The sequence below is a fragment of the Oratosquilla oratoria genome, chromosome 5 (assembly GCF_046742065.1).
Source record: "Oratosquilla oratoria isolate Oo_2021 chromosome 5, ASM4674206v1, whole genome shotgun sequence".
In the NCBI taxonomy this organism is placed as follows: domain Eukaryota; kingdom Metazoa; phylum Arthropoda; class Malacostraca; order Stomatopoda; family Squillidae; genus Oratosquilla; species Oratosquilla oratoria.
Genome location: NC_134781.1, coordinates 44,621,967 through 44,736,966, shown reverse-complemented (window position 1 = coordinate 44,736,966; position 115,000 = coordinate 44,621,967). Strand labels below are relative to the sequence as shown.

Below are 115,000 nucleotides of genomic sequence, written 5' to 3'. Positions count from 1 at the left end.
TCAGTATCCAGTTTGCTATTTCATCTGGTCCATGCGATTTTCTGACATCAAAATTACTCAAGAGTTTCATTATTTCATTCTTTGTTACTTCTATTTCTTTCATAGGGGGGACTTTCTCTTTTTATTCGATCTCTTCCGGTTGTATGTTCTCCCTTGTAAACACTGATTTAAAATGCTTGTTCATAATTTCCGCCATTTCTACTTCCTCTGTGTATTCAACTCCTTGTCTTAATTTCTCCAAATCTTGTTTGTTTTTCAGTTTGTTGTTTACAAATCTGTAAAATAATTTTCGTTGATCTTTACATTTTTCTATGACATCATATTTCCCTTTTCCTCTCCGCAAGCTCGTACATATTCATTTCTATAACAGGTATATATTTTCCATTTTTCAGGTCCTTTGTCTTTCTTCCATTTGGTCCAAGCTTTATCTCTTTTGTCTTTTAACTTCCTACAACTTTTGTTGTACTTGCACTTTACATATCCTTTTTCTTGTTTTTGTCTTGGGAAATACTTTTCCACTCCTTTTTTTAAATTTTTGTGAAATTATTCCATTTCTCTTCCACTGTTATTTTTTTCTTTATATATTCCTTCCCAGTTTTTTTTTTTTTTCTTAAGAATTCTCTTATTGTATCAAAGTTTGTTTTTTCATACATCATTCTTCCTTTCCCATATTGTTCATTTCTTTTCATGTATTTTTCCTCATTTAATTCCAGTTCAATCAATATGTGGCCACTTTTAATTATTGATGTTTTATATTCAAGCTTTTCCACTATTCTAGGTTCAGATGTGATTATTAGGTCTAGTCTCGATGGTTCTTCTTCATTTCTATACTTAGTGTTCTCCTGTATCCACTGTGTCATTGTATGGTCAATAATCATCTCGAGTAGAACATTTCCCCATGAGCCGTCTCCACCCTTTACTGTCATCTCTTCCCAGCAGACTTCTTTGCAATTAAAGTCGCCCATCATAACCATTCTTCCTCCATCTTCCATTATCTTATTTAATGTTATCCTTGTGTCTTCTAACATACTTTTATGTTCACTCTCTTCCCACGAGGCTGTTTTTGGAGGCATATAATTTATCACAAACTTTCTGCTCTTCTTATCTCTGTCTTCCACTTCGATCATAATCATCTCTACTGTATTCTTTCCATATGTGACACACGTCACGTTTATATCCTTCTTAGTCAGGAACATAACTCCACCCCCTTGTTTTGTCTCTCTATTTCTAATCCAATATCTATATGCATCATGTCCTACACTGTTGGGTGTTAGTGGACCTTTTAATTTCGTTTCTACAATTCCCCTTATGTCTGGTTCTTTTTCCTTCAGATAATCATTCAGTTTATTCAGTCCTGTTATTAATCCATCTATATTTGTGTAAGACACTTTTAGTTTTCTGCCACTTCCATTGTATTTTCTGTTTCCCTTTTGTTTTTCTCTAGTATGTCGTATTTCCTTATTTTCATATTCACTACTCTCCAATAGAATTTCTCTTTTTCTGACTCTATTCTCTTCGCGTTTTTTTCCTTAGCTTCATGTCTTTTCATTTTTTCCTCCTCTCTTTCCTCTTTATTCATTTCCCTTTTTATCCATACCTTTTTATATTGTAAACTTGCTGCTAGTTTCCCTGTTTTTGCTAAGATATTCGCTGCCGTCGTTTGTGACCTGAATTTAATCTTAATTGGCCTGGTCTTATCTGTACTATACCTTCCGATTCTATATATCTCTTCAATTTGTTTCATTATTTCAGGTTCATCTTCCTGAACTAATTCTAGTAAACTGCTTACTTTTTTTTCTCACTGATTCTTGAAGTTCTATCTAGGTTATGTTTCTCTTCCATTCCTAATATAATTATACATTTCTTTTTATCTGCTAAGTCTCTTACTATATTCTCCTTCTGTCTCATCACTTTAATAACTGAGTCTTCAGTTTGTTCTTTCATTTGCTATTTAATTATGTCAGTAAATGCAACTTTACTGTTTTCCTGGATTTTTTCAACCCTGTGCTTCTTTTGCTATGGCCTCTTTGTTGTCTTTATTATTCCTCTTTGATTCTTCATTCTCCTCTTTTACTTCTTTTAACTGTCTTTTTAGTTCTTCTATTTCATTAGTTAAGTTTTTGTTCACCTTCTCTAGTTCTTCCAATTTTTCAAATCTCTGCGCAATCTTTGCTATGTTACCGAACCTAATCTCCCAATGTTCGGTCATTTGTTCAAGTTTTTCCTCAAGTCTTGCTAATCGGGGGAGGTTGGTATCCCCCCCCTCATTAAATCCCTGGAAATTATCATCCTCACCTTCCATTGTGCTGCTCTTATCTATATTTCTAATCTTTACATATTTGTTAATCCCTTCACCAAAATCATCGGTCCTTCTCTTGTTTACAAGACGCCTGTCCTCCTGGACCAAGTCCTCTCCTTCCTCATTTCCTTCCATTTCCCTCAGTAATCCCTCCCCTTCTCCTTTTTCCTCACTTTTCCACTACACCACGAGCTATCCCCTTCCCTGTAAATACAATAAGGTACTTCCTTTGCGTTGAGATCCACGAAAATTTCACTTTTTCTTCAGAACTTCAATCTTCGCCGTCCATCCGACGAAACTGTGTGTGTGTGTGTGTGTATTTACCTAGTTGTATTTTACGGGAAGGGGAGCTATGCTCGTTGTGTCCCGTCTTCATATCTCATTTTATCTAAACTATTTTTAAATTCATGTATTGTTTTTGCACACACTACTTTCTCATCTAACTTGTTCCAACTGTCTATTATTCTGTGAGGAAAGCTGTTTTTTTCACATCTCTTCTATAGCTGTCTTTCTTTATTTTCTTTCCGTGCCCTCTTGTATTTCTATCATTCCATTTTATCAGATTCTCTCTATCAATAATTTCTATGCCTTTCATGATTCTGTAAATAGCTATCAAATCTCCTCTCTCTCTCTTCTTTGCTCTAGTGTCTGTAGTTCAAGTTTTGCTAGTCTCTCTTCATATGATAGTTTTGAGAGTGTTGGTGCCAATTTTGTAATTGCTCTTTGTATTATTTCATTTTTTTTATACATATTTTTGTACTTGGTGACCACATCGTTGCAGCATATTCCAATCTTGGTCTTATCAGAGTGATTAGAATTTTCTTCACCATTTCTTCATCCAGGTATGTAAATGCAACTTTGATTGTTCTTATTAAATTATAAGTTTCTCCAAAAATCTTATTTATATGTTTCTCAGGTGACATATTATTCATAACAATGACTCCCAGGTCCTTCTCATTTTCTACTTTTTTTATTCCTTCTTCTCCCAATTTATATGATCCTGTTATTCTGTTTTTGCTTTTTCCAAATTCCATTATACTACACTTTTTAGTGTTGAACTCCATCTCCCACTTCCTACTCCACTCCCATACTTTATTTAGATAACTCTGTAGTGACTCACAATCTTCTTCCTTGTTTACTTTTTTTAATAGTTTTGCATCATCTGCAAAGAAGCTCATATAACTTTCAATTTCTTCATCCATATCATTAATATAGATAGCAAACATTATTGGGGCCAGAACTGTTCCTTGTGGAACACCGCTTATTACTTCATCCCATCTTGAAATGTTTGTCTCTTATCACTACTCTCATCTTTCTTTCTTGCAAAAAGTCTTCCATCCATTTAAGCAGTTTGCCCTGTATTCCTCCATCAGTTTCTAATTCCTTAAGCAACTTCTTATGTGGTACTTTGTCAAAAGCTTTTTTTAGCTCAAGAAATGCACAATCAGCCCATCCATCTCTTTCTTGTATTATATCTATTAGCCTTGAATAGAAACATATTAAATTAGTGACGCATGATCGTCCTTGTCTGAATCCAAATTGTCTTGGATTAAGCACGCTGTTTTTTTTTTTTCTAAATATTTTACCCATTTACTTTTGATAATTCTTTCACAAATTTTTGCTATTGTACTTGTTAGAGAGACTGGTAAATAGTTGGTAGGGTCTTCTTTATTACCTCCTTTATATATAGGTACTATATTTGCTTTTTTCCAATCTTCTGGAACTTTTCCTTCTTTCAAGGAATTATTTATTATGCTATGTATTTTGTCTGCCAGTTCATTTCTGCATTCTTTCAGTATCCAGTTTGCTATTTCATCTGGTCCATGCGATTTTCTAACATCAAGATTACTCAAGTGTTTCATTATTTCATTCTTTGTTACTTCTATTTCTTTCATAGGGGGGACTTTCTCTTTCCATTCGATCTCTTCCGGTTGTATATTCTCCCTTGTAAACACTGATTTAAAATGCTTGTTCATAATTTCCGCCATTTCTACTTCCTCTGTGTATTCAACTCCTCCTTGTCATAATTTCTCCAAGTCTTGTTTGTTTTTCAGTTTGTTGTTTACAAATCTGTAGAATAGTTTTGGTTGATCTTTACATTTTTCTATGATATCTTTTTCATATTTTCTCATTTCCTCTCTGCACGCTTGTACATATTCATTTCTATAACAAGTATATATTTTCCATTTTTCAGGTCTTTTGTCTTTCTTCATTTTGGTCCAAGCTTTATATCTTTTGTCTTTTAACACTACAACTTTTGTTGTACCAGCACTTTACATATTCTTTTTCTTGTTTTTGTCTTGGGACATACTTTTCCACTCCTTTTTTCATAAATTTTTGTCAAAATATTCATTTCTCTTCTACTGTTGTATCTTCTTTGTGTATTCTTTCCCAGTTTTCATTTTGAAAGAATTCTCTTATTGTATCAAAGTTTGTTTTTCATACATCAATCTTCCATTTCTATATATTTCATTTATTTTCATGTATTTTTTTTCATTTAGTTCTAGTTCTATCAATATGTGGTCACTTTTAATTATTGGTGCCTGGTATTCTATCTTTTCCACTATTTCAGGTTCTGGTGTGATTATTAGGTCCAGTCTCGATGGTTCTTCTTCATTTCTATACCTAGTGTTCTCTTGGATCCATTGTGTCATTGTGTGGTCAATAATCATCTCAAGTAGAACATTTCCCCATGAGTCTTCTCCACCCTTTACTGTCATCTCTTCCCAGCAGATTTCTTTGCAATTAAAGTCGCCCATCATAACTATTCTTCCTCCATCTTCCATTATCTTGCTTAGTGTTATCCTTGTGTCTTCTGACATACTTTTATGTTCACTCTCTTCCCACGAGGCTGTTTTTGGGGGCACGTAGTTTATTACAGACTTTCTGCTCTTCTTATCTCTGTCTTCTACTTCTAGCATAATCATCTCTACTGTATTCTTTCCATATGTGACACACCTCACGTTTATATCCTTCTTAGTCAGGAACATAACTCCACCCCCTTGTTTTATCTCTCTGTTTCTAATCCAATAATTATATGCATTGTGTCCTATGCTGTTGGGTGGTAGTGGGCCTTTTAATTTTGTCTCAACAATTCCCATTATGTCCGGACCTTTTTCCTTCAGATACTCGTTCAGTTCATTTAGTCCTGTTGTTAATCCATCTATATTTGTGTAGGATACTCTTAACTTTCTGTTATTTCCATTGTATTCTCTGTTTCTTTTTTGTTTCTCTCTGTTATGGTCCATTTCTTCAATTTCATATTCACTACTCTCCAGTAGAATTCTTCTTTTTCTGACTCCGTTCTGGTCTCGTTTTTTTCTTTAGCTTCTTTCCTTTTCATTTTTTCTTCCTCTCTTTCCTCTTTATTCATTTCTCTTTTTATCATCCATACCTTTTTATATTGTTCACTTGCTGCTAGTTTCCCTGTTTTTGCTAAGATATTCTCTGCTGTTTTTTATTATCTGAATTTAATCTTAATTGGTCTGGTCTTATCTGTACTATACTTTCCGAGCCTAAATATCTCTTCAATTTGTTTCATTATTTCAGGTTCATCTTCCTGAACTAATTCTAGTAATCTGATTACTTTTTCATTTTCCTCCTTGATTCTTATGGTTCTATCTGGGTTATGTTTCTCTTCCATTCCTAATATAATTATACATTTCTTTTTATCTGCTAAGTCTCTTACAATATTCTACTTCTGTCTCATCACTTTGATAACTGAGTCTTCAGTTTGTTCTTTCATTTGCTGTTTAATTATATCAGTAAATGCAACTTTACTATTTTCCTGTATCTTCTTCCACCCCTGTGCCTCTTTTGCTATTGCTTCTTTATTGTCTTTATTGTTCCTTTTTAATTCTTCATTCTCCTCTTTTACTTCTCTTAACTGTCTTTTTAGTTCTTCTATTTCATCAGTTAAGTTTTTGTTCGCCTTCTCTAGTTCTTCCAATCTTTCAACCCTTTCCGCAATTTTTGACATTCTACCGAACCTAATCTCCCAATGTTCGGTCATTTGTTCAAGTTTTTCCTCCAGTTTTGCCAGTCGGGGGAGGTTGGTATCCGCCCCCCCCCCTCATTAAATCCATGGAAATTATTATCCTCACCTTCTATTGTGCTGCTCTTATCTATGTTTCTAATCTTTACATTTTTGTTAGTCCCTTCATCGTCACTAAATTGCTCTGGCCCGCGCTTGTTTACATGGCGTCTGCCTGCCTGGACCAAGTCCTCTCCTTCCTCATTTCCTTCCATTTCCCTCAGTAATCCCTCCCCTTCTCCCTTTTCCTCACTTTCCCACTACACCACGAGTAATCCCCTTCCCTGTAAATACAATAGGTACTTTGCGTTGAGATCCACGAATATTTCACTTTTTCTTCAGAACTCCAATCTTCGCCGTCCATCCGACGAAAGTGTGTGTGTGTGTGTGTGTGTGTGTGTGTGTGTGTGTGTGTGTGTGTGTGTGTGTGTGTGTGTGTGTGTGTGTGTGTGTGTGTGTGTGTGTGTGTGTGTGTGTATTTACCTAGTTGTATTTACCTAGTTGTATTTTACGGGAAGAGGAGTTATGCTCGTGGGATCCCGTCTTCATATCTCATTTTATCTAAACTATTTTTAAATTCATGTATTGTTTTTGCACAAACCACTTTCTCATCTAACTTGTTCCAACTGTCTATTACTCTGTGAGGAAAGCTGTTCTTTTTCAAATCTCTTCTATAGCTGTCTTTTTCTATTTTCTTTCCATGTCCTCTAGTATTTCTGTCATCCCATTTTATCAGATTCTCTCTATCAGTAATTTCTATGCCTTTCATGATTCTGTAAATAGCTATCAAATCTCCTCTCTCTCTTCTTTGCTCTAGTGTCTGTAGTTCAAGTTTTTCTAGTCTCTCTTCATATGATAGTTTTGAGAGTGTTGGTGCCAATTTTGTAATTGCTCTTTGTATTATTTCAAGTTTTTTCATACATTTTTTTGTACTTGGTGACCATATCGTTGCTGCATATTCCAATCTTGGTCTTATCAGGGTGATTAGGATTTTCTTCACCATTTCTTCATCCAGGTATGTAAATGCAACTTTGATTGTTCTTATTAAATTATAAGTTTCTCCAAAAATCTTATTTATATGTTTCTCAGGTGACATATTATTCATAACAATGACTCCCAGGTCCTTCTCATTTTCTACTTTTTTTATTCCTTCTTCTCCCAATTTATATGCCCATGTTATTCTGTTTTTGCTTTTTCCAAATTCCATTATACTACACTTTTTTGTATTGAACTCCATCTCCCACTTCCTACTCCATTCCTGTACTTTATTTAGATCTCTCTGTAGTGATTCACAATCTTCTTCAGTTTTCACTCTTTTCAGTAGTTTTGCATCATCTGCAAAGAAGCTCATATAGCTTTCAATTCCTTCATCCATATCATTAATGTATATAGCAAACATTATTGGGGCCAGAACTGTTCCCTGCGGAACACCGCTTATTACTTCATCCCATTTTGAGTGCTGGTTTCTTATCACTACTCTCATTTTTCTTTCTTGCAAAAAGTCTTCCATCCAATTTAGTAGTTTGCCCTGTATTCCTCCTTCAGTTTCTAATTTCTTAAGCAACTTCTTATGTGGTACTTTGTCAAAAGCTTTCTTTAGGTCTAAAAATGCACAGTCTGCCCATCCATCTCTTTCTTGTATTATATCTATTAGCCTTGAATAGAAACATATTAAATTGGTGACGCATGATCGTCCTTGTCTGAATCCAAATTGTCTTGGATTTAACACTTTGTTTTTTTCTAAATATTTTACCCATCTACTTTTGATAATTCTTTCACAAATTTTTGCTATTGTACTTGTTAGAGAGACTGGTCTATAGTTGGTAGGTTCTTCTTTATTTCCTCCTTTATATATAGGTACTATATTTGCTTTTTTCCAATCTTCTGGAACTTTTCCTTCTTTCAAGGAACTATTTAGTATGCTATGTATTTTGTCTGCCAGTTCATTCCTGCATTCTTTCAGTATCCAGTTTGCTATTTCATCTGGTCCATGCGATTTTCTGACATCAAGATTACTCAAGTGTGTTAATATTTCATTCTTTGTTACTTCTATTTCTTCCATTGGGGGGACTTTCTCTTTCCATTCGTTCTCTTCAGGTTGTATGTTCTCCCTTGTAAACACTGATTTAAAATGTTTGTTCATAATTTCCGCCATTTCAATTTCCTCAGTGTATTCAACTCCCTCTTGTCTTAATTTCTCCAAGTCTTGTTTGTTTTTCAGTTTATTGTTTACAAATCTGTAGAATAGTTTTGGTTGATCTTTACACTTTTCTATGATATCTTTTTCATATTTTCTCTTTTCCTCTCTGCACGTTTGTACATATTCATTTCTATAACAGGTATATATTTTCCATTTTTCAGGTCTTCTGTCTTTTTTCCATCTGGTCCTGGCTTTGTCTCTTTTGTCTTTTAACTTCCTACAACTTTTGTTGTACCAGCATTTTACATATTCTTTTTCTTGTTTTTGTCTTGGGACATACTTTTCTACTCCTTTTTTGTAATTTTTTGTCAAAATATTCCATTTCTCTTCCACTGTTGTTTCTTCTTTGTATATTTCTTCCCAGTTTTCCTTTTGAAAGAATTCTCTTATTTTATCAAAGTTTGTTTTTTCATACATCATTCTTCCTTTTCTATATTGTTCATTTCTTTTCATATATTTTTCTTCATTAAGTTCCAGTTCAATCAATATGTGGTCACTTTTACTTATTGGTGTTTTATATTCAATTTTGTCCACTATTCTAGGTTCGGATGTAATTATTAAGTCTAGTCTCGATGGCTCTTCTTCATTTCTATACCTAGTGTTCTCCTGTATCCATTGTGTCATTGTATGGTCAGTAACCATCTCAAGTAGAGCGTTTCCCCATGAGCCGTCTCCACCCTTTACTGTCATTTCTTCCCAGCAGATTTCTTTGCAATTAAAGTCGCCCATCATAACTATTTTTCCTCCCTCTTCCATTATCTTGTTTAATGTTATCTTTGTGTCCTCTAACATACATTTATGTTCACTCTCTTCCCACGAGGCTGTTTTCGGGGGCACATAATTTATCACAAACTTTCTGCTCTTCTTATCTCTATCTTCTACTTCCATCATTATCATCTCTACTGTATTCTTTCCATATGTGACACACTTCACGTTTATATCCTTCTTAGTCAGGAACATAACTCCACCCCCTTCCTTTTTCACTCTGTTTCTAATCCAATAATTATATGCATCATGTCCTACACTGTTGGGTGGTAGTGGACCTTTTAATTTTGTTTCTACAATTCCCATTATGTCTGGTTCTTTTTCTTTCAAATAATCATTCAGCTCATTCAATCCTGTTATTAATCCATCTATATTTGTGTAAGACACTTTTAGTTTTCTGCCACTTCCATTGTGTTCTCTGTTTCCCTTTTGTTTTTCTCTTGTATGTCGACTTTATTTAGTTTCATATTCACTACTCTCCAATAGAATCTCTCTTTTTCTGACTCCGTTCTTATCTCGTTTTTTTCCTTAGCTTCAAGTCTTTTTTGTTTTTCTTCCTCTCTTTCCTCTTTATTCATTTCCTTTTTTATCCATACCTTTTTATATTGTTCACTTGTTGCTAGTTTCCCTGTTTTGGATAAGATATTCTCAGCCGTAGTTTGTGACCTGAATTTAATCTTAATTGGTCTGGTTTTGTCTGTACTATATTTCCCGAGCCTGAATTTCTCTTCGATTTGTTTCATTATTTCTGGTTCATCTTCCTGAACTAATTCTAGTAAATTTCTTACTTTTTCATTTTCCTCTTTGATTCTTGTGGTTCTATCTGGGTTATGTTTCTCTTCCATTCCTAATATAATTATACATTTCTTTCTGTCTGCTAAGTCTCTTACTATATTCTCCTTCTGTCTCATCACTTTAATAACTGAGTTTTCAGTTTGTTCATTCATTTGCTGTCTGATTATGTCAGTGAATGCAACTTTGCTATTTACTTGGATTTTTTTCCAACCCTCTTTGTTCTCATTATTCTCTTTTAAGACTTTATTCTCATCTTTTACTTCTTTTAACTGTTTTTTTTTAATTCTTCAATTTCCTTAGTTAAGTTTTTGTTCGCCTTCTCTAGTTCTTCCAATTTTTCAACTCTCCGTATAATGTTGTTAACATGACCGAACCTACGCTCCAAGTCCTCGATCATCTTATCGACCTTCTCTTCTAGTCTTGTCAGTCGGGGGCGGTTTGTGGCCCCTTCCCCACCACCACCCTCTTTAAATCCCTGGAAAATATTCTCATCACTTTCTACTGTATTGCTCTTATCTATACTTCTAATCTTTACATTTTTATTAGACATTTCATCGTCGCTCAGCTGGTCGGGGGGCCTTTTGTTTACCTTTCGCCTGTCTGCCCGGGCCAAGTCCTCTCCTTCCTCATTTCCTTCCATTTCCCTCAGCAATCCCTCCCCTTCTCCTCTTTCCCTACTTTCCTACTACCCCACGAGCAATTTCCCCCCCCCACCCTGTAAATACGATAGGCACTTCTCTTTGCGTTGGGATCCACAAAATTTCAATCTTCTTCAGAACGTCTTCCAAGCCGTCCGTTCGTTGAAATGTGTGTGTGTGTGTGTGTGTGTGTGTGTGTGTGTGTGTGTGTGTGTGTGTGTGTGTGTGTGTGTGTGTGTGTGTGTGTGTGTGTGTGTGTGTGTGTGTGTGTGTGTGTGTGTGTGTCTACCTAGTTATATTTACCTAGTTGTATTTTACGGGAAGGGGAGCTATGCTCGTGGTGTCCCGTCTTCATATATCATTTTATCTAGACTGTTTTTAATTTCGTGTATTGTTTTTGCACACACCACATTTTCATCTACCTTGTTCCAAACGTCTATTACCCTATGGGGAAAGCTGTTTTTTTTTCAGGTCTCTTCTATAACTGTCTTTCTTGATTTTCTTTCCGTGTCCTCTTGTATCTCTACTATCCCATTTTATTAGATCTTCTTTATCAATAGTTTCTATGCCTTTCATGATTCTATAAATAGTTATCGACTCACTTCTCTCTTCATTGCTCTAATGTCTGTAGCTCAAGTTTTGCTAGTCTCTCTTCATAAGATAGTTCTGAGAGTGTTGGTGCCAATTTCGTAATTGCTCTTTGTATTCTTTCAATTTTTGTTATACATTTTTGTACTTGGTGATCACGTCGTCGCTGCATACTCCAATCTTGGTCTTATCAAAGTGACTAGTATTTTCTTCACCATTTCTTCATCCAGGTATGTAAGTGCCACTTTGGTTGTTCTTATTACATTATAAGTTTCTAAAAAAAAATATATATATATATATATATATATATATATATATGTGTGTGTGTGTGTGTGTGTGTGTGTGTGTGTGTGTGTGTTTCTCAGGGGACATATTATTCATAATAATGACTCTCAGGTCCTTCTCATTTTCTACTTTTTTTTTCATCCTCTCCCAATTTATATGATTCCACTATTCTTTTTTTGCTTCTTCCAAATTCCATTACACTACACTTATTATTGAATTCCATCTCCCACTTCCGACTCTATTCCCATACTTTATTGAGATCACTCTGCAGCGACTCACAATTTTCTACAGTATTCAACTTTTTCAACAATTTCGCATCGTCTGCAAAGAAGCCCATATAACTTTCAAATCCTTTATCCATATCATTAATATATATATACATATATATATATATATATACATATATATATATATATATATACATATATATATACATATATATATATATATATATATATATATATATATATATATATATATATATATAGCAAACATTATTAGGGCCAGAACTGTTCCTTGTGGAACTCCAGTAATCACTTCATCCCAATTACAGTATTTGTCTCTTATCACCACTCTCATTTTTCTTTCATGCAAGAAGTCTTCCATCCACTTCAGCAGTTTGCCCTGTATTCCTCCTGCAGTTTATAATTTCTTTAACAATTTCTTATGTGGCACCTTATCAAAAGCTTTTTTCAGGTCTAGAAATGCACAATCAGCCCATCCATCTCTTTCTTGTATTACATCTATTAGCCTTGAATAGAAACACATTAAGTTTGTAACGCATGATCGTCCTTGTCTAAATCCAAATTGCCTTGGATTTAGTACGTTGTTGTTGTTGTTGTTGTTTTTTCCAAATGTCTTACCCATCTAATTTTTATAATTCTTTCACAAATTTTAGCTATCGTACTTATTAGAGAGACCGGTCTATAGTTAGTAGAGTCTTCCTTGTTTCCCCCTTTATATACTGGTACTATATTTGCTCTTTTCCAATCTTCTGGAACTTTTCCTTCTTTCAATGAACTGCTTATTAGACTATGTATTTTGTCTATTAGTTCATTCTTGCATTTTCTCAAAATCCAGTTTGCCATTTCATCTGGTCCATGCGATTTTCTGACATCGAGATTACTCAAGTGATTCATTATTTCATTCCTTGTTACTTCTATCTCTTTCATAGGGGGACTTTCTCCTCCCACTCGATATCTCTAGGTTGTATGTTCTCCCTCGTAAACACCGATTTAAAATGCTTGTTCATAATTTCTGTCATTTCTATTTCCTCTGTGTATTCAACTCCTCCTTGTCGTAGTTTCTCTAATTCTTGCTTGCTTTTCAGTTTGTTGTTTACAAATCTGTAAAATAGTTTTGGTTGATCTTTCATTTTTCTATGACATCTTTTTCGTATTTTCTCTTTTTTTCTCTGCACACTTGTACATATTCATTTCTATAACTAGTATATATTATTCATTTTTCAGGTCTTTTGTCTTTTTTCCATTTTATTCAATCTTTATCCCTTTTGTCTTTTAACTCCGTTTTTCTTGCTTCTGTCTTAGAACATACTTTTCCTCTCCTTCTTTATGAATTTTTGCCAAATATTCCATTTCTCTTCGACTGTTGTTTCCTCCTTGTATATCCTTTCCCAGTTTGCTTTTTGAAAGAATTTTCTTATTTCATCAAAATTTGTTTCCATACATCAATCTTCCCATTCTATATTGTTCGTTTTTTTTTTGTTTTTTTTTTGTTTTTTCCTCCTTTAGTTCCAGTTCAACCAATATGTGGTCAATTTTACTTATTGGTGTCTTATATTCAATCTTGTCTACTATTTCGGGTTCTGATGTAATTATTAGGTCCATTCTCGATGGTTCTTCCTCATTTCTATACCTAGTATTCTCTTGTATCCATTGCGTCATTGTATGTTCTACAATCATATCAAGGGGGTCTGGTGGTGCATGCGCAATACATAGACTTAAGTAGTAAGCTATTATTGAGGATTAAGTCATAGTCGCTAAGTCATAGTCGTTAGGTCTACATAGCCTCTGCCTCCTAATTGTTGGCGTACTGCCTGCCCGTGGTGCCCCTACTTCTACTGAGGGTGCGTCAACGACCGAGTTTCAGGCAGTATATCCTGAATCGGGAGCGCGGGTCTAACCAACCTACATCCTTAAAGAATTGGGTTTCTGAAACTGAAACTGAGCCTCGGAAGGATGGATCCTTGGAAACCGGACTGGCGAGAAATGGACAACTGAATTGGAAGAATGCTATTAAAATTGCAACATGGAATGTTCTTAGCATGTATAGAGTTGGAAGTGCTAAGGTCATAACAGATGAACTAGAAAGGTGCGGTAAGCAAATAGCAGCGATACAGGAGATTAGATGGCCTCAACAAGGAGAAATTGGAATCGGGAAATACAACATCTTTTATAGTGGGAAACAGGATAACCAGCACATTGGGGGAGTAGGTTTCTACATACATGAGAAAATTGCAGGAGCTGTCTTGTCCTTTACACCAATAAATGAAAGGATAGCAAAGATAAAACTAAAAGGTAGATGGTTCAATATTACAATCATTACGGCTCATGCTCCTACAGAAGACAAGGAGGATGAGAAGAAAGATTTATTTCACTCTACTTTACAAGAGGTATATGACAGTGTATCAGGACACGACATCAAAATGATAATCGGTGACATGAATGCAAAAGTAAGCAAGGAATCGGAGACCTTCCATCCGGCGATAGGCAGACAAAGCTTACATTCGAACACCAACGGAAATGGAGTACGATTGGCCTCTTTTGCACTATCGAATGATTGGTGGCACACTATTGGTGATTGGTGGCACACTATTCCAATATAATGATATACACAAACAAACATGAACATCCCCAGATGGAGCCACAAAGAACCAAATAGATCACATACTAATACAAAGGAAACATAGAGGTGCATTACAAGATACACGATCCTACAGGGGAGCAGACTGTGACAGTGATCATAATTTGGTAATAGGAAAAGTGAAGGCAAAATTAACAACAAAGAAAACCCCACAAAACAGAACCAAGAGATACAACGTGGACAGGCTAAAGATACAAGAGGTGCAAGAGGAATATCAGATGGAAATACGAAACCGTTTCGATGTGCTAAATCTAATTGAAGAGGGGGAGGAAGAGGAAGAGGATATCGACTACAAACTAAAGAAAATTGAAGAGGTTGTACATAAAGCTGCTGAGGAGCATGTAGGATACATAACACCAGTTAGAAGAAATCATTGGTATGATGAGGAATGTAAGGAAGTATCTAAAGAATGCAGAAAAAAATAGAGAAAACCTAATGCAAAACCCATCAGTTTTAAGATTAGCAGAAAACTTGAGAGAGAGAGAGTAGGAGAAGTGCCAAGAGATTATTTAGACAGAAGAAACTGGAGGATCTAGGCAGAGAACTAGATGAAATAGAAAGTAATATAAACGAGGGTAGAGTAAAAGAACACTATAAAAAGCTGAGAGCTGTAAAGAAAAATTTTCAAGCTAGAAATTGGATGATTAAAGGACCAGGTGGAGATATGCTATATGGAGAAAACGAAGTCATGGAACAGTGGCAGCAGTACTTTTATGAGTTGCTAAACAGACCGGACCCGGCTCACCCAATCCAGGCTGCAGAAGTAATAAATACAGATCCCATTGAAGAACCAACATTAACTGAAATAAAGAGGGTCATAGAGGAATCAAAAAATGGAAAAGCTCCGGGCTGTGATGAAATACCAGCAGAACTACTACAAAATGGGGGAAAAGTCCTGGAAAAGAGATTTATAAATTAATAAAAGAAATATGGAATGAGGAAAAAATACCAACAAAATGGCAAAAGGGGATTATTATTCCAATTTATAAGAAAGAAAGCATACTACAGTGTGCCAATTATAGAGGGATAAGCCCAGTAGTGGGATTCAGCCGGTTCTTACCTATTCGCTAGAACCGGCTCACGCAAATTTGTCAGTTCGGCGAACCGGCTAACTGGCGAACCGACTAGTTGCTCAGCTGGTCAGTGGTCTTCTGCATCTCATCCGATAAGTACCGGGACGGTATGTTTCGTAACTTTCGTTAGTGATTTATTGCATAGTTTATTTACACAAGTGGTTACCAGTTTTTTTTTCATGTATATAGTGCTTGGTTTCTCTGTATATTTGTGTTATTAAACTACATTTTATTATAATTATGGACATACATACATACACGCACTCTCATACACACTCCTTAGGCCTACCCACACAAACATGTTTGTTTATAAATAACACAAATGCATTGCACACATGCACACACATACTCATGTACACATATGCACACGTGTAAGCACATACATAGCCTACACATGCACACACTACCCCCACACAAACATGCGTCCGTAAAAAAATAAATACACCTGCACTAGGTTGCCCAAATCGAATTTTTTGATCACGAGACTAACTATAGGTTGGCACCCAGGTCTATACCCCATTTTTTTTTCCACCTGACAATTTTTCAGGTTTTTCGTATGTAAATATTTGAATATTTTTTACGTTTGGCAGCCAGAGATGCATTTTAAATATAATATTGTTAGTTTTCCATATTTCTAGTTATAATATTTAATTGATAACAATAATATAAAGAAAATGTGGCTAAGAAGTGGTTGCAAATTAGTGTCAGATGGAAATACACCGACTATAACAGAACCGGCTGACGAAAAATTTGAATCCCACTACTGGATAAGCCTATTATGTGTGTTATACAAAGTATACACAAGAATTCTAATGAAGCGGCTTAAACCATACACAGAACAGGAGTTCGGGTAATATCATGTGGATTTAGGCGAAACAGATCAACTACGGATCATATTCACACAGTCCGCCAACTAATGGAGAAATATTACGAATATGATAAGACCCTATATCAGCTATTTGTAGATTTCAAACAAGCATATGATAGTGTGCACAGACCATCAATGTGGCACATAATGGCAGAACTGAATATTCCAGCTAAATTAATATCCCTCATTAAAACGTGCTACATAGGAAGCAGATGTACAGTAAGAGTTGGAAGGAAAGATACAGAAAGTTTCAATATACACAGTGGCCTTAGGCAGGGATGTATGCTGTCACCTTTGCTGTTTAATCATGCACTGAAGAAAGCAGTCAGGCAGATTACCAACCATCCAGGTGGAGCTAAGTTATCCAATGGTCAGATAACCCACCTCGCTTATGCCGATGATGTGGATGTGGTGGCCGAGACTGGAGGAAATTAACGAGATCTTTACAGTATTCCAGAGAACAGCAGAACAGATAGGCCTAAAATGCAATGAGCAGAAAACGGAAATTATGAAACTAAGTAGAAATGGGAATTATACACCAGGAGAAGAGCAAGTTGGATCACTAAGGGTGAAGAAAGTGGATAAGTTCAAGTACCTGGGATCCATTGTCAGTGAGAGAAATGAATTGGACATGGAAATAAACAAACGAATAGCTGTAGGAAACAAATGTTACCATGCCCTGGCATCTATAATGAAGTGTCGGACCATCAGCAGAAGAACTAAGATAAGAACATATAACATTGTAATAAAACCAACAGTCCTGTACGGATGTGAGACATGGGCACTGACAAAAGAAAGGGAGAAGAGACTGGATTTTTTTTAAACAATATCCTGAGAAGAATCCTCGGCCCAGTATATGATGAAGAAGAAGGGAAATGGAGACGAAGACATAACAGGGAAATTAGAGATCAGACTCGGCAACCGTACATTCAGGATGAAATACGAGGAAGAGGAGCAAGGTGGGCTGGACACTGCGTACGAATGGAGGCAGACAGACTACCAAAGAAGGTGATGGAAGGAGGAGTAGACGGCAGACAACCAGTGGGGAGACCCAGGCACAAATGGATGGATGGAGTAAAGAAGGACGTGGAGAGGGTGGCACCAAGAGAGGACTGGAAAGAATTGGCAGAGGATAGAACCATCTGGAGAGGCATAATTAAAGCGGTGAAGGGCCGTCCGGCCTGACAACCAACAGAGTAAGTCAGTACAATCATAGCAAGTAGTACATTTCCCCATAGGTCGTCTCCACCTTTCACTGTCATCTCTTCCCAGCAGATTTCTTTACAATTAAAGTCACCCATTATAACTATTCTTCCTCTATCTTCCATGATCTTATTTAGTGTTATCCTTGTGTCTTCCAACATATTTTTGTGTTTTCTCTCTTCCCATGAAGCCGTTTTAGGAGGCACATAATTTATTACAAATTTCATACTCTTCCCATCCCTGTCCTCCACTTCCATCATAATCATCTCTACTCTATTCTTTCCATATGTGACATTCCTCACATTTATATCGTTCTTATTTAGGAACATAACTCAACCCCCTTGTTTTACTTCTCTGTTTCTAATCCAATAATTATATGCACCATTTCCTACACTGTTGGGTGGTAGTGAACCTTTCAATTTTGTCTCTACAATTCCTATTATGTCCGGTTCTTTTTCCTTCAGGTAATCCTTCAGTTCGTTCAAGTCTGTTATTAAGCCATCTATATTTGTGTAAGACACTTTTAATTTTCTGCTACTTCCATCGTGTTTTCTGTTTCACTTTCGTTTTTCTCTCCTAAGAACCATTTCCTTACTTTCATATCCACTACTCTCCAATAGAATTTCTCTTTGTCTGACTCTGTTCTGTTCTCTTTTTTTTTTTCTTAGCTTCTATTCTTTTTGTTTTCTCTTCTTCTCTTTCCTCTTTATTCATCTCTCTTTTTATCCATATCTGTTTATACTGATCACTTTTTGCTAGTTTCCCTGTTTTTGCTAAGATATTATCTGCTGTCATTTGTGATCTGAATTTAACCTTAATTGGTCTGGTCTTATCTGTATTGTATTTCCCTATTCTATATATTTCTTCAATTTCTTTCCCTGTTTCTTGTTCATCCTCTTGAACTACTTCTAATATCTTGTTTAGCTTTTCCTTCTCTTTTAGTCTTGTAGCCCTATTTGGATTATGCTTCTTTTCCATTCCTAATATAATTATACATTTATTTTTGTCTGATAAGTCTCCTACTATATACTCCTTCTCCCTCATCACTTTAATAACTGTGTCCTTAGTTTGTTCTTTCATCTTTTGTGTCACTATCTACTTACTATAAAGCGCGGAGTTTTCTGAAATTGTCAGTTTTCACAAAACAATAGTGAACTTGAGCGAAAACGGAAAGGGGTCCGGCGTTTTTGGACCACGTCACGTAAGGTTTTATTACATGTGCGTTGTTTAAGATAGTGGTCTTTTTTTTTTTTTTTTTTTTTTTTTTTTTTTTTTTTTTTTTTTTTTTTTTTTTTTTTTTTTTTTTTTTTTTTTTTTTTTTTTTTTTTTTTTTTTTTTTTTTTGTATCTTAGGCACCATGCCCGCCAGGGAACCCGACGCTAACAAGAAAAAGCGTCTTCGCCACTTTTGGAAATGGATTACGGTTAACCGGAAAAAATCAAAAACAGAACTGCAGAATGACAAGAACCTGCATGCCCAGTTATGTAACGAACACACAAAAGATTTCCCGGATCTGTACAGAGACGTTAAAACATTCCGTGCCTACGCATCTGTTCGAGAATTCCAACGAAAAGTGTTTAAATTCAACGAGACGCTACGAGAAGTTGAAGATTTCGAGTATTCCGACGAAATGTTTGACAATTTTGAACTTTTTGACGGAGAAATTGAAGACAGCGTTTCTGAAAATTTCTCGAAACATTATTTCGTCGGGTATAAAAACTTTGTGAAATCGGGCGGAAAACCCGACCACAAAACATATCAAATGTATTATCTAGAGAAGGCCTTCAAAACGTTCAACCAGGCAAAACGAAGAAACAAATACGCCATCAGGAAAGCTATGAAAGACTCCCGTGACCAAAGGAGACTGAATAAAATCCGTCAAGACGAGGAAAAGGCGAAGCAAAGAATAGAAGAACGAGAGAGACTTGCAAAAGAGAAAGAAGAAAAGCGGTTAAATGAGGAAAAATTGGCTCTAGAGAAAAAAATCGTCTAAAAGAAAAGCGGAAGAAAGTAAATGATAGTTACGAGTTAAAACCAGCCCGTAATTGTGTTTACCAAGAGCTTTTTTACAAGCACCTAAGAAGAGAAGAGGAATTACCTGTAGTGCCCACAGTTGCCGAAAACGAGGACCCCGTCCTGGCAGAAGAGGAACCGGAACAAGGAAAGGTTGTCATTCCGAAGGATATCTACTCCATCTCCGAAGAAGAAGCCGTCAAAATGATTTTGCCCAGCTATTCTGACGACGAAAACAGTAACGAAAGTTGAGGAAAGTTTAGGGGACAAGTTGGAAGACGTCAAGGAAAAGTTGGAAGAAAAGATGGAAGAAAAATTCGCAAAAATGTGTGTGTGTGTTCATGTATGTATCTATGTGTGTGCATGTGTGCGCGTGTGTGTATTATCGTGTATAGATGTTCCAAAAATCACATGTGGAAGAAGACTACTGCGAGCGCGCAGCGAGCGGCGCCGCAGGCCAAGCACCCGTGGCGGAGCCACGGCCGGCGTCAGCCGGGTGCTTGTATCTCTAAATACAATTTTGTTATTCTCTTGGACTTTTTTCCAACCCTGTACTTCTTTTGATATGGACTTTTTATTCTCTTTATTATTATTCTTTAATTCCTCATTCTCATCTTTTACTTCTTTTAGCTGTCTATTTAATGTTTCTATTTCTTTATTTAGGTTTTAACATAAGAACATAAGAATAAAGGAAACTGCAAGAGACCATAAGGCCTACACTAGGCAGCTCCGTATCCATCACCACCTGTCATCCCCATCCATAAAGTTGTCTAATCGTTTTTTAAAACAACTGATAGTTTCAGCGCTTACTACATGGTTACTAAGTTTATTCCATTCATCGACCACCCTATTAGTAAACCAATTCTTGCCTATTTCCTTTTTAAATCTAAATTTGTCCAGTTTATACCCATTACTGCGAGTCCTGCCCTGTTGTTTTATTATGATGACCTTGTTTGCTTCACCCTTGTTATAGCCTTTGATCCACTTGAACACTTCTATTAGATCACCCCGCACTCTACGTCTTTCCAGAGAGTGTTAATTTAGGTGCCTAAGCCTCTCTTCGTAAGGCAAATTTCCGAGTCCATGTATCATTTTGGTCATTCTTCTTTGTACTGATTCTAGTGAATTGATGTCCATTTTGTAGGACGGAGACCAAAACTGTACCGCATAGTCAGGGATGGGTCCAACTATCGCTAGATAGAGTTTAATAATTACCTCTGCACTTCTATTCGTTACCGTCCTAGCAATGAAGCCTAATGCTCTTGTTAGCTTTATTTCTGGCACTAATGCACTGCTTCCTGGTTTTGAGGTCCGGACTCACCAGAACACGTCCCTCTCGCACTCAGATTTTTCTAAAAACGTGTTATCTAAATTGTATCTATTTTCGGGGTTGTGTAGCCCCACGTTAACACGCTACACTTAAAGATATTGAAGTTAATTTGCCACTTCACCGACCATGTTAACAATTTATTAAGATCATCCTGCAGAATCTCTGCGTCGTCTCCTGACCTAATTAGGCGTCCTATTTTAGTGTCGTCCGCAAACTTACTAACATCACTATTTATCCCATCGTCTAATTCGTTTATGTACATAATGAACAATAAGGGACCCAAAACCGAGCCCTGGGGGACCCCACTAGTAACATTGCCCCACCTAGATTTTATTCCATTTATGGTGACCCGCTGTTTTCTGTTACTAATCCAAGCTCTAATCCATTCTAACACTTTTCCTCCTATGCCATGGGCTTTGATTATATTTAGTAGTCTCCGGTGTGGTACCTTGTGGAACGCTTTGCTAAAGTCAAGGTAAATAACATCGTAATTTTCATTGTTATCTGACGCCTTATATACTTCAGTGTAAAAGGATAGAAGATTAGTCACACATGACTTACCCTTGGAGAAACCATGCTGTGAATCACGAATTAAATTATGTCCTTCGATGTGTTCTCTGAGTCTATTTACTATTATTAATTCAAGCATTTTTCCAATAACCGATGTCAAACTGATTGGCCTGTAGTTGCATATAGACGATCTATCTCCCTTCTTAAAAACCGGAACAACGTTTGCCTGCCTCCAAGCAGTTGGAACAAAACCAGTGTCTACCGATTTATTGAATATTTCAGTTAACTGGTCGCAGATTTCAAATTTACACTCCTTAAGCATTCTTGGAAAAATTTCGTCTGGACCCGGAGATTTTTTAGCTTTAAGTCTGTCAATCTGCTTGACTACTTCTTCTTTACTAATGCTGATATTAGATAGACTACTTTCTTCATCCCCTCTGAAAATCGGATCGCAGTCAGGTACTTTATCTAACCTCTCATTAGTAAACACCGATAGAAAATAATTGTTAAACTCCTCACTCATTTTTTCTTCCGATTCTATCATGACATTTTCTTCGTTTTTAATTGGTCCTATTCTTTCATTATTTTTTGTTCTATAGAGGTGAAAGAAACCCTTTGGGTTGGATTTTGCTTGACTGGTAACCTTGATTTCATAATTAAGTTTCGCTGAACGTGTATTTCTTTTAACCAGCTTTGCCATTTCGTTATATCTTGATCTAAGGTGTGATTCCCCGTTTTTTTTTTTTTTTTTTTTTTTTTTTTTACGTAAAGTCCTCTTTTCATTCCGATTTCATGTTTCAATCTGTCCGTCATCCATTTGGGAGTATTACTATTTTTCCGTATTGGTTTTAGGGGGATAAATGTGTTCTTCCATTTGTAATCCGTGTAAGTTGGCTGAACCTAATCTCCCAGTGTTCGATCATTTTCTCTAGTTTTTCCTCTAGACTTGCTAATCGGGAGAGGTTGTCATCTTCTCCCTCATTAAATCCATGGAAATGATTATCTCCACTTTCTATTGTGTAGTTCTTATCTATATTTCTAATTTTAGTGCCATTACTGATATTTTCGACTTCACATGCGTCGTCTGCAACCCTCTTGTTGACGTTTCTTCTGACGTCCGGGGGGAGCCCGTTCGTCTCCTTCCTCATTTCCTTCCATTTCCCTCAGCAACCTCTCCCTTTCTCCTTTTTCTTCACCTTCCCACTACACCACGAGCTTTCCCCTTCCCTACTAATACAACAAAGGTACTCCCTCATCGTTGAGATCGACGAAATTTGCAGTTTTCCTGAGACTAAGCATTGTTTGTTTGACTTAGTCCTCCAATGTGGTCCAGTTTTCATCTAAGTCGATTGTGAGGTACTTTATCAAAATCCTTCTCTAGGTCGAGGTACACCAATTCATCCACCTTTCTCTTGCAGCACATCAATCATTCTCGAGTAAAAACTTAAAAGGTTCGACACATATGACCTTTCAGATCTGAAATAAAACTTAGTGTTTCACAAAGAGAAAATGGACCCAGCCTAATGACGTCAGAAGCTGCGCAGAAGAATTCAAACGGTCTGACCTGTATATTTAGACCTTGGGGTGGACAATGTTCAGTTGGGTACTCGGGTGGACAATCTTCATGAGATCCAATCTTGTTAATAAATAATTAATTAATTTATATTTCATATACAGTACTCCAATATTCTGTATAATCTTAATAAATAAACTAATATATTTCTATTTCCTCAGCATAAATTTCTACTGTACCAATGTATACAAACATACGGTGCGATGCGCCTTCGTCCAAAAATATGACGTTGGTTAATAAGTACTCCTAAAAAAACATACATACGATATTTATGTGCTATCATGATACTCTATTAATAAATTCTGAACAATTGCATTAATAACACTGTTTTATGTGTGCAATTTTTAATAATACGTACATTTACATGTTCATAACCTGCTAACTTCAGCATTGATTAGCGGGACTTGACAAACAACTCTTTACGAGCTAACATTTGTTAGTGCATTGGTGCATAACTTTTTGTGGTTCTCTGTTAGCTAGCAGAGATTGTTAAGGCTAACAAAAAATTGTTGTGTATACGGCCCCAGCTGGTTACCACTATATAGTCCATTAACGCCCTATCTACCACCCTTACATTCACCATCCTCTCCTATGTGTACTTGTGCTTGACTTTCTTCCTAAACACTGCGTTTGCTATCATCAACTCTAGACACATCACCATCAAGTCTCTACTACCGTGTTTTCCAGGAATTCCACGCTTCCCAATCACTCCGTCTATTGGTTCCTTTCCTACCCTAGCATTAAGGTCTCCCAATACCACTACATTGACATTCTCCTCAAACTCTCTATGTACTCATTTAAATCTATCCGAAAATCTATCCAAAATTCCTCCCTTTCCTATACAAATATAATGGGTAAATTCACACACAAATACGATGTGTGCAGCCAGATCTTGCAAATTCAAGTCTGGCGTCATTTTGAAGGAAACAGAAAACAAAAAAGTTCCATGGTGGCATTTCTAGTATTCAAGTGTCTCGATTAATCTTTTTCGAAAAGTTGTATGACCTTGTATCGACTACCGCTGGGCATTTTCACACACGTTTAAACTTTTGGCTGCTTTATTGTGTTTCCTTAAATATACAAAATCGCCAAGCAGCAGCTAGAATAAGTATACGAGTCGAATATAGACGTCAAAGTTTTAATTAACTCATATGGGACGGTGGTAACCAGATTTAAATGTGAACATCACTTATAGGCGTCACAAGGTTCAATTGGCGGGCTTCCATACCCACAGGTTGTTGGAAACAATTAGTCGACCAGATTATGAAAATATTGCTAATATCAAGGAGGCAAAATTTACTCCAGTCAACGGATTAACACTTTGCAACCAAAGAGTCCTCTTTATAAAGACTGCCAAAACCTGGCAGCAGTCAGAATAAAAGTGATGCATGATACAGAATTGAGATAGTGTAATTCATTCTCTACCGAGCTGTGGTACGAAAAATCACTTGTAATTTCCGTCTTTCTCACACCTGGAAAGAGAATGGAACTGCGCAAAATTTTTGTTTCTTGTTACGGAAGCAATACCTCTGGACGCAGAGTCAGATAGGGACAAAAATACAAATGTTCTGTATGAAAGGCATTGGAATTAATTGTGATTATGTGGTTACATTATTACATAGTTATAGGCCTCTAACTCCCACAGATATAGCCTATATGGCATAAGATTGTTATACGTCTTGTATTACAGACAGACAAATTCAGTTCAACGTGCGGAGTAAAAATGGATCTCAAGTAAAAATTCTCATATGCTATAAAATGTTCCAGACTTCTAAAATAAATAAATATATAAATGAAAAATAAACAGTCCACAAATTCCAATAACGCGTACCAATGATTATGTTCAAACATAAGTAAGTAATACACTAAAAACCCACTGTTGATTGGATTAAGAAAATAAAGGAAATAACGATTTCCGTATATCAGAAGCGTGGACAATCAGCAAAAAATTGCAGGAAAACTTAGAAGCAGCAGAAATGTGGATATGGAGACGAGTACCATGGACAACGAAGAAAACAAATGAAGAAGTATTGAGAGTAATGGAGGCAGACAGGGAATTAATGACAACAATAAGGAAAAGATAGTTGCGATTCTTGGGACATATAATGCGGAGGGAAGGGTTGGAAGAGGTGGTGATGACGGGAATGATGGAGGGAAGGAGAGCAAGAGGAAAGCAGAGGAAGTATATGGACGGGCTGATGAGGGCGACGGGAAAACAACTCAAACCAGCACGGATGTTACAAGTAACTAGGGACCGTGAACGGTGGCGCTCCATAATTGCCGAAGTCCAAGAGGATATGGCACGATGGTAAGGTAAGGTAAGGTATATCTCGATCACTGGCTGTGATCCTCTTCAGAGGAATACCGCTGAAGAGGATCACAGCCAGTGATCGAAATATACGGATATCGTTATTTCCTTTATTTTCTTAATCCAATCAACAGCGGGTTTTTAGTGTATTAATACAAATGTGTTACGACATTACTTAGTAATAAGTAAGTTTGGCATTGAATCAATATACATGCTTACCGAAGTGCTTACCGATGCTTACCGAAGTGATGTCAAAGAGGCAAGGGAGCTAAAGCTCTTGAGAGTAGCCTCTTCTCAGATTTTCTACAATGTACCGGTCATATCTATTCTTAAACATGTTGACACTTGAACTATTAACTACATTTTCCGGTAAACTGTTCCATTTGTTTACTACTCTGGCGTCAAAAAAGTTGCTTCTCTTTGTTGTTCTGAATCTAGTTTTCTTTAGTTTCCACTGGTGCCCTCTGGTCTCATACCTTTCTCTCGGTTCAATTTGGAGGAATTGACTGCAGTCAATATCCTCTTCTCCATTGAGCATCAAGACTTCAATCATGTCCCCGCGTATTCTTCTTGCCTGTAGGGTGGTTAGTCCCAAAGCATCCAGTCTTTCATTATAGGGTTTTTCTTTTAGTTGGGGAACAAGTTTGGTGGCTCTTCTTTGGACTTTTTCCAAAATATTAATGTCTTTTTTCTTATACGGGGACCAGGCTTGTACAGCATACTCCATAAGGGGTCGTACCAATGTTGTGTACAGTGCTAGGAATATTTCTTTATCCATGCAAGTAAATGTTCTCTTGATCCTACCTAGCATAGAGTTGGCCTTGTCAGCAGCCTTGGATATATGTACAGTAGGTGATGTGTCAGGTGTAACATATACCCCCGAGTCTTTTTCTTCTGTTGTTGTCTGCAATGGGAACCCATCTATGTAGTAATTATAGTTTGCATTATTTTTCCCGACATGCATCACTTTACATTTTTCCATATTAAATTTTAGGAGCCATTTTGCGCTCCACTCCTGCAAGCGGCAAAGGTCTTCCTGAAGAACTATTTTATTATCATGACTGTTCACTCGCCTGTAAATTTTTGCGTCATCCGCAAATAACTTCCCACTGGATTGTATATCGTCAAATAGGTCGTTTATAAAGATCAGAAACAAAACCGGTCCCAGCAAACTCCCTTGAGGTACACCACTCCATACATCTAGCCAGGTTGAATAAACACCTCTGATTGCAACCCTCTGCCTTCTGTTTTCCAGGAAGGCCTGAATCCACTTCCTTATGTCCCCTTCAATGCCCACACCTTTTAATTTGCTTAAGAGACGTTGATGTGTAACAGTATCAAAAGCTTTCTTACAATCTACTAAGTATTTCAGCGGCTTTGACCCATCGTTTTTCGCTCATATTTCCGAAATAACCATTCACATCAGTATGATATATTAGCACAGCCTAATTCACACCCTGCCATAATTTTTGACGTTATAGTGCATTCACAAGTGTATTTAATTACGGCGTTTACTCTTGATATTAAAAGTGTCGTAGCCGACACCCGTGAAGTAAATCGAACAGGTGAAGTCGTGACGTCATCACAAACTACCTCGTGTATCCCAAATTCACTTGTTCGATTTACTTCACGGGTGTCGGCTACGACACACTTAATATCAAGAGTAAACACCGTTTTGTATGTCCATTATGTTAAGATTAAGGTGGGTGATAATGCTTCCATGGAACTCCCTCTCCGTAATTGAAGTGCAGATAATGAAAAGAACACATAGTTCGAAATAATAATTGCCGAGGATAACACAAAAAAAGCATATAAGCTTCCATTGTGGCCCTCATATGGTGTATTACAGACAGTACAACTGCAACCACAATAAAATCAAGTTTCATTTGATTTATCGAGTTATCCTCGCAGTTTCGTATATCTATATCTATGTATCTTATTGCCAATAAATCCAAACCAAACCAAAACTGTTTCTATAGTTGACATTACTAGAGTCGAAACTAATGAGCAGAACCAAATAATTTATGCCCTGGAGAAAATTATATAAAGAAAAATAGAAAGTGTTCCATCATAGACAGTGACAGAAGAAAAATATTATATAACACTTTCTGATAAAATATTAGCCAAAATCGAATTCAGTTTTAAGTAATCATTGTAAATTGTAAATATTAGTGGATAACAGTCTTCTATGGAATATCCTAAATAACATACCAGAAAGAAATGAACAATACAAACAAGAGCAGAGTGGAGATAAAAACAAAATTGCTGAACATGAAGTGAAAAATAAAATAAGCTCGTGTCTACGAGAAGTAAACGAAAGCGGCGCTGAGGAAATATAGAACGTTGATATTTGTATTTCATTTTGGTAGGTATTTGTCAACAATGTGTTTGCTATGTATTAGTTTCTTCGATATTTACTATATACTCTTGTTATTTAATACTACCACCGTTTACGTTGAAGTTTATTCATATTTATAGACTTAGCATTTGTCAATTGATTTCAGTGAAATAGTTATAGAAGAATTAGGTATTATTATACTTTCCTGCATGCACGGATTTGACTTTTTCTGTTTTTTCTTAAGAAAGCTAATTCATTTCACCTGGTAGGCCTCTTACTTCCCATGCCAGGCATCAGTAGGTAGGAGGCCACACTCCAATGATCATGATGTGCCAATCATAATTTTTGTTAAGCACAAACAACTGATAAGCAAAAACAGAACTGACTGTAAGGTGCACCTTTCAAGTCCTTTGGTCATGTTAATCACCATTTTCCATTGTCTTCCACCCCAAAACACCTGTAATTTTTTTTTTGTGTGTTTCTGGTGAGATATGTTGTGTATTGAATGATGGTGTACATCATTTCCGTCACAAATGCGTACTTTTCAAGTAATGAATTATTGAAGTTATGTACTTATGCCTACATCTCCTCCCCTACGACCTTGGGGGATCCTGTGGGAAATCGGGGTTTTTGGGTCGGGAGCACTAATAAATCGAGTAATGGGTGTTGCCAAACAGGTGTGAAATCAACAAGAACACAAAAAATATATGAAAAAAAAAAAAAAAATCACCGTTGAGGGCAGGAGTGGGGCTGGCTACCGCCGCCATGTTATTGTTCAGCAGTATTAGCAATGAATCGAAAAATTTCTCACTATATCCGCTATATTTAGCGAAGGCCACTCCAGCCGCGCAAGAGTTGCTAAGTGTAAATTAGGGAATAAATTCATGAAGCTTCGAGAGGACCGAGGGTTGCGATTTTGTGTATAACTAACCTAACCTTAACCTAACCAAAGGTAACCTAACCTAACCAAACCTAACCTAAGAAAACCTAACCTAACGTAACTTAGCTGGGGGCTTTGCCTAACCTAACAAACTTAACCTAACCTGAACCTAACCAAACCTAACCTAATCTAGCTGGGGGCTTTGCCTAACCTAACCTCAATCTAACCTAACCTCAACCTAACCTAACCTAACCTAACCTAACCTAACCTTAACCAAACCTAACCTAACCAAACCTAACCTAACCTCAACCTAACCTAATCTCAACCTAACCTAACCTCAACCTAACCTAACCTAACCTAACCAAACCTAACCTAACCTAACCTCAACCTAACCTAACATAACCTCAACCTAACCAAACGTAGCTGGGGGCTTTGCCTAACCTAACCTAACCTTAACCTAACCAAACCTAACATAACATAACCTAACCTAACCTAACCTAACCTCAACCTAACCTAACCTCAACCTAACCTAACCTCAACCTAACCTAACCTCAACCTAACCTAACATCAACCTAAGCTAACCTAACCTAACCTCAAGCTAACCTAACCTAACCTAACTTAACGTAGCTGGGGTCTTTGCCCCCCAGTCCCGTCCAATCCCCACAAAAGTACTTTTAGTAACGTAACTTGAGCTCTCTTTAAAGTATAACTATTAGTATAAATGTGTGTTTATGTATGATAACTATTAGGTAATAAAGTAAATAGTAACCATATATTCCCTAATTTATGGTTAGCAACTCTTGCGCGGCCGGAGTGGCCTTTGCTAAATGTAGTGGATATAGTGAGAAATTTTTCAATTCATTGCTGAACAATAACATGGCGGCGGTAGCCGGCCCCACTCCCGCCCTCAAAGGTGAATCTTATGTTTTTTCATATATTTTTTATGTGTTCTTGTTGATTTTACACCTGTTTGGCAACACCCATTACTTCATTTATTAGTGCTTCCAACCCAAAAACCCTGATTTCCCACAGGTCCCCCAAGATTGTAGGCATAAGTGCATAACTTCAATAACTCATTACTTGAAAAGTACGCATTTGCGACGGAAATGATGTACACCATCATTCAATACACAACATATCTCACCAGAAACACATAGGCCACATCACAAAATCTTTTTTTTTTTTTTTTTTTTTTTTTTTTTGCCAAAATCATGATTAGCAACATTATGTGACCAACTTATATTCTAAACAACATTCCTTTTTACATGCACTCCCTCAATGGGTATTTGTGAAGTTTCATCTTGCCCACTCACACAACATTTTGTATATTTTTTGCATCTTTGTTATGACAAAAATGACAACTTTTCTTGGTAATATTTATTGCTGAAATTAATATTAAGGGATAGTGGAAAAATAATTTCCACAACCTTCTTTTACATGCCATTTTGTCTCACCCACTCTTACAGCAGTTTATATATACTTTTAATTTTCATTACAACAACACTAACTTTTGGCAGTGACTATTTTTATGCCAAGTTGAATTGAATTGAATTTTATTCGGATACAATCATACATACCATAAGTACAATACATACAAGACTCAATATTATACACAGTATATATAATTGTACATCCGAGGATGGCACAGAAAGTCAAAAGACTTATTTCCACTGTGGTCCTCGTAAGAATAGTCCTCAGGCTATTCTTACAACATGGTTGATAGCACCCTCTATCATGAACTTTTGAACTAAATTTTTATGACAATAAACCTAACCTAATGTAACAATCCTCCTAGGAATGTTGTTTCAAAAATTTATAAATGCACAAATTTATTTTAAGTTGCTAAGGACATATGAAGATGTCTTGGAATAAACAGAAGTCTAGTTCTTACATTTGATTTGGTCGTGTCCCAGTAGTAGATTTCGGCTGGTATTTTCTACCTCCATGCTGACAGCATTAATCTATTGAAAAATACTGCAGCTTAGGTTTGAAACTTCTGTTAAGAGCATGTTTAGTAGCTGACTGTATTGTTCTGGAGTTCCTGGTATAAAAATTTACATTATTAGACTTTTCCCAGCTGGAAATTGATTCTTTTAGAGCTGCATATGAATGAAATTCTGCACCTGCTGCAAGTAATTTGAAATTAGTGGCAGCCATTTTGAATTTAGTTCAAAAGTTCACAATAGAGGGTGCTATCAACCATGTTGGAAGAATAGCCTGAGGACTATTCTTATGACTTGTTGTAAAAATAGCCACCGCGATAACTTCTTGTAGCAATGTGTTTTACTCAAATTAAGATTAAGGGATGAAAAAATAATTCCCATAACCTTCCTGCCACCGACATGTGAAAACAGTGTCATGACCAGGGATTTTTTTTTTTTTTTTTTTTTTCCAGAGCCATTTTTTTTTTTTTTTTCACCAGAGCCATTTTTTAATTACCAGAGCCATTTTTGATACTTCCAGAGCCATGTTTTTGCAGGTTCGATTTCCTTCAAACTATTGGAAGGCTAACTCATTACTCATTACTCATGTGCATGAAAAATAACTTCTAGGTTCCACGAGTGTATAGTAGATTCATGCTTTACTGGTTTTTGTTTTCCTTGGCCCTTGCCCGTAGAATTTGAATTAGGCTTTGCTGGTTCAGAAGCGGTTCCTGCCATCAAAACACTCTCCCTCGTTTCTGAAAAGACTGAATCTGAGGGCAAACCATCTTCTCTCATCTTCATTCGCTTCACTAGAAATCGCTCCATGATGTACAATCATCTAAAGTTTGGCATGGATGTGATGTACGTACGTAGACCTAGCTACCGTAAACCTAAGCTAGCTAACGAATCCTTTTTTATTTTTGTATTTTTTATTCTCCCTCCAAAGATCCATATTTATGAACTGAATATATAATTATCAAATGTTCATATTTATACTTAAATTTATTTACTTTCAATTACTAACCAAACATTTGATTCTATTTTGTTTTATCATAAATACGCGAACGAGGTTATAAATGGGATTTCCCAGTTTCCCTCCTAGGCCTTGAGTGAGTTTGCATGTGCACAATGTACGTATGCATGCGGTGATGTGGTATTGGGTATGGTGCATTGTACATGTAGTCAGCGTGTTGATTGGGCAGCTAGCTGCATGCAACCAATGAACTTCCCTGCATACAGGTACCATGCAATTCACAACTAGTGACATTATGTAGCATGGTAGTCGTGTAGAGTCTAGTCAACATGTACTAGTATACGCGCGCATGCAGCTGATACGAAGCTAGGCTAGGTAAACCATTGAACTCTAGCAGCTATACCATGTACACATACGTACGTACATCAGCAAATTAAAGTTGATTGATGCGTTGCGTTTATGATATCGATTGATAATGCAATGATTGATCACGGGTAAGTTGTGTTTGCTCTGATCCTTTCATCAATGGTGATGTGATTCAGGGATTGCTAAATGATGGATAATGCATGAAAAATGCTGAATCTTGCCTCAGGAGCTCCTGCTATTGGATTTGCGAGAGCGACATTGGAACTTTCCCGAGCGAAATTGCACGTCACTCCCATGTATTTTTTTTTGCTGGTCATGGCTGTCCAAAATGCAAGATGTATGTCTGTCCCTGCATGCATTTTTAGGTTAGGTAGGTAGGTTAGATTAGAATAGGGGGAAAAACATATTTCATGAAGAAATAGTGAGTGATGTTCACAAGAAAAATAATGCTTCATTGGCATGTAGTGGCAAGGTTGCATGATTTTTTTCATCCCTTAATACTAATTTCAGCAAGAAATGTTACCAAGAAAAGATGTTGGATTTGTCATAATATAGATTAAAAAATATACAAAATACTGTGTGGGTGGATGAGATGAAACCTCACAAATTTCCCCCAATGTACCAAGTACATTGGGCCTTTACCCAGACTGACTGCTAGGCCATCATGTGGGGTTGTACTAATTACCGACAACTACTGTCAATTCTGATTATAACCATTATTTGTAGTTAATATTGGCATAAATTATTTGTGCTACATTTTATTGTATCTGAAAGTTTTAAACCATTGGCAATCTTATTTTAGTTGTGCGCACCTATATGATATAGCATTAGAAAATTAGATATTAATGTAAATTATAACACATGAACGTAATATGGGATTTTCTTGGCAGAAATAAAAACCCAAAAAACTTTGCTTCAAGCAAATTTACTAACGAAGCCGCTAAGATATTTACCACCATGCCTGTCTAGTCACTATCAGATGATAGCTTTCATGTTGTGGACTGGGTGTTTTCCAACTCCAGGTGACATTGATAAGTGCTGTTACAAAGACAGTAGGGCTTCCTAAGATTTTATGAGAGAACATGGGGTTCTGCCGTTGTCTGTTAATTGCCCAAGGTACAGGAGTCCCTCAAATAACGCGGATTCGAATAACACGGATTCAATCATACGTGGATTTTATTTCAAAACCATCTCAAATGTAGAGAACCGTTTTAAAATTCGTGACGAGTCGGGCACGCATACGCACACACACGGCAACATCGCAAACATTTGAGGTCCTGGAGCTGCAACGTCTACGTCGTGGGACCACCCCCCAACCCCAAGAGTTGGGGGCCAATCAGCAGCAACCACCCCTGGCCATCAGCTCTACGCAGATGGCACCGATCCCCAAGGAGGAGCTACGCCTACCTGGGGTAGTACCACAATCCTTTTTTTTCCAACACACAATGTTACGTTTTTTCTGCACTGAGGGGTCATTTTCCGGCGATCACCCCTCTTCTTCTACTTTTAGCCGGAGATGTAGAGAGCAATCCTGGGCCCACCACAAAATACACATGCCCAACATGCTCTAAACCCATTACTTCGAGCAGACAGACAAAGGGCTCAGTTCAGTGCAATATGTGCAAAAACTGGGCCCACCTCACTTGTACAACACTTGCTGACACAAACCAATACACAAACACTTGGACATGTTCTACCTGCCCTCCAGTAACCCCAATCCCACCTCCCCAACCACAGCCAACACCCTTACCCACTCCCAATTTCCCTTTGCCCTTACCCCCGATTAGTACTCCCCTTCCTTTGTCCCCGATCTCTCCTTTCCCCCCCTCTGACCCAGATCCTACACCTTCCCCACTACCACCCCAACCTCAACCCCAAACGGCAACATACAACACATACAAAACACACAACATCAACATATTACAACACAACATTGACGGTATTAACACTAAAAAACATGAACTTGAACACTTTCTTAAACAACACAACATACACATTGCAATTTTACAAGAAACAAAATTAAGACACTCACACAAAACACCATCATTTCATAATTACACCACCATCAGACAAGACCGGACTGACGGCAATGGCGGTGGACTCATCACCCTGATCCACCATTCCATCTGTTTTGTGGACACAAGTGCCACAACCAAAATTCTCCTCCCTACCACAGATAACACAACAGAAACCCAATCCATTCGTATCCGCACAGGCAACAATTCAACACTAACAATAGTTAACATGTACATTCCCCCCCAATCATCCCCCACAGTTCCAAACACCTTCAGACCTCAACTCAGCCAACTAACCTCAATCCCCAACCTGATCATGGGTGGTGACTTCAACGCCAAGTCGTCTGCCTGGTTTGTCGACAACCCTGACACAGACAGAGGGCTTGATATACAGACTCAATTCGACTCATTGACTATCATGAACAACACGCATAATCATACACATATCCCATACCAAGCCCTCTACACTCCCTCCTCTCCTGATATCACCTTTTGCTCCCCCTGCCTAACCCCAACAACATCATGGAGAGTGGTCGGAGCCCTTGGCTCTGACCACCTTCCAATCATCATCACCACCAAAACAAGATGCACCCCAGCTGGCCACAGACTTCTTGAAGTTAGTACCAACTAGCTTTATGTAGGTGGAATTATTATCTGGGCTCCCTGATAACATCAGTTCATATAAAGATGCAAAGGTTTATCATAGGGTTCTACTGAACATTAAGTAAAAAGGAGGAAATCCAAGACCCTCTTGTACAGTTATTTTAGTGGCATATAACAGCAAGTCTATGCCTTTATCCAGTCCTCAAATTCTAACACAAATTCTTTGATCATGCATTTTAAAGTTCTGTGGAACCTCTCGAGACTCCCTTGACTTTGGGGGTGGTATGCTGAAGCTAATGTCATCACTGGCTAATCCCATGGTGAATTGGCCTATCTTCTAATCCTGGTATAACATTTGGCCTCACAATGGTGCAGGATGGCCCTGTTCCTATCTTGGCAAATTTTACATAAGGTAGCTACTCTTGGCTGACTCCTGTTTTTTCCACCTTGTCCAACCTATTTCCATCTACACAACAATTGCTATCTTCCTTCTTGCTATTCCCCTCTCCATTGTCTTGCTGTCGTCCTTTTCTTGTCTCCAGTCTTGTGTCTCCCCTTTGCTTTCATTTCCTTTGGGGCAGTTTTCTATCCCATGACTGTAAACTCCACAGGTGTAACATCTACTCTGATTCACATCCCTCCTGTTTCCTTCTACACACATTATTTCTTGCCTAGTGTTCTTGTTTCCCATGTCCTGCCTGTAGCTTTGTTCACCTAACATAGCATAACAGTCCTGAGTTCTATGCCCAAATCTTCCACATCTGAAACATTGGACTGGTTTTCTCCAGCTATCACTTGGGGCCCAATATATCTCTGACTCAGAATTGCATATGTGCTTCTGTTCTCACACTGAGTTTGTATCATACCTTTCCTCCTATTTTCACTTGTTCTTATTGCAAAATTATCTGCAAAACTCACCACTTGAATGTCTCAGATTTCTGCATGGTTACATATAGCCTAGCCTCATTGTTCAGTAAGTTAAGGAACTGTTCAATTACAAACACTATGACTTTCTTAACAGTCGCCACACCTTCCGCATGATAAATGTTTAAAAAAAAAAATTGATGACCTCTCTGCGTGAGATGGTCATGTATTTACACACACATTCCAGACACCAAAGCGAAAGGAAGTGCTGCATTGAGTGCGCCAATCTAGAGGTTTATCGCTGAAAACGAAGGAAACCTATTGTTGTTATTGTACGCGATGAGTAGGCTATGGTACTCGAAGTGACTGGTGAAGTATTCCAGTTCTTGAAGTGGGTATAGTTTTGGCACAATGGAGAAAGATAAAGAAGAAAGAATAACAAATGAACCAACAAAGAGAGGACTAGATGTAAGTATAGTGGAAAGCCCAAGAGGTGTAATCCCCAAAAGACAAGTGCTGTCTCATAGACACACCAAGGAAAAACCAAAGGTGGGAAAATAACTTTTTTTCAGGGTTTCAAAGAAACCCAGGCAAAATAGGCAAAAGCTTAGACATAGAGATATTAGATATAGTAATGCATTAAGGAATCGCGAAGTAAATGATTTAATGGAAAAAATCATAGACTTAAAATTGGATTATCGAGCGGTTCTTGGAGAATTGATTATGTTGCGAAAGAGTAATGAGCAAACAATCAAAGAATTAGGTGACCTAAAGAGTGAAATTGAAATCCTAAAAAGAGAAAACGAAAGAATGAAAAAAAATAAAAATAAATAAGAATTGAAAAAGGAGGTAAAAGAATAATTACAAGCAGTGACGAGAAAGGTGGAAGAGTCGATCAAAGAAATAGACCTCACTGAAATAAAAAATCAATGGAAACAAGAACAGGAAAATAAAAAAATATCCTTTAGTGAAATAGTACAAAACAGATGGAGGAAAATACAAAAGAAACAGTCATAAAAGTGGTTAAAGAAAAGGAAAATTGGGTGAGAGATACAGTTGACAAAGGTAAGTGCATTGTGGTCCATGGTATCCAGGAAAAACATGTATAAATACCAGAGAGAAAAGGAGGAGAAGGAAATAGCTAAGGACTTGAGACTGAAAAAATGGTACATAAAAAAAATGGAAACTTAAACCAAAAAAGGAAGGATAATATGAAACTAAAGGTGGCATACACAAATATCAACAGCATGATCTCTGGAATCAATGAACTAAATGACTATCTAGAAATGGAAAAACCTGACATCATGGGAATTGTGGAGACAAAACTGATAGGAAATATATCAACAAGCATAGTGGGACAAGGTCTATACAATCACTGGGTGAAAAATAGAACAGAAAAGCAGAGAGGAGGTGTCATGATATTGACCAAAAAGGGTCTAAATGTGACAAAGATAAATCGTCGTCGTGGCTATCCCTCTGTCTTCAGAGGATGATGGTCTTCGTTCTGGTCTGAGTGCGGTTATTTGTGCACCCGAAGGTGGCTGATGAGACCAATTCAGGCTTTGAAGGATCTTCCGCATGTTGGGCACGTTGTTCCTTGCGGGAGATCTGGTTTTGGTTGGAGTTGCCTCTCCTTCCTCCTTCTTTGCTTTTCTTCCAACTCTTCACATCGGTTTGTTTCGAATGTTGTTGTTCCTTCGCGAATGGTGGACCTCCAGAAGTTTCGGTCTCTTGCATTTTCTTCCCAGTTGTTGAAGTCGATGTTACACTTTTTCATGTTGGCCTTCAACAGATCCTTGTATCTCTTCTTCTGTCCTCCTTTCTTCCGATTTCCTTCTTTCAGTTGCGAATAGAAAATCTGTTTTGGTAAACGGTCGTCGGACATTCGAACAACATGCCCACTCCATCTCAGTTGACTTTTGATGATGTGAGCCTCAATGCTTGTTGCTTTGGCTGCTTTCAGGACGCTGACATTAGTTCTTCTGTCTTCCCAACTGATGTTCAGGATACTTCGTAGACATCTTTGATGAAACTTTTCCAACGTGTCCAGATGGCGACGGTACGTTGTCCAGGTTTCGGATGCGTAGAGAAGTGTTGGGATGACTACTGCGTTGTACACAGCCATTTTGGTGTCGGTTCTGATATCATGGTCTTGAAAGATTCTGTTACGGAGACGACCGAAGGCAGTTCCAGCACACTTCAGTCGATGTTGAATCTCATCACTCAAGATTTGATGATAGATGACTACCAAGATAAGGGAAATGATCCATGTTTTCAAGGGTTGTTTCTCCAAGCTTGATAAATGAAGGCCAAGGCAATGTAGAACTAATTATGATCAAAATTGTAAACAAAAGGATGAAAGGCAGAAAATTTGTTGTAGTGTATGTACCACCAAAAACACAGGCTGGGTTGGATAGGGAACATTCTAAATTACTGGAAGACACAATGAGTGTGCTAAATGAGTTACTAAAAGAGGATGGAAACAGTAATCATGGGTGATTTTAATGCAAAGGATATAATCTGGGAAGAAATGATAGTAAAAGGGGGAGAAGATCATTGGAGCAACATCCTACTGGATATGACCATCGAATATACCCCAACACAATGGGTTAAGGAATATACTAGATATAGAAATAATGAGGAACCGTCGTAACTAGACTAAATATTAACTTCTGAACCAGATATTGTGAACAAAATGGAGTACAAAACACCAATTGGAAAGAGTGACCATATACTAATAGAGTTTGAATTAAAAGAACAAAACAATGTGGGTAGAAACAATAAGCATAGAGAAGGAAGATTAATGTACAACAAAATGTATTTTGAAAAAAATAAGAAAAAAAATCCAAAACACTAACTGGGAAAATTTTTCCAAAGAGGAAACAAAGATGGAAGACAAATGGAACATATTCAGAGAAAAGTACAAGGAAGGAATTGACAAATATGTACCAAAAAAGAAACAAAAAGAGATTTATATAAAGTGTTGGTATAACCAAAGGTACAGCAAGGCTAGAGACAGAAGAGACAAAGCCTGGAAAAAATGGAAAAAAAAACAAAAAAAAACATCCAAATGGCAAACATATATAAAACTTAGGAATGAATATGTGAATATACGTAGGAAAGAAAAAAGAAATTATGAAAAAGATGTTATAGACAAATGTAAGGATCAACCCAAACTCTTTTACAGATATATAAATGAAAAACTAAAGGAGAAACACGTAATAGTGAAATTGCGTGGAGATAAAGAATATATAGATGGTACAGAAATGGCAGAAGTCATGATCAGACATTTCAGGTCAGTTTTTACAATTGAGAGCTCACAATTTTGGGAAGATAGGAAACAAGAAAGATCACCCAAAATGAAAGAAATAAAGATAACACAAAATGAAATAAGAGATCAAATAAAAAACCTAAATGTCAGGAAATTGCATGAACCAGATGGAATTGCAAATTGGATACTGAAAGAGTGTATAGATGAACTGACAGACAATCTATACAAGATAATGGACTCCTCACTCAAAGAAGGAAAGGTACTGCAAGATTGGAAAGATGCAAACATAGTACCAATATACAAAGGAGGAAATAGGGAAGATCCTACAAATTTCAGGCCAGTATCCCTTACAAGCACAGTAGCAAAAATATGTGAAAAAGTCATCAGAAATAAATGAACCAAACACTTGGAAGAAAATAAAATAATAAACCTTAGACAATTTGGCTTTAGAAGTGGAAGATCGTGTACAACAAACCTAATTTGCTTTTACTCGAGATTAATTGAGATAATACCAGAAAGAGATGGCTGTGTAGATTGTGCTTTCTTGGATTTGCAGGTGTTCGATAAGGTACCACATAGAAAATTAATAAGAAAAATTGAAGTAATAGGAGGAATACAGGGTAAGCTACTAGAATGGATGAAGGACTTCTTATTTGGAAGAAAATGAGAGTGGTATTTAGAGACAAAAATTCGAACTGGGAAGATGCGAAAAGTGGCATCCCACAAGGCTCTGTATTGGCTCCTTTAATGTTTGCCATATATATAAATGATATGGATGAGGGAGTAAATTGTTACATGAACTTCTTTGCTGACGATGCCAAATAACTCAAGAGAGTAAAAATGGAAGAAGATTGTAGATTGCTATAAGAAGACCTAGGCAAAATATGGGAATGGAGTCAGAAATGTGAGATGAGGTTCAACATCAAGAAATGTAGCATAATAGAATTTGGAAAAAGCAAAAATAGAGTATCGGGTCAATACAAAATTTGGAAACAAAAAAGTAAAAAAAGTCAATTCAGAAAGGGACCTGGGAGTAATCATCTCAAGTGACTTGACATCTGACAAACACATCAACAGATTATTGGGAGACTTTTAAATTACTAAGATCAATGAAAGTGGCCTTCGACTACATAGATGAGGAGATGGTTAAAAAGATAGTGGTTACACTGATAAGACTTAAACTAGAATATGCCGCAACATTGTGGGCACCCAGCACAAAGAAGAACATAAGAAAATTAGAAAGAATCCAAAGAGCAGTGACAAAAATGGCACCTACACTGGCAAATCTAACACATGTACAAAGATTGGAGAAACTACATCTGTCAACACTGGAACAGAGAAGAGAAAGAGGTGATTTATTGACCATTTACAGAATTATGAAAGGGATGGAAATCCTCGATAGAGATAACTTATTAAAGTGGGACAGAAGAGAAACGAGGACATGAAAAGAAACTAAAGAAAGACACTTACAGAAGAGACCTGAAAAAGAATAGCTTCCCACATAGTGATTGATGTCTGGAACAAATTGAATGGAGAAACAGTGAATGCCAAAACTATACAAGATTTTAAGAATAAACTGGATGTGGAGAGATACAAAAACGGGCCACTATGAGCATAGCTCTCATCCCGTAAAATACAACTAGGTAAATACACATCCATTTATCTAGATCACTCCTTACATTCGTGGCTAGATCCATATATCCATGGCCAATACCCTTCCTAACTTCTCTGAATTTCTTTCTGAAATACTCTGGAGAAATCTTATATGCCTTTAACCTCTTCAGTACGGGCCAAAATCTCGCGAGCAGCATTAACTGCCAGACGTACGATGTGTCCTAATAATACTCGCATCATAAAATATAGTCACCGCTTATATCAATCGTTCTCTCTTTCACCCGTGAATTTTGATAACCATAGAAAATGTGATGAAGACAGTTTAGAGAGTATGTCATTACGCAGGCGCAACTACAATAAATATAATGAAGACGCCGATATGGCAGCCTCGCGTATCCACTTGCTCCTCATGCCGCCTACGTAGGCGGCACCGTATGGAAGGGGTTAACCTCTTCACTCCGGGGCACATTGCACGTCTGGCAGCATTAGCTGCCCGACGTGTGATGTTGCGTCATAATAATCGCATTATAAAGAATAAAGTCAGTGCTCAATCGTTCGTTCTCTTTCACCCGTGTATTTTGATAACCATAAAAAATATGATGAAGCCAGTTTAGAGAGAATGGAAGTTACGCAGGTACGACTACAATAAATATAATCAAGATGCTGACGTCGGCATCATCGAGCACCCACTTGCTCCTCATGCCGCCTATGTAGGCATCACCATATGGAAGTGGTTAATATTTTGCTCATAATTTGATCATAATCATAAATGCTACCTCTATCAAATACTGTGTACATACTTAAAGATTTTGGGGTTAGTCTAGTTCTTATCATTGCTGACCAGAGGTCCTTTCTCCATCCTAATTGTTTCACTATGGCTTTGAATGTAGAAAAGAACAATTCTGGATAACTTTCAGTAAATTTGGGTATGAGATGACTCACTGTTATGATACTATTCACTACACTTCCTTTACTCACCCCAGTTGACTGTTGTGCTGGCTGTCCTGCTCCAACCCTATTTGTTTCCCTTCAAGAGATTGTACCTCATCAAGGATAGACCTCATTGTGTGATTGAGCTTTAGGTTCCCCACTTATTCTAATTCCACTCATATTATCTACTATGTCATAATATCTACCTCTTTTCCATGGAAGTCTTTCATTTTCAGTCTTAACTTCTTCCATGTAATATCTCTCCCTTAACCTTGGCAATCCTTCATCTATCCCATTTTCTCTCCTGTCAGCCTCCCCACTATGATATCTGCCCCTTACATGTAGGAATTCCTCAAAGTCACGCAATTCTATTCCTTGTATCTGATTTATTTCATCATCTATTCTATCACTGCTACTGTCTGTCACATTGTAATACCTCTCACTCCCATCATCTCTTACATCATAATATCTCTCATTTCTGTCATCTCTTGCATCATAATACCTCGCGTTCCTATTGTCTCTTACAATCTCTCTCATTCCTATCATTTCTCATATATCATAATATTTCTCTCTTCTATTGTCTCTTATATCATAATATTCCTCTCTCCTGTTGTCACTTATATCACAATATTTTCCCCGTACTTGTGAGAATCCACAAAGTCATGACTGTGTTCAGTGCTGCTTGAATTATTTGAATGAGACATACTCTATTCGAAGGCCAGTCGTACTTTGAACACAAGTATGGCTGACACTGTATGTAAACAACAAATATGGCAGATCTTCTGCTTCTGTTTCTATTGTCATGATTTAAATTCACTCTGTGACCTAACTTCTATATTTTTTTTCTATTTCCTATTTCCTTTCAAGTATTTTGCGCACACCAATTATTTAATTCAGTAAAGAAGAAAACTTATCCCAGACAACAGGCCCCCATATATATCTCACAGACTAGCCTTTGTATTTGAGTTGATGTATCAAATCTCGGCCATGATATGAACAGTTCCTTCAATTCACTGGCCAAAGTGATTATTTTGCCTTTTAATGGAATTCCAGTCTTCACTTGTACAAAAAAAAGAGATGATGTGCAAAACTTATTTAATATACATTATATAGATATAAGATTTTGACTTACAATGAAGTTGGTTATGAACAGAGTGTGAGTGCAGGAGTCAGAGAGACTCAATACTCACGTCTTCTTAAATTTATACCATGACCGCACAACATCGGTGCCAAAGACAGGTGCCAATGTGTGCCTCTATAAGGCTGTTCTATCACTATTTGCCTGGCTATTTTCAATCCTACATTATTTGTGTCTGAAGAAGGCTTATAGAATTTTAGTCATTACCTATCTAAACAAATGAGAGAACATAAATACATATGAGAGGATACTACTTAATAGTGTCATTTTTTTTTTTTACATGCTCTCAGACCTCAGAGGGGAGAAGGTCTCAATTTTGTACTCCGCTGGCTTGTAAGTCTTCTGTAACTAGTAACGATCACATGAGAAAAAGCCTAATTCAAGCTTTTATCTTATCTAATTTAAGGTAACCTACTACTTTGTTGGATCTAATGTTATAGTTTGACGAGATAAACACCATATGAGGACGGAGCCTTTATTTGTACGACGTTTCGCTTATTACAGCTTTTTCAAGTACAAGTTGAGATACAAATGCTTGAGATTAAATAAGGGGAAAGGAGGGAACGGGGAGAGAAAAGGGGGGGGAAGGAAGAGGAGGAGGAGGAGACGTTGCCACCAACCTGACACGTCTTTTAAGAACCACCAATTTGGAAATAGTGTGCCAGACAAGCAGAACAATAAAAGACATCACGAAGACGGAAACACACAACAACCAGACACCGGGCACCAAAGCCGGTGTTTATCGTATTCCGTGTTCAGGATGTGATAAAGTTTACATTGGAGAAACGTCACGCGACCTGAATACACGAATACGTGAACACTGTTACGACGTCAGGCATGATGTCACCACCAATGCATGTGTGACACATAGAAACAAGGAAAACCATCTTATGGACTGGAAGAATGCAGAGCTGCTGATACGGGAACCAGACAAAATCCGCAGGAAGTGTTTAGAAGCAGCAATCATTCAAGGAACGAACACTATTGAACAAAACAGGGGCATGTTTAACATATCTCCTCACATTATTCCCCTAATACCCATGGCCAGCAAAATATTAAATATTTAAACCACCCTTTTTGGACATTTCGCCCACGGACGTTTGGGCCAGCATTCTCATCCTTTCCCAGTGTCCAATCCCCCCCCCTTTCTCCTCCTCCTCCTCCTCTTCCTTCCCCCCCCTTTTCTCTCCCTGTTCCCTCCTTTCCCCTTATTTAATCTCAAGCATTTGTATCTCAACTTGTACTTGAAAAAGCTGTAATAAGCGAAACGTCGTACAAATAAAAGCTCCGTCCTCATATGGTGTTTATCTCGTCAATCTTGTCGGCAAACTGCCACTTTTAAGCAATGTTATAGTCAATCTACTAAGAATGGTGAGCACTGTGGTTCTTGCTAGGATGTGGCTTATGGTGCAATATCCGCATCCCCATGTGTCAGTGACATGTCATGGAACATGACAATACACACTCAGATCACTAAACAAGTCTTTCAAAACAGACCACCAAGCTCTGGACTCCAACACCCTCCGGACATAAACCTCACAGAAAAAACATTCCCACATCGGATAACCATACTGGCACGCTTGTGTTCAGGATTGAACATTTCAGCATTGAAACAGTACCAACACAGAATAAACCTGACCACAGATTCTATCAGTCTCAGATGCATCCACCACACAAAGGGCATAGAACTACTTTATACTACATAATACTACTATGTCCCTAGACAACAACACAATATATCTTCCCTGAGTGACTTATAGAACTGCCCAGAGGCCATTGTCAGTTCTAAGGATGTGCTGCAAGAGAGACCAGGGGCAACAAATAGATTGGTAGTATTCAGGAAAGGAACAGTACCTGTGTATGATTACAGCTTAAGTTATATCACCTTATTCTCTAATTGTCATGCCTAGATTTAGATTTAAGTATGGTCTCAGCTCTTACTTTCTATTTATACCTTGCTTAAGGCTTGCATGATTCCAGCTTAAGTTATATCATCTTATTCTCCAATTGTCATACCTAGATTTAGATTCATGTATGTCACAGCTTGGGCTATATCACTCTGTAGCTAAACCAAGATATGAAATACAAGGTAACATAAAAATTACATGAGATTGTTCACAAGGGTAAAAGTACTGTGTATTACAAAACTATATTTCATGGTGTAAATCTACTATTACATCATGACAGGAATACAGGGAATAAATTGATATTATCATTACAAATTCATATTGTCAGAATAATTTTAGCATTATTGTATATGTATCTTTTTCCATTTCTTTTACTAACTGAATTATGCTCCATTGAGAAACACTAACTGAGATACACATGCATGGACTTGTGAAAAATCAGACAAGTGAAAATTTTTTTTTGTCATAATGTAGCACAAACTTAACAACTTAGCACCCAGAGGTGTCCCTTAAGCTAAATAGAATTAACTGGCATAAGTCAGAATAAAATATCAACAGAGAACACTGTACATACACACCTTATAAGGGAGGTAACCAAAAAACAAAGGCATAAAAACCACTCCTACCCATTTCATCCCTAACATACAACCACTCCTCGTTTAACGACGACAATTGGGACCAGCTCGCCGTCGTTGACCGAATTGGTCGTTAAGCGAGTGTATACATGTACAGTACGTACATGTACTGTATGTACAATGTCCAGCAATACATGTATCTTTATTTTCATGTATTTTCCCTCTTTTATACAGTACATTAAAGCTTTATTTGTTTATTTACGGTGGTTAGGTTCCTGAAATTACCGTATATGACTAAATCCGCGTATGCTGACATTCCATATTGAATACCGGGGTATTTTTTAGTTTCGACCATGGGCGCAATATAGCAATAGAAAATTAATTATTTTGTAAATTAAAATGTATCAACGTAATATGCAATTTTGTGGGCGGAAATGAAAGTAAAAAATACCTTGCTACAAGAAAATATGCTAATGAACGAAGTCGGTAGCATAGGATCGGGACGCCATCTTGTCGTCTGCCAACGTCTCTCACGACGACGACAACGAGGACGAGCCGGATGACATTTAATTTGCACGTAATGATTTATTAAACACAGGTTAGGTTAGTTTAGTTTAGGTTAGACGAATTTATCATCCTTTCATTTCTTCGACATCGGCATCTATCATAACAAACATGGTGTACCATTTGTCCGACATGACTTCGTTACTTACGAGATCTGTTTTAGCATTTTTTTTATTTCCGCTCACAAAATTGCATATTACGTTGATACATTATAATTTACAAAATTAATAATTAATTTTCTATTGCTATATTGCACCCATGGTCGAAACTAAAAATTTACCACTACCAGTATATACTGTACCCCAGGTAGTTTTTGCAGCTTGCAGAATGGTAATGTAGACCTAAGCTTCAGAACACTTTACCTCACAGGTAATATCCACCATACAAGTTCATTTATAACATCATACAAATTTGCCTCAGCCAACTTAATTATCGTACACGACGTTGTAACTTCGGGAGATTTACGTTAAACGAATATTGGTCTGTCATAAAGCCCGTCGTTACTCCGAGTTGTCGTTAACCGAGTAGGTCATTAAACGAGGAGTGGGTGTACTCCACTCCCCTCCACCTTCTTTCCTCCCTCTTATCTTGGCACCTCCTAAATGATGGGTCATCCCTGAATCTTGTCCACTGCCCTGGGTCAGAAGCAGTGTCGCAAGACACAGCACATCCACAGCAAGTTCGCATCGTTAAATTGGCGACCCCCCTCTCCATCCCCTCATGCAGAAAAGGAGAAGATGGGGGAGAAATCCCTTTGGGCTGTGTCAATTTATTTCTCACACATACTCCCTCACCCCCTATCCCCATTCCACCTCATGCATCACAGCATCATCCATACACAACCATTCTCCATTCACCCCTATCTTCTGTCCTCTCCTGTCCTTCCTCAACCAACATTCCCCTCTTTCCCAATGCTCTTTTTACCCCATCCATCCATCCATCTCATCCTAGGTTGCCTTATGTTCATTCCTTCTACCTCTGCCTTCCACACCTCTTATTCTAGTCTTTCTTCACTTATTCTTTCCATATGTCCAAACCATCCCAATACTCTTTCATCAACCCTATCTCCCAACTCCTTTTCCACCCCCGTTCTCCTCCTCACCTTCTCATTTCTCACTCTATCCAGCCGCCTAGTAATCCCCATCATACTTCTCAGGCATTTCATCTCAAACACATCTAAATGGCAAACATATAAAAAACTTAGAAACGAATATGTAAACATATGCAGGAGAGAAAAAAGAGAATATGAAAGGGATATGATATGATATGATATGAAAGGATCAACCAAAACTCTTTTACAGATATATAAATGACAAACTATAGGATAAGCATGATATAGGAAAATTGCGTGAAGGAGATAAAGAGTACATAGACGACACAGAGATGGCAGAAGTTATGATCAGACATTTTAGGTCTGTTTTTACAATTTAGAGCTCACAACCCCAGGAGGATGAACAATCTAGAAAGTTCACCCATAATGAAGGAAATAAAAATAACACAGAGGGAAATAAGAGACCAAATAAAAAGCCTAGATGTCAGAAAGTCGCATGGACCAGATGAAATTGCAAATTGGATATTGAAAGAGTGTATAGAGGAACTGGCAGATAAACTACACTTAAACTACCATTAAAAGAGGGAAAGATACCGCAAGATTGGAAAGATGCAAACATAGTACCAATATACAAAGGAGGAAACAGGGAAGATCCTACAAACTTTAGACTGGTGTCCCTCACAAGCACAGTAGCAAAAATATGCGAAAAGATTATCAGGAACAGATGGACCAAACACTTGGAAGAAAATAAAACAATAAACCCCAAACAATTTGGTTTTAGAAATGGAAGATTGTGCACCACAAATCTAATCTGCTTTTACTCAAGACAAATTGAGATAATACAAGAAAGAGATGGATGGGTAGACTGCACCTTCCTGGATTTGCAGAAAGCTTTTGACAAGGTACCACACAAAAAAAATAATAAGTAAAATTGAAAAAATAGGAGGAATTCAAGGCAAACTATTGGAATGGGTGAAGGATCTCTTAACTGGGAGGAAAATGAGAGTGGTACTTAGAGACAAAAGTTCGAAATGGGAAGATGTAAAAAGTGGCGTCCCACAAGGCTCTGTTTTGGCTCCTTTAATGTTTGCCATATACATAAATGATATGGACAAAGGAGTAAATTGTTACATAATTTTTTTTGCCAACGATGCCAAATTGCTGAAGAGAGTGAAAACAGAAAATTGCAGATCGCTACAAGATGACCTGGATAAAGTATGGGAATGGAGCTAGAAATATGAGATGAACTTCAACAAACATCAAGAAATGCATAATGGAATTTGGAAGCGGCAAAGAGTTTTGGGAAAATATACAATTAGAAACAAAGAAGTAAAGAAAGTAACCTCAAAGAGGGATCTAGGAGTAATCATCTCAAGTGACTTGACACCTGACAAACATGTAAATAAATTATTTGGAGAGACTTACAACTTGATCAATGAAAGTGGCCTTTGATTACATGGATGAAGAGATGGTTAAGAAAATAATTACTACATTGATAAGACCGAAACTAGAATACGCTATATGAATGTAGACACCAAGCACAAAGAAAAACACATAGAAATTAGAAAGAATCCAAAGAGCGGCGACAAAAATTGCACCCTCACTATAAAATTTGACATATGAACAAAGATTGGAGAAATTACAGCTGTCAATATTGGAGCAGAGAAGGGAAAGAGGCAACCTGTTGACCATCTTCAGAAGTATGAAAGGGATGGAAGTTCTCGATACAGATGACCTATTGAAATGGGACAAAAGAGAAACAGGAGGACATGATAAGAAGCTAAAGAAGGACAGTTACAGAAGAGACCTGAAAAAGAACAGTTCCCGCACAGAGTGATCAATGTCTGGAACAAACTAAACAGTGAAACAGTGAATGCCAGAACTATACACGAGTTCAAGAATAAAATGGATGTGGAGAGATACGAAAACATGTCTTAACGAGCATAGCTCCCGTCCCAAAAATACAACTAGGTAAATACATTCAAACTCCTCTCTTCCTCCCATATGTCCCATGTCTCTGCCCCATACAGTGCTGTCGGCACAATCACTCCTCCATATGTGAAAAAGCTATCAAAAGTAGATGGGTTAGATATCTGGAAGAAAAAAATATACTGAAACCAACACAATTTGGATTTAGACAAGGAAGATCATGTGCCACAAACTTGATTTGCTTCTCAAGACTAATAGAAATAATACAAGGGATGGATGGGCAGATTGTGCTTTTCTAGATCTACAAAAAGCACTTGATAAAGTACCACACAAAAAGCTATTAAGGAAAATGGAATCAAGTGGTGTTAAAGGTTAATTATTGGAATGGATGGAAGATTTCTTGGCTGGGAGAAAAATGAGGGTAGTACTTAGAGACAAATACTTGACCTGGGAAGTAATGTTAAGTGGTGTTCCACAATGTTCGGTATTGGCTCTGATTATATGTTTGCCATATATATAAATGACTTGGATGAAGATGTGGAATGTTATATGAACTTCTTTGCAGGTGATGCAAAAATACTAAAGTACATAGGAAGATTGTGAATCACTATAGAAAGACTTAGATAAAGTCTGGAAATGGAGTCAAAAGCGGAAAGTGAACTTTAACATCAAGAAATGTATAATGGAGTTTGGAAAAAGTAAAAATGGAATATCGAGGAAATACAAAATTGGTGCAGAGGAAGTAAAAAAAGTGAGCTTGGAAAGGGACTTAGGAGTAATTATCAGGAAAGACATGTCACCAGACAAACATATCAACAAAATAGTTGGAGAATCCCTCAATTTACTAAAGTCAATGAAAGTGGCTTTTGACTATTTGGATGAGGAAATGGTAAAGAAAATATTAGTTACACTGATAAGACCAAGATTGGAGTACACTGTGACACTATGGACACCCAGTACTAAAAATATAAAGAAATTAGAAAGAATACAAAGAGCAACAACAGAGATGGCATCAACACTCTAAGGTCCTGGAGCCGCAGCGTCTACGTCGTGGGACCACCCCCCAACCCCAAGAGTTGGGGGCCAAACAGCGGCAACCAGCCTTGGCCACCGGCTCTACGCAGATGGCACTGATCCCCAAGAGGAGCTACGTCTGCCTTGGGGAGTACCACAATCCTTTTTCTCAACATGCAATATTACGTTTTTTCTGCACCGAGGGGTGATTTTCCAGCGATCACCCCTCTTCTACTTTTAGCCGGAGACGTAGAGAACAATCCTGGGCCCACCACAAAATACACATGCCCAACATGCTCTAAACCCATAACTTCGAGCAGACAGACAAAGGGCTCAGTTCAGTGCAATATGTGCAAAAACTGGGCCCACCTCACTTGTACAACACTTGCTGACACAAACCAATACACAAACACTTGGACATGTTCTACCTGCCCTCCAGTAACCCCACTCCCACCTCCCCAACCACAGCCAGCACCCTTACCCACTCCCAATTTCCCTTTGCCCTTATCCCCAATTAGTACTCCCCTTCCTTTGTCCCCAATCTCTCCTTTCCCCCCTCTAACCCAGATCCTATACCTTCCCCATTAACACCCCAACCTCAACCCCAAACGGCAACATACAACACATACAAAACACACAACATCAACATATTACAACACAACATTGACGGTATTAACACGAAAAAAACATGAACTCGAACACTTTCTTAAACAACACAACATACACATTGCAATTATACAAGAAACCAAACTAAGACACTCACACAAAACACCATCATTTCATAATTACACCACCATCAGACAAGACCGGACCGATGGCAATGGTGGTGGACTCATCACCCTGTTCCACCACTCCATCTGTTTTGTGGACACAAGTGCCACAACCAAAATTCTCCTCCCTACCACAGATAACACTACAGAAATCCAATCCATTCGAATCCGCACAGGCAACAAATCAACACTGACAATAGTTAACATGTACATTCCCCCCAATCATCCCCCACAGTTCCAAACACCTTCAGACCTCAATTTAGCCAACTAGCCTCAATCCCCAACCTGATCATGGGTGGTGACTTCAACGCCAAGTCGTCTGCCTGGTATGTTGACAACCCTGAGACAGACAGAGGGCTTGATATACAGACTCAGTTTGACTCATTGACTATCATGAACAACACACATAATCATACACATATCCCACACCAAGCCCTCTACACTCCTTCCTCTCCTGATATCACCTGCTCCCCCTGCCTAACCCCAACAACATCATGGAAAGTGGTCGGAACCCTTGGTTCTGACCACCTTCCAATCATCATCACCACCAAAACAAGATGCACCCCAGTTGGCCACAGACACACATACACCAATTACAAGAGAGCTAACTGGGATGCTTCTACTGAAGAGACAGAACAACATTTTGAAACACTTAACAGTACACCAATCACAAACATAAACAATGCTGTGCACAATTTTAATACAATCATACAAAACACAGACAAGAGATACATCCCTAGAAGCAACAGAAAATCACACAATCCCAAATTCACAACAGAATTCCAAGACCTCATCAGACAACGAGACACACTTAAACACAATACCCCCACACCTATCCCTCAAAACATAGCAGACCAAATACAAACACTAAACACTGTGATTGCCAATAAAATACACGAACAAAAAACACAAAATTGGCAAAACTTTATCAATACACTTGATCACAAAACAAACACCAGCAAATTGTACAAAACACTCAACAGCATTACATTATCCAACAGTAACACAACACGCTCTCACGCAGCAATAATCACAACAACAGACAATCTACCCTCAAACAGACAACAAGCAAACACACTCATAAATAATTTTGCACAGACAAGCCATCTCACTTCTCACCCAGACGACCGACGCACTATTCGACGTAAGAAAGACTTTCCCACAGACTCAGACTATACACCCTTCATAGACAGTCAGACAAAACACATAATACATAATCTCAAGCACTCATCCGCCTGTGGCCCTGATAACATAAGTAACATCCACCTAAAACACATTGGATCACAAGGTATACACGCACTCACAAACATTGCAAACTACAGCTATTCACACAACACTATACCCGACATCTGGAAGCATGGTAAAATAATCACCATTCCAAAACCGAACAAAGACCCAACAATCCCAACATCACACCGCCTAATCACACTTCCCTGCACCCCCTCTAAAGTCATTGAATGCCTAATACTTAAACTTGTCACACCACATATTCCCCTTGCTGACTCACAACACGGTTTTAGGCCACTACACTCCACAAACACTCTGATAAACCTCACAAAGAATTTTAGATAGCATCGATTCAGATAGGCCCCACCACAGAACACTTCTTGTAACATTAGACATTAGTAAAGCTTTTGATGCTATCCCCCGCCACAACCTAACAAATAAAATATATAACACAGACATGCACAATAACACCAAAAGATGGATGGCCAATTATCTGGCAGGTAGAAATGCTTACGTGTCATATAATGGCCAATCATCGCACATCAGGAACATTAAGAATGGAGTACCACAGGGCTCAGTTCTATCCCCCACGCTCTTTAATCTATACATGCATAACTTACCCACACCAGACACCTCAGAAATACAAATCTCTTCCTACGCAAATGACATAACAATCACATGCACACATTGTAACACAGACAAAGCTGCAGAAATAATCCAGCCATACCTTGATACACTCAACACATGGTTCAACACAAACAGACTCAAAATAGCTCCAACCAAATCTACAGCAACACTTCTCACCAACTGGACAAAAGAACACAAATACATACCTCATCTCTACATCAACAACACTCTAGTACCACACACAAACACACAGAAAATTCTTGGTGTAACATACGATACATCCATGTCTTTCAAACAACACATCACAAACATAAAAAACAAATGCACACCTAGACTTAACGCACTTAAGTCAATCACTGGAACAACATTTGAACAAAACAAAGAAACTAATACAACAATATACAAATAATGCATATGCTCAGTGATGAATTATGTGAGTCCTGCATGGGCTCCTAATCTCAGTGAGACACACCACAACACCCTTCAAATCATACAAAACAAAGCCCTAAAAACAATTACAGGCTGCACAAATACAACACCTACAGACCATTTACACCATGAAACAAAAGTCCTCAAAGTCGAGGACCACCTCGACATGAGAGGCACACAAACACTTGCTGCAGCCACCACAAACACATCACACCCGCTACACTACATAGCAGAACATCCACACACACCAAGAAACATTAAAACAACACCCAAAGACCTGTATCACACACAGATACTCTCTTCTCTACCTCCACAACCACCAAATACCAGCCTCCGGAAACATATTCATTATCATATCACTCACCACTCCATTAACACACTGAAAGACAACACACTGCTGCATGCCAGAACCCCTGATATCCACCCTTCTGAATCCTCTCTCCCACAAAAGGACAGAGTCCACCTGGCCAGACTGCGGTGCGGCCACCACCCAGCACTTCTAAGCTACCAGAAGAGGCTGGATGACAGCAATGTGAACAGCTGCCCAGGATACACTTCACCCCATACCATACAACACACAATGGAAGACTGCATTATACACAATCATGCATGCAAACAACACAACATACACTCTATAAAGGATTTGTGGGAAAACCCAGTTTCGGCTGTGGCATTCCCTGGGGAGACGGGACTGCTCGGACAGACAGCCTAGGGAACGACAACAACAACAAAAACAACAACACTAAATTGACATACGAACAAAGATTGTTCAAATTGGAACTACAAAACCTGGAACAAAGAAGAGAAAGAGGAGATCTACTAACTACAGAGTTATGAAAGGAATGGAAGACCTAGATAGAGATGATTTATTGAAGTGGGACAAGAGAAACAAAAGGACATGAAAAGAAACTTGAAAAGGATAGTTATAGAAAAGATCTGAAAAAGAATAGCTTTCCACACAGAGTAAATTGATGAGGCAACAGTGTGTGCAAATATTATTCAAGAATTTATGAAAAAATAATGCTGAAAGATACAAAGATGGGTCACTACAGTACGAGCATAGCTCCCTTCCCATATAATACAACTAGGTATATACAGTCTCCTCTTAGCATCCATTCCAAATGTAAATTTCTCAATACATTTTATAATCTTTCAAGGCATTTACTCGCTTCTCTCAGTCTACATTCTACCTCTACCTCCACTCCTCTCTTTCTCACCACATTCGCACCCAAGTATCAAAAACTATCTGATTCCTCCAGTCTCTCTCCCTTAATACTCACTTCCAGTCTGCTGCCACTTTCTCCCCTTGTACATCTCATCACCTTTTATCCACATTTATCTTCAGCTTCCTTCTTTTGCATAACTTCCCAAACTCTGTAACTAACTTCCTCTGCACCCCCTCTAAAGTCATTGAACGCCTAATACTTAAACTTGTCACACCACATATTCCCCTTGCTGACTCACAACACGGTTTTAGGCCACTACACTCCACAAACACTCTTCTGACAAACCTCACACAAAGAATTTTAGATGGCATCAATTGAGATAGGCCCCACCAAAGAACACTTCTTATAACATTAGACATTAGTAAAGCTTTTGATGCTATCCCCCGCCACAACCTAACAAATAAAATATATAACACAGACATGCACAATAACACCAAAAGATGGATGGCCAATTATCTGGCAGGTAGGAATGCTTACGTGTCATATAATGGCCAATCATCACACATCAGAAACATTAAGAACGGAGTACCACAGGGCTCAGTTCTATCCCCCACACTATGTAATCTATACATGCATGACTCACCCACGCCAGACACCTCAGAAATACAAATCTCTTCCTACGCAAATGACATAACAATCACATACACACATCGTAACACAGACAAAGCTGCAGAAATAATCCAGCCATACCTTGACACACTCAACACATGGTTCATCACAAACAGACTCAAAATAGCTCCAACCAAATCTACAGCAACACTTCTCACCAACTGGACAAAAGAACACAAATACATACCTCATCTCTACATCAACAACACTCTAATACCACACACAAACACACCGAAAATTCTTGGTGTAACATATGATACATCCATGTCTTTCAAACAACACATCACAAACATAAAAAACAAATGCACACCCAGACTTAACGCACTTAAGTCAATCACTGGAACAACATTTGGACAAAACAAAGAAACTAATATAACAATATACAAACAATGCATACACTCAGTGTTGAATTATGCGAGTCCTGCATGGGCTCCTAATCTCAGTGAGACACACCACATCACCCTTCAAATCATACAAAACAAAGCCCTAAAAACAATTACAGGCTGCACAAATACAACACCTACAGACCATTTACACCATGAAACAAAAGTCCTCAAAGTCGAGGACCACCTCGACATGAGAGGCACACAAACACTTGCCGCAGCCACCACAAACACATTACACCCGCTACACTACATAGCGGAACACCCACACACACCAAGAAACATTAAAACAACACCCAAAGACCTATATCACGCACAGATACTCTCTTCTCTTCCTCCACAACCACCAAATACCAGCCTCCGGAAACATATTCATAATCATATCACTCACCGCTCCATTAACACACTGAAAGACAACACACTGCTGCATGCCAGACCCCCTGATATCCACCCTTCTGAATCCTCTCTCCCACGAAAGGACAGAGTCCACTTGGCCAGACTGCGGTGCGGTCACCACCCAGCACTTCTAAGCTACCAGAAGAGGCTGGATGACCGCGTTGTGAACAGCTGCCCAGGATGTAACACTTCACCCCATACCATACAACACATAATGGAAGACTGCATTATACACAATCATGCACGCAAACAACACAACATACACTCTATAAAGGATTTGTGGGAAAACCCAGTTTCGGCTATGGCATTCCTTGGGGAGACGGGACTGCTCGGACAGACAGTCTAGGGAACGACAACAACAACAACAACAACTTCCTGAATCCCTCCTCTGATCCTGCTACAAGCACTGTGTCATCCGCACACAACAGCTGGCTTATCTCCCATTTTTCTCCATTTTCTTTAACCATCTCCAATCTCTGACCCACTACCCTTGCATTTACCTCCGGCACCACCCCATCCATGTATAAATTGAACAGCCAGGGCAACATATACATCCCTGACAAAGTCCCACCTTTACCTCAAACCACTCACTCTCTCCATTTCTAATCCTAACACATGTTCTACTATTGTAAAAACTCTTGCTTGCTCTTAACAGCTTTCTTCCTATCCCATATATCTGCAGTACCTTCCACAGTGCCTTCCTGTCTACCCTGTCATAAGCCTTTTCCAAATCCATAAAAGTTCAAAAAACATCCTTACCTTTTCCTATAGCTTTCTCACATATCTGTCTTACCACAAAAATCTAATCTACACAACCCCTGCCTGTCCTAAATCCACACTGTTCCTCACCAATTACTCCCTCTGTTCCTCTTCTAATCCTCTCAATCAAGAGCCTCCCATAAGCTTTTCCAACTACACTTAACCCCTTCCATACGGTGCCGCACACGTAGGCGTCATGAGGAGCAAGTGGATTCGCGACGCTGCCATATCGGCGTCTTGATTATATTTATTGTAGTCGCCCCTGTGTTTTTACATTCTCCCAAATGCGCCCTGAATCCCATTCTCTGTGGTTTTCAAAATTCGCGGGTGAAAGAGAGAACGATCGATATAAGCGGTGACTATATTTTATGATGCGAATATTATTACGTTACGTCATACGGCTGGCATTGGCTGCTGCCCGCGAGATTTAAGTCCCGTACTGAAGTGGTTAAGAAGCTGATCCCTCTGAAACTACTACACTCACAATTGTCCCCTTTTCCCTTGTAGAGTGGAACTCTACAGGCACTCCTCCAGTCCTCCGGCACTCTACCCTCTCTCCAGCAAACATTAAATAACCTCACCAGCCAGTCCACCATCACTGTACCTCCTTTTTTTAGACATTCTGCATGACATCCATCCAATCCAGGTGCCTTACCTGCTCTCATCATCTTAACAGCTGCTTTCACTTCATCTTTCCTTATTTCTCCTCCATTTTCATCACTCATCACGCTCATTTTCTGAACGCTTTCCACTGCAACTACCTTTCCCTTCCTATCCTCCTTCACATTTAGCAACTCCCTAAAATACTCTGCCCATCTTCCTCTCACTGCTTTCTCTTCCATTATCATCTCTCCATCTGCACCTTTTACCTTTTTTCTCTACCTGATTTGCCTCCTCTTCCTCTCTTAATTTCTTTCCAGAACTTCTTTTTATTACTTTCAAAATTTTCTGTCATACTCGTACCCCATTTCACATCTGCTCTCCTCTTTGCCTTCTTTATCTTATGCTTTACTTCTCTTTTCTTTGTACCTCTCATATGATTCCCTTGTCCTATTTTGTAACCAATCTGTGAAAGCTTGGTTCTTTTCTTCTACACCTTTGCTTCCTCATCCCACCACTCACTACCCTTCCTTCTATTTCCTCCCATCCTCCTTGTTCCACACACCATCTTTGCACACCTTATAACTCCCTCCTTGAACCATCCCCATTCCTCCTCCACTCCTAGTTTTACTTTATCCTTCAATCCCTCTCACTCCTGTCTCAGCTTCTTCTTGTACTTCTCCTTTTCTTTTTCATTTAAGCAGTTCACTCTAAGCACCTCCCTACCTTTTGTCCTTTTCCTCTTTCTTCATCTATCCTCCACTCTCAACTTACCTTTCACCAAAAAATGATCTGCTATTCCCCTACTCTCTCCCCTTAGAACATGTACATCCTTAACTCTTCCTACTGTACTTGTGGTTACCACAGTGTAATCCATTAATGCTCCATCTGCCACCATTCCATCCACCACCCTCTCCCATCCACCACCCTCTCCCATCTGTACTTATGCTTGACTTTCTTCCTAAACACTGTATTTGCTATCATCAACTCTCAAGACACATCACCATTAACTCTACTCCAATTTTTTCCTGGAACTCCACACTTTCCAACCACTCTGTCTATTGGTTCATTTCCCACCTTAGCATTAAGGTCTCCCAATACAACTACATTGACATTTCTCCCTAATCCCTCTATGCACTCATTTAAATCCATCCAAAAATCCTCCCTTTCCTCCACACTCTCTTCACTACCAGGCCCATATGCACTTACAAAGACCCACATCTCCCTTCCCAGTTTCACCTTCATCCACATTAACCTTGAAGAAACCTCCCTCCACTCCACTACATGCTTGCCTATCTCTTCACTTACTAGTATAGCCACCCCTTTTCTCCCTCGTCCTCTCTTCACACCTGAGAACTTCCCAACTACACTTCCAAACTCACACTCTCAACTTAGTTTCACTCCCAAACTCACCCTCTCAACTTAGTTTCACTCAATGCCAACACATCCAATTTTCTTCTCACAAACATACTGCCAATCTCTTCCCTTTTATCTGTACTACATCCATGCACATTAATAGACCCAAACCTTAGGTTACTGGTTGGAAAACTCCAAGACCTTCTTATGCCTTTACTTTTTTAGGAATGTCCCCTTTGGGGCTAGAGGGAGAAGGATGCCCAGTCCTAATTTCCATCCTGTTTTTGTTGCCTCTTACGACTCAAGTGGGAATGCTTGGTGGCAGTATTCTTTCCCCCCCACAACAGGGCATAGAGAACACTGTACTGGGCTCTAATGTGATAATAGGAGTTGTTTGCTGGGCATATTTCTATGGGGGTCTTCACTGTGTTGATATGTACATCTGTAACACCTTGCACCTATATTCCATCACTGCAGGAATTTAGAAACAACACTTCACTTAGGATTTTCAGTATTATTATTGCAATTATTATTTATTTATTATTTTCAATGTACAAGTCACTTTGCTTTTTGTTAACCACTGTACCTTTTACTCAATGAAGGAGGATGCCTATCTCAAATTAATCCTTTAAATGGTATTAAAACTTGGATATCTGGTTGCTGCCTGATGATTTTATTCAGCTCTTGGATTTACTTTCAACTTGTTAAAGAGTTAAGAATAGCAGCAAATATCTGTGCAGGTAATGTGCAGTCTCATTCTTTTTTTCAGAAACGGTCCCTTTGAAGATAGAAAAATACTGCTTGCATCTACGCTGCATATATGATCATATGCTTTGCCAAAATTCAAAGCTTCAAACTACAGCCTAATTGGCACAATATATTGTTTTTATTTCATTTTAGTTTGATAAAGTGATTGATAATGAACATGGTATTGTGTACAATGAATATAATGTATTATAATTTTATAATAGGTAGTCAGTACAAACTGTGTGCTTTAGTATTTAATTTATCCTTAAATTTAAATTTTATATCATAGCTAGGGCCTAAAGTACATGTATTTTTACCTCGTATGTTTCAGTTAGTAATCCTATAATATTTGTATTTTACAGTATCCCCTCTCTAAATTGGACTAATTGTGGTGATCTCTAAACCAATTTATCTGAAACTTAACGTAGCTGAGGGATTCCAAATTGGTGCATTACCCTGGCCCCATACTCACTAAAACATTTTTTTTTTTTATTAGGACAGACACATGTATGAAATAGAATATATTGATGAATTACTCACCATAAAGTAATGTGTAGTACCTGTAGTTGAACCAGTGTAAAGTATATATCCAGGTAATTAGATTACACTTGTCACTATTGTAGTCCATTTATGTACAATATACATGTATTGTTAACAGTAAGTACTAGGTACAGACACATACATCAAGTGTGGGTGCAAATTCTTGCCAAAAAAAAAAAAAAAGCTCATAAATCAGACCTCTGTCTGATTTAGCTAGTATCCAGGAGAGGAAAGTCTGATTTAGAGAGGGTTTATTGTATGTATAAATGGGTCGTAAGAAAAAGCCCAGTCATAAGAGAGGATGTGGATCTCGGCAAAAGAAAATGGCAGACTGTGGTCAGGACCATCAGATCGAGGATGATTTACATTGTGAGAACCATGCTGTCTCCATGGACATGCTATCCCTAACAGAGCGGTCATTGATGAATTGCAAGGAGGATATTCGTGTTGAAAATTTTAGTGTATCTGTCAAAGGGAAGGTTCTCCTTGACAGTGCCAGTCTAGTACTAATAAGTGGGAGGAAGTATGGATTAGTGGGCCATAATGGTACTGGTAAGACGACCCTCCTGCGCCACATTGCCAATAGGACTCTCAATGTCCCATCCAGGTTAGATCTTCTCTTCTGCAAACAAGAAGTAGAAGGGAACCAAGATTCAGCTGTTGAGATCCTTCTAAAGTCAGACACTAAGCGATTAGAATTGGAAAGAAAGCGGGACATACTAGAGGCCTGTCTAGAAAAAGAGGATGGAGATGTGGATGTGGAGATCCTTTCCTCTATCTATGAAGAGCTTCATGCAATGGAAGCTGAGAAGGCAGAAGCCAATGCCCGACGGATTCTTGCAGGTCTTGGATTCTCACGAGACCTACAGGATCAGCCAAGTTGCACCTTAAGTGGAGGTTGGAAGATGCGAGCCTCTCTTGCCAGAGTTCTCTATCTCCGACCCACAGTCTTGCTTCTTGATGAGCCAACTAATCATTTAGACCTTAATGCTGCTCTTTGGCTGGATAACTTTTTGCGAGGATGGAAAACAACTCTGTTGCTCGTGTCTCACAACTACACCCTCTTGGAAAATGTGTGCACTGACATCATCCATCTAGAGGACACCAAACTTAACTATTATCGGGGTAACTATACACTCTTTAAGAACATGATGGAGCAGAAACATCATGGCCAAATGATGGCCTGGCGTGGGCAGAGACACAAATTGCAGAAACTGAAAGCTTCTGGAATGTCAGCCCAGAAAGCTGAAGCTAAATTGCTTTTGGCTCAGTATAACCAGCAGAAAGACAGATTCACAGCAGCAGATGATACTGACAGCCCCTGCATCTTTCAACCTTTGAGAAAACCAAAGGAATATGTTGTTGAATTTGCCCTGCCACAGCCCCTAGAATTGGATCCTCCCATATTAGAAGCCAAGGAGGTATGTTTTGCTTATGAAAGTGGTAGAACAGTGTTTAGCAGATGCAATCTGGTAGTGAGCATGAGGTCAAAAATTGCTATTTTAGGCCCCAATGGAGTTGGAAAGACAACATTTTTGAAGCTGTTGAAAGGAGACCTCCAGCCAACAGATGGAGAGGTAGAGAAAAACAGACAGTTAAGGATAGGTTGGTTTGATCAGCACTCGGGTGAACAGCTTCCAAGCAGTCTATGTGCTGTGGAGTACCTAATGGCAAACTTTAAGGTTTCTTATGAGGCAGCATGTGCCCTCCTTGTTAGTTATGGGTTGCCACGTCATACCCACGAAGAACCACTCTGCTTCCTGTCTGGAGGTCAGAGGGCACGGGTAGCTCTGGCCCAGTTGGCACTAGCTTCGCCTGATGTTCTTCTTATGGATGAACCAACCAACAATCTGGATATTGAAAGTGTGGAAGCAGTAGCTCATGCCCTCAAAGATTTTAGGGGTGGTGTGGTATTGGTCTCTCACAATGAACGTTTGATCACTACAGTTGGCTGCGTACTCTACCAATTAGAAAAAGGTTGCCTACATGCTACACATGGTACACTTCAACAGTATCGTCTTGGTGTTCTAAGGGCTCTTGGTGAGCGTGTACTCTCACCAAGTATTACTGCTCTCCAAGCTACTCAAGGTCTTTGAATGATGGACTGTTGTTGAACAATGAAAAGTATATTCTCAAATCAGTTGCTCATGATATGCTGGTCTTCCAAATGATATTCAGAAAATATGTCTTCATTCACCAGAATTGCAAAGAAAAATTGAAGTCCTCTCAGTGCATTTAAATTTAAACCCCTCTTGAAAATTGTCTACCTCATTACCCATGTTTTTAGATATTCCTTTTTCAGAAACTGGATTCCACTTAAAGACACTCCATCTTCAGGGGATACTCATATACACAATTGAAACTACATCACATTTCACCCCTCACTACTGTGATGCCTTTATCAGTTTTGATTTGAGGAATGCCAGATGATTTGATTAAGCTTAGTCCTGGTCCGTGCACTGAAGAGGTAGAATTTATCAGCATTACCTTGCTATGACAGTGCCTTTACAAATTTTACTTACGCTACCTCCACTTGATCTTATTCACCTTAGGGCAGGTCTTCATGCTAAAGGGATAAAAATATACTTCATGTGTAAACTTACTTCATCATCATTTATAGACATAAGCTTAGTAACTGTACTCATCTCAGAAGCTGTACACTTGAGTTGCACTCACCCACAGAAATCATCATCACCATTAGAATATTGATCACTATTCTGAAAGCCATGCTCTCTCAGTCCTTTCACTTAAGGAATTGTTTACCTCTGCTGTATAAAATTGCCTGGTCACAGCCAGAATGTATTGAATATTGCAGGATTAACCAAGATAGGTCTAACAGTTCACATATGAGAGGGGTTTCTGCCAGCTGAGTAGATTTGCCTGGCAGTAGCCAGATTAATTGTGTTATGTTGCCAATATGTCTGCGGTATTGGCTGCATGTTATTGTGGCAAAGTAGCATGCAGTTGATACTTTAGGGTCTATATGGGGTGCACCTACGGACCAGAGCCACATATAATTTAGTCTGTGATAGAGGAAGACTCTGTTCATAGAGAAATGATGACACTTTTATTATACTATGACTGTCCCTCTATTATGCTGTCCCCCAACCCCTTGTTACTGTCCTGTACCATTTCTCTGAATATTAATTTCTTTGTTTCGCCTATCCTGTGGTGGGGGATAGAATGCTGCCACCAAGTCTTCCCACTTGAATCATGAAAGGCGACAAAAAACGGGATTGGGGTTAGGACTAGGAATCCTGCTACCTGTAGCCCCACAGGGGACATTCCTACAAAAAAAAAGTAAAGGCATAAAAGGGTCTAGAAGTTTTCCAACCAGTACCCTAATGTTTGGGTCTTTTAATGTGTGTGGATGTGGTATAGATGAGAGTAAAAGGGAAGAGATAGGCAGTATGTTTGTGAAAAGATGGATGTGTTGGCTTTGAGTGAAACTAAATTGAAAGGGAGGGGCGAGTGTGAATTTGGGAGTGTAGTTGGGAGGATCTCAGGAGTGAAGAGGGGACGAGGGAGAGAAGGGGTGGCTATACTAGTAAGTGAAGAGATAGGTAAGTGTAACAACTTTTTTTTTACCATCTCATCTATGTAGTTGAAGGCCACTTTCGTTGATCTTAATAAGTTATAAGTCTCTCCAAATAATTTATTGACATGTTTATCAGGTGTCAAGTCACTTGAGATGATTAGTCCCAGGTCCCTTTCTGAATCGACTTTTTTGACTTCTTTGTTTCCAATTTTATATTGACTATACTCTGTTTTTGCTTTTTCCAAATTCCATTATGCTACATTTTTTAATGTTGAAGTTCATCTCACACTCTCTGACTCCATTCCCATATTTTGTTTAGGTCTTCTTGCAGCGATCTGCAATCTTCTTCTGTTCTTTTCTTTAATAATTTGGCACCAGCAAAAAAGTTCATGTAACAATTTACTCCCTCATCCATATCATTTATATATATGGCAAACATTAAAGGAGTCAATACAGAGCCTTGTGGGACACCACTTTTCACATCTTCCCAGTTCAAATTTTTGTCTTTTAAGTACCACTCATTTTTCTCCCAGTTAAGAAATCCTTCATCCATTCCAGCAGTTTACCTTGTATTCCTCCTATCATTTCAATTTTTTTTTTTTTTTTTTTTATGTTACTTTGTTGAATGCCTTCTGCAAATCCAAGAAGGCGCAGTCTGCCCAGCCATCTCTTTCTTGTATTGTCTCAATTAATCTGGAGTAAAAGCAGATTTGGTTTGTGGTGCACGATCTTCCACTTCTAAAGCCAAATTGTTTAGGGTTTATTATTTTATTTTCTTCTCAGTGTTTGGTCCATTTGTTTCTAATGACTTTTTTGCATATTTATGCTACTGTGCTTGTAAGGGATACTAGTCTGAAGTTTTTAGGATCTTCCCTATTACCTCCTTTATACATTGGTATTATGTTTGCATCTTTCCAATCTTGGGATACCTTTCCTTCTTTGAGTGAGAAGTCTATTATCTTGTGTAGTTTATCTGTCAGTTCGTCTATACATTCTTTCAGTATCCAAATTACAATTCCATCTGGTCCATGCGATTTCCTGACATCTAGGTTTTTTATCTGGTCTGTTATTTCTTTTTGTGTTACCTTTATTTCTTTCATTGTGGGTGATCTCTCTTTTTGTCCATCTTCCCAAAATTCTGAGCTCTCAATTGTAAAAACAGACCTGAAATGTCTGATCATAACTTCTGCCATCTCTGTGTCATCTATATATTCTTTATCTCTTTCACTCAATTTCACTTTCGTATTTATCCTTTAGTTTTCATTTATATATCTGTAAAAGAGTTTAGGTTGATCCTTACATTTGTCTGTAATATCTTTTTCATAATTTCTTTCCTGTGTATGTTCACATATTCATTCCTTAGTTTTATATATGTTTGCCATTTGGATGTTTTTTTGTATTTTTTCCATTTTTTCCGGGCTTTGTCTCTCCTGTCTCTAGCCTCACTACACCTTTTATTATACTAACATTTTATATAGATCTCTTATTGTTTCTTTTTTGGTACATATTTGTTTATTCCTTCCTTGTACTTTTCTTTGAATATGTTCCATCTGTCTTCCATCTTTGTTTCCTCTTTAGAGAATTTATCCAGTTTGTGTCTTGGAAATTTTATCTTAGTTTTACAAAATCCGTTTTGTTGTACATTAATCTTCCTTGTCTATGTTTATCATTCCTACCTACATTGTTTTGTTCTTTTAATTCAAACTCTTTTAGTATATGGCCACTCTTTCCAATTGGTGTTTTATACTCCATTTTGTTCACAATATCTGGTTCAGAAGTTAATATTAAGTCTAGTTTCGATGGTTCCTCATTATTTCTAAATCTAGTATTTTCCTTAACCCATTGTGTTGGGGTGTATTCAATGGTCACATCCAGTAGAATGCTGCTCCAAAGTTCATCTCCCCCTTTTACTATAATTTCTTCCCAGATTATATCTTTTGCATTAAAATCGCCCATGATTACTATGTTTCCACCCTCTTTCAGTATCTCGTTTGGCACATTCATTGTGTCTTCCAGTAATTTAGAATGATTGCTATCTGACCACGCATGTGTTTTTGGTGGTACATACACTTATACAAATTTTCTGCTTTTCTTCTTTTTGTTTACAGTTTTGATCATAATTGATTCTACATTGCCTTGGCCTTCAATAATCTTTGTCACATTTAGTCCCTTTTTGGTCAATTCAATATCATGACTCCTCCTCCCTGCTTGTCTGTTCTGTTTTTCACCCAGTGGTTGTATAGGTCATGTCCCACTATGCTTGATGGTAGAGGTCCTTTCAATTTTGTCTCTACTATTCCAATGATGTCAGGTTTTCCATTTCTAGATAGTTATTTAGTTCATTGATTCCAGAGATCATGCCCTTGATATTTGTGTATGCCACTTAGTTTCATATTTTTCCTTTTTTGATTTAACCCCTTCCATACAGTGATGCCTACGTAGGCGTCATGAGGAGCAAGTGGGTACGCGAGGATGCCGATGTCGGCGTCTTGATTATATTTATTGTAGTCGTACCTGCGTCATCCCCATACTCTGTAAACAGGCTTCATCATATTTTCTATGGTTATAAAAAATCACGGGTGAAAGAGAGAACGATCAATACAGCCGTGACTTTATTTTTTATAATGCGAGTATTATGACACATCATACGTCTGGCAGCTAATGCTGCCTGCGAGATTTTGGCCCGGAGTGAAGTGGTTAAGTTTTCATTTTTTGATGGACAATTTTTTCAGTCTCAAGTCCAGCACTCTCCAAAAAAACTAGTTTTTTCCCATTTCTGTTCTTTTCTCATTGGCTTCAATTCTGAGAGTTTTTTCTCCATCTTTTTCCTCATCACTCATTTCTTTTTGTTTCCATGTTTGAATTTCTTGCTGTTTGCCAATTTAACCGCTTTCAATAATACCTCCTCAGCTATCATTTGAGTTCTTAGTTTTATTTTCAGAGGTCTATGTTGTTTTTCTTTTGAAAATTTGCCTATCCTGTGGATTTCATCCATTTCTTTATCAAAATTTTGCCCTTCATCCTGTATTTCTTTCAGAATTTCCTTAGCTATTTCCTTCTCCTTTTCTCTCTGGTATCTATACATATGTTTTTCCTGGATACCATGGACCACAATACACTTACCTTTGTCAACTGTATCTCTCACCCAATTTTCCTTTTCTTTGATTACTTTCATAACTGTTTCTTTTGTATTTTCCTCCATCTGCTTTTGTATTATTTCTCTAAAAGATATTTTTTTATTTTCCTGTTCTTGTTTCCATTGATTTTTTATTTCAGTGAGGTCTGTTTCTTTGACTCTTCCACCTTTCTGGTCACTACTTATAATTGCTCTTTGACCTCCTTTTTCAGTTCATTTTTATTTTTGTCCTCATTTTTCATTCTATTGTTTTCTCTTTTAAGGATTTCAAATTCACTCTTTAGGTCACTTAATTCTTTAATCGTTTGCTCATTACTCTTACATAAAATAATCAATTCCCTAAGTACAGCTTGGTAATCCAATTTTAAATCTATGATTTCTTCCATTAAGTCTTTTGCAATTTCTTAATGCATTACTATATCTAATTTCTCTACATCTAAGCTTTTATCTATTTCACCTGGGTTTCTTTGAAACCCTGAAAAAAGTTATTTTCCTACCTTTGGTTTTTCCTTGGAGTATCTATCAAACAATGTTTTTTGGGGATGACACCCCTCGGACTTTCCACTATGCTAACATCAAGTCCTCTCTTTGTTGGTTCATTTATTATTCTTTCTTCTTTCTCGTTCTCCATTATGCCAAAACTATACCTATTTCAAGAACTGGATTACTTTTACCGGTCAATCGAGTACCATAGCCTACTCATTGCGTACAGTAACAACAGGTTTCCTTAGTTTTCGGCGATAAACCGCTAGATAGATACACTCAAACGCAGCACTTCCTTTCGCTTCAGTGTCTAGACGATGTGTGTATTTACCTATTTGTATTATATGGGAAGGGGAGCTATGCTCATGGTGACCTGTTTTTGTATCTCGCAAGATCAAGTTTGTTCTTAAATTCTTGTATTGAGTTTGCACACACTATCTCTTCATCCAATTTGTTCCATATATCTATCACTCTGTGTGGGAAGCTGTTCTTTTTCAGGTCTCTTCTGTAGTTATCCTTTTTGAGTTTCATTGCATGTCTTGTTTTTCCTCTGTCCTACTTTAATAAGTCCTCTCTATCAAGGCATTCTTTTCCTTTCATAATTCTGTAGATGGTTAGTAGGTCCCCTCATTCTCTTCTTTGTTCTAGGGTTGGCAATTCCAGTTTGACCAGTCTTTGTTCATATGTCAGGTTTGCAAGTGTTGGGACCAACTTTGTCGTTGCTCTTTGTATTCTTTCTAATTTTCTTATATTCTTTTTTGTACTGGGTGACCATATCAGCACTGCATATTCCAGTTTTGGCCTTATCAGTGTTTGTAATATTTTCTTGATCATTTCCTTATCCAGGTATTTAAAGGCCACCTTTATTGATCTCAACAAATTGTATGTATCTCTGACTATTTTATTCATATGTATATCTGGCGACATGTCTTTGGTGATGATTACTCCTAGGTTCCTTACAAAATTTACTTTCTTTACTTCTTTTCCATCAATTTTATACTGTCCTGTTATTCTCTTATTGCTTTTTCAATTATATTGCACTTCTTGATGTTAAAGCTGAAGATAAATGTGGGCAAAAGTAAGGTGATGAGATGTACAAGGGGGAGTGGCAGCAGACTGGAAATGAGTATTAAGGGAGAGAGACTGGAGGAAACGGATAGTTTTAGATACTTGGGTGCGAAGGTGGCAGGAAAGGGAGGAGTGGGGGGTGGAGGTACAATGTAGATTGAGAGAAGCAAGTAAATGCCTTGGTGGATTAAAAAGTGTAATGAGAAATAGACATTTGGGAATGGATGCTAAAAGGAGGTTGTATGAAGGAGTGATTGTGCCAATAGCACTATATGGGGCAGAAACATGGAACATAAGAGAGGAGTTTGAATGTGTTTGAGATGAGAAGTATGATAGGGGTTACTAGGCTAGATAGAGTGAGGAATGAGGTGAGGAGGAGAACAGGGGTAGAAAGGGAATTGGGGGAGAGGGTTGATGAAAGAGTATTAGGATGGTTTGGACACATGGAAAGAATGAGTGAGGAAAGATCATTAAAAGAGGCGTGGAAGGCAAAGGTGGAAGGAGCGAATATGAGGGGGCGTCCTAGGATGAGATGGATGGATGGGGTAAAAGGGCATTATGAAAGAGAGGAATGTCTGTTGAGGAAGGATGGGAGAGGACAGAAGATAAGGGTGAATGGAGAAGGGTTGTGTATGGATGATGCTGTGATGCATGAGGGGGTGGTGGATGGGAGGTGAGGGAGTGTGTACGAGAGATAAATTGACGCAGCCCGAAGGGATTTCTTCCTGTCTTCTCCTTTTCTACACGAGGGGACGGAAAGGGGGGGGTCGCCAAATTAATGAAGTGGCCTTGATGTGGATGTGCTGTGTCATGTGACACTGCTTCTGACCCAGGGCAGTGGACAGGATGCAGGGATGACCTGTCATCCAGGAGGTGCCAAGATAAGAGGGAGGGTGGAGGGGAGTGGAGTATGTAGAGGATGGAATGGGTGGGAGTGGTTTCTATGCCTTTTTCTTTTTGGCTACCTCCTGTGTAAGGGGGAAAAAAGTCTTTGGTATATGTATATATGTTGCAGTTAAATGGTTTATTATGATGGATTTCAGTTTGACCAAAGGATTACCATTATGTGAGGAGTATTGCTTGACAGTTGCTAAGATTATTGTTGATCTGTAGCCTTGGATCTGACTTATAGGAGACCCATGTCCCTGAAGTATCTGACCATAGCCTCAAAGCTGGCCTATATGGGGAAAGAGGGGTGGGGAGTATTGCTGTCTGTGGTAGACAATATAAGAAAACATGTTTTGTATCATTTGAGAGGTGCATCTGAAACATATGATTTCTGTTACCAAGCCAAGTGTGTTGGTATTGTTTCAATGCAGGTGACATTCTGTGCACAGGTGGGTGTGGGTGGTTTTAGTGTGTCTTGAGAAGGTCTTTCTTGATTTGTGTCTAGAAGTATAGGAGATTTGAGTGCTATGTTACGGGTATGAATTTCTTGATCAGACTGTCCCAATTGCACTAGTTAATTATGAAGCAGAACTATGGACAAGAATGTTGCTCACACTGAAGTTTCACTTACCACCTAAAGTGATAGCAACACACTAAACCTTACAAGTTTCTGTTTTACTCTATAAACATCTGTGCACCTCAAACGTGCTTGTTCATCGAGGCCATCAGTAAGACTGCAAGCCATCCATTCTTTCTGAAGTAAACTTTCCTGGTTATATATATGTTCATCTATCTTAAGTCATCCATGTATCATAGATTACTTTTCTTAAGCCTTTCCTTATAAGCTATTTTTTCTTACACTCCAGCTCTACTGCCCAAAGCATAAAGCATAAAAATGTATAACAAAATACAATCAAGTACTTACAGAAGTGTTTCCTTCCAGCAGTGTGACTTATTATGAATAAATAAATAAATGATTAAATAGATGAATAGGTAAATGAAATAGAATAAATTCACATACAAGCTATTATCACATATCACAAATTCACATATATCATCCTTTTACCATTAAACCACCCTTTACAGCTTGCTCCATCTGGAGTCAGTATGCTCTCTGTGGTCCAGATATGAAACAGTGTATACCTTGCTGCTATCCCAGTTCCTAGTTAACCTTTTACATCTCCTCAGCTAAGTATAATCACCTGAGATGAGACAGAATAAAATTAGAAAAAATATATCACTAAAGAGGGTTGATGAAGCTAGATTTAATCCTTTCACTACAGTGATATCCCTCTCAGTTGAATAAATTTGTTTTTCATTAGCCATAATAAAATCCATGATGTAGGTGCTCATGTAGTGAAGGAATGAGTGTGTACTGTAGAGGTTTCTTGCTTTTTCCTCTGTGAAACCATGAAGCTTCCTCCCTCCCATTTATCCCACAAAGAAAGTTAATGTATGTTATCATTATAATTTCACTCTTAAAATGCCTTATAGTTAATAGAGATATGTATAGTCTGATTATGAAAAAGACCTACTTATCTAATATATAGGTGTGAATGACTAGAATGTTAAGAAATCCTCATGTAACTACAATTTTTGCTATATACGTATATAGTTAGCAAGTGAAATTCCATGTACAAGTCTGAAAGGCAAATGAAATATTTCATATATAATGTGTGTCTTTTACTTTAACCAAAACATGTACATATACCAAAGGCTTTTTCCTCCTTACATGGGGGGTAGCCAAAAATAAAAAGGGATAGAAACCACTCTCACCCATTCCATTCCCTACATATTCCACTCCCCTCCACCCTCCTCCCTCCCTCTTGGCACCTCCTGGATGACGAATCATCCCTGCATCCTGTCCACTGCCCTGGGTCAGAAGCAGTGTCGCAAGACACAACACATCCACAGCAAGGCTGCTTCATAAATCCCCCCCCCCCCTCCAGCCCCTCATGCAGAAAAGGAGAAGATGGGGGAGAAATCCCTTTGGGCTGCGTCAAATTTTTTCTCATACATACTTCCTCATCCCCCATCCCCCACCCATTCCACCTCATGCATCACAGCATCATCCATACACAACCCTTCTCCATTCACCCCTATCTTCTGTCCTCACTCGTCCCTCCTCAGCAGACATTCCTCTCTTTTGTAATGCCCCTTTCACCCCATCCATCCATCTCATCCTAGGATGCCCCCTCATATTCACTCCTTCCACCACTGCCATCCACACCTTTTACTAATCTTTCTTCACTCATTCTTTCCATGTGTCCAAACCATCCTAATACTCTTTCATCAACCCTATCTCCCAGCTCCCTTTCCACCCCTGTTCTCCTCCTCACCTCCTCATTTCTCACTCTATCTAACCTAATAACCCCTATCATACTTCTCAGACATTTCATCTCAAACACATTCAAATTCCTTCTCTCTTCCTCTCTTGTGTTCCAAGTTTCTGCCCCATACAGTGCTTCATATAACCTCCTCTTAGCATCCATTCCCAGATGTCTATTTCTCATTACACTTTTTAATCCACCAAGGCATTTACTCGTTTCTCTCAATCTACATTTTACCTCCACCCCCACTCCTCCCTTTCCTGCCATATTTGCACCCAAGTATCTAAAAGTATCCACTTCCTCCAGCCTCTCACCCTTAACCCCTTCCACACGGTGCCGCCTACGTAGGCGGTATGAGGAGCAAGTGGATACGAGAGGCTGCCATATCGGCGTCTTGATTATATTTATTGTAGTTGCCCCTGCATAATGACATACTCTCTAAACTGTCTTCATCACATTTTCTATGGTTATCAAAATTCACGGGTGAAAGAGAGAACGATCGATATAAGCGGTGATTAATTTTTATGATGCGAGTATTATGACGAAACATCGTACGTCTGGCAGCTAATGCTGCCCACGAGATTTTGGCCTGTAGTGAAGTGGTTAATGCTCACTTCCAGCCTGCTGTCACTCTCTCCCCCTGTACATCTCATCACCTTAATTTTGCCCACATTTATCTTCAGCTTCCTTCTTTCACACACCTCAAACTCTGTCACTAACTTCCTCAATTCCTCCTCTAATCCTGCTACAAGCGCAGTGTTGTCAGCAAACAACAACTGGCTTATTTCCCACTTTTCTCCATTTTCTTTAACCATCTCCAACCCCAGACCCACTACCCTTGCATTCACCTCTCGCACCACCCCATCCATGTAGATTGAACAGCCAGGGTGACATAACACATCCCTGATGAAGTCCCACCTTTACCTCAAACCATTCACTCTCTCCATTTCTAATCCTAACACAAGCTCTACTACTCTTGTAAAAACTCTTGACTGCTCTTAACCTCTTCACTCCGGGGCACATCGCACGTCTGGCAGCATTAGCTGCCCGATGTGCGATGTTGCGTCATAATAATCGCATTATAAAAAATAAAGTCAGTGCTCAATCGTTCGTTCTCTTTCACTCGTGTATTTTGATAACCATAGAAAATTGATGAAGCCAGTTTAGAGAGAATGGAAATTACGTAGGTACGACTACAATAAATATAATCAAGATGCCGACGTCGGCATCATTGAGTACCCACTTGCTCCTCATGCCGCCTACGTAGGCGTCACCGTATGGAAGTGGTTAGCAGCTTTCCTCCTATCCCATATATTGGCAGTACCTCCCACAGTGCCTTCCTGTCTACCCTGTCATAAGCCTTTTCCAGATCCATAAAAGCCCAAAAAAACATCCTTACCTTTTCTTATAGCTTTCTCACATATCTGTCTTACCACAAAAATCTGATCTACACAACCCCTACCTGCCCTAAAACCACACTGTTCCTCTCCTAATCCTCTCATTGAAGACCCTCCCATAAGCCTTCCCAACTACACTAAGCAAGCTGATCCCTCTAAAACTACTGTACTACACTCACACTTGTACCCCTTTCCCTTGTAAAGTGGAACTATACAGGCACTCCTCCAGTCCTCCGGCTCTCTAACCTCTCTTAAACAAACATTAAATAACCTCACTAGCCAGTCCACCATAATTGTACCTCCTTTCTTCAGACATTCTGCATGGCATCCATCCAACCCAGGTGCCTTACCTGCTCTCATCATCCTAACAGTTGCTTTCACTTCATCTTTCCCTATTTCTCCTCCATTTTCCTCACTCATCACGGTCATTTTCTTAACACTTCCCACTGCAACTACCTTTCCCTCCCTATCCTCCTTCACATTTAGCAACTCCCAAAAATACTCTGCCCACCTTCCTCTCACTGCCTTCTCTTCCATTATCATCTCTCCATCTGCACCTTTTACCTTTTCTTTACTTGATTCACCTCCTCTTCCTCATTTAATTTCTTTCCAAAACATCTTTTTATTACTTTCAACATTTTCTGTCATACTCTTACCTCATTTCACATCTGCTCTCCTCTTTGCTTCCTTTAACCAAAATATTTACTAATAAACTTTGTCTTATAATTGTTATGCATGAGTTGAGCTGAATGCTTTTCCTACTCTTCAGAATCTAGTAAATGTTTATTTAATTTTGATGTGTATAATTTGTTTTGTAATAAGTGCATGGTGTATACAAGGAGAACTTTCAATAGATTGTACATTTTTGCATGAACAGTAATGTTATAATGCATCTTAATTATATTATAGTAATTTACAATCATTATGAAAGTTCCTGCTTGGATTTCTTTAAAGATATTGAGATATTGATAGTGGTGTTGAGGCAAATCAGTCTGATTGGGTGGTCCATTGTTTGGAGTAAGAATAAGATTCTCTGAACAGTGGCTCAAAAATAATAAAATGCCTAACCACAGAAATCAGCAGTGAGATTTCTCATATTAGACAACCATAAAAAAGAATTACACTAACATTAAAAGGGCTAGATTATTTAATTGGAAATTAGCACTAAAATTCAAAGCTTCACTTTTGGTACTTAAGTCTTTCAGCTCTTATATCAAAGACCTGACAACAACAAAAATCAACAAGAAAACAAACATACTCAAATTTATTACAAGCACTGACTTTGAACAACAGAAAGAATCTGTAATAACCATCTACAAGTAATTCATAAGAGCCACTCTTGACTTCCCTCCATAGTGTGGTTCCCAACAATCAGGAAGACAAATACAGTTTATAAAATTTACAGAATGGAGCACAGAGATAACAGGATGTACCAAAACCACTCCAATTGGACACCTGCATACATAAATCTCCTCTTAGAATACCACATGGAAATGACAAAAACACAATTCTATGCCAGAACCTCAAACACCATACACTTCAGATCAGTATTCACAATAGAAAACTTGCCTAACAGTGAAGTTAGAGAGAGAGAATTATCCCCAGCAATGAAAGAAATGAACGTAACACAAAAAGAAATCAGTGATCAAATTAAAACCCTGGATGTCAGAAAATCACATGGCCCAGACGGAATAGCAAACTGGATACTGAAAGAATGCATGGAAGAATTAACTGACAAAATATATGATATAATTAAATCATCAATTAAAGAAGGAAAAGTACCATTGGACTGGAAAAAAGCAAACATTGTACCAATTTATAAGGGAGGTGATAAGGAAGATCCATCTAACTACAGACCGGTCTCACTAACAAGCACAATAGCAAAAATTTGTGAAAGAGTGATCAAAAACAGATGGGTTAAGTACCTGGAAGAAAAATCTATACTGAACCCAAATCAATTTGGATTTAGACAAGGGAGATCCTGTACAACAAATCTGATTTGCTTTTACTCAAGATTAGTAGACATAATAGAAGAAAGAGATGGATGGGCAGACTGTGCTTTTCTGGACCTGCAAAAGGCATTCGATAAGGTACCTCATAGGAAACTAATAAATAAGATAGAGTCAAAAGGTGGCATCAGAGGAAAATTATTGGAATGTATGAAAGACTTTCTGATTGGGAGGAAAATGAGAGTTGTAATTAGAGAAAAATTTTCCAACTGGGAAGAAGTAAAAAGCGGGGTCCCGCAAGGATCAGTACTGGCACCGATCATGTTCGCTGTATACATTAATGACATGAATGAAGGCGTGGAGTGCTATATAAATTTTTTTGCAGATGATGCAAAATTACTTAAGAAGGTAAAAACGGAGGAGGACTGCAACTCATTGCAACAAGATCTGGACACAATATGGAATTGGACTCAAAAATGGGAAGTAAAATTCAGTATTAAGAAATGCAGCATAATGGAATTTGGAAAGAGCAAAAATAGAATATCAAAAGATTACAGAATTGGGGAAGAAAAAATAAATAAAACAAACTATGAAAAAGATCTTGGAGTGATGATTGGAAAGGACATGAAACCAGATAAGCATATAAACAAGATGTTCGGAGAAACCTACAACTTACTGAGAGCAATCAAAGTGGCATTTACCTATATGGACGAAGAAATGATAAGGAAAATACTTACTACACTAATAAGACCAAAACTCGAGTACGCAGCATCACTTTGGACACCCAGTACCAAAAAGAATATTAAGAAACTAGAAAGATTACAAAGAGCGACAACAAAACTAGCACCGACACTCGCCGAACTAACATATGAGCAAAGACTATCCAAATTGAACCTACCAACTCTGGAACAAAGAAGAGAAAGAGGAGATTTGCTAACTATCTACAGAATAATGAAAGGAATGGAAGTTTTAGACAGGAACGACCTATTAATGTGGGACAACGGTAAAACAAGAGGACACGGAAAAAAATTGAAAAAGGATAGTTATAGAAAAAACTTGAAAAGGAACAGTTTCCCGCACAGAGCGATAAATACATGGAACAAATTAGACAACAAAACAGTATGTGCTAACACTATACAAGATTTTAAGATAAAACTTGATGCGGAGAGATACAAAGACGGGTCACCACGAGCATAGCTCCCCTCCTGTATATTACAACTAGGTAAATACACTACATTTCACAAGTGCCACCAACAGAATGCAAAAAACTACACCAGCAGCATGCTACTCAAACATAACATCCATACAAAAACACATACCCAGATCACTAAACAAACCTTTCAGTATTGACCACAAAACTCAGTACTCCAACAACAACCCCCAGACATGAGCCCCAGAGAAAGAGGGAGAGAAAATATTATAAGAACTGTACTGGCATGTTTCTGCTCAGGATACCATCCAGCATTAAAACAGTGCTAACACAGAATATGCCTGGCTACAAATTTTAACTGCCCCAGATGTAGCCACCACAGAGAGAGCACAGAACACCTTATACTATGATGCCCCACACTAACAGTCCCTAGACAACAACAACACTATATCTTTCCAGAGTGACTTATGGGCTCACCCAAGGCTGTTACCAGTTACCTGGAGACCACAGGTCTTCTGCAAGAGAGACCAGGGCCAACGAACTGATTGAACATGACTTTCTTCCAGTTACATCGATATTTCTGTAGTAGATGTAGTAATACCAAAGACAAAACCATGCTACATCTGGTGTGTGTGTGTGTGTATGATAATGATTCTTAGATGAGAAAAAAAAGGGTTAACATGGACAGGATCTGCTGTTATGGGAAAGTTAACAAGAGGTCATATGAAATAGAAATAAATGAATAAGGATTCTTTAAAAAATGTTAGAAAGAACAGCTTTCCACTTCGATCATGGATTTGTAGGATAAGTTGGATGAAAATATAATCCAGGTCTAAATATAAATGACTGTAAGGCAGAGCTTGATAAGTGGAGATAGAAAAATGGGACCCCATGAACACAATTCCAAACCTGTATACTAAAATGAAGTCAGTATAACTAGGTAAATGTGTGCATGCACTGTTATCTTATGTAGAAACTGTAATGCATTGGGGGACTAAAAGGTAAACTACTCTAATGGATGAAAGATATTTTTTGAAGGGAAGGTGCATTGTAGTGAAAGGTAAGATGTCAGGATGTAGAGTAGTAACTAGTTGAATTCCACATGATGGAAGGTACAAGCTATGCCAACGCATTTGCAGATGATACAAAAATAGTAAGAGTGAAAAACTAGGAGACCTATAGGTTGTTGTAAAAAGATTAGACACTAATATTCACATAGAGACAAGAATGGAAAAGTTATTTTAATACCAAAAAATGCATCCTGATGGGATTTCTGTCTTGTTACACATGAGGGAATGAGGAGGGAAGGTTGCCATGTACATTAAAGGAAGCAGCCCTGTTGTGGATGGATTATGCTTTGCTGCATTGCTTCTGACCCAGACAATGGGCTGGAGACCAGAATGACCCTTTATACCCAGAAATCAACACAATTTCTTCCTTGAGTGACTTATGAGCTAATCTTATTGGTTGTTGCTAGTTACTTGGGAGCTATGGGTCTCCTGCAAAAGAGATTTTAGGAAACAGATCAGTTACTTTGGTTTAACATAAGAACATAAGAATGAAGGAGGCTGCAAGAGACCATAAGGCCTACACAAGGCAGCTCCGTATCCATCACAAAGGATTACAAAGGCAGAGCATGCTGACAGGAGACCTTTTGGTTCATATGGTTGGATGTGAAAAACAAAAACAAAATAATAATAAATGAATAAATATTAACTATAATAATGTAAATAACAAATAAAACACATAAACAAATGCAAAGGCACATTTAGTAATAAACACACAGGCAAACAGTAAACAATAATAAATTAACATACAGCTAATAATAAATAAGAATCAAACAGACAAATGATAACAAAACAAAAACAAATAATATAAAATAAATTATAATCATTACAGCATCTTGCTTAGGTGTTTATCTAGGATTACAAAGGCGGAGCATGCCAACAGGAGACCTTTTTGTCCATATCTAGGATCTAGGTCGGATGCAAAAAAAAAAAAATCATAATAATAATAATAGATTAATAAATAAAAACTATAATAATGTAAATAACAAATAAAATGCATAAATAAATGCATAGGTATAGTTAAGTAATAAACAGGTAAATAGTAAATAATGATAAATTGACATAAAACTAATAATAAATGAGAATCAAACAGACAAATGATAACAAAACAAAAACAAATAATATAAGATAAATTATAATCATTACAGCATCTTGCTTAGGTGTTTATCTAAATGATTCTTAAAGCTTTGAACTGAACTACATTTCACTGCCTCTGCAGGAAGTTTATTCCATTCATTAACTACATGGTTGGTGAAGTTGTTTCTACCCACTTCCAAATTGAATCTATTTCCGGACAGTTTAAGACCATTGTTTCTTGTCTGATTCTCATTCAATGTGAAAATTTTGTCACTTGATGTTGTCAATTCCCTTTAGAATTTTAAAGACCTGTATCAAGTCACCACCTCTGAGTCCACGCTTTTTTAGGGAAAACAAATTCATATGTTTTAGTCAATTTTCATATGATTTATTTTTGATATTTGGAATTAGTTTTGTGGCTCGCTGTTGTACTTTTTCCAGTCTGTCAATGTCTTTAATGAGATTCGGTGACCATACGGAAACAGCATATTCTAGATGTGGACGAACTAATGATTTATATAGCTTGTTAATAAGTGATGGACTTTTGAAGTCAAAAGATCGTGCAATCAGTCCTAAAATCTTGTTTGCTTTCTCAGAGGCTGAAATACACTGCTTGGATGATTTGAGGTCGTTACTGATAATTATGCCGAGATCTTTTTCACTACAGTATTCACTTTTGTTAATGAATTTCCAAATAACTTGTAATCATCCTTACTGTTATTTTTTCCTATGTGCATTACCTTACATTTACTTGTGTTAAATTTCATTAGCCACTTTTCAGACCATTGCTGTAATTTATCTAAATCTTCTTGAATATCTAATTGGTTTAAATGATCATTTGCCATTCTGCACAGTTTTGTATCATCAGCAAATTTAGAAACAGTAGATTTTAGTCCATGGTTTATATCATTTATAAATACTATGAATAGAAGTGGCCCAAGAACGGAACCCTGAGGAACTCCACTAGCAACATTTTTCCATCTAGAAGTTTTTTCATTTATAACAATTCTCTGTTTTCGATCATTCAACCAATTACTAGTCCAACTTAATAGGCTACCACTTATTCTGTGCAAAACTAATTTAGTAAGTAGTCTTTCGTGTGGGACGGTATCAAAAGCTTTTACAAAGTCTAGATATATTAAATCTATATTGTTTCTTTCGTCATAATTCGAGATAACTGTGTTGTAGAATATGAGTAAGTTAGTCACGCAAGAACGTTTCCGTCTGAAACCATGCTGGCTATCATTTATCAAACGGTTACTTTCTAAATGATGTTCAATAGCATCTCTGATGATAGTTTCCATTATTTTTCCTACGATTGAAGTCAAACTTATAGGCCTATAGTTATTAGGTTTCTTTTTGTCTCCTTTATTGAACATGGGAGTAATGTTAGCTAGCTTCCATTCTCTTGGGACATCTCCGGATATGATGGATTTCTTGAAAATAATTTCTAATGAAACAACTTTGAGTTTCTCTATACACCTTTTAATTTTTTCTTTTGTTATATTTACCGTAGTGAGTAAGTTTACCCTAGACTTTACACAGGTTTCAGTTTGGAGTTCACTTTGAGGTGTTTCGTTTACGAATACCGAGCTAAAATAATTGTTTAAAATATTGCACATCCCTTCATTTGAATATTCAAGTTGACCATCATTAGATAATAGTGGACCAATGTGATTCCTAACAACCTTTTTATCTGTAATGTAACTATAGAATTCTTTGGGATTCTCTTTGGATTTATTCATTTCGTATTGTCGCTTTTTTTTTTTTATTGTCTTTTTTAAATCTCTCTGTATTGATACATAACTTTCATAGTCATTAGATGCACCCGAGCACTTATATTTCTTATAAGCCTGTCTCTTTTTAGCAATACTTTTTTCAATTTCTTTGGGCGAGCCTGATTTGGGGGACGTCTGTCCTTAACCACTTACATATGGTGATGCCTACGTAGGCGGCATGAGGAGCAAGTGGGTACTCGATGATGCCGACGTTGCCATCTTGATTATATTTATTGTAGTCGTACCTATGTAATTTCCATTCTCTCTAAACTGGCTTCATCAATTTTCTATGGTTATCAAAATACACGGGTGAAAGAGAACGAATGATTGAGCACTGACTTTATTTTTTATAATGCGATTATTATGATGCAACATCGGACGTCGGGCAAATGCTGCCAGACGTGCGAAGTGCCCCGGAGTGAAGAGGTTAAAAGGAATGCAAGTATGAATCATCTTAGCGTATTTTGAAATATTTCCCACATCTGATCTACGGTTTTTCGCTTAATTTTGCCTCCCAATCTGTAAGCTGAAGCTCCTGACGTAGTCCTATGAACTGAGCTTTACTGAAATCGGGTATTTTAGAAACAAATCAGTTACCATGCTTTCGTGGCTAGGGATCAATGGATAGAGTAAGTTTCCATATCTTGTGGGCTCTTTTACATGCTGAACTAAGTAATTGTCACCAAGAAAATCAATCAAGCAACTACCTATATGGCCATGTTCAAGGGTCATCCAATCAATGTCAGTAAAATTGAAATCACCCATTATTGATGAATCCCAGTTGCAGAAACTAGACAGTTCTTGCAACCCACAAACTATCATATTCATCCTGTTTCACTTTCTCTAAAACACAGGCATGGACATTGTGTTTCATGTACAACAACACCCCCACCTTTCTTGTGGTTTCTATCCTGATGAAAGTGTTTAAATCCCGCAATATTAAATTCAGCTTTGAACTGTCATCCCCATTCATAAAGTTGTCTAATCGTTTCTTAAACAACTGATAGTTTCAGCGCTTACTACATGATTACTAAGTTTATTCCGTTTGTCGACCACCCTATTAGTAAACCAATTCTTGCCTATTTCCGTTTTAAATCTAAATTTGTCAGTTTATAACTATTACTGCGAGTCCTACCCTGTTGTTTAGATATGATGACCTTGTTTGCATCACCCTCGTTAAAGCCTTTGATCCACTTGAACACCTCTATTAGATCACCCTGCACTCTGTGTCTTTCCAGAGAGTGTAAGTTAAGGTGCCTAAGCCTCTCTTTGTAAGGCAAATTTCTGAGTCCATGTATCATTTTTGGTCATTCTTCTCTGTACTGATTCTAGTGAATTGATGTCCATTCTGTAGGACGGAGACCAAAACTGTATCACATAGTCAAGGATGGGTCTAACTATCGCTAGATAGAGTTTGATAATTACCTCTGCACTTCTATTTGTTACTGTCCTAGCAATGAAACCTAATGCTCTGTTAGCTTTATTCCTGGCGCTAATGCACTGTTTCCTGGTTTTAAGGTCCGGACTCACCAGAACTCCCAAGTCTCTCTCGCACTCAGTTTTCTCTAAAAGCGTGTTATCTAAGCTGTATCCAATTTTGGGGTTGTGTAGCCCTACGTTTAACACACTACACTTAGAGATAATGAAGTTCATTTGGCATTTCACCAACCATGTGAACAATTTGTTAAGATCATCCTGCAGAATCTCTGCACATCTCCTGACTTAATTAGGTATCCTATTTTAGTGTCATCGGCAAACTTACTAACATCACTATTTATTCGATCGTCTAAGTTGTTTATGTACATAATGGCAAGGGACCCAAAACTGAGCCCTGTGGGACTCCACTTGTAACATTACCCCACCTAGATTTTATTCCATTTATGGTGACCCACTGTTTTCTGTTACTAACCCAAGCTCTAATCCATTCTAACACTTTTCCTCGTATGCCATGGACTTTGATTTTATTTAGTAGCCTATGGTGTGGCACCTTATTGAACACTTTGCTAAAGTCAAGGTAAATAATATCGTAATTATCATTGTTATCTGACGTCTTATATACTTTAGTGTAAAAGGATAGAAGATTAGTCACACATGACTTACCCTTGGAGAAACCATGCTATGAATCACAAATTAAATTATGCCTTTCGATGTGTTCTCTGAGTCTATTTACTATTACTGATTCAAGCATTTTTCCTATAACCAATGTCAAACTGATTGGCCTGTAGCTGCATATAGACGCGCTATCTCCCTTCTTAAAAACAGGAACAACGTTTGCTTGCCTCCAAGCAGTAGGCACAAAACCAGTGTCTACTGATTTATTAAATATTTCAGTTAACCACTTCCATACGGTGACGCCTACGTAGGCGGCATGAGGAGCAAGTGGGCACGCGATGATGCCGACGTCGGCATCTTGATTATATTTATTGTAGTCGTACCTATGTAAGCTCCATTCTTTCTAAACTGGCTTCATCATATTTTCTATGGTTATCAAAATTCATGGGTGAAAGAGAACGAACGATTGAGCATTGACTTTATTTTTTATAATGCAATTATTATGATGCAACATTACACGTCGGGCAGCTAATGCTGCCAGATGTGCGATGTGCCCCGGAGTGAAGAGGTTAACTTGTCGCAAATTTCAAATTTACACTCCTTTAGCATTCTCAGAAAATTTTTGTCTGGACCCAGGGATTTGTAGCTTTAAGTCTTTCAATCTGCTTGACTACTTCTACTTTACTAATGCTGATATTAGATAAACTACTTTCTTCATCCCCTCTGAAAATCTGATCGCAGTCAGGTACTTTATCGAACCTCTCATTAGTAAACACTGATAGAAAATAATTGTTAAACTCCTCACTCATTTTTTCCTCCGATACTATCATGACATTTTCATCGTTTTTAATTGGTCCTATTGTTTATTTTTTGTTCTATTGAGATGAAAGAAACCCTTTGGGTTGGATCTTGCTTGACTAGCAACCTTAATTTCATAATTACGTTTTGCTGTACGTGTATTCTTTTTAACCAGCTTTGCCATTTCGTTATATCTTGATTTAAGGTGTTTCCCCGTTTTTTATTTTTACGTAAAGTCCTCTTTTCATTCTGATCTCATGTTTCAATCTGTCTGTCATCCATTTGGGAGTATTACTATTTTTCCGTATTGACTTCAGGGGGATAAATGTATTTTGTGCATTAATAATCAAATCAGATTGCTATACATTTCATCCAAATCACTGACCTGTCTGTTGAGCCCTCGCCCCCAAATGACCTGACCCAAGGTATGCATGTTACCCTCCGTGACCCGACCTCTAGTCATGACCTCACCCCCGGTCACACACTGAGACTTGACAATGTCCGAAACGTCCGCATGACATTTCATATTCAATTTCAAGTAGGTCTTTATATTGTCAAAGTTTGCTCTCCTGAAGTCTGGTCCTTGGATGTTTTTCGTACTTTTTAATTCTTCCCAAATAATATTAAATCTTATTTCTTGATGATCGCTAGAGCCTAGACTATCTCCCACTTTTACGTTACTCATTAGGTGCTCATTATTAGTTAAAACTAAGTCCAGAGTATTTACTCCTCTCGTAGGATTGGTAATCACTTGTTTTAGGAAATTATCCTGCACCACATCTAGGAATTTCTTTGTTTCCTGATCTATTAAAGTTTCCCAGTCAATGTTTCTATAATTAAAATCTCCCATGATCACAACGTTTTTGTACTGGGACGCTCTGTGAATTTCATGAATCAGGGGATCAGTCTGCTCAATGCTGAGGTTAGGAGGTCTGTACAAGACGCCATTAATAACTTTCTTATTCTTGCCTGTAATCTCTACCTAAATGGATTCCATACAGTCCTCTTTCTTAATCGAATTGTTGATAATACAGTTTATTGTATTTTTAACAAAAAGTGCTACACCTCCCCACTCCTACCAACCCTATCCTTGCAAAAAAACTTGTATCCTTCTATTTCGATTTCCGGAAGGAAATGTTTATCAGCCATGTTGATCCAGGACTCAGTAATAGCTACAATATCAAAGTTCTCTATGCATGCTTTACCTCGCAGCAAATCAGTTTTGTTAATTATGCTTCTGCTATTTGTATAGTAAACTTTAATTTTATCTTCCCTCCACCTGCTTTGGTGATTCTTTTCACAGTCCCTCTCTAAGTTGTTTCTATTGCCTAAACTATATTCCGATACTTCCCCCCCAACTCCCATGTAATCTACATGAAAAAACCCTGTAGGATGCCTACTTCTCGCTCAAGGGTTCAGCAAGAAGCCAAAATCCTCTGGGCAACAAGTGCACCCCGTCCCTTGTATATACAGTAGATGGTTTCTACCGTAAAAGCGGTCCCAATTGTCGACAAATGCCCATCCATTGGCCTTACAATGTTTTGCCAGCCTGCAATTCATTGCAATAGCCCTGGAATGCCACATGCCTCCAACTCTATGCCTCGGAAGGATTCAACATACAACAGGAACCCCTCCCCTATTTCTGATCTTGTCTAGTGCATCCTGGAACCGTGCAAACAATTCCTCACTCCCTAACTTACCTATATCATTGCCCCCGGCACTTAAGCAAACTACAGGGTCCTTACCTTCCCCTACTAAACACTCTTCAATCCTATCTCTAACATCTCCTATCCCCGCACCAGGGAAACACACCTGGGTCCTATGTTTCCTATCTTTATCGCAGAAAGCCCTAAGTACCTCACTTGACTGTCTCCTACAACCAAAATTTTACCTGTGGGCAGGGATCCAGCGTCTGCCCTTCCCTTCTTCTCTTGAGTTTCATTTGCTTCTTCCTGCAGATTCGCTAGAACTTGAAACGAGTTCTTGCAAGCAAGCGGGGCTGGTGAGGATGTTTTTCCACTAATCCGCATCTTGTCTTTTGTTGTTTTCCATCCAAACTCATAGCTAGTTTTGTCTTCCGTATTTTGGGCCTTCGACCGGAGAATTTGATTCTCCTCTTTAAGGCGCTTTACAGCATCCTCCAAGGCTTCAATTCTACTAAGTAGAGATTGTACCTCATCGGTAACACAACCACTCGCCATATCACTAATTGAAGCAGCTACCTGGATGACCTGACCTGACCTGAGTGACGACTACTACTATTAATTTTCTCAGTGAAAACCCATATACATTACCAACCCTCTAAATTCTAAAACTACTATGTTCATATTTGTTCCCTGTTCCCTTGTAAGTTGAAACTCCCTTCTAGTGTAATAGAACACATCCTTTCTTTAGGCATACATAAAACAATCTCACTTGCCATTCCACACTACTCCCTTCAGACTCCATGTGACATCCAACTCATCTGGCTTACCAGTTTTTATCTATTTTAATGCTCTTTGTATCTCCTCTTTTTCTGTAGCCATCTTATTCTGCTCTCCAATCATGATAATTTTCCTGACATTTCCCACTGCCACAATCAAAACTTCTCTATCCTCTACATTCAACAACTCCCAGAAATACTCATAATCTTTGTCCTATCCATTCTTCCTTTCTTTTCTTGCTTTTCCTTGATCCTCTACTACATCTCATACTTTTTTCAGCTTCACTTTTTTTTTTCTTGTCATCACTTCTGCCCCCCCCCCCTCACTTTTTTTTTTTTTTTTTTTTTTTTTTTTCCACTGAACCTCCAATCTTAATTTCACCTCTATTTTACAATCCATTGCCCTTTCCCTTGAATATGATTACATCTAAAACTTCCATTACTCATTTTGGACACTACTACAGTACATAGTCCATTACTACTCTCCTGACTAACCTCCCAGCTACCACTATGGCTCATGTATATTTAAGCTGATATTTATTCAAAACCACTTCAGTATGATGATGCCCATGTAGGTGTCATGAGGCGTGAGTAGGTACATGAGGATGCCGGCATCAGCATCTTGATTATATATATATATATATTTATTGCAGTTGTATATGTGCTAAGGGGAGAGGGTGGGGGAATATCAGATCATTTTTTGGTGGAAGGTAAGTTGAGAGTGGAGGATAGATGGAGAAAGAGGAAAGGGACAAAAGGTAGGGAGGTGCTTAGAGTGAACTCTTTAAATGAAAAGGAAAAGGAGAAGGAGTACAAGAAGAAGCTGAAGGAGGAGTGGGAGGGAGTGAAGGATAGAGTAGAGCTAGGTGTGGAGGAGGAATGGGGATGGTTCAAGGAGGGAGTCACAAAGTGTGGAAGGATGGTGTGTGGAACAAAAAGAACAGGAGGAAATAGAAGGAATGGTAGTGAATGGTGGGATGAGGAAACAAAGAAGGTTGTAGAAGAGAAGAAGCGAGCTTTCACAGATTGGTTACAAAATAGGACGAGGGAGTCATATGAGAGGTACAAAGAAAAGAAAAGAGAAGTAAAGCAAAAGGTAAAGGAGGCAAAGAGGAGAGCAGATGTGAAGTGGGGTAAGATTATGACAGAAATTTTTTAAAGTAATAAAAAAATGTTTTGGAAAGAAATTAAGAGAGGCGAATCAAGTGAAGAAAAGGTAAAAGGTGCAGATGGAGAGATGATAATGGAAGAGAAGGCAGTAAGGGGAAGATGGACAGAATATTTTAGGGAGTTGGCCTAAATGTGAAGGAGGATAGGGAGGGAAAGATAGTTGCAGTGGGAAATGCTAAGAAAATGAGTGATGAGTGAGGAAAATGGAGGAGAAATAAGGAAGCAGTTGTTAAGATGAAAGCAGGTAAGGCACCTGGTCTGGATGGATGCTATGCAGAATGTCTAAAAAAAAGGAGGTACAGTGATGGTGGACTGGCTGGTGAGGTTATTTAATGTTTGCTGGAGAGAGGGTAGAGTGCCGGAGGACTGGAGGAGTGCCTGTATAGTTCCACTTTACAAGGGAAAAGGGGACAAGTGTGAATGTAGTAGTTTCAGAGGGATTAGCTTGTTAAGTGTAGTTGGGAAGACTTATGGGAGGATCTTGATTGAGAGGATTAGGAGAGGAACAGAGGGAGTAATTAGTGAGGAACAGTGTGGATTTAGGACGGGTAGAGGTTGTGTAGATCAGATCTTTGTGGTAAGACAAATATGTGAGAAAGCTATAGGAAAGGGGAAGGATGTTTTTTGGGCTTTTATGGATCTGGAAAATGCTTACGATAGGGTAGACAGAAAGGCACTGTGGGAGGTTATGCAGATATATGGGATAGAAGGAAAGCTTCTAGGAGCTGTCAAGAGTTTTTATGAGAGTAGTAGAGCTTGTGTCAGGATTAGAAATGGAGAGAGTGAGTGGTTCGAGGTAAAGGTTGGACTTCGTCAAGGATGTGTTATGTCGCCCTGGCTGTTCAACTTATACCTGTACATGGATGGGGTAGTGCGAGAGGCAAATGCAAGGGTAGCGGGTCAGGGATTGGAGATGGTTAAAGAAAATGGAGAAAAGTGGGAGGTGAGCCAGCTGTTGTTTGCTGACGACACTGCGCTTGTGGCAGGATCGGAGGAGGGACTGAGGAAGTTGGTGACAGAGTTTGGGAGAGTATGTGATAGAAGAAAGCTAAAGATAAATGTGGGTAAAAGTAAGGTGATGAGATGTACAAGGGGTGAAAGTGGCAGTAGACTGGAAGTGAGCATTAAGGGAGAGTGACTGGAGGAAGTGGATAGTTTTAGATACTTGGGTGTAAATGTGGCAGGAAAAGGTGGAGTGAAAGTGGAGGTAGAATGTAGATTGAGAGAAGCGAGTAAATGCCTTGGTGGATTGAAGAGTGTAATAAGGAATAGACATTTGGGAATGGATGCTAAGAGGAGACTGTATGAAGGAGTGATTGTGCCAACAGCACTGTATGGGGCAGAAACATGGAACATAAGAGAGGAAGAGAGAAGGAGTTTGAATGTGTTTGAGATGAGGTGTCTGAGAAGTATGATGGGGGTTACTAGGCTAGATAGAGTGAGAAATGAGGAGGTGAGGAAAGAACGGGGGTGGAAAGGGAGTTGGGAGATAGGGTTGATGAAAGAGTATTAGGATGGTTTGGACACATGGAAAGAATGAGTGAAGAAAGACTAGTAAAAGAGGTGTAGAAGGCAGATGTGGAGGGAGTGAACATGAGGGGACATCCCAGGATGAGGTGGATGGATGGGGTGAAGGGGGCTTTGGGGAAGAGGGGAATGTCTGTTGAGGAAGGACGGGAGAGGACAGAAGACAGGGGTGAATGGAGAATGGTTGTATATGGATGATGTTGTGATGCATGAGGTGGAATGGATGGGGGGCGAGGTAGTATGTGTGAGCAAAATTTGACGCAGCCCGAAGGGATTTCTCCCCGTCTTCTTCTTTTATGCATGGGGGGACGGAGAGGGGGGGTCGCAGATTTAATGAAGCGGCCTTGCTGTGGATTATGCTGTGTCTTGCGACACTGCTTCTGACCCAGGGCAGTGGACAAGGTGCAGGGATGACCCGTCATCCAGGAGGTGCTGAGATAAGAGGGAGGGTGGAGGGGTGTGGAGTGTATTCAGGGATGGAATGGGTGGAAATGATTTTATGCCTTTTCCTTTTTGGCTACCTCCCTTGTAAGGGGGAAAAAGCCTTGGTATATGTATGTAGTTGTATATGAGTTACCCCCGGATTCTGTGAACTAGTTTGATCATGTTTTCTGTGTTTATTATTACTCAGAGTAAAAGAGAAAAGTAATACAGCAATGACTATATTTTATATTGTGTGTAGTGTGATGAATCATACGTTTAGCAGCTGATGCTGGCTGTGCATGAGAATTTGAGTCGCACTGAAGTGGTTAAACACTGTGTTATCATCATCTCTCTTTTATTATACACTTTAAATATCTCTTCATTATACAGTATTTCCTTCTTGTCACCCCATGCCTCCCTTGAACCCCATCTGTTGGTTTGCTTTACTCAATCATTAAAATCCCCTAATACCAGTACATTTATATTTCCTCCAAAACTATGTTCACATTCATTTAAATAAATCTAAAATGTTCGCCTTCTCTATTTGCACTCTTATAACCCCATATCTCTCATCGTAGTTTCAACTTTGCCCTCTAGCTTTGGTGGTACTTTCTGCTCCACCACTATATCACTCCTTTCCTTATTTTCCACTTCTGACACTCAATTTCATGTGATTACACATCTATCTTCTCACATTAAAAGAATGTATAGATGAACTAACAGACAAAATAAATAAGATAATTGATTACTCACTCAAAGAAGGAAAGTTACCACAAGATTGAAAAAACACAAATATTGTACCAATATATAAAGGAGGGGACAAGGAAAATCCAACTAACTATAGACCAGTCTCCCTTACAAGCACAATAGCAAAAATATGTGAAAAAGTTATCAAAAGTAGATGGATTAAACATCTGGAAGAAAATAATATACTGAATCCAAAACAATTTGGATTTAGACAAGGAAGATCATGTGCCACTAACTTGATTTGCTTTTACTTGAGGCTAATAGAAATAATGCAAGAAAGGGATGGATGGGTGGATTGTGCTTTCCTAGATCTACAAAAAGCATTTGATAAAGTACCACACAAAAAGCTACTAAGAAAAATTGAAACAATAGGTGGTGTACAAGGAAAGTTATTGAATTTGATGGAAGATGTCTTGAATGGGAGAAAAATGAGGGTACTTGGAGACAAAAACTCGACTTGGGAAGAAATGATAAGTGGAGTCTGCCAAGGTTCTGTATTGGCTCCAATAATGTTTGCCATATATATAAATGACATGGATGAAGGTGTGGAATGTTATATGAACTTCTTTGCAGCTGATACAAAACTACTAAAGAAAGTAAGTACAGAGGAAGACTGAATCACTACAGAAAGACGTGGATAAAGTCTGGAAATGGAGTCAAAATTGGGAAGTGAACTTCAACATCAAGAAATATAGTATAATGGAGTTTGAAAAAAGTAGAAATAGAATATCAGGGCAATTTAAAATTGGTACAAAGAAAGTACAAAAGGTTGCTTTGAAAGGGACCTAGGAGTAATTATCAGCAAAGACATATCACCAGACAAGCATATCAACAAAACAGTTGGAGAAACCTTCAATTTACTAAGATCAGTGAAAATGGCCTTTGACTACTTGGATGAGGAAATAGTAAAGAAAATATTAGTTACACTGATAAGACCAAGATTGGAATATGCTGCAATACTATGGACACCCAATACTAAAAAGAATATAAAGAAATTAGAATACAAACAGCAATGACAAAAGTTGGCACCAACTCTTTCTAAATTAACATATAAAGATTGTCCAAATTGGAACTACCAACCCTGGAACAAAGAGAAAGAGGAGATCTACTGGCCATTTACAGAATTATGAAAGGGATGGAGGTCCTCGACAGAGATGATTGATTAAAGTGGGATAAGAGAAAAACAAGAGGACATGAAAAGAAACTAAAAAAGAATAGTTATAGAAGAGATCTGAAAAAGAATAGTTTCCCACATAGAGTGGTGGATATTTGGAAAAAATTGGATGAAGCAACAGTGTGTGCAAAAACTATACAAGAATTTAAGAACAAACTAGATGCTGAAAGATGCAAAGATAGGTCACAATGAGCATAGTTCTCTTCCTGTATAATACAACTGGGTAAAATACAGACATACTACCCATTTCTTCCTCTTTGCCCTCATTACTCATCAGGAATTAATTAATTAAATTTACCTGGCCTTAGAAAAAAGACATAATGGGAATAATGGAAACTAAATTAAAGTATACTTTACCTCCCCACACTGTGGGACAAGGGGACAAAGACACTGCTGGACAAAGAATAGAAAGGATAAACAGGGTGGTGGAGTTTTAATTTTGACCAATAAAGATTTAAATGTAACAAAAACAACTGAAGGAAAAAATGTAGAATCAATTATGATACAAGTTGAAAGCAAACATATGAAGAGTAGAAAATTTGTAGTGGTGTATGTGCCCCCCAAAACACAATCCTGGACAGAAAGTGATCATTCCAAATTATTAGAAGACACAAAATATGAATTAACTAATATACTGAAGGACAAGAAATACAGTAATTATGGGTGACTTTAATTCAAAAGAAATATGTTGGGAAGAAATGACAGTGAATGGGGGAGAGGAACTCTGGGGCAATGTCCTGCTTGACTTGACCATTGAATACACAATGACCCAGTGGATAAGAGAAAATACTAGATATAGAGGTAGTGAAGAACCCTAAAAATTAGACTTAATACTTACGACAGAGCCTGAGATTGTCCATAAAATTGATTACAAAACTCCGATAGGTAAGAGTGACCATGTACTATTAGAATTGGAATTGAAAGAACAAATGGATTAAAGCTAAAATGATAAACATAGAATAGGAAGACTAATGTACAACAACAAAAATTTTGAGAAACTCAAAATATTCTTTCGTAATGCAAACTGGGAAAAATTCCTAGACGAAGAAATAGGGATGGAAGAAAAATTGAACATACTAAAAGAAATTTATAAAGAGTGAATAAATATGTACCACAAAAAAAAATGGAAAGAACATACATAAAAAGCTGGTACAACAAAAGTTGTAGTGAAGCTAAGGATAATAGAGATAAAGCTTGGAAGAAATGGAAAAGAGACAAGAAAACAAGCAAATGGCAAAAGTATATAAAACTTAGAAATGAGTATGTAAAAATACGCAGAGATGAAAAGAGAAACTATGAAAAAAAGATAATAGATAAATGCAAGGAAGAAACCAAACTATTTTACAGGTATGTAAATGGAAAACTGAATAACAAACAAGAATTAGAAAAAGTGCGCCAAAGTAAAAATGTATACACAGAAGAACTGGAAATGGCTGAAATTATGAACAACCGTTTCCAATCAGTATTCACAATAGAAAACGCACCTAACTGTGAGGAAATAGTGAGAGTTATCCCCCTCAATGAAAGAAATAATGGTAACACAAAAGGAAATCGGCAACCAAATTAAAACCCTTGATGTTAGAAAATCACATGGTCTGGACGGAATTGCAAATTGGATACTGAAAGAATGCATGGAAGAATTAACAGACAAAATATACAATATAATTAAATTCTCACTTAAAGAAGGAAAAGTACCACAGGACTGGAAGAAGGCAAACATTGTACCAATATATAAGGGAGGAAACAAAGAAGACCCATCTAACTACAGACTGGTCTCACTAACAAGCACAGTAGCAAAAATTTGTGAAAAAGTTGTCAAAAATAGATGGGTTAAGCATTTGGAAGAAAAAACTATACTGAATCCAAACCAATTTGGATTCAGACAAGGAAGATCATGTACAACAAACTTGATTTGCTTCTATTCAAGACTAATAGACATAATACAAGAGAGAGATGGTGTGGGTAGACTGTGCCTTTCTTGACCTACAAAAGGCATTTGATAAGGTACCACATAAAAAACTAATAAAGAAGATTGAGTCAATAGGTGGCATCAGAGGAAAATTATTGGAATGGATGAAAGACTTCCTGATTGGGAGGAAAATGAGAGTAGTATTTAGAGATAGATTCTCAAACTGGAAAGAAGTGATAAGCGGTGTCCCATAGGGATCAGTACTGGCCCCGATCATGTTTGCCATATACATTAATGATATGGATGAAGGTGTAGAGTGTTATATGAATTTCTTTGCAGATGATGCAAAGGTACTAAAGATGATAAAAACGGAGGAAGACTGCAACTCATTGCAACAAGATTTGGACAAGATCTGGAATTAGACTCAAAAGTGTGAAGTAAAATTCAATATAAAGAAATGTAGTATAATGGAATTTGGAAAAAGTAAAAACAGAATATTGAAAGATTACAAAATTGGTGAAGAAGAGGTGAAAAAAGTAAACTCAGAGAAAGATCTTGGAGTGATGAGCAAGGACATGACACCGGATAAGCATATTGATAAAATATTCGGAGAAACCTACAATTTATTGAGGTCAATTAAAGTGGCATTTGCTTATTTGGACGAGGAAATGATAAAAAAAATTCTAACTACACTAATAAGACCAAAACTTGAGTACGCAGCAACACTATGGACACCCAATACCAAAAAGAATATAATTTTTTTTAGAAAGAATGCAAAGAGCAACAACAAAACTAACACCAACTCTTTCCAAACTGACATATGAGCAAAGACTGTCCAAACTAGAATTACCAACTTTGGAACAAAGAAAGGAAAGAGGAGACTTGCTAGCCATAGAATAATGAAAGGAATGGAAGTCTTAGATAAGAATGACTTGTTAATATGGGATAATGGTAAAACAAGAGGACACGAAAAGAAACTAAAAAAGGAAAGTTACAGAAGAGATCTGAAAAGGAACAGCTTCCCGCACAGAGTGATAGATAGTTGGAACAAATTAGACAACGAAACAGTGTGTGCAAACACTATTCAAGATTTTAAGAAAAAACTTGATGCTGAGAGATGCAAAGACAGGTCACCATGAGCATAGCTCTCTTCCCATATAATACAGCTAGGTAAATTAATTGGGTTCTGGTTGGAATCCTTCCAGGCACTCTTATTCCTTGACTTTTTTTTTTAGGAGAAAGATACAGAGTGGAAGACCCCTATTCCCCTTGCTCCCTCCCTCCTCTACAAGATCCATGGGAATATGGTTGCAGCATTCTGCTTCTTCCCCAACTTCTCCCCACTCTTACCATATGAGAATCATAGAAGGAAGAAGTAGGATTACAAAAGTGGTAAAGAATAGCTTCAAGGGGATAGCATAAAGGAGGGACAACAGTAGTATAGAGATTTTACTCTAACATAAATGAATAATGTGTGGCTCTTGTCTGTACAGATGTCTCAAAACTGTCCCTAAAATACTGATTGTATGTCATCATGCAGTAAGTATCCTAGTACTGGTAACTTTCTCAGTACAGTACAAAAATTAATTAGGCAAGATGTATAATGCACTAGAGTTAAGTAAAGGTAGGTTTACTCTTTTGACTTTGGGATAGGTTCCACTTAATCAAACAAACACTTTGTGGTAGAGAAGATTGATATATGTTGTGAAATAGTATTGAAGTTAAGTGGGATAACTAGACTATTGATTGTAGGAATGGTTTCTCTCAGCTTTAATGAATATTTGAGTTGTAGAATCCAACAGAAAGACTAAATCTAAGTGACTTTACCATTTACTTGTAGTGTGGCAGGGATTATCTGAGTAAGATCATCTCATGGCAGCCAGAATGAATATTCAACTCATAAAACATCAGTTTCATGATGTGTTCCATGATCACCAGAGAATCTCATATTTACTGTATTAGCATTTTTTAATCAACCATTACAATACTATAGTATATAATTTTTTCTTTTCTTTGCAGACCATGTTCAATCTCTTGAAAGAGGAGCTTGCTGCACAGAAGCGCAAGTTAACAGATAGCAATCTAATAGATGGAGAAAAAAAATACTTCAAGCGTGGGGACCTTGTGGCTCAGCAAAAGGAAGAATTCTGGCAAAGGCTTGGCTTCAGCAGAAGTGTAGGTGGCCAGGATTATGATGGAGGAAACTTTGGGCCTGCTGGTTCAGGGAAAGGCCGGAACAAATCTCGTGAAGATGAAGATGACATGGCTGGTGTTCCTGAGCTTCCCAGATTAGAAGTCATTAGAAGACTCAGGGAGCGAGAAGAACCTATTCTTTTGTATGGAGAAAGTGAACAAGATGCCTTCAAGAGACTGCGACGACTTGAAATCTTAGAACCAGAGGTTAATCGAGGTTTGCGTAATGACTTCCAAGAGGCACTTGAACGTGTAGATCAAGCATATCTTAATGAACTACTGAAGACGGAAGGTGATGATAATTCCAAAGATGTTAAGCTCATTAGTGAAGAACTAACAATGGAAGGTGTCCAGGAAATGGCAAAAGATTTAGACTCAGGAGGTGTAGAAGTTGCTTGCAAAGTTACTCTTCAATTTGTACAGTTGATATTACAGATGTGGGGGAAAAATCTTAACAGCAGAAAAGAGGGTGATAAGATGGCTGTTAAGGGTAAGATGGATTCTGCTACTTATACCCAAACACAAGCATATCTTAAACCCCTTATTAAACGGTTAAAGAAAAAGACACTTCCAGATGATATTCTGGAATGCTTGACAGAAATTGTAGTGTTCTGTCTACAACGTGACTATGTAAAAGCCAATGATGCTTACCTTCAAATGGCTATTGGCAATGCTCCTTGGCCTATTGGTGTTACTATGGTTGGTATCCATGCACGTACAGGACGTGAAAAGATCTTCAGTAAGCATGTTGCTCATGTTCTTAATGACGAAACACAGCGTAAGTACATCCAGGGCCTCAAGCGCCTTATGACCAAATGCCAGTCCTATTTTTCAGCTGACCCTTCTAGATGTGTGGAGTACAAAGCCCTGCAGTGATTTGTCCTTTGGATTGTCCTGGAACTGCCTAATTATAGATGAAAGATATTTCCACTTTCATGCTTTATCAAGAAAATTGGGTGTAATAGGGTTAAGATATGTTGTTACCTGAAAAGTAAGAAGAAAAATAATCCACTCTAGTAAAAGTTGTTGTTGGTACTTCAATATGTTGATAACTTATTTTAGAAGAGCTAGAATTTGGAAACTTATCATTCCTGAAATTATTATTATTATTTTTTTTATCACTTTTCTCAGAATATCATTAAACAAAAGTTTTGGTACAAAGACTGAAAAAATAAATATTTGATTTATCCTGTACTTTTATTTTCCTGCCATATTTTTAATATTTTACTTAAAATAATATAAGATGTCCAGTATTCCCTTAATAATATTACCAAGACTATTACCAGAAAGGTTTTCAATTTTTTAAGTGATCATTCACATTTGGGTATACAGTATATATGTTGGCGTTGCGTGGCGGGTTGGAGCGAAAGGCATTTTGGTTTTCTTCTTTATTCTTCACCTAGCCTAGTCTAATCTCATACAACAGTTGACGGCCAGCTCCGAAGAAACCTTCGGAGAATTGCCAGGCTTTCTTAACTAAGTTATAAATGGCAAAAGGGGCATTAAAAAGGGTGTTCCCCCCCCCGTAGGAGTGCTCAATAGGAATATGGGAAAAACATGGAGAAGGGTGGCACTCTTGAAGGTTGCCAACAAGAGGGAATTCAATGTGAAGACCATTGTAGATGACCTTTGACTCTGTTCTTGTCGTGTCGACTTGAGTTTATTTAGATTGTCCTATGGGCACTCAGATATATGGGCCTAGTGGTCTGCTCTCGCTGTCCTGTGCTTGGCTGAGAGGCCTCTTTGTCTCTTCATGTTGGAGCAAAAGAAATCGTCTGCCGCCACACACACATACACCACACACACACACGTCAGTCGAGGTGACAGCGAAGTTTGGAACTCTGGGAGGAATGCAAGTTTCGTCAATCTCAACAAGGGAGTACCTTTGTTGTATTAGTAGGGAAGGGGAAAGCTCGTGGTGTAGTGGGAAGGTGAAGAAAAATGAGGAAGAGAGGGATTACTGAGGAAAATGGAAGGAAATGAGGAAGGGGACGAACGTACCCCGAATGTAAGAAGGGGTGCAGAACACACAGACGAGGAAGAACAAGGGAGCAGAGGTGTCAAAAGCAGAAATATAGATAATAGCAGCTCAATGGAAAGAGAAGATAACTGCTTTTATGGATTTAAGGAGGGAGGAGGTGACAACCTTCCCCGACAAGTAAATCTAGAGGAGGAACTAAAAAAAAAAAGAACAAAGCATGGGAGATTAGGTTTAACCAATCAACACTAGTTACCCAAAGAGTTGGTAAACTGGAAGAACTAAAGGAGAATCAAAACCTAACTAAAGAAATAGAATTAAAAAGACAGTTAAGTAAAAGATGAGACTGAGGAATTAAAGAGGAGTAATAAAGAGTCCATAGCAAAAGAAGCCCAGGGTTGGAGAAAAATCCAAGAGAACAACAAAATTGTATTTAGAGATGTAGTGACACATGAAAGAACAAACTAAGGACACAGTTATTAAAGTGATGAGAGAGAAAGGGAATATAGTAAGAGACTTAGCGGACAAAAAGAAATGTATAATTATATAAGGGATGGAAGAGAAGCATAATCCAAATAAGACCACAAGAGTAAAAGAGAAGGAAAAGGTAAACAAGGTATTAGAAGTAGTTCAAGAGGATGGACAAGAAATTGAAGAAATATATAGATTAGGGAAATACATAACAGATAAGACCAGACCAATTAAGCTCAAATTCAGGTCACAAACGACAGCAGATAATATCTTAGCAAAAACAGGGAAACTAGCAGTGATCAATATAAACAGGTATGGATAAAAAGAGAAATGAATAAAGAGGAAAGAGGATGAAAATACAAAAAGACTAAAAGCTAAGAAAAAAAAAACGAGAAAAGAACTAGAGTCAGAAAAAGAAATTCTATTGGAGAAATTTAGATATGGAAGTGAGGAAATGATTCATAGCAGAGAAAAACGGAAAGGAAACAGAAAACATGATGGAAGTAGCAGAAAATTAAAAGTGTTACACAAACATAGATGGCTTAACAGGCTTGAACGAACTGAATGATTACCTGAAGGAAAAAGAACCAGACATAATGGGAATTGTAGAGACAAAATTGAAAGGCCCACTACCACCCAACAGTGACATGGTGCATATAATTATTGGATTAGAAACAGGTAAAACAAGGGGGTGGAGTTATGTTCCTAAGATGAATATAAATGTGAGGAATGTCACATATGGAAAGAATAGAGTAGAGATGATTATGATGGAAGTGGAGGACAGGGATGGGAAGAGCAGGAAGTTTGTAGTAAATTATGTGCCTCCTAAAACGGCTTCGTGGGAAGAGAGAGAACACAAAAATATGTTAGAAAACACAAAGATAACACTAAATAAGATAATGGAAGGTGGAGGAATAGTTATCATGGGTGACTTTAATTGTAAAGAAATCTGCTGGGAAGAGATGACAGTGAAGGGTGGAGACGACCTATGGGGAAATGTACTATATATGGTTATAGAACATACAATGACGCAATGGATAGAAGAGAATACTAGGTATAGAAATGAGGAAGAACCATCGAGACTGGAATTGAAAGTTATATGAGCTTTTCGGACGATGCAAAATTCTTGAAAAAAGTGAACACTAGAAGATAGTCACTACAGAGTGATCTCAATAAAGTATGGGAATGGAGTAGGAAGTGGGAGATGGAATTTAATATTAAGAAGTGTAGTATAATGGAATCTAGAAGCAAAAAAAGAATAGTGGGATCATATAAATTGGGAGAGGAAGAAATTAAAAAAAAGTAGACAATGAGAAGGACCTGGGAGTCAATATTATGAATATGTCCCCTGAGAAACATATAAACAAAATTTTTCGAGAAACTTGTAATTTAATGAGAACACGAAGCCGTTTTAGGAGGCACATAATTTACTACAAACTTCCTGCTCTTCCCATCCCTGTCCTCCACTTCCATCATAATCATCTCTATTCTTTCCATATGTGACATTCCTCATATTCATATCCTTAGTCAGGAACATAACTCCTCCCGCTTGTTTTACCTCTCTGTTTCTAATCCAATCAAAATATTCAATTTCTCTTCTACTGTTGTTTCCTCCTTGTGTATTCTTTGTCAGTCTGCTTTTTGAAAGAATTCTCTTATTTTATTATTTCTTATTCATACATCAATCTTCCCTGTCTATATTGTTCGTTTTTTCATGTATTTTTCCTCATTTAGTTCCAGTTCAGCCAATATGTGGTCACTTTTACTTATTGGTGTCTTATATTCAATCTTGTCCACAATTTCGGGTTCTGATGTGATTATTAGGTCCAGTCTCGATGGTTCTTCCTCATTCCTATACCTAGTATTCTCTTGTATCCATTGTGTCATTGCATGTTCTATAATCATATCAAGTAATACATTTCCCCTTAGGTCGTCTCCACCTTTCACTGTCATCTCTTCCCAGCAGATTTCTTTACAATTAATGTCACCCATTATAACTATTCTTCCTCCATATTCCATTATCTTATTTAGTGTTATCCTTGCGTATTCTAACATATTTTTGTGTTCTTTCTCTTCCCACGAAGCCGTTTTAGGAGGCACATAATTTACCACAAACTTCCTGCTCTTCCCATCCCTGTCCTCCACTTCCATCATAATCATCTCTACTCTATTCTTTCCATATGTAACATTCCTCACATTTATATCCTTCTTAGTCAGGAACATAACTCCACCCCCTTGTTTTACCTGTTTCTAATCCAATAATTATATGCACCATGTCCTACACTGTTGGGTGGTAGTGGACCTTTCAATTTTGTCTCTACAATTCCCATTATGTCCATTTCTTTTTCCTTCAAGTAATCCTTCAGATCGTTCAAGCCTGTTATTAAGCCATCTGTATTTGTGTAAGACACTTTTAATTTTCTGCTACTTCCATCGTGCTTCCTGTTTCCCTTCTGTTTTTTTCTGCTATGAACCATTTCCTCACTTTCATATTCACTACTCTCCAATAGAATTTATATTTTTCTGACTCTGTTCTTTTCTCGTTTTTTCCATAGCTTCTAGTCTTCTTGTTTTCTCATCCTCTCTTTCCTTTTTATTCATTTTTTTATGTATACCTGTTTATATTGATTGCTGTCTGCTAGTTTCTTTGTTTTTGCTTAGATATTCTCTGCTGTTGTTTGTGACCTGAATTTAACCTTAATTGGTCTGGTCTTATCTGTATTGTATTTCCCTAGTCTACATATTTCTTCAGTTTCTTTCCCTGTTTCTTGTCCATCTTCTTGAACTACTTCTAATATCTTATTTACCTTTTCCTTTTCCTTCTTTATTCTTGTAGTCCTATTTGGATTATGCTTCTCTTCCATCCCTAATATAACTATACATTTCTTTTTGTCCGCTAAGTCTCTTACTATATTCTCCTCCCTCATCACTTTAATAACTGTGTCCTTAGTTTATTCTTTCATGTGCTGTTCCACTATATCTACAAGTTCAATTATATTGTTCTCTTGTACTTTTTTCCTACCACTTACGCCTTTTGCTTTGGACTTTTAATTCTCTTTATTATTCCTCTTTAATTCCTCATTCTCATCGTTTACTTCTCTTAACTGTCTTTTTAATTCTTCTATTTCTTTAGTTAGGTTTTGATTCTCCTTTAGTTCTTCCAGTTTATAAACTCTTTGGGTAACTAGTGTTAATTGGTTAAACCTCTCCCATGTTTCGTTCATTTGTTTTAGTTTCTCCTCTAGATTTACTTGTCGGGGGAGGTTGTCACCACCTCCCTCCTTAAATCAATAAAAGCAGTTATCTTCTCTTTCGATTGATCTGTTATCTATATTTCTGCTTTTGACACCTCTGCTCCCTTGTTCTTCCTCGTCTGTGTGTTCTGCACCCCTCTTGTTTACACCTCTTCTAACATCCGGGGCCCGTTCGTCCCCTTCCTCATTTCCTTCCATTTTCCTCAGTAATCCCTCTCTCATTTTTCTTCACCCTCCCACTACACCAGGAGCTTTCCTCTTCCCTATTAATACAACATAGGTACTCCCTCATTGTTGAGATCGATGAAACTTGAAGTTTTCCTGGAGTTCCAAACTTCGCTGTCACTTTGACTGACGTGTGTGTGTGTGTGTGTGTATGTATGTACGTGTGTGTGTGTGTGTTTGTATTTGTATATATATATATATATATATATATATATATATATATATGTGTGTGTATATATATAAAAAGGAAAAAATTAAAAGGTGTATAGAGACACTCAAGGTTAATAAAACACCAGGGCCTGACAGTTGGCATCCAAGAATTTTAAAGGAAATAAAAAATGAGATTGTTGTTCCATTAGAAATTATTTTCAAGAAATCCATCATATCCGGAGATGTCCCAAGAGAATGGAAGCTAGCTAACGTTACTCCCATATTCAATAAAGGTGACAAAAAGAAACCTAATAACTATAGGCCTATAAGTTTGACTTCAATCATAGGAAAAATAGTGGAAACTATCATCAGAGATGCTATCGAACATCATTTAGAAAGTAACCGTTTGATGAATAATAGCCAGCATGGTTTCAGACGGAAACGTTCTTGCGTGACTAACTTACTGGAATTCTACAACACAGTTATCTCGAATTATGACAAGAAACAATATAGATTTAATATATCTAGACTTTGCAAAAGCTTTTGATACCGTCTCCCACAAAAGACTACTTACTAAATAAGCTTCACACGGAATAAGTGGTAGCCTATTAAGTTGGACTAGTAATTGGTTAAATGATCGAAAACAGAGAGTTGCTTTAAATGGAAAAACTTCTAGATGGAAAAATGTTACAAGTGGAGTTCCTCAGGGTTTCGTTCTCGGGGCACTTCTATTCATAGTATATATAAATGATAAAGACCATGTACTAAAATCTACTGTTTCCAAATTTGCTGATGATACAAAACTGTGCGGAATGGCAAATGATCACTTAAATCAGTTAGGTATTCAAGAAGATTTAGGTAAATTACAGCAATGGTTTGAAAAGTGGCTAATGAAATTTAACAAAAGTAAATGCAAGGTAATGCACATAGGTAAAAATAACAGTAAATACGATTACAAGTTATTTGGAAATTCGTTAACAAAAGTGAATAGTGAAAAAAGATCTCGGCGTAATTATCAGTAACGACCTCAAATCATCCAAGCAGTGTATTTCAGCCTCTGAGAAAGCAAATGAGATTCTAGGACTGATTGCGCGATCTTTTGACTTCAAAAGTCCATCACTCATTAACAAGCTATATAAATCGTTAGTTCGTCCACATTTGGAATATGCTGTTTCTGTATGGTCACCTAATCTCATTAAAGACATTGACAGATTGGAAAAAGTACAACGGCGAACCACAAAACTGATTCCAAATATCAAAAATAAATCGTGCGAAAATCGACTAAAACATATGAATCTGTTTTCCCTAAAAAAGCGTAGACTCAGAGGTGACTTGATACAGGTCTTTAAAATTCTAAAGGGAATTGATAATATCAAAAGTGACAAAATGTTCAAACTGAATGAGAATCAGACAAGAAACAATGGTCTCAAACTGTCCGGAAATAGATTCAATTTGGAAGTGGGTAGAAACAACTTCGCCAACCGTGTAGTTAATGAATGGAATAAACTTCCTGCAGAGGCAGTGCAATGTAGTTCAGTTCGAAGCTTTAAAAATCATTTAGATAAACACCTAAGCAAGATGCTGTAATGATTATTATTTATTTTATATTATTTGTTTTTGTTTTGTTATCATTTGTCTGATTCTCATTTATTATTAGTTATATATAAATTTATTATTATTTACTATTTACCTGTTTGTTGTTTGACTGTGCCTATGCGTTTATCTATGTATTTTATTTTACATTATAATTTTTATTTATTTATTTATTATTATTATTTGAATTTTTTCGCATCCGACCTATATATGGGCCAAAAGGTCTCCTGTCGGCATGCTCCGCCTTTGTGATCCTTTGTAATATGTATACATACATATACCAAAGGCTTTTCCCCCTTACAAGAGAGGTAGCCAAAAACAAAGACATAAAACCATTCCGGCTCGGGTTCCGAATAGCGACTGTAATAACAGCAACTGTCAATAGAGCGACTTCACAACAGCGACTCTTTTAAAACAGCGACTATCACAACAGCGACCACATGATAGCGATTGTATTATAAGAGCGATTGTCATAACAGCGACATCATCGCATCAACTGCATGAAACTGCTCAGTAATAAAAATTGAAACCTAGAGGGAATCGAAATCAACATTTTATTTGGACTAGCTATAGAAGTCACATGATTAAAAAAAAAAAAAAAAAAGGCTAGTCAAGCCAAACAACAGAAAGTCATATAGTCAGCCGGAGGGACCACAGAGGAAGGTCTCGAGCAAGGGAGGGGTGGGTGAGGGGTGGGGTGGTTAAGGGTAGGGGAAGAACACCAACCCACGGAGGGAGGAAGGATTGGACTTGCTCCAACTTGCGTCCTTTTTGTCCTGCTGTTTTGTCAGATCCTTGATGGTCCTTCTAGAATGTCCCACTACTTGAATATTACTCGGCTCAAGTGTCCGGGTGAGGAGGGAGGTGACGTTGCTGGTTGGTAGGATTAGTCTTCTTGTTGGTTCCTTTTGTTGTTGCTGACCTTCCATTATTTTAATAGTAATATTCAAGTAGTGGGACATTCTGTGAGCACCAATGTCAGTGTTCTTGATAAAGCTCTAACGAGCGAAACGTTGTACTACCAATATAGGCTTCGACTTCACATGGTGTTGTTCTTCACATTCTTGTCGGCTTTTGCCATTTGTATTCAAGTCTTAACAACCCAAACATTACTATGACCGACGACCGAGCGACCGACTAGTAAATTCACTTCAGTGAACTTATCTCACAAAGTGAACATAAACATGTAAACACGAACAAATAAACATGAGCGATAGAAACATAAGTCTGCGACCTTTTGGGCATAATTCATTCTGAACCTATCTCACAAAGTAAACACAACTGAACACGTAAATACAATCACGAAAACACAAGCAATTGAAACATAAGTCTGCGACCATTCTGACCGGTTGATAGTAAAGTCGCTATTGTTATAGTCGCTGTTATAATGCGGTCGCCATTATGACAGTCGCTGTTTTGAAAGTCGCTCACCTGATTACGTCGCCCTTATGAAGCCGCTATTATGACTGTCGCTGTTTTGTCAGTCGCTATCCGGCCCGGATCCCACCATTCCCACCCATTCCATCCCTAATACACTACACTCCCCTCCACCCTCTACCCTCCCTCTTATCTTGGCACCTCCTGGATGACGGGTCATCCCTGCATCTTGTCCACTGCCCTGTATATACCTAGTTGTATTTTACAGGAAGGGGAGCTATACTCGTGGTGTCCCGTCTCCATATCTCGTTTTATCTAGATTTTTTAAATTCATGTATCGTTTTTGCACACCACATTCTCATATAACTTGTTCCAAACGTCTATTATCCTGTGGGGAAAGCTGATCTTTTTCAGGTCTCTTCTATAAGTGTCCTCTTGTATCTTTTCTATGCTCTGTCTCAATAATTTCCATGCCTTTCATGATTCTATAAATAGTTATCAAGTCTCCTCTCTTCTTTGCTCTGATGTCTGTAGCTCAAGTTTTGCTAGCCTCTCCTCATATGATAGTTCTAAGAGCATTGGTCCCAATTTCGTAATTGCTCTTTGTATTCTTTCAAGTTTTGTTATGCATTTTTTTTTTTTTTTTTTTTTAGTGACCATGTCGTTACTGCATACTCCAATTTTGGTCTTATCAAAGTGACTAGTATTTTCTTCACCATTTCTTCGTCCAGGTATGTAAATGCCACTTTGATCTTGAATTATAAGTTTCTCCAAAAATTTTGTTTATATGTTTCTTGGGGGACATATTATTCATAATAATGACTCCTAGGTCCTTTTCTTTTTTCACTTTTTTATTTCTTCCTCTCCCAGTATATATTATCCCACTATTCTTTTTTTTTTTTTTTTCTTTTTTTTTTTGCTTCTTCCAAATTCCATTATACTACACTTCTTAATGTTGAATTCCATCTCCCACTTCTTACTCCATTCCCATACTTTATTGAGATCGCTTTGCAATGATTCACAATCTTCTTCGGTGTTCACTTTTTCAACATTATTGCATCGTCTGCGAAGAAGTTCATATAACTTTCAATTCCTTCATCCATATCATTAATATATATAGCAAACATTATTGGGGTCAAAACTGTTCCTTGTGGAACTCCACTAATTACCTCATCCCAATTGGAATGTTTGTCTCTTATCAACACTCATTTTCCTTTCATGCAAGAAGTCTTCCATCCGCTTAAGTAGTTTGCCCTGTATTCCTCCTACAGTTTCTAATTTCTTTAGCAATTTCATATGTACCACCTTATCAATTTTTTTTTTCAGGTCTAGAAATGTACAATCAGCCTATCCACCTTTCTTGTATTATATCTATTAGTCTCGAATAGAAACACATCAGGTTTGTGACACATGATATTCCTTGTCTAAACCCAAATTGCATTTGTTTTTGTTTTTCCCAAATGCCTTACACTTCTAATTTTGATCATTCTTTCACAAATTTTTGCTACCGTACTTGTAAGAGAGACCAGTCTATAGTTTGTACGGTCTTTGTTTCCCCCCTTATACATTGGTACTATATTTGCTTTTTTCCAATCTTCTGGAAGTTTTCCTTCTTTCAATGAACTGCTTATTAGACTATGTATTTTGTCTGTTAGTTCGTACCTGTATTCTCTCAAGATCCAGTTTGCCATTTCATCTGAACCATGCGATTTTCTGACATCGAGATTACTCAAGTGATTCTTTATTTCATTCTTTATTCTATTTCTTTTATAGGGGAGACTTTCCTCTCCCTCTCGTTATCTCTCAGTCGTATGTTCTCCCTCGTAAACACCGATTTAAAATGCTTGTTAATAATTTCTGTCATTTCTATTTCCTCTGTATTCAACTCCTCCTTGTCGTATTTTCACTAATTATTGTTTGTTTTTCAGTTTGTTGTTTACAAATCTATAAAATAGTTTTGGTTGATCTTTACATTTTTCTATGACATACTTTTCGTGTTTTCTCTTTTCTTCTCAGCCCACTTGTACGTATTCATTTCTATAATCATTATATATTTTCTATTTTTCGGATTTTTTGTCTTTCCTCCATTTTATCCAAGCTTTATCCCTTTTATCTTTTAACTCTCTACATCTTTTGTTGTACCAACATTTTACATATCATTTTTCTTGTTTTTGTCTTCGAACATACTTTTCCACTCGTTTATAAATTTTGGTCAAATTTTTTCCATTTATCTTTTACTGTTGTTTCCTCTTTGTATATCCTTTCTCAGTCTGCTTTTTGAAAAAAATCTCATTTTATTATTTTTTTCCATACAATATTCTTCCCTTTCTATATTGTTAATTTTTCTCATGTATTTTTCTTCATTTAGTTCCAGTTCTACTAATATGGGGTCACTTTTACTTATTGGTGTCTTATATTCAATCTTGTCCACTATTTCAGGTTTTGATGTGATTATTAGGTCCAGTCTCGATGGCTCTTCCTCATTTCTCTTGTATCTATTGTGTTATTATATATTCTATAATCATATAAAGTAGTACATTTCCCCATAGGTCATCTCCACCCTTCACTGTCATTCTTTCCAGTAGATTTCTTTACAATTAAAGTCACCTATTATAATCATTCTTCCTCCATCTTCCATTATCTTATTTAGTGTTATCCTTGTGTATTCTAACATATTTTTGTGTTCTCTCTCTTCCCACGAAGCCGTTTTAGGAGGCACATAATTTACTACAAACTTCCTGCTCTTCTTGTCCCTGTCCTCTATTTCCATCATGATCATTTCCGCTCTATTCTTTCCATATGTAACATTCCTCACATTTATATTCATCTTAGTCAGGAACATAACTCCACCACCTTGTTTTACTTCTATGTTTCTAATCCACTAATTATATGCACCATGTCCTACACTGTTGGGTGGTAATGGCCTTTTCAAATTTGTCTCTACAATTCCCGTTATGTCAGGTTCCTTCTCCATCAGGTAATCATTCAGTTCATTCAAGCCTGTTATCAATCCATTTATATTTGTGAAGGACACTTTAAATTTTCTGTTACCTCCATCCTGTTTTCTGTTTCCCTTCTGTTTTTATTTCCTATGAACCATTTCCTCACTTTCATATCCACTACTCTCCAATAGAATTCCTCGTTGACTCTGTTCTGTTCTCGTTTTTCTCCCTGGCTTCGATTCTTTTTGTTTTCTCACCCTCTTTTTTCTCTTTATTCATCTCTCTTTTTATCCATACCTGTTTGTACTGATCACTTTCTGCTAGTTAAGACATTCTCTGCTGCCGTTTGGTACCTGAATTTAACCTTAATTGGTCTGGTCTTGTCTATACTGTATTTCCCCAGACTATATATTTCTTCAATTTTTTCACTATTTCCTGTTCACCTTCTTGAAATACTTTTAGTACTCTGTTCACTCTTTCTCCTCTTGCACTCTTGTAGTCCCATTTGGATTATGCTTCTCTTCCATTCCTAACATAATTATACATTTTATCTTAATTGCAAATCCTATCAACAAGTCTCCTGGAAAAACAGATTCTTCTACAACTATCACTGGAATGTGCAAATGTTCATTTGTATATAAGATAACTTCTAGCTCAACCTTATCTAGTGTTTTTAATTGACTTCCAGTTACTTCCTGCAATAAGTAACGGATTGGTTCCAATATTTTCACTCCTGGTTTCAACTGGTTTAAAACTTTACTGGTAACTACATTAACTACAGATCTTGTATCAATAAATATTTGAATAGGCTTATTGAACACTCTACCATCAATGAGAGGTCCTACAGAAGTTCTTCCAATAGTAATTATCAGTTTGTCAGTTTCTTTCACCCTACTTTTATTCCCATATTTAACACAATACCGTTTATCGGTATATATATATATGGGGGGGTTCTGAAATATTGATTTATTCCGTGTCTGGGGGTTTTCCTCTTAACTCCGGGTGCACGCGAAACTTTTTACATTCATGAGTTTTATGGCCTATTCTTTGGTGATACATACAGAATGGTGGGTTTCTACACTGATATTCATCATGACCCTCATATTTGCAATTTCTACAAATAATTCCATAAAAACAGTCTTGTGCTTTGTGTCCCCAGGTATTACAATTAAAACATAGGATTCTAATATCCATGGATGGACTTCTAACATTCCGTCTATGTCCTACTTCTGTTTTCTTAAACTCTCTAGAGTTCCTATGTTGGCCCACTGTCATTACATATGGGTTTATTATTCTGGTCTCACTGCACCCTTGAAGAAGATAATCTACTTCCCCTAAATTTAGGTTTGATCTTAAATCCTTATATAGCTTTTCTGACGTTAAATCATCTGAATTTTTGGTTAACAGTCCAAATGTGATCAGTTTTATTACCTGAGAAACTTCCATTTTATCACTAGAACTTTCTATCCGATCTGAATATTTCAATATATAATTCATGTCTTTTGACCATCTATCTAATCTAGCTAAGTATTCTGTGTCTGATTCACTTTTTCTAACTTCTTTGATAATTTTTACCAAAGACCTGATAGGATCCTGGTCACATTTGGACATAAAATGTTTAATAAATGCTTGCTTGTAAGCTTCATATTGGCTGATATCTTCCATTTGCTGGAAATTTATGATAAACCTAGCTCTACCCTTCTCAGGATCTATATTTCCTTTAAAATCTATATGTTCCTTTTTTCATCTGTTATATTTTTGCTCACAATTAAGGTATCTATTTGGGCAAGGAACTTAACTCCTAAAGTGTTGACTTCCCCTGTGAATTTGGGAATATTAATATTAGAGGTATGAATCTCATGCCTAAGTATGGAACTGTTATTCATACCTTCAGTAGTTGATTTGACTTGACTGTCTCCACGTAGTCTACCTTGCGTACGTCAATCTTGAAGTAGTCTCTCGTCAGTGTCGACGACGTTCATCAGTCTCGTCGTCTCTCGTCTTGAAGATCGCCTTGAAGGTTGTAGTTGCTCCGTGGTTGTGGTGCGCACTATCTCCAGTCTATTCGGTTCTTGCTCCGTGGTTGTGGTGCGCACTATCTCCTGTCTCTTCGGTTGTGGTGTGCACTACCTCCAGTCTCTTCGGTTCATCCCACCGCTGCCACTACCCGTTGCAGTAATTCTCTAGATTTGTTCTTGTGAAAAATAGTTCTTAAGGCCCCATGCCTATTCTTCTCTTAAGCTTGAGGGGTGAATTAAATGAGGGTGATTTTTTATCTCTTCATTTTGCTACTTGGTCTTGTGATCTACACCCAGAAAGTCCCGTTGGAATCCCTCTACAATACGTCAAGCCACCTTCGTTCTGACGTCACTATTTCATTCATCCAATATCCTTTTACTTCTCAAACAAGTGCCACTCCTTAAGGGCGTGACTTTACCTCCCTGCGCCAATAAGAGGAGAAAAATTATACTTTTTCTCCACCTTTTTCTCCAATCAGAGAGGCTGTTATACTGTTTCAAACGATACCACCACGTAAGCATTATGTCGCAACGGAAATGGCTTGTACGCTTACAATTTTTGCTACATCAGCGTTATTACAATCAGTCACCTCTGTTTATCAATATGCAATCTATATTACAAAACACCAGGCGACACTCTCCGTCACTCTGCAACTCAGCATTGTTTATATATATATGTATATATATATATATATATATATATATATATATATATATATACAAGGCGCGAGCAAGCGCGTGGATGACTAAGCCCTTCCTGTCGGCCGTTGTTTTTAAACCTTTAGTCATAACATTAGCATACGTCTCAACCTACCCCTCTATCTACTCAATTGTCTACCTCTACCGGCCTCTTACAATAAGTCTCTTACTATATTCTCCTCTCTCATCATTTTAATAACTGTGTCCTTAGTGTGTTCCTTTATGTGTCGTTTCACTATATCTCTAAGTTCAATTTTGCTATTTTCCTGAACCATTTTCCAACCACATACCTCTTTTTCTATGAACTCTTTATTCTCTTAATTATTCCTCTTTAATTCCTCATTCTCATCCTTTACTTCTTTTAAATGTCTTTTTAATTCTTCTATTTCTTCATTTAGGTTTTGGTTTTTCTTTAGTTCTTCCAATTTATCAAATATTTGTGTAATGATTGCAAGTTGACTGAATCTAACCTCCCATTGTTCGTTCATTTTTGTTAGTTTTTCCTCTAGACTTGCTAATCGGGGGAGGTTGTCATCTCTTTCCTTATTAAATCCATAGTAATAATTATCTCCACCTTCCATAGCGCTGCTCTTATCTATATATCTAATTTTTAAATTTTTAGTAATTTCTTCGACTTCACCCCTGTCGTCTGCGCATCTTTTGTTGACATTCCTTCTGACGTCAGGGGCCCGTTCGTCCCCTTCCTCTTTTTCTTCCGTTTTCCTCAGTCATCCCTCCCCTTCTCCCTTTTCTTCACCTTCCCACTACACCACGAGCTTTCCCCTTCCCTACCAATACTACACAGGTACTCCCTCATCGTTGAGATCCACGAAAATTAATTTTTTCCCTGAGTTCCAATCTTCGCTGTCACTTCGACTCTGTGTGTGTGTATATATATATATATATATATATATATATATATAGTATATATATATATATATATATATATGCAAAGTAGACCACTTGGAAAAAGAAACTAACGAAGCAGAGCGCTTTCGTATATTACATCTTCAGTGCAACAAGTACATAGTGATAGGAATACATAGACATTATATACATGATACAAAGGGACCAGGACAGTTTTGAATAAGCATACCGACCAATTACTCCCTAGTGACCTGTGACCTGATGTCGCCCGACCATCGTAAGATAATTGACTATGACCTTCCGCTCTCTTTGGCGACTGTGACCTGATGTCGCCCGACCATCGTAAGATAATTGACAATGACCTTCCGCTCTCCTTGGCGACTGTGACCTAATGTCGCCCGACCATCGTAAGATAATTGACAATGACCTTCCGCTCTCTAGGGGGTAATTGGTCGGTATGCTTATTCAAAACTATCCTGGTTCCTTTGTATCATGTATATAATGTCTATGTATTCCTATCACTATGTACTTGTTGCACTGAAGATGTAATATACGAAAGCGCTCTGCTTCGTTAGTTTCTTTTTCCAAGTGGTCTACTTTGCATAATTGAACACACGTACCCGTGTTCTTATTAGCATATATATATATATATATATATATATATATATTATATATATATATATATATATCAGGAAAAAAAAATACTTTTTTATTTTCCAGAGCCATTTTTCATTTTTTTTTCTAAATTGCACTAGATAATTTTTTTAATTACCAGAGCCATTTTTGATACTTCCAGAGCCATGTTTTTGCAGGTTCGATTTCCTTCAAACTATTGGAAGGCTAACTCATTACTCATGTGCATGATTTTCTTTTTCTTTTTTTTTAACAAATCAGCCTTTAATTTTGGGGGGAAGGGGAGGGGTGAAACTGATCGGCAGACACAGCGCCTCTGTTTCCACTGGCAGTGGTTGGGGTGGAAATGCACGACAAGCCTTGCAATACACCGTTAGAGTAGCATCACTGCCCCGATCCACTTCAAGCCAATCTAGGTTCCACGCGCGTATAGTAGATTCATGCTTTACTGGTTTTCGTTTTCCTTGGCCCTTGCCAGTAGAGTTTGAATTGGGCTTTGCTGGTCCAGAAGCGGTTCCTGCCGTCAAAATACTCTCCCTCGGGGGAACGCTCCCGCTATTGGATTTGCGAGAGCGACATTGGAACTTTCCCGAGCGAAATCGCGCATCGCTCCCGTGTATTTTTTCGCTGATATATATATTTATATATATATATATATATATATATATATATATATACATATATACAGTATATATATATATATATATATATATATACATAAATGTATATATATACAAATATATGTATATATATATATATATATATATATATATATATGTGTGTGTGTGTGTGTGTGTGTGTGTGTGTGTGTGTGTGTGTGTGTGTGTGTGTGTGTGTGTGTGTGTGTGTGTGTGTGTGTGGAATTGGTGGTGAAGGAAACTTGGCGGGAGTTCTTGGCTTTACTTCTCCAAGGATCTACTACATACACGGCAAGCCCTCAGCAAAGTTCGGAGGGTTGGCAGACACATATTATATATGTATATAGTTGCCATATCATAGTAAGGATTTACAAGGTTTTGTCGCGTTGGTTGAGACGTCGGCCGATAAAAGCGCAGGTGTTGATCCGAGATACAGCTGCGGCTATGTTCAAGGTAGAGCTCTTGACCTGAGACGCTGAGAATCTTTTGTTATCAAAGGGTGTCATCAAGAAAGGTCAGTTAGTTTGGTCACAGAACAATGGGAGTCCCTTGGGAGACGGTAGTCTTTTCATTGAAACCACATCTTGTAGCATATGATGCATATGCGTGTGTGCACGCTAGTGTCAAAGTGTTGCATACGTTGAATACATAGATGTTAACATGGCTCGGTTCGCTATCACTGACTCCAGTGATATTGGTGCTACAGAGATAAAAGAAAACAAAAGACAAGGCAAGCCAGGCCTGATTGCAGGACCTGGGCATGAAAACATATTCACAAAATGGTGTAAGAATGGTGGTAACTGTAAAATAGTGGTATGAACAAAAGTATTAACATGTGGAAGTAGATATTGTTCCCATTCACTTAGGCAAGAATGTACATTCTATGAAGTTGTTGTTTGATTTCTAATATAGCGGGGAAGGGGAATTGGAGGTTTTAGTTGAGAGGATTGTTGAAGGTCTTCTATTGCAGGAATAGTGTGATTCTGGTAAGGAACAGTCTGTTGAGGTTGTGGGGCACAATTTTGATATGGTCTTTTTAAGATCGTGCAAACTGAGCGCTTTAACTTTGTTCGTTGACTCATGACCAATGATACAATAGGGTCCAAAGAATTTAGGGGAGAGGCATGAGGTGGAGGTGTGGTTAAGGGTGTAAGCAATGTCTCTGATTTCATGGTTGCAAGCTCTTGCTGATTTGTTATGCATGCGGACCATTTTGTCCTTAGATGAAGAGTATTATGTATTCTTTTGAACAAATGATTGAAATCTGCTACTTTGACATTTATGTAATCATTGAAGTTATAAATGGTGGTAATTCTGAAAGAAAATCATAAGGGAGCCGTTTGTCTGAGTCAAAGAGGACAAAATGAGGAGATTCTGATATGGACTTATTAATGAAACTGTTTATGCAAGCATGAATTATGGGGGCATGCTCATCCCAAGAAGGGTGAACATCAGAAGCAAGATGTCGTAAAACATTGAGAATTTTTCTATTCTGGTGTTCAACTAAGCCATTTGAATTAGGGTGATATGCAGTAGTGTTCCATTTCTTGATTTGAAAGTATTTACAGATAAGTGAAAGAATCTCATTGTTGAATTCAGTCCCAATGTCCGAAATCAGAGTTTTGGGTGTAGTGAAAAGGTATATGAGTTTTTCAATGAATGTCTTTGCTACGTGTGCTGTTTTGTCTGGTAGGGGTGAAGAATACAGAATCATGAGAAATGGTTGACACAGACAAAGAGATACAGGTTTCAGATATGTGTAAGTGGTAACTTGAGAAGATCAAAAGCGACTGTGTCGAATGGTTTAGAAGGTGTGGGGTAAGTTAGGACTGGAACATGACCATTGATATGACCTTTGTGAATCGCACAAGTGCGGCAAGCGCCAATGTAAGCATGTATATCCTTCCTTATGGTTAACCAGAAATAGTGCACTCTGGCTTGTGAAATGCATTTATCCTTGCCAAGGTGTGAAGCAATAGGTGAATTGTGTATAAGTTTTAAAACTTCTGGGATGAAGTCTGTGGGGACTGACCTGTAAGGTTCATGTTTGTTAGTGTTGTTTTGTAATACAGAATGTCATCCACTAACGTGTAATTGCTGATACCAGAAGGAAATTTTTCTGTGTCAGTTGTGTCTACAAATTCGAGGAAGTATATGACACGTTTCCAAAGAGGGTCTGATTTCTGTGCTGCGGCAATGCGTGCTCGTGTAAGGTTTACTGAAATAGGGTTCTGAGTGATAGTTGCAATATGGCAACTGAGAGTGTCTGCTACTAGATTAGCTTTTCCTTGAACAAAATGAAAGGTGGGTATGCACTCTTATATGGTAAGGAACCAGTAGGCGAGTTTCCTAGTTTTTTTTTTCTTTAGAGAGGTGTAAGATTGCTTGATGATCTGTGTATATGTGTATCTCATAACCAAGGATGATCTCTCTGAAATGTTTGAGTGCATAAATGACTGATCATGCCTCAATGTCTGTGACTGAGTAATTTCTCTTGTGTTTGTTGAGTGTGTAGCTCGCATAGGCAATTGGTCTGAGTTTTGTGCCTTGGTGTTTCATGAGGATTGTGCCAAGTCTTGTGTAGGATACATTAGTGTAAATTGTGAAAGGAAGCTTGTGCTTTGGGAAAGCAAGGACAGGTGCTGTGGTTAAGTCTTTCATTAAAGGCTTTCTCTTGGTCAGGTGTCCAAATGAAGGGTGTCCTTCTTAAGTAATGAGGTTAAAGGTGCTACTATACTAGGGTAACCTTGAATATAATATCTGTAAAAACCTGACAGACCAAGGAATGAACGTATTTGTTCTACAGAAGTAGGGCGTGGAAAATCTATGACTGCCTTGACCTTGTCCTGCGAGGTTAAAATTCTTGTGAATTAAGGACATGCCCTAGGAGCATATTCCTTTCTGAAGGAAAGAATACTTCTTAGGCTTCAGTTTGAGACCTGCCTGTTCGGTAACTGATTTAGAAGCGATGATCACGTCATTGAGGTACATAAACACTGAATGACCTAGGAGGCCTGTAAGTACTGTGTGCATGAGTCGCGTAAACACTGAAGGGGCTGATACGAGACCCATGGCGAGTTGTTTGAAGTGATAGTGTCCTGTGGGTGTGCTAAAGACTGTCAGGGGCCTAGACTCTGGGGCAAGGGGGATCTGGAAATATCCCGACATAAGGTCTAAGGTCGTGAACACTACGTTGTTTTCACCGAAGGAGTGGAGGAGATCTTGTAAGATAGAAATTGGGTGTCTTTCTGGTTTGATTAGCTTATTTAGCTCTGAAGTCTACTACAATCATGCATTTGCTGTGTGGTAATCTGTAACATATAACATGGTTTAGAGTTTTCACGAAGGGGTACATGATGCTGAATAAGATAGGTGACTCCAAGGGAATCACCTTGAGTGGCAATGGTATGTCTGAACTTATTGCAAAGTGCAAGCAGGTCTGCTTGTGCATCAGGGAAATCAGTTTGGTTAAGCTGGGATGCATCAGTGGGTTCCTGTGCTGTTGGCACGTCGGAAAAAGTGGCACAGACTTGAGAAGTTGGGAATTGGTCATCCATGCGTGAGGGATATACTTTGAAATCGCAAATGTTTGTACCAACTGTGAGATGGAGGGGTGCGTTAGTGTCAATGGCAATTAAAATGCAAATATGACCTTTGGCGTAGAGCTGAAGGCTAAAAGTAGGGAAAGGCCATTGACATGGCAAGTTTCTGGCATACAGAGTATATCAATATCATGTGCTTGGAAAACTCGTATGTGTATCTTTGTATATTCACGAAGGAACAGCGTCTTTGGGCTGATAGGCACTGCGTGAGTGTGTTTGAAAGTAGATAACACTTCCGAGACTGTGGCAGATTTTGTGTGAAATCCTCTCAGAAGGGTAAGAAATGGTCCTCATGCAGTAAAAAATCAACGTTATCTACTGGGCATTTTGACCTGTGTTTCGCTGATTTGGACATGCGTGAAGAGTTTGCGCGTCTGTTACACTTGGAATGTATATCTACAGTTGGTAGTTAAGTGGAGGAGTTAGAATCGTGGGGATGTGTGTGTGTGTGTCGGTGCCATCTGAGTTAACAGCTGGTGCATCCTCGTGTGATGAAGCAGAGTTAGTTTGAGCAGTTGTGCTAGAATTAATTTGCGCTAAATCAGGTTTTGCCAGCTTGACCACGTTGATGTGGTTGATTCTATGGGAATTTACTGATGACAATGCAGGGAGGAAAAAATTAGCATAAATGATGCCGTGTTGAGCAGGGTAAATGATGATATATTGTTTCTTCAATGTTAAGCCAATGAAGATATCAGCAGGGAAATGGACGTCAGCTACGTAGGTGGTAACTGGAATGATTGGGCACTCATCCTTGAAACTAATGTCTAGTGAAAATTTACCAACGATTGGGAAAGGTACACCATCTACATTGCAACGGTTGACGTCGGGGGGGAGGGGAGGGTCCAAAATGGTGACACATTTTGTTTCAGTGCGGAATTTATGGAAACTGCGAAGTGTCATGATGTTAACTGAGGAGGCCGTGTCGAGAAATATTTTCACTTTGGTGTTACTAGACTTAGCATTGAAAGGAATCTGAAGACATGTCTAGATATCCAGTGTGTGTACCGGTAAAGTTGCAAATGGAATATCTTGGTATGGAGTAACTATCCTGGGTGTGCACTGAATCTTTGTATCTTGTAGTCATAAGAGAGATGTGTTACGTGAATGCCTTGCAGGAGATGGATCAGATGAATGTCTAGCAGATGTGTTACGTGACTAGCAGATTTGTTACGTGATTGTCTAGCAGATGTGCCACGTGAATGTCTAGCAGGAGAGCTATCTGGGAATTCTTGTCTGTGTTGTCTCCGTGCTAACACACGGCAACGATCAGCCGTGTAAAAGCAT

The 115,000-nt window shown here is 38.0% G+C and overlaps 2 protein-coding genes and 1 pseudogene across 2 annotated transcripts; 2 read left to right on the top strand and 1 right to left on the bottom strand.

Moving 5' to 3' along the window:
• Window positions 1–25,632: 25,632 nt before the first annotated feature.
• Window positions 25,633–30,739, bottom strand: LOC143025774 (uncharacterized). The gene is made up of 4 exons (XM_076185781.1): window positions 30,558–30,739; window positions 28,433–28,560; window positions 28,286–28,313; window positions 25,633–26,674 (listed from the first exon to the last, which is right to left on the bottom strand). The coding sequence occupies exons 1-4, from the start codon at window positions 30,737–30,739 to the stop codon at window positions 25,633–25,635; spliced, it is 1,380 nt and encodes a 459-aa protein (XP_076041896.1).
• On the top strand, window positions 27,207–94,454 carry Prp18 (pre-mRNA processing factor 18). Its single transcript, XM_076185246.1, has 2 exons — window positions 27,207–27,729; window positions 93,093–94,454. The coding sequence occupies exon 2, from the start codon at window positions 93,096–93,098 to the stop codon at window positions 94,140–94,142; it is 1,047 nt and encodes a 348-aa protein (XP_076041361.1). The 5' UTR covers window positions 27,207–27,729; window positions 93,093–93,095; the 3' UTR covers window positions 94,143–94,454.
• LOC143025773 (ATP-binding cassette sub-family F member 1 pseudogene) lies at window positions 59,314–61,086 on the top strand (annotated as a pseudogene).
• Window positions 94,455–115,000: the final 20,546 nt, after the last annotated feature.

Bases quoted from the DNA above. Each gene is read 5' to 3' on its own strand.
- Prp18 (XM_076185246.1), top strand. From the start codon at position 93,096: ATGTTCAATCTCTTGAAAGAGGAGCTTGCTGCACAGAAGCGCAAGTTA.
- LOC143025774 (XM_076185781.1), bottom strand. From the start codon at position 30,739: ATGGCTGCCACTAATTTCAAATTACTTGCAGCAGGTGCAGAATTTCAT. The intron at 28,561-30,557 runs GTATTTTTCAAT...ATTTACACTTAG, and splicing joins AGTTTCAAACCTAAGCTGCA to CAACTCTTGCGCGGCTGGAG. The intron at 28,314-28,432 runs GTGATTTTTTTT...GATTTCCCACAG, and splicing joins CCCCACTCCTGCCCTCAACG to GATCCCCCAAGGTCGTAGGG.